The 104,705-nt window shown below is 36.1% G+C and overlaps 5 protein-coding genes and 2 non-coding genes across 7 annotated transcripts; 5 read left to right on the top strand and 2 right to left on the bottom strand.

The window, feature by feature from the left end:
• The first annotated feature begins 21,272 nt into the window (after nt 1-21,272).
• On the top strand, nt 21,273-28,246 carry LOC144443715 (fatty acid-binding protein, brain-like). Its single transcript, XM_078133255.1, has 4 exons — nt 21,273-21,626; nt 23,815-23,987; nt 25,237-25,353; nt 27,693-28,246. The coding sequence occupies exons 1-4, from the start codon at nt 21,392-21,394 to the stop codon at nt 27,741-27,743; spliced, it is 576 nt and encodes a 191-aa protein (XP_077989381.1). The 5' UTR covers nt 21,273-21,391; the 3' UTR covers nt 27,744-28,246.
• Nucleotides 28,247-44,273: 16,027 nt separating this feature from the next.
• On the top strand, nt 44,274-45,245 carry LOC144443190 (forkhead box protein D5-B-like). The gene has a single exon (XM_078132576.1). The coding sequence runs from the start codon at nt 44,274-44,276 to the stop codon at nt 45,243-45,245; it is 972 nt and encodes a 323-aa protein (XP_077988702.1).
• A 15,895-nt stretch (nt 45,246-61,140) lies between these two features.
• LOC144443851 (peroxisomal multifunctional enzyme type 2-like) lies at nt 61,141-75,298 on the bottom strand. Its single transcript, XM_078133421.1, has 21 exons — nt 75,241-75,298; nt 74,128-74,181; nt 73,352-73,459; nt 72,817-72,876; nt 72,116-72,184; nt 71,571-71,720; nt 70,712-70,834; nt 70,150-70,266; nt 69,324-69,389; nt 68,846-68,908; nt 68,212-68,303; nt 67,436-67,514; nt 66,799-66,947; nt 66,172-66,295; nt 65,446-65,552; nt 63,919-64,161; nt 63,647-63,733; nt 63,307-63,390; nt 62,807-62,945; nt 62,470-62,609; nt 61,141-62,010 (listed from the first exon to the last, which is right to left on the bottom strand). Exons 1-21 carry the CDS (start codon nt 75,296-75,298, stop codon nt 61,921-61,923), a joined length of 2,202 nt encoding a protein of 733 aa, XP_077989547.1. The 3' UTR covers nt 61,141-61,920.
• Nucleotides 75,299-77,168: 1,870 nt separating this feature from the next.
• LOC144444055 (U6 spliceosomal RNA) lies at nt 77,169-77,275 on the top strand. The gene has a single exon (XR_013481786.1). It is a non-coding gene; the product is annotated as a U6 spliceosomal RNA (small nuclear RNA).
• A 1,481-nt stretch (nt 77,276-78,756) lies between these two features.
• On the top strand, nt 78,757-78,863 carry LOC144444053 (U6 spliceosomal RNA). Its single transcript, XR_013481784.1, has one exon. It is a non-coding gene; the product is annotated as a U6 spliceosomal RNA (small nuclear RNA).
• Nucleotides 78,864-79,846: 983 nt separating this feature from the next.
• On the top strand, nt 79,847-86,651 carry LOC144443820 (peroxisomal multifunctional enzyme type 2-like). The gene is made up of 9 exons (XM_078133381.1): nt 79,847-80,020; nt 80,315-80,436; nt 81,218-81,296; nt 81,849-82,012; nt 82,905-83,028; nt 83,630-83,736; nt 84,045-84,287; nt 85,115-85,201; nt 86,017-86,651. Exons 1-9 carry the CDS (start codon nt 79,951-79,953, stop codon nt 86,074-86,076), a joined length of 1,056 nt encoding a protein of 351 aa, XP_077989507.1. The 5' UTR covers nt 79,847-79,950; the 3' UTR covers nt 86,077-86,651.
• A 631-nt stretch (nt 86,652-87,282) lies between these two features.
• LOC144443492 (DNA repair protein complementing XP-A cells homolog) lies at nt 87,283-93,574 on the bottom strand. The gene is made up of 7 exons (XM_078132982.1): nt 93,447-93,574; nt 93,136-93,316; nt 91,008-91,138; nt 90,679-90,784; nt 89,748-89,913; nt 89,204-89,321; nt 87,283-88,293 (listed from the first exon to the last, which is right to left on the bottom strand). Exons 1-7 carry the CDS (start codon nt 93,484-93,486, stop codon nt 88,142-88,144), a joined length of 894 nt encoding a protein of 297 aa, XP_077989108.1. The 5' UTR covers nt 93,487-93,574; the 3' UTR covers nt 87,283-88,141.
• Between the last annotated feature and the right edge of the window lie 11,131 nt (nt 93,575-104,705).

Raw genomic sequence — 104,705 nt, 5'->3', positions numbered from 1 at the left:
GGTGCCTCTGTCGGTCGCCATAGTTACAGACGTCGACGGTCTTTGGACGTTAGCAAATATTCCTGTTACTGTCACTCTAGATTATATTTGTGTTTGCCTGTGTGTATTTTAAATGTCTTAAAAATTGATGCAGTCGCCCGTTCAGAAAATATGCAAGTCCTGTTTTCAAATAATGCCTTATTTTTTATAGCAGCCATTGATATTTTGTTCACTATACGATCTGGGGAGAAATAGCACGACGACTGACGGACCGTATTCGAATTCTGTAATGCGTTATCTTCATGCTATTCATTTTCAGCTATAAAAAAGTGCAAATTACTGTACAAGCCTGAAGTCAAATTTTATCAGGGATTTTATTCACAAAGCGTTCCTGGATATGCTGTAATTATAGGTGAAAATACGATGTACGTTGGGGATTCGACTTTCAACGTGTGTTGTGTTGTGGGTAACAAAATACCCGATAGATATCCTGGGAAAGGAAGATGTAATTCTCAAAATTTCTCCGTAGATAATATGCAGGATAAAATTATGTGTACGCTTCATAGAGAGCTGATGATAACGTGAGATGCTATGTTCTATAAGGTTCTATGCTATAAATGTATATGTGACACATGTTTAACGGTTGGTTTCTGTATGTACATACTTTATAATTACTATGCTCTTTTCGCTCAGTTACCTTCTTCCTCCTATCATACTCCCATGTTTACAAATTATAGTGACGCTGTGGAGTCGAACCTCTTACTGTACTACGTATCGGAGTGCCATGTAAATACCAACCAAATGTGCTTATGGCAATTTTGAATCGATCTGTTGGCAATTTTGTATAAATTGTCATTTTTAGTATTTTATAATATGATGTATATATATATTTTTATGATCAATCTGAACTCTACAAGTAATTACTATCTTGAAATCTGCAAAAAACCTGAACTTTGTGATGAACACTCGGACCATGAACTAATTCACACACACTTTGTTACTAAATGTATGTTTTGGGGATTGATTGATTTTTGGATGGACAATTTGACATTTGATCGGCTCATATGCTGTTAGCCATAGCTGTAATATGACATGATATGATATGATATGATGTAAATGACTAACAATTCATTAACAATTCTATACAACGCGCTAACGTGACAGTTTCTTGGGAATGCAATCATCGAGGAAGTGTTACAAATAATGTCCATGCGATGCTATTCAGCTAAGTATCTGCTCTTCTCCTTGAACAAGCTACATGTAATACGGTGATAATGCAAGAGACAAATATCTTGGTCTCTCTCCAAATTCCCGCTGTCTGATTCTAGGTGAGAGTTGATTGGACGATTGTTTGCTATGTGAAACATGTAGCGTTATAGACATTTACAGAGAATGAAGATAGAACTAAGAGGCTTGACGTAAAATACGTTCCTCAACAGCACCATATAGACTTTACACGTGTTTGGTCTATGCAGAGACCCTCCATGAGACGGTGTATCATTTGGTTCCATTAAAAAAATAACCACTCTCCCTAGACTATTGCAACTCAATATTAAATGGTCCAACAACAGATGAAGTTGTTGATCGAACATTGTCATATCTAAAATATATTATTAAGGTCGATTTCGATGTTTGCGTTATCTCTCTCATCATCTCTCAAACTTGGATTCATAAGGGAATGGATGTAGTGCAATGAAAGTCGTCAGTTATAAAAGTATACAAAACTAATAGTGAAAAACATGTTATCGGCAACGAAGGCCACGAGCATAAAAATACATAGTGTGTTAAAGAAGGTGTGTGTCTGTCTGTGTGTATGTGTGTGTGTGTGTGTGTGTGGGGGGGGGGTTAGAAGTGTGGTATCCAGGATACCTGCCGTGGTGAAGTAGAGGAAAGCAAACGCAGCAAGGTAGTTAAGAATATATGTGTACCTTCCTAATTAATTGGATCACAGAGTACTATTAAACGTTATATATATCAGAACTGGTTATCGTCGATCAAAACGCTATTACCATTGCAATTCGTAACATGACGTATCATGAACAACAAAAATAGCGATGTGTCTGTGCCAAACAAACCATCTATTACTTCCTAATTATGTCTAATTAAATTGTCAGTTTGTCTCAGTGACATATAATTATCTAAATTACTCAATTACGCCACTAGAGTTTGTATCTATTATCAAGGTCCAATATCCAATTCATTTAATGGGTTTGGAAGAAATGCTATGAATTGGTGGGTGCAGAAATAATGTGAATGAATTTTTAATCCGATCAAAACAGTATTACTGTGCTTTACTATTCTAAAGGTAAAGAATTATTTTTATAAAGAATTATGATTAATAGTCGCCCTAGTTTGAATAGAGACAACAAAATAACATGAATCAATATCACTAATAGTATGTTTTCTGTACATAATCCATGTATGTATTATGACTACCATTTATTTACTTTAGTTTATAAAAGAGAAAAAATCATTATATGAACACCGATATTTCACTTTGTGTATTCATGTCACCTTCTAGTGATGGTGCATGCATAAGTACAATGACCTTTGCCCCGGGTGCCATGACAACGTCGATGAAGAGTGGAAACTAAATGAATTTATACATCAACATGCATGGGATCATACTAATGCGTACTGCATCCATGCACCAAGCTTAGTGAGCTTTGTAAGGTCATACAAACGTTATACATGCAGAGAATCGAATATTTGATAATTTGATATTAAAGTATTGGATTTGAGAATAGTTCTTTGGTAATTGATGTTTGTCGCACATATTAGAAATTATACCCATGAAAAACATATAAACTGACCGACAAATAGTACTTTCGGTGGCTACGACGACGACGACGACGACGACGACGACGATGATGATGATGATGATGATGATGATGATGATGATGATGATGAGACATTATAATCGCACCGTATACTCTACTAGAGTACGTTCGCCCTGCTACCCCTGTATGTATTGTAGCCTTTTTTAATTGTAACAGGTAAATGATTGACCAACAGTAAGCTGTGGGTACCTTCACTACGCATCCGAGGACTTCTGTAATCGCTGATTTAACGACTCGAAATCACAATTCCAATACATATACAATGTCACTACTGACGTTTCTGATAGTTTCTTCACGACATTATTAGGGAACAGACCCTACAGCATATCGTACATTAGGCAATCAGATTGCTATTAACTATTGATCAAGGCAGTGACGATATAATGTCAGATTTAAATCTCGGTAACGTCTAAACACAATGACTTTAGTCTCTGTTAGTTAACTGTAGGAATTTCAAAAATCGATCGTAATTGCAAACCACAGGATAAAAGATTAGGATTTCTATCTTCTTTTTATTGTACATTCTTACGACACGGCCACGTAAGATAGAATTCCAATGTTTACAACGGAAGCCGGCAGGGTTGTAGTATAACGTGTTATATCTAGAGATTCAATGTATAGTATGTCTACAATTTACAATTGCAATGTCCCTGCTTCACATACTATATCGTCCTTATGGTCATAAATTGCATTAGCCTACAGTATGTCTCACGGGTGCATATAGTCTTTTTCAAAAAGTGAAAATGAAATACGTGACATATTCAACATTCGCAAGCTTTGGTGATCGGTACATTAACCTACTTATAATGAAGCCCTCGACTGCTCGTTCAATCAAAATAAAAAATCACATACAGCATTATGTTTTAGATTCGTACTAATATAATCTTAACGGAAAAACGTGCAGGATTTATGGAAATATGAAAAACACTGATTATCGATAAAATGGACCAATACAAAACCTTTCAAAAACAGAATCAATGTAGTTAACTAATTCCTTCTGTATGTGTTGAATAGATAGTGTGTATTGAGAACTTTATGAGTGAGCCTATCATGACTGTCAATTACATGTTATATGGTCAGTTAATTCTTACACGATACATTTTGTGATGCAAATGACAATAGTAGTCGAATTTTCTAAAGGCACACTGCCTATTCTAGTTGTTGTAATCGTCATCATTGTTGTGATAAGCTGCTGTAATAATAGTAGTAATATTCGTAGTGATGTAATTGTGTTAGTTTTCTTTCTTTCTTTCTTCCTTCTTTTTATTTAACATTAGTTTTAAGGTCAGAGTGGTTGTTATTGTTATTTAGTAGCATTGATAATCGTGTTGCATTATCGAACGTCGCTGCGATGGTATGGTCATAGTGTCGGCTGAGATGGTGGTCGCTGCGATGGTATGGTCGTAGTGTCAGCTGAGATGATGGTCGCTGCTGTGGTGTGGTAACAGTGTTGGCTGAATTGGTGGTCGCTGCGATGATGTGATCATAGTGTCGGATGAGATGGTGGTCGCTACGGTGGTTTGGTCATAGTGTCACTGAGATGGTGGTCGCTGCAGTGGTGTGGTCATAGTGTCGACTGAGATGGTGGTCGGTGCAGTGGTATGGTCATAGTGTCGACTGAGATGGTGGTCGCTGCGGTGGTGTGGTAACAGTGTCGACTGAGATGGTGGTCGCTGCGATGGTATGGTCATAGTGTCAGCTGAGATGATGGTCGCTGCTGTGGTGTGGTAACAGTGTTGGCTGAATTGGTGGTCGCTGCGATGATGTGATCATAGTGTCGGATGAGATGGTGGTCGCTACGGTGGTGTGGTCATAGTGTCACTGAGATGGTGGTCGCTGCAGTGGTGTGGTCATAGTGTCGGCTGAGATGGTGGTCGGTGCAGTGGTATGGTCATAGTGTCGAATGAGATGGTGGTCGCTGTGGTGGTGTGGTAACAGTGTCGGCTGAGATGGTGGTCGGTGCAGTGGTATGGTTATAGTGTCGACTGAGATGGTGGTCGCTGCAGTGGTGTGGTCACAGTGTCAACTGAGATGGTGGTCGCTGCAGTGGTGTGGTAACAGTGTCGGCTGAGATGGTGGTCGGTGCGATGATGTGATCATATAGTGTCGGGTGAGATGGTCGTGGTGGAAGCCAAGTTGAAATGTTAGACTTGTGATGGTGGTCGTGATGTGATGATTATGATAGCTTTATATTTTATTTATTTGTTGTTGTTGTTGTTGTTGTTGTAGTAATGTTGTTGTTGCTGATGATATTGTTGCTATTGTTGTTGTTGTTGTTGGTGGTGGTGGTGGTGACGGTAATGTTCTTCGTGGTAATATTGTTATTGTAAGTGATAGTGGTCATATTTTTGGTGGTAGTGTTGTTGTTATTGTTGTCAGTTGGTGGTGGAGGCCGTTATCGGCGTCGTACTTGTTGTGATGTTGGTTATGGTGATTGTGGTGGTTTTGTATTTTGTTATTGTCGTTTTGATAATGTTGTTGTTGCTTCTGCTTCTTCTGTTGTTGTTGTTGTTTGTTGTTGTTGTTGTTGTTTTGTGGTGATAGTGATGATGGGCGGCGGCGGTGGTGGTGGTTATTTTGTTATGATCTATGTTGTTGTTAGTCAAATTAATACAACATGTAATGACATCATTTATTATACGTAAATGTTCTGATGACGTCATCATTAATTACATTTATATAGTACAATACCAAGTATAGATCAAGAAATCAATTAACACTTCATAGCCCGTTGTAATACAAAGTCATGCGGGAGCGTGCGTTCTCGCGAGCAGCACAGTCTTATGGAACAATATACCGAATTCGTTCTTTGTCGACTGTCGATAAAATCAAGGAGGACATCAAGATACATCTGTTTGCAAGAGCTTTCTCTAACTTTTTAGATTGATTTACTATTGTTCCTGTTCAGCGCCATAGAACATTACGTCAGATTGGATTTACGATATACAAATTCTTTTGATTGATTGTTGAAGTAAATAATCCAATTTTCATTAGAAATGTATTAAGACCATGATTACTAAAGTGACGGGAGTGCATATTAATCCTATAACTTGGAACTTCCGAAATTATTTGGATCAATATAGATTATTATTATTGTTTATGTTTATTTATTCGTTCTATGTATTCCTGTACCCTCCTTAGTGGATAAATGGCGATGATAAGTTCCGCTATTGGAATCAAGAAAGACTTCATACTCATTATATTACTTTCAGGACACGTCTCTAGTCTTTGATCGTTTGTCTTTCTACAGAGTCATGATAACAAACAGGCAGTGTGTACTTAGTATGCCCAGAATGTTTAGCCTAAAAGCACTTACAGACTACCTATTGTAAGCATAACACTATATATATATATATATATATATATATATATATATATATATATATATATATATATATATATATATATATATATATATATATATACATATATATATATATAATATATAACATAATACACACATATATATATAAACTCAGTATATGTAAAATTATATATATATATATATATATATATATATATATATATATACATATATATATATATATATAATATATAACATAATACACACATATATATATAAACTCAGTATATGTAAAATTATATATATATATATATATATATATATATATATATATATATATATATATATATATATATATATATATATATATATATATATATATATATATAATTTAATTGTGACCACCACATACAGTAATGTAGAAAGGTGCGTTAACCAATCAGCATAGTCCGTAGTACAATTGCCTCGCCACTCCATGCCAGATCATTTCTGTGACGTCACGGATGGTATGTTTTAGATTGATTTTCTAAGAACGAAAGCCGTGGTACACTGAGCTCTAAGAGAAGTCGATGAACATTACAGGGTGTTTTACAGATCAATGTTACGCAAGCTTCCAAAGTTTTGACAACTGTAACTGGGATAATATGTGTTGATCTACACGGCAAAGATGACCTTCAATACAACTGACAAATGTGGGGATTTGGAAAACGGGGAAAAGGCGCACTTCGCCCAAACACTGTTTATTGCATGTTTGATGATTGTCATCACGGTGGGCAACTTTCTAAATATCGTTGTCATACAGAAGATGCGACGGGTGCCTACAATACCGCGTTACTTTATGACATCGTTAGCTGTGACGGATTTAGGCGTCGGACTTCTCTATATTCCCTTCGGAATTCACACATCTTTGGTCGGAAAATGGGTATATGGAGACGTATTGTGCCAGGTTGTTGGAAGCCTTTCATGTACTTTCGCAGCGATATCGACCTATACATTATTCTTTGTAGGGATCGAGCGTTTCGTTGCCGTAAAATGGCCGCTCCATTCACCTATGATTTGCACCGATAAGCGAGCTATAGTGATGATAGCCGGGATATGGATCGTCGTGGTTATTTTCTGTTTTTCTCTCATTGACTTTTATTCTGATTTACCGTTGTATATATACCTTGACTACGCTTTCATATGTGGTGCGAACTTGTACAATCCTGAGAAACGGGGCTTCATCTTAGCAACCGTTGCCGTCATCGTCGTAGTTCCGTCTATCGTCATGGTGTATATTTATCTAACCCTCGCCAAAGTGGCATGGCATCATTCGAAGAGAATCCAGTCCCAAACGGATAAACTGTGCACGTCAACCGACAATTGGAAAGCTGCGAGGATGTTTATCGCTGTTGCATGCGCATTTATGGTTGCTTGGTTTCCGTACTCGATTACTGTACTTTATCGCATCTTTACCGAGAGTGAAATTCATCCATCCGTTCTTTTCTCTGTCTACTGGCTCGTGGTTTTGAACAGTTTTTGGAATTTTTTAGTCTACGGAGTAATGAATAGAAGCTACAGAAAAGCTGTCAAGGCTCTTTTAATGAACATGTGCAATTGCAAAGACAAACTCTCAAGTAGGACAAAGGTGGAACCGTTTGTCATATCGGACACATTTCAACATTTAAGTCATTGAAAGATAGCGCAATTCGAGATTAATGACCTTTAGTTTGCGTCATTTGTGACAGTAAAGAATTGCCATTTTCAAGTTTGTTTATTCAGTCGTTCGTGATCGCCATAAAGACGCATCACATGGCTTTATACAAGAACACGTTTTAGAGCAACTGTTTGTTTAGATTTATCAGACGTTTTAAGATAGTCAGTTTCTTGGAATATGTGTGTTGTCTTGATCATCTTCAATCTATCGATCGAGCACAGAACAAAGTGGTTCTGTCATCAGCTATCTACAGTTGTACTTTATCTAAAAGCCTTTCGACGCCTGACAACCCATTATTGAAGTAATACAATGCTGTTACATGTTAAACTAAACCCGCATATGAACGGTATCAATCACTTTGGATCATAAACGTTGGCAAAATGACCACAAAATGGAAAACTGGTCCATTGTTTTCATTAAAACACTGAAAAATCATCTTTTCAAGTGATAATGTGTTTTCGAACCGAAAAGAACACTCACTTAGCCAGCATGCATGTAGGAGTGTCTTTTCACTAATATAGAGTTGTATTTTATTGAGAACAACTAACGTGCCTACCTTACAGTTGTTGTACAAAATGCACCGAATTGACAGCAAATACTAACTTCCTTAGGTTCCATTAGCGTTAATTGGCCTTGCTGCCATGAAAGAAACTGAACAATCTTTGAATCCAAAATGACATCGAGTATGTCTTAATGCAGAAAATGAGCGGCTACTGGTTTGATATCGATCGTTTAGGGTTTGTTTTGCAGTCCATGCCTTGTTTACTGTATCAACACAACGTGCTGAAGGATCATGGCAAGTTTGAAATAACTCCTTTGATATTTACTTAAGTCTTTTTTCCTCAAGTTAGATTGTAATGTGCTCACAATGAGATAATGGTTCATATTTTGGATTTTCGTAAGACTGCCGACTTTCGTTAAGCTGTATCGAGAGGCGTGCTATATAGAAGCATATTAGAACGTTGTATTATGTTAATGAATTGTACAATTTCTGATGAGTTATCATACATGTAATTTTACTGTATATCCAATTCTCATTAAGGGTTGATTTATGTTGGTTTATATTTAGAAGTAGCACGACTTCCTAGAGAATGAATGACGATCTGTTAATCGAGAAAATAAGGAACAGTTTTCTTTAAATTTCTGACAGCGAATTCCAATTTCTTGTAGTTGAGTCTAAGATTTCTTGGTAGCATAGTTGAGAATACATCATTGCATTTCAGTCTTCCTTCTGTTGTATTCCTCCGTTTTTTCTTTCATCTATTGTGTGTACCCCCTAACAAACACGCACCTCCATATACACACACATATACATACTAGTAGTTACATGCATACATGCATACATGCATACATACATACATACATACATACATACATACATACATACATATATATACATACATACATACATACATACATACATACATACATACATACATACATACATATACATACATACATACATTCATACATACATACATACATACATACATACATACATACATACATACATACATACATACATACATACATATACATACATACATTCATACATACATACATACATACATACATACATACATACATACACACACATACATACATACATACATACATACATACATACATTCACACACACACACACACACACACACACACACACACACACACATACACACACATAAACACAGTACGTGCGATTGCCCACACACACAATCGCACACATACACCGCGCTCGCTTAAATGACAAACTGATTAATTATGCGGTATTTAACATTTCATATGATTTAAAGTACAACCCTTCTCATTGCCATGGTTACATAAAAACCATAGTGGCGTCACGCGGTATTTCAAGTTACACGGAATAAGAAGTATAATAAACACATAATATATCTAGAGAAACCATAAAATGTAATATACGACTACAACAATCTTTCAACGGAGAATATATCTGAAGATATCCAATGGGAATAACATTTACTTTAATCTACCAATTCAACGACTTGGGTTCGTTTAAAGCAACATCAGACAAGTCTTTCTCACACTGTCAGAATTGAATGATACCATGGTGATGTGAAATACGTCACTGAAAATACCAGCTGTCTAAATCAGGTTTCTACCTTTCTTGTCTTGGGAATATACTAAGTGTGTTTTTATGTGCATTGGGAGAGGGGGTTGGGATGGGGGTAAGTTCAACGATCTCTCTGCAAATACGCCTGTCTCTGTATTCATTTTTTAATTATTTCTCACACCACTATAGTGGTCTCGGATTATTTACACCCTCTGACTATATTTTCGCTACTAGAACATTTTTTTGAATTTGACCGTCTTCAGCTAGTTCTCAAAGACTATTTCTTTTACTAATTACCCGACTAGTACATTTTGTTCATGTACAAAGAAATTTTGTAGTCATTACTTATTTTTGCATTTTTGTTTTTCCTGCGAAATAAGCGAAAGTAAGTGTTTAGTGCAAATGTTCATGTTTTCTGTATGACCGAGTTTGTGTGTTATTGCATGTCTCCGAATTAATGCCTTTTATGTTTCCGAATTATTTATGATCCACATTTGTTATTTACAATAATGAATTTTACTTGATATGCCATTCGTAATTTTTATGTCTAACATGCACATAATTCATAAACGTCTAAAAAGTATAACATCTCATCATACGCATTTGCGTCGCCGGTATGACTATACGTCTTTATACATAGGCTAACGAAAGGTTACATCAATTTTAAACATTTAGTGACGCGGAGTGTGTGAAATACAAAGATTACACAACACCAGTACTGTAATATTAATATTTCTATTTGTATTGTCGTGTTTTACATATAGTGTTAATTGCAAGTAAAAATGTTGTTGTTAAAAATGTTGTGCGCAATACAATATGCACACATCTCTGATAATATACATGTATACTATATTGCTGACGAATCCATCCGGTTTCAGTTTTGTACAATATATATGCAAATAAAAAAACGAAATCGGATAAACTCGACAATAACAAATATTGTATGGAGTGTGCTTCATATGTATGTTGAATTAATACGATTCTCGCACTTTGATCGTCAATATGCTGATTTAAATGGACGCTCGCACTTTGATCATTATGAAATTCCATACGTTGAGTCGGGTCTCTTTCAATTGAAAGAACTTATAAATAAATATGTTGATATCATCTGCATTTATTTGAGACCGTTTCAAAACTTTCTAATTACCTGGTTTATTTCACTGAATAAATTGAATTGATAACAGCTTAGACGCTGAAGAACGTCTATGATAGCAGTTAGTGACGGGAATGATTAATACTACACTTTTTATGACAGCACATAATAGTAAATCTGTATTTGATTATAACGGTGTGTTTTGTGTACTCAAGTTTCCATTAGCAATAGATACCCACAATCAATACGTATTCTTATAATCGACAAATTATAGCTTTTTTCTATATTAAAATGTATCTTTATTTATATTAATCCCTCTACGTACAAACATTGTGATGAAAAGCATCTAGCTGTGCAAGGTTAGAAAATGAATGACACAGTATTACATCAATTTTCTATCACAGACTCTTTATTTCGTTTACTATTGCCTATTCAAAGTATCCAATAACTATTAGCGCCATCAGATTAATGTCTATACATTAGTATTTCAGTGTGCATTTATGATGACCTAGTAGATTATAGTAACTATGGCAACACTTTTTGTTTACAATTGCTAAGGATTCACCGAATATAGTGATACATTTGTTGATTTCATTTAATTCAAACCGCGATTGTACTTCTGGTCCACGGTATAGTATATTATACAGAAACATAATGTACAACGAAAATCATGGAACCGAAACAAAATGTTGCCTGGCTGGAAAAAAAATCTTACTAACATTGCTACATTTTATCGTTTGGAGCGACGAAAGTCAGTCTTACCAACATTACTACATTTTATCGTTTGGAGCCATGAAAGTCAGTCTTACTAACATTGCTACATTTTATCGTTTGGAGCGACGAAAGTCATACCAACATTGCTACATTTTATCGTTTGGAGCGACGAAAGTCAGTCTTACCAACATTGCTACATTTGATCGTCTGGAGCGACGAAAGTTTTACCAACTTTGCTTAATAGTGTGGTATGACATGCATTCCAACATTGCTACACTTTGTTTGTGCCTACAGTGAGCTACTAGGATTAATAGTTCAATGTACAAGGGCAACACTGAAGGTAAACTAATGTTGTCGCATTCATTTGAGAAAGTCAGTTGACTAAAATGTACTTCAATTCTTGTCATGCCAGATGATAACATGTGGAAATGTTAATTAGAGTTATTGTCGTACCAGCAGATCATAAGATTTAGCAACATCTCTGAGATTTTGCTTACAGTCAGACGATAGTATGTAGCAGTGTTATATTAGTAAGATTTCTATTGTCGAGCCTGACGACGTTTGGTTTCAGGTCGGTCTAGTGATTTTCGTTGTAACAGTGCCGTGCACAGCCCTGAGTTTCTCACGAAAGCATTACGATTCAAATACATTTCCAGTGGCAGAATTTGTGTTGACTTAATTTAGAATTTCATTAGATAACAGTTACAGACGGCCAACAAATTATACTGTTCTTTAGTAATGATGCAAATTTTAAGGTTTTGTGTAACAGTTGATGGAACACATCTGAGTCAAGGAAAATGGTTATACTGTCTGCAGTAGCATCACAGGGCTAGCGTTAATTATCATTGACCACGGTGCACTGTTCAAAGTGCTTAAAATATTTTACATGTAATACGGTAAAATATCGTGAGTCACGTGCACGTTCGGGCACATCTCAGATGGTGTTCACGACACACCCTTCCCCAAACTCAGAACGGTATTGTGAGGTTTCCAGAACGTATTTTATACGATGCATAACCTTGTTGTTGTTGTTCAGCTAGACACGAAGTCTCCGACTTGATTCGTAGTGATGACAATTAGGAAATAGACCAGATAGTGAATTAGCATGGGATTCTAAATAACATACTTGTCAACTCGGGAGTTTTTTTTATCAGTATTGTAGCAATTCTCTGTCAACAAGTTTTACAGATGATGATTTGTGGTCATCGATAATGTACAACGACGCCACCTTTTCATTAGCCGATAAGCGTACAGCTTACCTTTATCTTTTAATTGATAACACACCCCATACTCTAATACAGATTAAACATTATTGCAAATATAACCCATGTCATCAATCACATTGTTGCCAACATCACAAAGAATGGAGACTGATATAGATAATAATACAATCCAAATTTAATTTGTGAATGAAAGTATTAAATATCTTGTATAAAATTTAACCTAAAAATACCATTATTCAGTTGTTGTTCTCATTTTTCTTACCTATGTTACAAAACACTGGTAAAAATTCATTACCCAAAAAACCACATATTCCAACAGTGTTCATCTCTGACAATAAGGTATTACATTAAGCTTATATGGAACAATGAATAAAAAATATACTATTTGGAAGAGCAACGCCTTCGCTATATGCCAAATAGCAGCACATCTATATCTAATTTACACTATTTCTCGGTACTGTAGAAATCATGGATTAAAACTGTGTCATATCCACGCTTGAATTCATTCATCTCTCTCTCTCTCTCTCTCTCTCTCTCTCTCTCTCTCTCTCTCTCTCTCTCTCTCTCTCTCTCTCTCTCTCTCTCTCTCTCTCTCTCTGGTGGCTCTTTTAGTTTGACACCACAGTTTTCACTATAATTTCTCTTTACACAATGTACACAAAGGGTCATTAAGTCTATCTTAACAGAAAACCCGAAGAAACAAAATAAGGGTGTCAACCGGGAATTCATCAAAGTGCTACTTCCTATGTCCTAAAATTACTTCTCTTTTACGTTTAGCGAGGGAATGATTGTATGCTTAAAGGGCCGCTAATGAAATCAGGGAATTTTCTGTCACGTCCATTATGTATGTATAAGGTCTGACTTCCTCGTTTTGAAAGTCATTTCCGCCACACTTCTCCCTTTGGGGGCTTTGCGAAGTACACCTTTCTCCCGGTGTCAGTCATTGATTGTGTAAACAGCTGCGGCCGAATTCAGAAATTGTCACTGTAACTATAGCAACAGTGTAATTTCAAACAACTATTTATCAAAATTATGCTCTTATGATCGGATAAACAGTAAAAAATTCACATACTCGTCGTCTATGAGTTTCCAAGAGTTCAAGCCTGTACGTGTTCGTTTATGCTCGCGGCTACATCGTTTTCTCGTCATTATGTCGGGCTTATGTTGTTCACGGTATTTGGTGAATAGCACGATTAAATATTATACGATTATACGATCTGCGGTGGAATTGTGATCGTATAAAAACTACCTGTTCTCATATATTTACGATAAATCGACCTGGACTGTGATGATCGTTGATTAAAAGGTGTCGTAAAATAACAATTTATCTTTTTAGCACAAGGTTCAGTAGTGCTATAGGCATGGTGTAGTGTCTTATTTGTCTGTGTGGACGACTTGAATTTAAAGTAAATTTATTTTGGTACATTTTGCATTTTGTAATTTTATAAGTTATATGCAAATTAGGTTAAAATGTGACTTTTTCATCAAAACCTTATAGCTGAAAAGTACTTGGTGAATGGGGCTGAAATTAGGTGGGGTGTTTCTAGAACTGGTATATCTGCAGACATTGTTCAGGACATATTGACACAACTAGTCCCAGCAACCATGACCACGCCCATAGCAACAGTTAAATGCCAGTATATTTTTCAAAGATAACAACATGTTAGGATAGGTGAGTGTATAAAGACTCAAAAAATGTATGCAAATATGCCTAGCAACAAGACCACGTCCATAGCAACAGTCAAAGGAGGGTGTATATTGCAAAGATAACAACAGTGATTGGTAGACAAGTGAATAAACATTCAATAAATGTATGTATGCAAATAGGCATGAAGTAACAAGGCCACGCCAAAAAACAACAGTCGAAGGATGTCGTATATTGCAAAGATAACAACAGAGACATGTGGATAAACTTCTAAAAATAATCTCATGTACGCCTAGCAATGGGGTCCTGCCCATAGCAACAGATCCTTATAATCATTCAAAAAAATTGACATATAGTTACCCAACAACTAATATACTACATATAGCAACTGTAAAACGATGGTTGTACTGCATATAGGTGACAATGGGGATTTGTTGGCATATTATGGATAAATACTTTTTTTAAATAACACACAAACTGTACAGTTGTGCTACAATGCCATTGGTGCTATTTTTTGTATTTGATAATTATTTATTGGGTTCTTTCAACTGTATTACTACCGATGCATGAAACAAAGTCTCCTACAATACACTATCGGTACATGGTGCTATACAATAAACCTATAAAGGTACCTTGACTCACTATATCTTAGATAAATTTAGGAGCTATAGTTGACAATTCTCAGGCATTTGTGCTATTTCTGTATATGTGTATGTGAGCTCCCTTTATTTTTTCTGTTGACAATAATTATAATATTCTATTTTCTGGATATTTTACGAGCACCATTTATGCGATTTCAAATATATTTTTTCTAAGCCATCAGGTACAATTTTTCATAAGCTTATTATAGTTACTCACATATTGATTAAAAACTCCTGTGTGTTTTTACAGGATGTCAGATGGAATTAGGCCGTCTATATTGGTTTACATTTCATAGTTTTGTTCGAACTTGTTTGAAAATAGGCATCACGTTATGGAAATCCTCCGGGGCTTTTTCCGTGACAAGTACAAATATGAATGCACATATATACCTGATCACAGTGTCCATTTACACAAATTATATCAATATAGGCTGATTAGTCTGTTCATTACACAAAAATCAACATATCCATCCATGCATGATGTTTGCATGACACCGAATACTCTAGAATTCACAGCATCTGCCGAACCAATTGATAGTTTCACTCGTTTCTTATGCACTTCAATGTATAAATATGTATGTATGTATGTATGTATGTATGTATGTATGTATGTATGTATGTATGTATGTATGTATGTATGTATGTGTGTGTGTGTGTGTGTGTGTGTGTGTGTGTGTGTGTGTGTATGTATGTATGTATGTATGTATGTATGTATGTATGTATGTATGTATGTATGTATGTATGTATGTATGTATGTATGTATGTATGTATCGTTGTGATAGTGATCAACATTAAAAATAGTCCTGCTTGCTGACAGTGTACGGGACGCAAGTCCCTAAACACCGGAAAAAGGAGAGGGGCATTGTAAGAATCGAGTCCCGACTTTCTCTGCAAGCAGGACTATGTAAAAATAAAATATAGAAGCCGGAAATATACAACAAACCATGAACCATCATGTTTTAGAGTCATAGCAGCAGCCGAGGTTAAAGGGGTAAGCACTCGTCATCGACCCTTTTGTTGTATTTAGGGAGCGTTCAGTTTTTGTGGTGGGGAGGGGATAAAGAAGAGTCACATTGTTTCATCAATAAAGAAGGGACAGTCATCCCCTGTTTGTGTAAACGACCAGGATCACTTATATTTTCAGAGAGTCTAATAGTCTAGAATACTTTATATAGTTCACAGTGAAAATGTACTGATGTCTTGTAATTCATAGGTAACTCGTAACAGATGCCCGACTGTCTATAACTGTAGGACAGTGTTTTGTTTATCACACATGGACCCCTCATGGATCAGGGGTAACTCTAGCATGAAATACAATGAAAAACTATCAAGTCTTTGCAAGGGTGATCTTTTATACTAAAATTCAGGACTGTGGTTCTGTGGTTCTGTGGTTTTAATTACATGTATTTCATTTATGGATAGCAAAGTTTATACATGTCATTACAATTCAGTTGTACAACTCAATCCTCAGACCACTATAGAAAATATATACTAGTATAGTGGTCTGAGTCTTAACTTAACTTAACTCGACTTTACCTTAGATCCAATTATTGCTAACATATCATAATGCCAATGTCTTAGGTAGCTGTGGACAGTTCTAGTTGGATGTTGCATTTGAAATGCAGAAAACAATATTCAAGTCATTTAAAGAGACGTTATAGTAAATTATTGAAGTTTTTATTGGACATACAGTTCGACGCTCCCCCTTTGTTGACCCACCCACTCTTAAAAACTGAATACTGCCTTAACGAACTCTAGTACCCTTGGAAGACTTTGAAAGCGCACACATTTTTTTGGACAAGCAGCGCCTCACAGACATGGCCGAATATCTCTCCGTGGCTTCAGAAATAATAAGCATTGCAAACACAATATATAGCATTGTTGAGGGAGTGAAAGCCAATGAGGAACATATTGCTGCACTGGTGGAGAAGATAAAAACACTCGTACCGCCAACGGAACAAGTTGAACATTTTGACAATCCTGGAGATAACAAACAATACACGGAAGCATTGAAACAACTGCTGAAATGTCTGAACGATGCTGAAAAGTTCATAACTGAATTAAAAACCACAAATAGGGTTTTAAGAGTGTTGAAATATCGATCTATCAAATCACGGTTCGAAGAATTGAATAACAGACTTGACAGTTTGGTGCCTGCACTGAGTCTTGGATTGAATGCTGGTATATATGCCAAGGTTGTTGGAGGTATGTAATACACGTACACCTACGTAGAATATATTCAAAGTTAGCTAGGGAACAAAATGCTTCACGAAGACTTATGCATTCAATATTGTATGTAGGTCACCGGTCACCCACCCGTGACGTCATCGACGTTTACAGCCAGGCAACACGAACGACATACGAACATGTAACAATGGGCAAGAAGGAACTAAGGTTGTATAAAAAAAATATGGACAAATACGCTATAGTTCTTCAACTTCATAAAGTGGTCTGAGATACTAACCCCATATTTAAAGTTGTTTGAGGTACAACCTCATATACAGTGGTCTCAGGTTCAACCTTATATAGTGGTCTGAAGTACGTAAAACCTCATCTGGTAGTCTGAGGTACGCACAACTTCTTAGAGTGGTCTAAGGTACAACCTCATATAGTGGTCTGAAGTACATACAACCTCATCTAGTAGTCAGAGGTACGTACAACCTCATGTAGTGGTCTGACGGTCAACCTCGTATAGTGGTCTGAGGTACAACCACACATAGTGGTCTGATGTACAGCCACATATAGTGGTCTGAGGTACGTACAACCTCGTTGTAGTCTGACATACAACTTCATATAGTGGTCTGAGGTATAAGTTGTAATCTCATACAGTGGTCTGAGGTTCAACCTCACATAGTGGTCTGAGGTATAACCTCATATAGTGTTCTGAGGTATAACCTGATACAGTGGTCTGAGGTTCAACCTCATATAGTGGTTTGAGGTATAACCTCATATAGTGGTCTGAGGTATAACCTCATACAGTGGTCTGAGGTTCAACCTCATATAGTGGTCTGAGGTATAACCTCATATAGTGTTCTGAGGTATAACCTCATACAGTGGTCTGAGGTTATACCTCATATAGTGGTCTGAGGTATAACCTCATACAGTGGTCTGAGGTATAACCTCATACAGTGGTCTGAGGTACAACCTCATATAGTGGCCTCAGGTTCAACCTCATATACAGTGGTCTGAGGTTCAACCTAGTATATTGATTTGAAGTTCAACCTCATATAGTAGTCTGAGATTCAACCAAGCCGCCTTTCCATAGCCCCAAGTGGAGAAATAATGCCCTGGTTTGTGAGAATGTTCAACTTGTAATACGTTACGTTAATATGACGTTAAAAACATTTGACACGTGACATAAACAAATCCAGTGCAATATGTACCATGTATACAAATGTTTATAAAAGTAATAACGTATTAATCAAAGCCAGCAGTATGTAAGTCATTCCTTGTTAAATTTGTACCAGTCATCTAGGCTGTTTTGGCTCTCGCCGTCTTCTTCTATTTCTTAAATTTCAGTTTTTTTCTTCATTGAATTTGAATTGTTGAGTGATTTAATGACAGCTTACTATCATTACTTCTACAATTTCTCTTGTGATATAGTGATGATTATTTTGATTCATTTTCCCGTGTCATTTCTTCTTTTTTTTGAGAATTTGGGTCCTCTTTTCTATTTGTCTTATTGACTTTATTCTGCAACTAGCTCCATACATACACCACCAGCTAAATAATAGGAAAGTACAAAGTGATAAACTATGCGTAGTGTGTTCTTAATCTATTTTTCAGGTGACAGAGACAGTCAAACAAGTAACCAAATAGATGTCGATTACATGCAAAGGAGACTCGGAGACGAAGCCAGGAAAGTCACCGATCAGGATTTGTTGTCGATTGCAGAAAAAATGGGACAAGATTGGCAGAGTGTAGCGATAAGATTAGACTGTACAGCTGCCGATGTGTACAGGTTTGAAACTGAAAATCAAGGAAATGTAAATCAGCAGATATTTTCCATGCTTTTGTACTGGAAGCAAAAGAGGGGGAAACAGGCAACTGTCGTAAATCTACGTCGAGAACTATGCGATGCAAGAGTGGACGAAGACGTTTACCGCGATCTCTACTAGAGGGCGCTATATAAATATGTTGTACCACGTTGGCAGTTTGTAAGACAATATCACGTTATTGAAGTATTGAATCTGTAAGATCTTGTTAAATGCTTCGCCGAAATATCAAGGAAAATCGGGAAACTTTCACTTACTGAACTTCCTAAGGCAATTCCAATGATTAATCCGAAATTGATACCATTTGTTTATACGTCAATTTCAGGGATTCACTGCACTATTGAAGCACAAAAACCACATTAAACACGTACATGTCAGATATTAAACAAATAAAAAGATAATATCTAGAACGAAAACCTCTAAAACTATGAACTTTCCCAGGAAAATAATAGTTGAAAAGTAAATCATCAAGAAAAGTCTATTCCAACAAGCTGTGTACTATTGGTTGGCAAATGTGTTCCTTTTTGAAAGATTTGATAAGTTAATCAATCAGAAATCGATGACAAATTTATCCATTTCTGTACAGGTTGACTCAGTACAGTGTTTTGCATAGTCTCTAATCATTTACAATGTAACAGTTTATGTTATTTTGTTTGTTGCCACGTGATCAGGACAGAATCGATACAAGTAGATACATTTATAGGTTATAAGACATGATATATTTTTTACTCGAAACTCCGAACGCGTTCAAGGTTGCTTGTGTGTGTGGTATGATAAAATATACATGACATTTATAATGATGATTTCCTATAGCATGATTATCTAATGAGTAAGGTGAGAATCCTGTATTTATTATTGTAGACGTTTTGATTGATTTGATTCGTTTAGACTGGGAGGTACGCCCACTATATAACTCACTGCGTTCTAGTCCTGTCATGAGTCAATAATTCATGACTGCAATGCAATACTGCCCTCTGTGTTCATCATTGCGGATCCGTCTCGGTATTATATGCCAAGCTTACTTTGCTGTTGCTTTTTGGTCATCTACCACTCTAGCTATCCTTGATACGACAATCAATATTCTTTTCATTGGTCTATTCAACTTTAAACAATGTTTACAACTATCACAGCATTATCACAATTAACGAGACTTTATATTTGTAGACAACACCTTTTGCCTCGGATATGTCTTGTTGTAACCCTCAGTATTAGTGGCCGGTCATTTTCAATTGACAGCAACTGGCTTTGGGACTCCTTCGTTTTGAAGTTGTACAAGATAAAGTTTTTTTTTTCAAACTTTCTATCCAAATAGGGCTACACAATTAAGCAAAATAATGCAGATGGAAAGCAACATAAATACTCTTCTACTGATACTACATGTGACAATAAACGTGCAGAATCAAATATAACTATCTATGCAATGTATTCATATCAATTTAAGATAATTTATATTTTATAGATTCTTCATTCAGACATAGCCAATATCACGCAACTCCGAGTACTACTACTTTAATAAAACAATTGTTTTTGAAGATGACAAAATACCCCCCTTCCCACCCACCCGCCCCGTCAACGGCAGCATGACCGGTAAACATGTTACCATGTTTTACCTAGTACAGCTGTTTGTGTTAAAAGTTTCGGAGGCCTATTAAGTCCTACACCATTTTTCTATAGGTTAGGGGATTTTGTTTTTCACATGGGAGGAAAGAAACGACAGCCTGTATAAAACTAACGCTATAAGTCTTTCAGCAACAAACAGACAAACTGGCACTTTTATCTAATAAATCGTGGTTATCAATATTTAACTTCCGAGTGTACAGTTGAGTCGTTTATTATCTGGGGGGACCTTTTATACATGTTTTTTTAAAAAAAAAACCATCTCAACGATAGCTATTTATTATAAAGAGTCTGACACAAACGAATAAGCGAATAAAAAGTTTTGTCGGCATATCAATAGTTATCCCTTTGAAATATCTTTTTAATGCCTTTGTATTGAGACACCTGTACCTGTATGAATCCTTGGCTGCTAATTCAATTTAGGGTGAAAGGTCATTCAACTGCTTGGTGACAACGATAAAGATGTGCGATCTTGGCATGCGTTGCGTTTCTAGGGCCAAGAGACTGTAATGGCGAGCGATTTTATTCAGGACTGCTATCTCACGACCTTTGTACCTCGGTCATAGTCGTATCATGAGTTTAATCATTACTGGGGCCCTAGCGGTTGCAAGTGTGCAACTCATTCGGTTCGCACACACCGTCCAGTCAACAGGGAGTTCAGTCCGTCTGCCAGCATTAAACCAGCCCATTCCCGCTGTTCACACTCAAGAAGTCCACCTCTCATCTGACGACAGAATGGCACCAAATTACGAAGGAAAGTACAAATTGGCGAAAAGTGAGAAGTTCGATGAGTATATGAAGGCATTGGGTAAGACGTAAACAATATTATAATTTTTGAAATTGATCTTTATTATTGCTTATTATTCCAGATTCATAACTATACAGTAAATTCGTTTTATCGCAGTATTCTCACCAATTTACCTGCATAGCAATGGTTTGGATTAGCTGTGAGGGAAAAAATGAAAAAATAAATAAATAAAGAATGAATATATAAAAAATCGTGTCCAGACATCGTCGTAAACCAGACAGCTATTAAATCCGAGATTAGTTAAAATACTCAGGTTGCATCCTAATGTGCTTTACGCGTTGATCTGTAACTGTAACCACGTGTTCAATGATATATACGATGCGATCGTTCGACGGTGGAGATGATACATGCTGTTCATACATTCTGTCTCCCACCTCGCCCCAATCAAAATAGTTTTTAAAAATAAAAGTATTTAGAGATCTATACTATTTAGATAGTTCATTATTAAGGTGAAAACTTGCGCAGGTAAAGCAGTGTTCTCATCTAGTGTAGAGAGTACATACCAAACATTTGCCTTTGGGTGTTCTTATACAATTGTACGCTAGTATTTAATCAAATATAAGCGGGACTTTTGTCCAGGGGTATTTTCAAATTCGGTCGAATGGATTAGACAAATATTAGTAAAGTACGTAGACATTTTTCGTTTTTCGTTTATTTGTAAGGCAGACTTTACTCCCCTTTGGTGAATTTTCGTTGAATCTCAATGCTTTCCAATGTCATGTTCTTGTTGCGTAGAAACAGATAAACATCTGAGGGGAACAAAACTGGGCACATTATATCGATAACTTGTTTTTTGAAGAGTTGATTACAACGCTAGTATTTAATCAAATATATCCCTATATAGAAGTGGGAGTTTTGTCCCGGGGTATTTTCAAATTCGGCCGAATGGATTAAAAAAATATTAGCGAAGTTACATTAACAATTTGTGTTTATTTGTAAAGCAGTCTTCCTACCCCAATATTTATATAACATGATGTGTTAATTTTAGAACATGATCGAATGGTTCCATTGTTCTTTAGATGTTTGAGTCAGGATATGAAAAAATCTTGACATCTTGGTCTCAGATGTCTATGAGAGATTTAAATAATACAAAACGAAAAACATGTTTAGTCTACCAGCTCAGATGAATATAATGACTACTTTTTCTCATTGGATTTTATTATATTATCATAAAACTGTATGGGACCTTTGTTACTTGGATACTAGCTGCTGTTGAACTTCACGTATTGAGGTACATGTAATACAGTTATGACACCATAAGTGATATATATATTTTTTATGCTTTTTATTATGTTATTGAGATATGTTGAAAAAAAAACTATTTTGTGATAGATAGGGAAAGTTTGAAATACTTTGAATTAATCAGAAAGATAAAAGGAAAATCGTTTCTTTTTCTCGCAGAAATAGAGTTGTTGTGAACAATTAGAATGTCATTTTTATTCCTGTTGCAGTAAATGATAAAGGGCATTGCAGTCAGGACACATGCACAAAATAAAACTTCCTATGATTAATCTGAGGTATTTTCCTCAGCAAGTGTCACATTTCTTTACATGCATATCACCACATTCAGAAAATCATGCTGAGATCAATTATGAAAGATAATTGAAAATATTGTATTCTGTAGAATATGCCAATAGTGAAACATAATCTCTTTAAACCCCCATCACTCAATAAAATACTCATTTACAGAACAAGCAATCTCCTCTCAAATTGGTTGTCTTCACAGAGACAGACATAGACTTATTAAAACATATTGCAACCATTTTCACATGACCGTTGATGCATTTTTGATCAACCAAAGATTTCCTTGATCAAACATCTCATTTTGTCATGTAACAGTTCTGTTCCCAGTAACCGTGATACACTTTAAATTGTATAGTTGGGTAAATTTAACCAATTTTTAAACCAGACAGGTACTTAATATTAAGGATGGTATTGATTTTTTAAAATGAATTTTTATCAATGTATGTAACAGTGACGTCGTGCTTACTAATGTAAGCGAGAGTGATGTGGTGCTTACCAATATCAGTAACAGTGATGTGGTGCCTACTAATGTAAGCAACAGTGAGCTTACCAAAGTAGTAACACCTATGTTGAGTGCAAATAACAACGAAACTTTCAGTCTAACCCTCTGACCAATTTTAATTTTATATGGGAATGAGTTATAAATCTCTTATCTTGAACACAGGAGTGGGCCTTGCAACTCGCAAGATTGGTATCATGACATCCCCTACATTGACTGTAACACAGGATGGAGATCACTTTGTATGGAAGTCTGACTCTACTTTCAAAAGTCAAGTCGTAGACTTTAATATCGGCAAAGAATATGATTTCAAAACAATGGATGACAGAAATGTAAAGGTACATAAGTTTAAACCATCCAAAGGTTTACATACTTTTTATTGAATTTCCAAAATTTTTAGCAATTATCAGCCAGTTGGTACAGGGATCACATGATAGTTTGATCACATGACAGTCTGATCACATGATAGTGGAAATTATAAAAATTGTGGTACTGAATACAAATTGGAGTTTAACCCTTTCATTCCTAGAGACGACATTGGAATAAATAGAAACTTGATTGTAAGAACATTTTCTAAAATTTAAGAATATTACTTCATTGGGAAGTAATATTTCTTGAATTCTGGTCTAAAATAAAGTTGATCTTTTTCCAAAAATTACAGAGAAACAAGAATTTTTGTTCAAAATTTTGGCGGGAAAGTTTCTAGTCCTGAAAGGGTTAATATCATGGAAATTTTCCACTGCACGTGTTTATATGAAGTTGGCAGTAGTTACTTATTTACAGTATAACAAAATCTTTTGGTAATTTATCAGTTATCAGTGTAGTGTAGCTTTGGTTGAATTAAAAATAATCGCTAGGACTTCAAAGTTTAACTTTATATCACCAAACTGATAAATATTATATCAGAAGGAAACAATGACAGTTTGCTCAGTGTCGTCTAAGACCAAAGGTTCATACATTAAATGAAAGAGGTTTTATCATCAGCTGTCAAACTAGTACAGTATGAAGAATTTAATACACCAATTAATAACCTTTGCAGTATATTCATTATTTTCATTATCAGTGTGACATTTAGAAACTTTTATAACATTATGACACTTTTTTCTCATAAAAGTCAATAAATGGGCACAGTGTGTTCACAAATAACTATTCAACTATTAGTCAATGAATTAACATACAATGTGGTTTCTGCTGATAACACTTTTTTGATGGTTTGCAAAATCATAAAATATATTATCGAAGTAAAATTTACTGCCAAATATTTTTTCCCAGTTCTTTTTTCCTTCATTATTATTAATTTATTTTATATTTTTACTAAATAATGCTGTTAATCTTTAGAAATGGTGGTATAATTTATCACATGATTAAGGTGAACAAGATGATACTGATTATGTATAAAATAGTGATTAAAAATGACTTTTTACACCTGTTTGTCATTTGCCCTTGACTACCATCAGAGCTTAGACATACACATTTTTGCCCTGAACAAGACTCATATGAATGGTCAAAATGTTGGTACAATGAAGATTTTATATCACCAGCAGGATTTTTTGACTTCTAAAAGAATTATTAAATGTATATTTTCAGTGTCTTGTAACATGGGAAGGTGAAAAACTGAAAGAAGTACAGAAACCCCTACCAGGCCAAGACGGCAAAGAAACTACCCTAATGAGAGAACTTGATGCCGATGGTAATGTATTAATGGTAAGAGAAATGAATTAATCAAAATCGGTGAAGGTTTTGTGCATCTAGATACTCAGAAAAAGATAAACATTATCAGATATTATTCCCCAGCACAGGCTTAATTTGATACAAATAGGTAAAACATTTCAAACACTTCAGAACCAATAACATAGTTGCAAGCTGTCATAAATTTGATGTGAAACAACCAGGATATAAATTGATGTATTTTCTGTTCAGACATGTACAACTTGGCTTGCATATAGTACAAAGGACAGTAATGGATGGTATGCCAATTTCTGTGACCTACACTGAATTGTTAAATGGCTCTTCTGATGTACTACAAAATACTAATTGATCATGAACATTCAATTAAAATTATTTGAAATCTTGTGAAAATTAAAGTGACCCCAAGCTAGGTATGAACCCTGAATTAGTAGTATCCAAAGATTTATGGTTTCCATAGACTTTTTATTTAAAATCTACTTAATTTTCCAACTCACTTACGCATACATCATCATTAAGTGTACTTTTTAGCTGTCTCCATGAGTGAAAATAATTACATAAGTCTCAATTAACCTATTCCAGTAAAATCTTAAATGTTGATCGCATTACAAATCATCTTCTTACATCGTTCGCACAATTGTTTTTTTTGTAACATTTTAATATAAATTATGCATATTAAATTGTCATATAATTATTTATGTTATGCTTATAATATGAATATAATGTTTAAGTTCTAGCAATAGCTAATAGTGGTTTAGTATGTTTCAGTAGTCGAATACTACAAATACATATTTAATTTGCAGTGAAATTATCCCTTCCCAAAAAAATGTATGAACTCACCTATGTCCTTTTAGCCAAATCAGATAATTGATTTCACGATAAACAATTCAATAAATGACTGTGTACATTCATATGGCTAATCAAATTCTCCAATGGAAACCCACTTCTGATGAAAGATAATTGATCTTGCTAAAACACAAATCTAATAATGCGATTTAAACATGTTTCAACAGTGCTACAAATAGATTAATTATCTTTTTAATAAAGGCAATAAAATAATGATAAACTACACATTTCTGCAGTATACCAAGCATAAGAAAACCCCAGCTTTGAAAAGAGGTATCTACCTATCAAGACAAGTTTTTCATGAAAATAAGTCAAATTGATTCCAGTCATTTGATCTTACTCAGTTTATCTAACAGTGTAAAAAAATAAAATTGTAATTTTTGAGGGGTAGAAATATTGTAGAAAGGTGAGAATCTTAATGAGGAAGCCACTAAATGGGTTGATAAGCTAGTGTGATGTGTCATATTTTATTTGGCGGGAAAACAATCTGATATCAATCAAGTGTCCATTGATTATTATATTATTATTAACTATGATGAGATAATTGATTGACCCAGTAGATCTAGGTCATAACCTTTATAATGGATCAGGTCATGACCTATAACACATCAGGTGATGAGGTGTTATTTTGTGTAAAGAGACATCTAAACAAACAAGATAGTATGGACATTTAGATTGACAAGATAGCTAATGTTATCAGACTGGTCACTTTAACATTGTATCATTTCCTGACTGACGACCACAGCACCTGTGGATGCAATTTTTATTAGGGACATTAGGGGGAAATTTATTATCAAGATTCTGAAATTTAAGGAGATGCTAAATTTATCAATGGTCAGCCCATGTTTGTCCTCAATGTTGTACATGATGGTTAATTTGTAACAAGTAAATCAAGGACATATGCGGAAATAATCAATCAGAGATTGCTGTCTATAATCCTAATTTGTGTCAATAAGTCTCTTAATATGTATTGTAGGGTCTGTGATTGAATATAATCCAAGTCACTGGTATGCTTTATGTACAATTTTTCTACTATGCTGCCCCTGTACTTTATAGTTGACTTTTGCATTAAATGTTCTGCATCCACCTTCTTCATTACCTAAGGGTGCAGAATGTGTTAATAATACAGTCCTTAAAACTTAGTAAAATTATTTACATTTTGAGCTAATACTCTTTAACTAGATGGCGGTAAGATAATACCTGATGTACAAACAACACCTAACATATATATATATACAAAAAAATTGCAAAGGCCAAGCATTAAAGGTACTTGATCAGATTTTAAACAAATTGATGAACTTTGTTGATTAAGTCAGTCATTACTATAAGTTAGGTACAGTGCCTCTGAGAGAAATGGAAGACAAATTGGAACCCATTTACAAATTGCTTCATTGTTATTTTAGGAATATTTTTGTTGGATTACAAATGTTTATTAAAGCACTTTACATAGGACATACTGGCAAACTGTTTAATGAAATCACCTCATCTTTCTTATTGTCTCTTTCTTGCAGACCTTGACTATTGATGATATAGTATGTACCAGATACTACAAGAGATGTTAAGGAGCCTTGTTTGTCAGCCATGAGTTCAATTAAAATGCTGTCATTGTCACCCTAGTTTTGCAGATAATAGATAATTTTGCCTCCTAGAACTTTTAAAGTTAAGATACTCAGACTTTGCCATTGCTGTTGTTTTAAACATCTCAGTAATATACTTGGTATTGGATGCTACATGAAATACTGCCGACAACTCCAAAGTGATCTTTGTGTAACACCCATGATTCAAAGGTTTTTTTTATGTGATGAAATTAAATTTATGTAATACAGTTCTTTCAACAAAAATCGCCCACAATTTTGCTATGAAAATTTGGGATTGTTTTCACACTTCACAAATAAAGTGTTATGAAAATTGATGAGTCCATGTCAAAAAGTTAAACATGCCCAGAAGGAAGATGAATTGCATGTAGATAAATTCTTCATGTTATGGAGATATGCACCTGCTAGTATACATAGAGTAGTTATTGTCATAGAGTCAAATCTTATGATGTAACTTTAAAAATGTTCAACACTCATACATAGTAATAAAGTGTTGTAAAATAAACATGATCTGTGTCATTTTGTCTTGAGAAAAAGGATCTGTTGAATTTGTTTTGTTTTATTTTATTTTATTTTATTTTATTTTATGGGAACAGTTACATTTCTAAATGAACTCATCAAAATGGGATTGTCAGTGGCCAAGTGGTTAAATCAGTGCAGTCAGGATTCGAACCCACTGTGAGGTTGATTAAATTTTCCATGCTGTTAGTGAGAAGAGTGTAATTCAGTTTGACTATCAAACACTGTAGGTATTCCCTGGGCACTCTAGTTTCCAACTAACATTCATCCTAGTATTGAGATGGTTTGTAAATAAATGAATAAATAAAGTGACAACTTGAAGTAGGCCCTGGCAAGAATCTTCCCTGCTTAATGAAATGATCTAGTGAATATCTAGCTTAAAGCAAATTTCAAGGGTAACAGTAAATAATCAACTAGACAAACACTGCCACATCAGATATAATGACCCTTGCCCTGCATTGGGACTTTACCAGGATTACACTTCTCCCATCTATTAAACCGATCTATGAAATTTGAATTTGTCAAAAGTGGGTTCTTGGTTATTTAAACTATCCTATTTTCTCTGTATTTGGCAGCCGAGATACCATTCATTTACATGAAAGGGAGACGGCCATGCTAAATGAACGTCACCATCTTCATAAACTGATTAATTAATAACAGCATTCATCCTTGACCGAACCAAGATAACACTATCTAGAATGCTCTGTGAACTGGTCAGCTGCCATCACTTAGTAACTATATCACCTGGAACAAGTATTCCTTTTACCTGACTTGCTAACTCAACTATAAAATAATCAAATTTTCAGAACGTTATGAATGTATTATGCACTGTATCTATAAAGATATGCAAGTTGCTCGTTAATTAGTAAGTGTGCTGTCCATACTATAAATGGTTTCAATTGATATACCTCAGTTCTGTGATTTCTTTCATCTTCTTGTGAGTCAGAGTCATCAGTTTACATTCGATGCCAGAAATGGCCATTATAAACTGTGGAGGGCGCACTACAATGTGCGAATATAAACACATCGACAATGTTTTGGTGGTGGTGAAGTCTATCAAATAACTAAAATGAAATATGGCAAATTTGAATTAGATATCAGACGCACTTGCTTTATGAACAAAACAGTTGAAAGAGAGGGCGGAAACGTTTCGCATCTCTCGTGATGTCATTACTCGTTTCCGCAAGGATCATTCGAGTCAAGTTATAAATGAATGTACTGTACAGGTGAGATCAAACTTGGTGTCATTGTCGGAGTCAAATGGATTGACGATAAAAAGAACAGACTTCGAAACCCTGAAATCACTTGTGTGTAGAGTCTTAGACATTTACCAAAGACTTTTGACCAAAGTCTTTCCACTGTACTGTACACAATTGTTTAAGTCAAGATAGAAGTGAAACATTGTGCACAGGCGAAAGGTATTTTAGGCGGGAAATCGTGGTCAGACGTTCAAATCACAGGTGGTACCCTGAAACCAAACCCATTTCAAGACACTTAGCTGCTTTTCTTCGCTACTGGAGGACGGAGCCACTATACCGGCGGGAAAAGTTTGGCGGTCACAGCCCATGAGATATCACAATTAATCACATGTATGTGTTCCCAGGGTTTGACTGTCTGGTCATCATCCTTAACAAGGTTACAATATCGATATCACATTGTAAATCTATATCTACAACTAGGTCATCAATCTTAGACAGTCTGCCAGATCACCTAAAGTCTCAGATGTTGTATATCTGCCATACAGGTTGATAATAATGATTGACAAAGTAACGCTCGTTTATCGCAACTCTTCAAAGTGTTAGGACATTATCTACAACATCGGTCATGCCACGCTTTGGTACCGGGTATCGAAATCCCGGGCAACTTCAAACAAATCGATCTATTCGGCCAACTCAGACTACTCGACCTTTCACCATTTTCCACAGTCAGTTTTCAGGGTATCCTGTTATTCGTAAGTTGGGGAGATTAACTTCAGAGCTATGACATGGATTCTACTAAACTCATTTGACAATTTTTAATCAAGATTTTCACAGGGCGTAACACTCCTATAGATGCCGCGTAATCGTCAGAAAGCAAGTGTACAGTAACACTATAGCAAGTCTCTTCTAATATCCATTTCTTCGGTTGTGTTCCAAAATAATGTATGTAAATTTGAAAAGTATTCTTCCAACTTGAATTCCGCGGTCCCCGTATTAATTTTATATACAGTATCGTTGCGATTTACACCTGTGGTTTACTTAGAGACCACGTTGACATCCAGACTACGTACATACTGATGATACAGCAGTAACAGTGTTGGTATCTAGCATGTAAAGCAACAACCTCAGATGGTCGGCACTTGATCATAAATGTATGTGTTTACATACATGTGGACATTCTGTCTTTTTAAAGAGCATGGGGGTGTGTAGTCAGTGCGATCAACTGACAAGGAACATATTCTCACCTTAAATATGAATCGACGTGATAGCTGTTATAATACCCAATGTAAGTATGATTTGGTAGATATGTCTTTGCAGATTGTCAACGTGTCAACACAGCTTAGACAGTTTTATCATTGATTGTGTCAGTACATGTTTGTCATGTCACAGAAGCCAAGGTTACAACGACTTTTGTCTGAACCTTAAGCTTTGCAATATCTTTTTCCATTTTAGGGTTATCAGCGGTTAATACACAGACAACTGGTCGCGTGAGGTAGAACGAAGTCCAAAGATAAGTTATTCTCTGTTCTCGAGGTAACAGAGTCTGATGACTTGCTGTGACTCTAGATCTACATGTTACATAAGTGTTATAATAATAATTGTGAAGTGTTACAGACTTCAAAAGATCGGGTTGACAATCTTTCTTAGCACACTACTTCAATTAGGTGAAGTCATTATAAATGTTAATATTTTTCTCACGGCCTGAAAATATAATTAAAAGGAGCACATGCCAGATCTGACCATTTTGGTGGATGAATTTTACTTCATTTTAAAAGGTTTGCTTATTTAACGTTACTAATATTGAAACCTATTGAAAGGTTTAATCATCCATATTACCAGTAACAGAGAGATACTCACTTTAAGGTATAAAATTCTAGTATACAATACTAGATGAGTTTGCTATAAGTATTTGTACGGGGAAAGCCTGAAAAGTGGTTAATACCATAAGGGTCTAACCATAAAAATGTTATTTTGAGAAAAAAGGACAAAAACGTATTTTCGACACTAGGCACTTAGGCCTAATAAAAAATTGGTTGGTTATAATTACCCAACCCCAACAATGTTTTTCACGCCAACCCAAAAACTCTTTTTTACGTATTCGAGAATGAAAAAATAATAAAATCGCGACAATTCTGAAATCTCGCAAGAAATAGTGGATGGGGAAACTGACATCAACTTAAAAAGACAATATAAAGCTGTCCTTCCAATCTGTAATGGCTGAACATCTGATGGGAAGAACCCAGAGACCATTTGGAAAACAACGGAAAACATACCTACCCGAACTAGACACTCACATATGAATATATATGTATATATATATATATATATATATATATATATATATATATATATATATATATATATATATATATATATATATATAACAAATCTTCTTAACCCACCTATTCTAAAATTGAGCGTAATCGGAACCACACAATTTTGTTTGTTAGGCCTTATGACCTGAAGTCAAATTGAAAGCTGTCTTCACCTGGAACAATTTTTGGTGAGGTTGAATAAATAGCAACTATCTGAAAATGCCATAATGACATAAGCCTTGAACTTTAATTTACGTTTTTTACTTAGTTGTTTTTCAGAATAAAGGTTGGCATTTTCTGAGATAAAAACTATCACACATTAACAAGACTTGTTCAAAGTGAAAACCTTATGGCAATTTGGACTATGTAACTTAGAATGTCACCAGTTCCCCTGTACTTTAGCTTGTCTATGTCGTTGGATCGAGACTACAATGTGTTCGCGGATAGTGAAATTGAGCACTGGGTAAGTGAGCGTAGTGATCATAGTTACTGATTCAGCGACGTAGACAAGCTATCTGTACGATTACTACACATCAATATAGAATCATTAACACTTCACCATGCCATGTTCACAATCAATCAATCAACATCGATATAATGGGTTTGTTTTACATAGGTACCAATCTCAAATTGTTTACGTTTAAATTGGCTTAGATAAAAGTCGTGTTTGTTGACGGGAAACCAATAAGCATGTCTACGCAGAATATGAGGTTCTTTGTAACCAAGTTTGGTGATTTTACCAGTTACAACTGTAACAGTTCATTAGAACGGGTTTTGATAGCAACAATTCTCCTAAGACAATCAAATGTTTGTTTTTCATTTTGACGACTATATGTACGCTCTCAGACTGATACAAGATATACAGTGTGATAGACTTATCATCGTACTCAACATTACAAAGGTTAAACCCATAAGAGTCATGAGAGTTGACCACGTGTACGCTGATTTTACCATGGTTTCTTTTATCGGTCAGTGTTCACATGATGAATCACTCTAGATTGTTATACCGAAGCAGGAGGATCCGTGATTTGAGTTAGATGCTAAACTGTAATCCTGAATAAATATTTTACAACAAAGGTATCAAAATTTGATGAAACAACGCTAAGTCATTATTGATTTCAAGTTACAGTGTAGCTTAGTAACTTAGCTCTGGAAATATGGGCATAGGGAACTCCGAGAGACATGTCGGAGTTCTCGGAGCGTATATATTTTCAGAGCTAAGCTGAGATCAGAGAGGAATGCGCCCTCTCTAGTACAAAGTCACAGCTAACCTTTATCCGTGTTCGAAACCGCACAAAAGTCAAATTGGGCTATGAAACAGGCAATTCCTTTTTACCTACGGATGTGATCTTCTAAATATCGCTGACTATTCGACATAAAATGGAGTGTCTTCCCATGAACCGATTTCCATTCAAATTTCATGTGCAGTTAATCTATAGTAAAATAAACCGTATACAATTTTCCCTGGAAAGAAACTTAACGTTTGGTATGTAACAAACATTTCTCAAGAAGCTCACAAACAGTCACAAATCTCTTATTTCCCCCTCTAGTTATCATAATGTTATGTGACCATCTTGAGACGACGATTTCTTTCTTGGTTAGTATTCGCAAATATTTAATCTGGAGGTTCTTTTGTAATTCATACATTTTAGTTTTGAGGTGCCTATCTAAAGATTATACAAGTTGTTATCTTTATGGTTATGCCAACATTTTTGTGTTTAAAACTGCACATGTATTTCCACAATATACCTCTTCCCATCCACACCGTTCTGAAGAACACGCTCAACTTAGCCTGTTAAAATTTTTCCTGAAGTGAGAACGAACTGAAAGACCACCACGATCGGTACAAAACGTTGATTGGGTAAATAGTATCTGTGGTAAGCCTGTGGCTATCATCAAAACGTTGTGAGGAAAAACAAAAGAAAATGTAAAAGAGTGTCTTCTACCAAGCAAAGTTGAACACCAGCTCTTCAGAGAAAGATAACTCGTCATATTTGTGGAAATTTACAGTACATCAGAAGTGGGTTCAGAGTTTTCACTCATTAACATGAGAGAAATACTAGATGGTTAGAGAGGAGAGACGGAGATCAGATGGTGTTGAGAAGGTGATATACAGAGATCCATGGAAAGAAACTTGAAGACAAATAGCCTGGAACCCATGATTTGCTACCCATGACCAAGACATACCACACATTGTAAAATAAAATATGCTATAAGCAGAGCATGGATTTTGGGTTTGAGGACACGGTACTGTCTATTTAAGGTCTACACAATACGGGGAATTAAAACGTGAAATTTATATTGGGACAAATGAGACAGTGGGAAGAGTATTGGTGACAATGACTGAAGTAGAGGAGGAAAAGAAAGCTTGCGATGTCAACATGAATATCGGCAGTCACTGTGGTGGCGGTTGCTGCTGGTGGGGAAGTTATTGTTGTTGTTGTTGTTGTTGTTGTTGTTGTTGTTGTTGTTGTTGTTGTTTTGTTGTCGTCGTCGTCGTTGTTGTCGTCGTCGTCGGGGGTCGTGGTGTATCCTTTAGGGAGCTCCAGTGAAACCATTTTTGCGTAGGCTCTTTTCTGTGTGTTGTTATTCAGTTTTTAGCAATTGTTTATCTCTCATCACAATGTTTGTCCTCGAAAGAGCGTCAAAATATTGGTGCAAACGTTATAGTAATGCAGTCGTTAAAAGTAGTAATCACTAAAATGTTGGATCGCTTAATCTTTCAAATTTAAGAAACTTTAAACCCGTTTTTTAGCTATCATTCCAAAAACACTTTCAGAAGAAACTCTTCCTGGGACATATTTTAATTTTAGCCAAGAAACGGGATCGGTAAAATCTGAAAAACACTGCATATACCAGTTCAACGGGTAATGTTCAATTTTGATTTAGCAGTATGAAATTTTAATAACTAAAGTTTCCTGACACCAGGAATACATTATAGTACGAATTTTCGTATTTATGCTACTCTTGCTGTGTAACATGAAATGTCATATTATATCTGCACTTTTCAATTGTTTAGTAATATAATTCCATAATACAGCAACTACCAATAATGTCCCCAACTATCTGCTACAGGGTTGTTACAAATATACAAACAGTTTTATGTGACATGGTGTGTATTTTTCGTCGTTTCTTTTAGACCTCGATTTGATAAAATTTGGAGAGTGCATCGCTCTGTCTGTATATTGTTATGTCTGCTCTAAATCTATCGAATGATATGAAAATTATAACTGAAGTAGGAATAACCGTCGTCTAATTCCTATACAGTATAGTTACTATTTACACTGAGACGACGTTGGCATTCAGATTAAAATAACCGACACTTCGTGAGAGGGTGAATAATTCAACGGTGTATTGTTTCTTTACTGATTTTGATCTAACCAATTATTTCACACAATTAAACTTGGTAGTGTAAAGTTGCGCCTTAGCCCAACAGTTATATATAGTAGGCGTCGACCATAGTAGTCGGTTGTGGTGAAGACTCATTCTGAAGTGCAAAGTCGACTTTGACTGGTCGAAAATACAACAGCTTGCTTTGAATGTATGAAAGTGTGAAAGACGCTAATTAATGCATAAAATACAAAAATACAACTTTCGATGATTATTACAAGACATTGAGAGAAAAACTAAGCAAACCCAGGAAACCTTTTTTAGTTTATGTACTCAAGTTTCATTTACAGTTGAAAAAATGACTCTGTTTGACTGTTTGTTAAAGTTAGATAATTTTAAGTGAAAATCGACAAAAAACGCCGTTTTTGGGTAAAATCAGTAATATGCTTGAAAGTGTACAAAATCACCACAGAAACCACAACTTCAAATACAGACTCAACATAATACATGAAACACATAGTGTATTTAGCTTGTCTTTATTGTGAAATATTATGAAGGAAAAGTGAGCCAACGAACCTGCAGTTCATCCTTAAGTGGCATTAGTTGAGTTTAATGTGTAATACTCGATCTATGCCTTCAATGGCATTAAATAATTTTCTGACGTTGTTAGTGTAGTTGATGCTGTAGTAGGGATTTTTCGACATTTTAGTTTCCGTATTCTAAATCATATAATCTATTCATTTATGTATTGTAGCAGAAAACCAGACTGAGTTCTGCCAAGAGCACATGATGGTTAAGTATGGTTTGTCAAGTAACTATTGATATTCACCAAAACACAATAAACGTAATAAACTCGACACATGTCTCTTTCATCCAAAAAGAGACACCCCAAAAATGTCTACTTTAATAGTTTATGCAACTTTAACTTCTTCCAGTGTGATTTACCAACAAATAGATCTTTTGGTTCCAATACTAACGTTATATGCTTGGTGAAACTTACACAGAAAGATGCTATTGGAATAAAAATTTCATTTAAATAAATAATGCATAAAATGTGTGCCAAACACTTACTTTAAAGACATTCTGTGTCCTGACAATTCACATTACGGGTAAGAAGCTGACTATTTGACTTGAAATATATTTTATATTGCAGGAATATTCATAAGTTAAGTTTAGACAAAGATATGAATAGTTCGTCCACTAATTATGGCCATCCTTACCACTGAGCTTTAACTTATACAAAAATAATGTACATATATATGTAAAACAAAACAAAACCGTGGTCATTCCAAAGAAACTAATTAATGTATGTATGATATTTCAAGATACGTGAACGTGGCGAAACGTCTACTTATTTTTTATCATATGTTTGACATTTTTGTTGTAACTGTTTTTGCTAGAATCTAAAGAAAACTCTTTCTATAATCTTATACCCATACACTACCACCCTCGCATACTTTTCTAGTTTCGTGTTGTCGTAAAAGAGTACACTGTTTACAACGTTGATAAATTGTACCAGTGTGTGTGTGTGTGTGTGTGTGTGTCTGTGTCTGTCTGTGTGTGTATGTATGTATGTATGTATGTGTGTGTGTGTGTGTGTGTGTGTGTGTGTGTGTGTGTCTGTCTGTCTGTCTGTCTGTCTGTCTGTCTGTCTGTCTGTCTGTATGTATGTATGTATGTATGTATGTATGTATGTATGTATGTATGTATGTATGTATGTATGTATGTGTGGGTACTTTTATCTATGAAGTAGCCATGGCCTTAGCACTTATTTTTTGTGAACACAGGTTGTGATAAGAGATGTATATAATTACAGACAAGAAAAAAGTTCTCTGTGATATCACCTACAGTAACGGATGAGACAATTTGAAGTGTACGTACCTATGCTCTGAAATTGGAGGTAATAAATACATATATTAGACAAGACAACATACTTACTATTTCTATCATTCGTTCACTTCTAAGATGTAACCATACCGTACTGATCTAATATGGCATCCCCAAAACAATAGAGCACATGACATTTATAACATCGAATTATACCCTATCATCAACATTTGTCTAAGATTCAAATCAAACTGTGTAAAAGCCTTTCCATAATAAGTTAGATTAGATCTATACTGTTATCTTTCGGATGGTTTTAACAAAAAGAAATTAATCATAACAATTCTATCGTCGGCGGCGTTCACAGCTAATAAAGTTAGCTATGCCAAGCATGATAACACCGAGCCATGGCTAACAAACACATACATTTATGCAGTGCGTACTTTGAAATTACGACCGATGCTTATATCATTAATGTTTCATATTCACATGTATACCAATTTTGGTTCTGTGACGCTGTTATACATAAAACTCCTGACTTGTGATACGATCTGGTTTTGGTTTTTCAATTTCAACAATTTGTCGACCGCCATTAGTAGTATAGAATTAATAGTGTGGTGTGGTGTGGTGTGGTGTAGTGTGTGATTTTTTTTGTTTGAAAAATTGAAGTTTTGATTCTTTGCAGAAAGAAATGCCTTTTCTTTCAGAAAACGTCAGTAGTCATGGTGATTCCGATCAGAAACGTATAAATCGTTCGGTTTTTAAAGTGTACTAGTCCACGTCAAAAGAGTGAAGACTTGAGATTTTCCTCATATGAGATAGTACGATATATTAAGAAAAGAAAATGTGTCCAACTCGAACACTGGCAAACATTTCCAATCAAACTGACGACATTTACGCCGAATGTGAAACCGAAAGGATCCCGCAACACCAAAATCACTTCTGAGCGCGATTAAGTCAAAAATTTGTTTTGCAAGTTGGCAAATATACAACACTTCGGGGAGTAACGGTTTAACCGCAATAAGTCTATGTGAAAGGAACAAAGGACACAACAGGGTCGAACAACTAGATTATTGAAGAAAAGGTCGAAGGCTGACGACAAGAAAGGAACCAATTGAATAAAAAGGTCAGCATTTTTTAGAAAGTTTATCTTCTTACACTTGGAATTATGTCAAGATAAAGAAAAAGTAGAGATGAGTGTCTTGTTTTGAGTATCCGGTAAAATGCACTGATACGGAACTAACTTCAAAGAGGTTAAATAATAATACATTTCTTAAGCGACTCTCCTACCATGATCTTGTAAATGTAGAGGAGAGTGGGTCGCTCCTGGAAACACATATCATTTTCAACGCCAGTGTTTTTGCTGGTGTGTTTGCTGAGGCCACAATGACATATCTCAGTGAATGCCAATCAGTTAGATTGAGTTTGCTGTGATGCGTTGTCAAACACAAAAAGTCAAAAGCAAGCCGACCTTCTTTCATCTGTGTTGACTCCAAACAGAAAGGAATTTCTAAGAAGGCTCAAGAAAGTGACAACTTTTTAAGGCACGTTGCAACCCCCGGGGTCCCCCTTTTCTTCAGTATTTGCTATATTGCCACCCAACATGAAATTGAAAGTGTGCCTCCGAAAGCTGTTTTCTTATGAAAGTGACAAACATAAGGGAATACAAAATGCAGGTGCGAAAATGACTTAGCGGTAGTAACCGGATGCTTTGCCCCGGGGAAAATGATCAAAAAGAGGGGCTTAGAACTAAGATCTAGCTTCTAGCTGGCTGTTAGCTGTTACGTCACATAATGCGTATGTTACGGACGTTTCTTGCATTTTGAAAGAATAGAGTAGCTGGAGATTTTACCCAATAATTTATCACAGCACCTCCATCCTTCTCCCATTTAGAAGTGGCATAAAGGTATAGCTGTTCGCAGTGAGCAACATTCTACAAATTTACAAACAAACAAACAAACACACAAACAAACAAACAAATAAGAAAATGAAAATGAAATAATACTAAAGAAATAGCATTTGCTCTATTTGTGTACTTGAAAAATCCAACCATGAAACAATTTTGATGCAAAACAAAAGGTTTGGAATGGACGACAAGCTTGTTCCATATCGTTTACATCGCTTGCTACATTCAATTTGATAAAACTCGAATATATATTAACATCAAATGTATCTCCAAGTTGCATTCCCGCAAACCAGAGCTGTTATTTCTTCCGCTACACTTCGAAATAACGAGTCTGTTCTTACAGCACGTTTCGACGGTGCCGTAAAAGAGGCCGTGGTTTACGACGATGCAAATTTGTCGTTTGTCTTCAAAGGTCTTCTGATATCCACGTTCTATCTGTTCTGTTCGGTCAGTTTGTTTATGCCTGTATATGTATAAGGCTGTTAGACTCCAGACACATACAGGTAAACCATGGACTACCACCTATTTACACCATAACTGAACATCGTTCAAAATATTATTGTTTCAGTATCCATATATCAGGCTCCCCTTTCTAAAGTTGGTACACATTTTAACAGTTGTTAGATACATTTCTATTTATCCTTCATTCTTTTGAAGTTATCATGAAAAGAACCGACACTTACACCCTCACTAGATTATCGTGGACACAAATATTATGTTATCGGTACTCTGGTATCACCTTTCCGTGTCTGAAGTTGGTATATTATTCCACACACATTCTTTCACGTTTTCCTGTTGTTGTTGTTTTTATGGGTTTTTGAATCTTTTGTTTACTTATCTGTATTTTTTTCTTCACGCATGTAAGTTATCGTAAAAAGGACGAAGATTTACACTCACACTTTTTTTTTTATAATCACACAATGGGAAAAGTTAATACATTCAAGATGATGAACGTCGGTGATAAGACACCAACTAGTACAAACAAACAAACATGCGACTGAAGAGGCATGAAATATCATTACCATATGCCTTTCGAGGCTTACCATTTTTTGTCACGTTGACATTTCATGATTTCGTTGTTTGACATTTATAATTATAGTATATCAACTTATTTCTCTCTAACTTTCTAAACAAAAGTACTTACAGTTGAAGAAAACATTAATGTTTTCACCAAAACTTTGGAATTCCAAATTTTAGCTTATAGTGGGTTCAGGTTATTCACCAAAGTTGACACTGACGAAAAAAACGCATTTCAAGTCGACTACTTTGAGGACGGTCGGTATTGAATTGTCATCCAAGCCCTTGTAGCTGTAACATAGAGTGTTTTTATTTCATATCAATATTTATCTTCTTACTTTCAATTTCTTTATGTTGAATTGCTGTACGTGGTGATGTATTTATAGTCTCTCACTATCTACCAATATCCAATACATCTATGTTTTGCTGACATGATAGGCGAGTTTTGGTAAACAGTTTGTATCTCTTTAACGAAAATATTCAAACGAGCATCAGGCCAGTATGCACAGTAGAAAGTGTAAAGACGGACATCAAGTCAGTATACACTGTTGAAAGTGTGCAAACGGACATCACGCCCGTATACAATTGAAAGTGTACAAACGGACACCAAGTCAGTATACACTTTTGAAATTGTACAGACGGACATCAAACCAGTATACAGTTGAAAGTGTACAGACGGACATCAAGTCAGTATATACAGTTGAAAGTGTACAAACGGACATCAAGCCAGTATGCAGAGTTGAAAGTGTACAAACGGACATCAAGTCAGTACTGTTGAAATTGTACAGACGGACATCAAGCCAGTATATAGAGTATCATCATAAGTCAGATTATCAAAATGGTTCAACCATTTCATTTTGTATGTTTTTTGTCAACGGATATTAATCGGAACTTAACGGAAAACCGCGAAAAGCTACAGCTTCTGAAAGGGCTATAATCATAACGCTTCCTTCAATTCAGCGTACTCCAAAGTACACTCGCACAATTACTGTTGAATGTTAGATCGACTTAACGAATAATAAGCCTTCATACTTTTGACAGTCTAGTCTGGGTATCCGATTATATTTCACGGCTAAAACAGAAATCTTTTCACTGTTCGCCTGTTGGTTACTCACATCTGTTTAGGATTTCAGCTGAAATGAGCTTATGGTACTATAAGTAAGTATTGATTGTATGCAATAGGATACAATCATAGGTCTATGATACAACGAATATCACATTCAATAGGATGAACCATAAACGTTGGACAAAGACGCCGCTCTTTAATATAATAAGACTTGGACCAAGACTTGAAATCAGACTCAGAACAGCACATCACTTTTTTTCTTTTTACCCGAAAATTTGAAACGAACCTTTCATCTGGTTTGATGAAATCGTTTTCTGATTCAAAGTATTTATTGGGATTGTATAAAGAAATACGTGACTCCAAACAAATCCATAAATATGATATCCTAAAATTATATTCATTTCCTCATGTGCACATAATGTGTAGATTGGTATCAATATGTATTGCGATCTAGATTGTTAGTTAAATTGTAGTTACAACAAAATATCAGATCCTCGAATGTACGGTCAAAATTGAGTGATAATTACCAAGCGTCACGTATTTTGGTACATTTTCAACCATGACAATTGTTTTAATGACATCTCCGTAATAGTTTATAACAAAACCGAGATTTCAAATTACTAATGTGAAGTATAAAATATTGTGTTTAAGGAAGCACCTGTTTTGAACGTTTTTGGTAAACATGTACACTTGGCATTCCGATATGGGGTGTCACTACCCCCCAGGTCCTAGTACGATTACAACTTGTGACAGATCACATTAAAACATATGAACAAAATTGTATACTTTCTTTGGATAGCATGCCACATATACTTGGTTTATGGGGCAAAATAATTAGTAAACTTGGAGATAATTATTTGTATCGGACGAAAAAGTGCATGATGACAATGGATTGTCCAATTTGCTTACAAGTTGACTCTACAGAACACAGATTTTTACACGGTAAATTTGCTTTGAATTGTCGGAGTTTTATTGGCAAATTTTATTTGTAAACTTTGTCAAGATGATGTTGCGGAATTTCTTAACAGAATATTATTGTTGTAGAACCTTTAGAAAGAATTACAAACAACAAAGATTGTATGACTGCCCCAGCTTTGAATTCTACTGGTAAGTGGAGTATCCACAAATATTCCTATAGCATTTGTCATTAGAATGAATTTGCATTTAAGGCTTGATATTGAAAGAAGCAAGACGTTTTAAAAAGTTTTGAGAAACTGATGAGACTGATGTAACCTCTTTTTTCTTATTTTTTTGATAATAGAAGATAAAAAACTTTTAAGACCATGTGACCCATCTGATGATTTCCGATTACCCCGAATCAACAGGTGGTTGTCACGGCAGATTTCACCCTTCATAAAATCGACATGTAGTGTCTGGTGAACTAAGTTATTTGTTACAATGTATCGATTGTCTTCAAACAGTAGCAAAGCATAAGTTGAAATAGTCATAAAGTCATTACGTGTGTACATATCACTCCCCAGTCATTAGATAATATTGTTTTAACTTGTTAGGGGAGGAACATTCTGAACAGGTTGTATAGGCCAATGGTCTAATATATAGAGCTAACTAATAGGGGGTTATCGTCACACAGAGGTACCGCCGCCAATTAGGACGGACATGGTCATTAATGAAATAACTCACATTTTCCAGCTTTCTTAGTTTCAATTGCCCTTTTCTGACCCGTTGTTGCTCAAAGCATTCTATAAGATGATTGAACTTTGCCGCCATTATTGTTTCATTCTATTGGCTTTGTGGGACCCTCGCGCAACTGTTCTTCAGAGTCAATATTTTTATCGAGTTCCTCAAGTTGGGTGTTGAAACTTACACAAACACGTGTCAATGCGTTCATATCAACGAGTTAGTGAGTGGAAGTCTGAAGGGCTGATTGACACACACAAAAAGAGTAGAACCCGCGAGAAACAAATCATCCAATTTAGTTTACAATTTTTAATTGGAGATCTCGTTATCACCCTAATGGTAAAGCACCGCTTTGAACAATTAAAAGCTAATGTTTTATTCATATACAATAATGTGGCAACTGGATAATCCATACACTCTATTAAAGACTCCAATGACACCATTTACTAAACTACTCAACCAGCCCATTGAACAGCACTTGGCGGTGAATCCATGAAAATTAACAACGTGCTTTTGCTACATTGACAAAAGAAGACTGTTTGAATAAAACCCACTTCAATTGCTCCATGTGTTCTTTTCTTTTCTCTGAATGTTCATTAAAACAATATTACAGACCTATCTAATTTGTTGACACAAACAGTTTGCAGGGTTAGCAGCTAGTGGATTTATCTAACTGGCAAAATATGACAAATCCAATTTATTTTTCCCACTTTCATTCATGCATACAAGAAAGTCATATGTTTCAAGCTAAACTTTCAAGTGACTAATGTTAGCTAAGCCGTCTTTACGTTTGCCGCATTTGCCTATTTCTTGGAAACTTACATCGCGATTTGACCCAAGTTTGGGTTCCAAAAATGAAATTTTGTTTTGCCTTTGAACGTTTGGCATTCTCTGTCGCGAATACACGTGGTAAGTTAGTCGTGTTTACTTGATGTTTGTATTTGAATAAAAGACTGAGAAAATGTGGAATTGTTGGAAAATTACAAACATGTGCATAATTAAACTAATTATGACACTTACTTTAATTGGTTTACAAAACATCAACAAGACTCCATGATGACAAATACTGTTTCGTACCCTTGAACAACTCAGTACATGGAAGGAACGCTGCGATAGTAATACCAGCTCAAACGTTAAAACTTGGAAGTACTGATGTTTAAAAAAGAAGATTGTAATCACCTGGGTGGGGTTTGAGGGTGAAAGCGAAGTGGTTTGATATTCATAGGACGTCTTTTATTTGATCGAGCTATCAGTTTAACATAGGCTAATGACTAAGACGAATCTTTCCACACCTCCACACTCTTGTAACTCAATCACTTAGCTATGCATCTAAATGTCAATAGATGTCAAAAGGGGCTCAGTGGGTGGCGTTGATCAAACAGCCCTCCGGCCCATCACTGGGGCTTTTTACAAACTATTCATTCCCTCATGCATATTCACGTATTTTAATAAAAAATACTGGTAACAACGAAGGAGCTTACTCAGTCGACACTTGTCTGCAAATCTCGTTACTTGTATCCATTTACATGAACCGAACAGCTATTTCTTGTGAGCCAGGGGAAAGGGTGAACATTCGCGCGGTTACCGACTCCTGTTGACTCCCGGACGTTCCCACATCGGTGACAAGCTCATCCCCCGAGAATTGAACTGAAGATCGTATTACTATACCTGTAAACGTGTAACATGACTATGGAGTCAGCCTTACATGAACAACTTTCACATCAGAACAACCCACATTTACACAACTCAATGATGATGGATAATCGTATGGACGGAAACCAGTACATGAAAGTACACCATCCTGAACTGGGACAGGCAAGTTTGACTGATTTGAACTCAAACACTGACAAGTCGTCATGTACAGACGACGAAGATCTTGATATGAGTAGATCGCAGTCTGGGCTAACGAAGGAGAAGAGACGATTTGCGGATGTCAAACCACCGTATTCGTACATCGCACTGATTACCATGGCATTGGAGAGCTCAAAAGACGGTATGTTAACTCTCAACGAAGTCTATCAATTTATAATGAACAAATTTCCGTATTTTAGGGAAAACCAACAAAGGTGGCAAAACTCTATACGACATAATCTCTCTCTAAATGACTGTTTCGTCAAAATACCCCGTGCACCCGGGCGACCAGGAAAGGGAAATTACTGGGCACTTCATCCAGCAGCCGGGGATATGTTTGCAAACGGTAGTTTCCTACGACGAGCAAAGCGATTCAAATTAAGCAGGAAAAAGTGCGAACCCGCTCAAATACAACACGTCAACTCATACGGACATTTCAGTCTTTTTGGACATGGGATCAACCCTGCATGCAAGTATCCGAGTCTGAACGGCATGCCCACTTTACAACACTATCCTCAAACTTTACCTCAAAGATCACCGATTGACAACCACGTGGATGCTGCTTGGAATCAATCCGTGTCGTCTTACAATGCATCCTGTTTCACCCCAACCCAACTCTACCCGTCGTCCCAGATGAATTCCAGTTCATACTTGATGGGACAGGTTCCTAGTATGCAGACACCCCCACCGACGCCACTATCGGGCTACTCTACGACCATGCAACAACCCTACACCAGTATGTCAAGTAGCCAGTACCACCATCAGATGAACAATCGACTAACGCATGCAAGCCTTCAAGTTTAACATACTCTTTTAAAGTGTTTGAACTAAAGACTATTTAAAAGACTGGTATATTTATATCACACCTATATGTATATCTCCTTCTGTTTTTTGAGAAGATCAATGTAACTACCATATTTGTTCTGTGAATATTTCTGCGTCGTCGACACAGCGTTCAACCCACTTTGACAACGAACTGACCGAACGGTATATTCACGCCGTCCCACTCAATAGTCAATCGAATTTTGGTTTTAAAAGATATAACAAACATAAATGACAACTTTACAGAGGAACGTGCACATTTTACTCGTTAAAATACATTTTAATTTACGAACACTTCTCTGAAGAAATTAAGGTTTTAAGCCATTTGAGATGTCCATCAAAGCTAAGACATAAGTAATCATGGATATTTTCATACTCAGACCGTTCAGACCATATTTAGCTTTTCGAAGATTTGTAGAGACATTTTATTGTAGTAAATATAAGATTTATCGCGTTTTATGTGAAACTGCATCATGATATCTGCTCCGAGTATTCGACAAATGCATTGACGTTTCTCTTCTGTGAAAAGTTCCCGTGCACACTGTTTCTCCTTAACTCAAGATTCCTGTTTAAATTTTAGGGTTCCCAAAAGTTGACAAATGAAGATATCAAATGTATCATGTCTTTATCGAATAAGATAATTGTTGTTTTTCATACTCAGTTACCGTAAACGTCAAGAAATTAAGAGTGAAAGTTTCTATAGAAAAATCAAACGTTTTTGTTTACTATAATGTCTAGTATTTCACCTATATTCACGTTAAATCCTATGCAACTTGCAAATTACTATTGATTTATCGATTCAGTTCCACTTGTATAAAATTTTGTTGTGTTTTTGGATCGTTCTATTTTAACAGTATCTGCAAGTAAACAAAATACTAGACAAGAACGAACGACAACGCGTCGCCTTATTTCAGGTTACGACACGAAATTTAACGAATCTTTCATTAGAGAAGATACAAGAAAGTTTAGGAAAAGTTCGATCTTTAGTTCTATGGTGTATTTTACTAAGTTTCCGCAACAAAAAAAACACATATCTTGGGTAATTACATGAACTCATGAAATCAAGACGATAATTATTAGTCTGGTAGTTTGGATCCACCTTATAAATATGGACTTAAGTCGAGCCGTCGGTGGCTCAATTAAACCTACTAGGAGGACCAATACAAATCAATTGATGTGTAAACTTTAATTGCTACCAGTTTCAAGCCTCTTTCTTCCTGGGGAGTCAAGTGGTAACACAGCACAAATCACAAAAACCCATAAGCTACGGCCCTTTTGCGACAGTCAAAAAATCGAATCCAGTTTGCAACGGTCCAATTACTTCTTACATTCAAACAAAAAACCGCTGAAAATGACTTGTAAGCGTGATGAAATCCCTCCAGATTCCTTGTTAAATTCCCAAGACCGGTAATTTGGCATTACGGGTAAGAATCGGCTGTACTAGAGGCTATACAGACACTGCACTTTGTTTTCATTATCTATTTTATTTGTCAAAGAACCATCCCTACTTCCAATACAGGTGTACAATAATATACTTTATCAAGGTAGCAATTATAAACGTCAAAGAGACACATGAAGTGCCGTAGATAGACCCATATTGTCAGATCAGATTAAATTGACCAGCCGACTTATGACACAGAAAGGTGCAGTCAGGCTGAAGTAAAGAGATAGTTACTGTATCCGTGTGTCTTGTTTTGTAGTCTAATCTTACTTGTGACTCCACATCTACTAACACTCATCCTATCAGACTCTATATATTTCGATCACTTGAAGCAAGATGCATGCAAACACACCGACAAATACACATGTTTATTTGACTTCTACTCGGACAACGCTAATTACCAGAGATGAAGTAATTTGTCCTTTACTTTCTAAGCTTTTATGTATGAGACGACGATTTGTAAAAGGAATGATTCGCAAATATGAGAATACTCAATTTCCGTTTTGATTTTAGAGATATAACTTAACTAAGAGCACGTTTTGACAGCAGCTTACAACTCAACTTATGACACAGAATTAGTTTAACTGTGACATATGTAAAGTCCAATTTAGAAGAATTTGAACTTTCAACATTTTAGTGATAAGAACCTTTTAAAATATCGTTTCCCACCGATCTTTTTGTATTGAAATAATAAATATATACTATTTTTGAGTAACTTTAACTTAATATATTTTTATTTATGTATACTCGAACCAGAGAGTGGATGGCGAATAGAGCAATAATGGATGTACAATGATGATTGTGTTTGATAAACTTTCATTTATATCTGAAAGTGTGAAGTTTTATTTGGATGTATCCTACGTGTTCAAGTTCATGTGCAAATTCTGAAGGCGCACTTTTGATAAAGATCCACAGTAACAATATTACTACAAAGTGTTCCCTAATCGCTTGGCATAATATTTGTATCTCAGTGCTAAACGACCATGGAAATCCAACTGGCTTTGAATTTGTATAACGTGTAAGCTTTCCAATTTGACAGTTTAGTCGTCCTAACTTGTAGTTGGCAGCTAAATTATTTCCATTCAGCTGTCATAGATTTATGTAAAGTTCAACACTATCTGATCTACTAGTATTTTGGTTTTTTATTTTCTTTGCAAGAATCATGATAAATCTCATATCATAATCTTCAAGTTTTGTTTTTATCTCTTTCAAAACTTACACTTAACAAGTGAAAATACTTCAAAAAACAATAATTGTTATCCAAGTTTTGAAATGTTGGATATTTATCAGCACAGTATAAAAAAAGTGTAAAAAAAAAACCCCACCAAAACCCTAAATGAGATCAGAAGGTGTTAAACGGTGACATTCATTGTTGATAGCTATATATTACTTCCATCTCGTTGTCAAGTAAACTTTGACATAGGATCTATTCCCAAGTTGACAGTTCAACACAGCTTAGTAAGGAATTTATGCAAACTGTGACGATTTATGAACCCTGGCCATGACGTCATTCTAACACTTGTACTGTTTAGAATCCATGGACCTCAAATTAAACAGAACAGTTGTTGTTTTTATTCCATGGTAGACCCTGACATTAGTTTCGTGATTCATTCTTTTATGTTCTGGTTATTATGAAATTAAATTCCCTTATTTAAATTTGAACCTAAAGAATATTTTGCCCCCCCCCCTCCCCGGGATAAACCTAATTCATTGCATTTGCTATTTATGTTTGGTGGAAAGTTCAGAAAAATCAAGCCGTTTACGTATTTCCAATATATTCAAGTCGTCCTCGACCGCAAAACTCCTAGGTGTGGCATTGCAGAGATTAATTAATTTAATGGTACGATCACACATTCACCTGTATCCGCGAGGGGTTTCACAGGAATGTTTGCCATCCGGTTCTACTAATCATGACGAATACAGCTTGATGAATGAGATGTTGTCCTAGCAACTAGAATTGCGTTTGACTCAGATACATCATTATTCCAAACTTCAATCTTTTTACATTTTTACAAAGTTTCATAAAATCAAATGAGTCCACGGTATTGGCCCATCAGGCATCATTTATGTGGCAATAAGACGGAAATCAATTAAAAGGGGTACAAAATAAATATCGAACAACAAATGGGAAATTACTGAACAATTAATGTATTATTGCACTCAACGGATATTGCGTCTTATGGCTGCATAGACAGTAATTGTTATAGGGTCAATGTCCTTTGAGCTCAAGTTGAAAAGTACTTCCCGTCTGTGCACGATGAAAGAACAGATTTCAGGAAACATCAAATGTAATTGTGATGAGAACAGGAACAAGGAAAATATGCTATATCTTTGTTAGGGATACTTTTTAATCAGTCGTACCAAGTACTTATGGGTACCTTTGAAAAGACCTCCCTCCAGCATTCCAATCTTCACTGCAAAGAGAAGAAAATGTATATTTGCTCTTTGCATTTCTACAACTACCCCAAATCTCGTCCCATGTTTTCACCAACGTTACTCTTTGTATATTGTTGCATCCTGTTTTAAAGAACCAATCTAGCTAAATGTCTAATACGACAAAAATAGATCTGATTGACCCTGAAACATTCTGAAATTAAATCACAGGAAAAAAGCACTTGTTTGTTTTCTGTATGCCAGAAGAACACATATATTTGTTGTTCAATGAGGGCTTATAACTTGCCCAATATCGGTCTACCATGACGTGGATGTGGCACGTCCAGATACATATAGAGCAAAATGTACATTACATTGAACGTGGCACGTTCGTTAATTTGAGACTCCAAGCATATGTTACTTGGTAAACATCAGAGTCTAGCTTTCATGTATCCGACAGGAATCCAGTACAAAATAACCTTATTTGCCAATTATTGCCTGTACATGACTTTTGCAAACTTTTTCAAGCAATCTGTCAAAGTGCCGACTACTTATGTACACAACATACCAACAACACATTATCTAACATGCATTCCTCTTCCCAATTACTTACATTGCCCAGACACTTTAGCATCTCAGCTATGTTACAAATTTTTTATCTTTGTCTTTGTTTTGAACCAAACTTCAACTTTCAGAGTGGTTTGTTGCTTGATTGTGATTGGGTGAAAAGCACACGTGACGGTCATATAAATGTTAGATGTTACAGTCCCAGTTGCTGAATGACTGTTTAAATAACCGCGGGATATTTTGCAAAATAAACACTTTGCCCTGTGTACAAGCTACTGTATGACACGACAGCATGATGTGCGACTACTGGTATATGTATTATGGTACGGCAAACACGCGATTTGCAAAGTTGAAATTAACAAGATCTTTTACATTTACTTACTCATTACAAGTCGGTAAATAAACTCCAAATATACCAAGCAAGGACACTTTTAGGAGAACATCTTACATTTCTATGATATTAATCGACTTCGAAACTTAATTTGATATAATTGTGTCTACGAAACTGAAATCATATTTGGATTAAATTTAACACCTGGAAATCAGAGTCCATGAAGCCGCATGATAATTTTCAGGTGCACCATGATTACCCAAGCTGCTGAAGGCTCCCAACACGCCCCTCAGTCGCGATAAAGACTCACAGGGGCAAGAGGTTTCACAAATGTTGACTTAATTTTTGTGCAAGTGTCGAGAAAGTTGCAGAAAACACAGTAGTTAAGTCAATGGCCATGTTTTGTCAGATAACACTGCGGGTTAGAGTAATTCATTCAGATTGTACCTCTGTTCACATAACACCGTAAAGAATGACAAGTGATCGTCAACCATTGGCTGGCGAATCAATATTGACGGCTGATGAAGTTACGTGTTTGCTTTTCCTTCTACCGATGTTCCTCCCACCACTTTACTAGAACTTGTCACCTTGAAACTACTACTTAGTAACTAGCACACGTACTAGCAAGATGGACAAAAGAACACTCGTGAAGCAAGATGCCATACCCGAGATAGGATGTTTCAATTACTTGCCCAGAGTTAAAAGTATATTCCATGTCAACCTGGAAGCTCGGAGAACAAAATTACCATCTTTATCTATTTTAAGTACTGGGTCAGCGGAATCGTAACAATTATGAAAGGAAAACTTTGAGCAAGTTGTTATAGATGAAACAAAAACAAGAATTGGCGCTAATAAAAAAATAAATAAATAAATACTGTACATGGAAGTAACGTTCAGTTGTACATGTTTAACTGGTTTACATTTTGTTATATTTTATTAATTTTGAATGTAAGAGTCATCTAATAATTATCTGTTCAAATAGTTCGAGAATTAAAAACGTTAGACTAAGCGTCATATGAAAAATGTTTGCCAAATGAAATAATATAATTTGTTATAAACTTTTGGCAAGTAATCGTAGTAGTAGAAAGTGTCATAAGTTTAGGGTATTAATTTCAAGGGACAATTGTGTTAAAGATTAATAAAAGGGGATACAACACAAAGACACAAAGACAGACTTTAAAAAGACAAACTAAATAAAACCATTAGACATATACATCAGCGTTTGAGCATCCTGGTAGCTGATGCAATGAACCCTTTCAATGAACCGAAACTTTAACATTTGAGGTAGTGATATCTATGATGGTGACGTGTCTAAACAGACATGTAATGGAAGATCTAAGCAGTCATTTCATGCCATGGTGTACGATCAGAAAACTTAGTGAGAAATAATTCAAATTTGGAGTAGGTTTTTCAAAAAGGATGGACAAGGAGTGGTGGTGGTGGTGGTGGTGGTGAGGGGGGGGGGGTACTTTACGAAGAAAATCACATGTTAAATATGAAACACATATGTATTGTGATAATCGATCTTATATATTTACACCGAAAACTTAATTTTATGGATCTTAGAGAAAGTAGCTTCGTCTATTGCTTTGCACGTTGTAGGATAGAATTAATGATGCATTTCTTTAACGTTTATTTAAAAAATAGTACTTTTAAACGGATTTAATCTTAAGTAGAAAATAAACGTGATTATGAGTATTGTGGACGTCAAATTACGGTTAGTATGCGATCTCTATTTTTACGTGTTACCGTTTACGAAAAGGACAATAACGGGTTTCGTCTGAAAAAAATACACTTTGCTCGCCCTTTGATTGGAAGCAGTAAGTGATCAGTTTTTTAAAAGCAGCAAGTGGTCCTTTTTTTTTTAAAAAAAGAAGAAAAGGAAAAACGGAGAAACTTTGATGTACATCGAAAAGCAAAGAGAAATGGTAGATGTTACAATGAAACGGAAGATGTTCAACTGTAGAATACAGTAAGTAAGCGAACGAGTTTGAATCAACATTAGGACACAATCTGTTGAACATATGTATAACTTCTGATGACAATTCAATTGAACAGCTGTTGTGTGAAAAGTAAATACAAGTTTGTTATCAATCATCAATCCAACTTGAGATACTTGAAGAAGACCACGACGGGTTCTTCATTGATAATGTTTGGTACCCCATCACTTCATCTACATGGCTGTGTCCATGTGAATATAATGTCACATCATCAGCGTGTAGTTCTATTTTCCCAATGTTTCGTTCGAGTGCTAGGTAGGTATTACACTGGCACATCTAAATGGAGGGGGTGTCAGCGCAAACTGGCGAGTTTTGGTTTCTTTGCTTAAATCACTTCACAGTTTTATCCGTAAAGAATCATGATGGACGATCTTTACACAATCATCTAGTTATCGAATTGTCTAACACACACACATACGAAACTAAAATATTGACATGTTGTTTCACTGACTGGTGTACAAACGTTGAAAGAGACTTAAACCGAATGAATGCAAGCTGATCGAGTACCCTTTTCTGAGTATGTGCAATCTTGATGTTGTAGAGAAACAATTTTCTCACTTACAGGGGAGGGAGCGAAACAACTGCACGGGTCGGCCTGCAGATCGGGTATTAATGTTTCTATTGAAATGAAAGCCATCCTCGGGGCTAAAATGTAGCTCTATTTGTTGGAGACAAGGCACATTTCGGGAGACCACTGCCTAGGGCATCCACAGATGCTGTTAAAAGCTGTTACTTGCTATCTTTGGACAACAAGAAAACAAATTACATTCCTTGTTAAAAGCGTTTTCACCGTGAGGGTCACCGCTACATAATGGCTTGTATGTACGCCAGTGGCTCGCTTGTTCAAATATTTTTTTAAAAGAGGAACAATTGACGGGTGTTCACAATTGGGCAATTCTTCGCTCATCAATAAAGTCGAACACGTTGTCCAGTATATGTAAATACTGTCAAATGAACGTTAACTTGTCAACAATTTTATAGTAAGAACCCCGAAAAAACAAATTAATAGGACCTTCTACTCTTACATAGCCGAAATTGACATAGCCGATGATATTAATAAACAACAAACAAACACATGTTATAGAACGCAGACAGGATGGCGAAAACAACAAGGGTTTTCTTACTATAATTGAATAGATAAATATTTAGGATCAACTGAATGCACTCTGTAACACAACAGTATCAGACAGCTCTCATTCGAGTTCATCCACATGTATAAAACGTTTGTTGTCTATGTAGTTGTGTTTGTGAATAATGAAAACATTGAACAGTCTAACTTCCTGGCAGACGAAAACCATTTACCTGTCAGGATGCCTTTTACTGCGAAATGTCCATTTCAGAATGATGTTTATTTCGGATGCAGCCTTGAAGAGAGACTTGCACATAGTCTAGCAAGAGCTGGCATTTGCGAAAGTAATTAAAAATAACATCCATGACGAAAGACCACCTATTTTCTGTCCAATTTGTCCAATTTGTCCGAATGCCTTTGTTTGGGAAGACGCTCTGACTTGAATTCGAGTGATAAATTTCGCGTACACGTGCGCATCAAATCTGACAATTTAATTGATAGTCGATCAATAATTCAATAAAGTCACATTGTTGAGTTCTTTAAAATACACATTAAAAGACAGCATTCACTAGTTTTCTGTCCTAGCACCGAGAGTTGGGGGCGAGACCGTCGAACACCTGTTGAACTGGTTCAACAGTCAAGTAACTTATGATGGCCCGGTGTGTTGACACTCATATAACTAGATTATGGTAATTTCTATGTACATCTATTAACTTAATCAATCTTTCCTAATCTCTTCAGGTGAGATAACGATCAGATCAGTTCAATATCCTTTCTAATCCATCATTCGGGAAATATAAATACTACTTTTCTAGTGTGTATATCTAATCGTCGTGGGACGACTTATACAATCATGTCACTTCTACATACATGTACACTTAATAATAGTCTTTTTTTTTCAAAGCGCAACGTTAAAATGTTATTTTAATGTTGTTATTAAACATTGCACATTAATCACGAATGTTTAAGTGTGTGAATTATGTAAATCAAATGCATCGCATTGCCATCATTATATTGTAGAAACTACTGTTGTAAAAGCCATCCTTCATTTATACCCTACTTCGGTCAGCGTTTACAGAACGTAAAGAATGATAACGGTACAAATCTGTTAAAAATCTTAAAGATAAGTCAATGATGGGGCTCTGTGCAAAACTAGACTGAAAGAGTCGTTCTCATGACAATGAAAGATACTGAAAGAGCCGTTCCCATGACGATATTGAAAGATTCGGTCGAACGACGACGAAACCTTCAGTTTGTCTACAGAACTCAGTTACCCAGGGGTTTATCACAGGAAACGGTTATCATGTTGATCAGTTTATTGTTGATGCCAGCCTTTTAAACTTATTCGGAGTCGTTCTCCTATGAAGGGTTTTCCTAAAATCGTACGTGTTCATATATACACCTACCTCTCGAGGAAGTCCCGTAACTGTTCATCGAAAGACCCCTAACCACCGATCGGTCCAAAGCGCCATCTCGGGTTCTTATGATATCAGACAAAAAGATATACAAATATAATATGATATAGAATTCACCGTCCAAATACTTAAATATGAAAAGCTGACGATTTGGAAATAAATAACCCTTCTTTTTGGAGAGATAAATTACCCAAACTATCAATATGACTCCTACATTGAAATTTAACGAAAATGTGACGTCCAGGTCACTAGCTTTACGACTCAAAGATTATATTCAGTGATATTGGTACATGTACCCCTCAAGTTCGCACGAATATGAAATTCAGTAATTTTAGATATGAATAATATAAGAATTTCTTTAAGTCTTGAGTATTAGCATCCTTACAAAACACACATCGTTAGTAAAATCCCGCTCGGGATACCAAAAAATATCCCGATCGAGATAATTCTGCCAACTGAGGTAAGCGGATAATTATCAGGGAGAGTCTTCACTACTGTATTAGTGATAGGGTTGTACGCGCATGTCTTCTCCGTGAGAGAGCCTCAGAGAGGACAAGGATTTCTGGGGGAGATGCCACAACTTCACGTCTACTCCGTGTTGCTTCTTCCGTACATTCAAACGTTGCCTCGTGTTATATCGACTTCATTTATTTTCCTGAACACCAACGGACGATTTGGTTTTGGTTTCAAAAGAATCAACCGTTTTAGAAACTAATTTTGGGGTATCTCGGAATATCATTCAGAAAATGTCATCGGAACACTGAATTTCGGAGATATCATTTTAACAAAAGTATCGAATCGTTGTTTTAAAGTGGTGAAAGTACATGTGACATGTTCACCCCTCTAGGTCGACGCGACTTCCCTTGTGGTTTGTTGTTTCAGTTTTAAATTATCTTCGATTGTCCTGTTATTCTCTCAGGTGTGAACACAGAAAATAAATATGCAATTTGGTAATTATCATCCTCCATTGTCTTACGAAGCAGGTGAGAGTTGTCATCAATACTATCTATTCTCCTTTCAATGTGTTGTTAACACAGGGGGTTGGGTATAGCTTTAATTAACTTTCGAATCACGCACTAAAAACTGTGAAAAGCACTTTTGTTTTTCCACGTACAAAGCATTGTGGTAGCAGATGCAAGTGTGAAACATGAATATGAATGTCAGGGGCTATCTCATTTAAATCAGGCGTGTCGAAATTGTAGCAAAGTCTTGTCTTGTTCGACCCACAATACATGGACATGAGAGGTCACCCTGTACTGTACAAATGCCGCTTTCGTTCTATACCTTCCTGTCGTTGAAACAAACACTACGACCGTTTGCCCCGGGTTACAATCGGATTCAATTTATTGAGAGTGGGGCATCTTTTTAATGAATAGACTGGTATGGTGGATGAATCCACGCAATTAACCCTGTTTGGATAGACTTAACATCCTTCACAAAAGAACTAACGTGTTACTTGCTGTTTATTTCCCCCACCTTTGAAAACATACCATTTAGTCCACTTTCTATTAGACTTTTTTTATTCTAGAAGAGACACCTGTTAGGCGCACATATGGACATGTGTCACTGCCTTTCTCAAACTTTGTCACCTTTGACCCAAATAAGAAAAATGCCAGAAGCAACAGCATTTTAATTGAATCATGCTTGCCCCCACACGATTTAAAGTCGGTTTCATCATTATGGTGGTTTTATCTAATTCTAGGCATGATTTAATTGAATTTCATCTTAATGATGATAAAGCCGAAGTAGTAAATTTTGTTTTACACAAATTAATATAATATGTTAACAATTACGACAATTATGACAAGGTAGATTTGTCAAGTTTTTCTTTGCGTTATGATCGAACAGTTTCTTCTAAATTCAAGTGAAAATCCACTGCGTCATTCATTGTTTTACTTTTGATACTGAATAACCACAAATTATGGAAGTTTCTTCGATTGCCTTCGGAACTGTTCGGCATTCTTCGGTTATCTACAAATTCTATGGGGTCGACCATGCGTATTTCATCGGTTGTTATTGGAAACCATAATGCTGTTATGGAAAACCCAACTTGTTTCTTCTGGCACATAGTGTTATTGAAAAATAGTTGTTTTGAATTAAGGAAACCATCAGCATTGACAATGAATGACACATGAGTGTTTTCGGAAGATGAGAGTTGTTAGGAAAAAACATCTAAATATCAGTGTGCTAGCATTACAGTAGGGCCGTGTTTATTGACATTAATTATTACAATTTCTATAATTTTATTTCTCTGATAAATAGAGCCAATTTGAGCTTGACACATTGATACTTTAGATTTAAATTTGTGTATGCACATACTAGGGGATTCTTCATGCCACATGTTACTAAGTGTGTCAAATAAGTTAAACGCTTTGTTGAACATCGTTTTATCTCAATGGACCAATTAATGCCTTCGTTTACTTTGTATTTTTTCATGATTGGTGACGCTTTAGAAACACAGTACAAATTAGCCTTATTGTTCTTGAGATTGGTTTCAACAGACAACGTGGATTTAAAGGCCAAGTTCGGATATGGATTGACGTATTGGCGTGGAAAACAATTGACTGGCTGGGGTATAAAAAATATTGGCCTTGATCAAAAGAGTGAACTTATCTAATCATATTGCTCCTGGCTACTGAGGTAGATAACACTAATGAAAGAACATCGGATTTAATGAAGTCATGGGTTTTTAACCCTTTCATAACTTGGTTTTTGTAACTCTATGTATGTCCTATATCTAGGGTGTCAGGCTTTAAAGTGTTAAAAGTTTACAAGTGAGACTTTTGATGCGTTATATCGCTATATTCCAGAGTAGTGGCAAGTTTGTAAATTCAGTAAGCTACGTTATCTATTTTATACCACGTGATTTATTTTGGCGAATCAAAAGACAGTAGCTCAGATATGTATCCGTCAAATACCAAAGTCTAACCCAATATTGAAAGGCTAGCTTAGTAGCGGAGATATATACAAATATTGGCGGAGAAGAGCAAGATAATGTATCTGATCGCAGCCGCCCACTATCATTGTAACATTTACAACAGTGGGCTGAGATTTGATACCTTGCAAATGTACACTTCCTAGCCTGTTTTCTTCACATAAACAAGATATTTTGTTTTAAAAGCGAGAAACGTCTTACATGTACAATGAAACCGAAATATAACTTGTCGACGCCTTTTACAGATAATTACGCATCATTGAACAAAAAAGTGTGACCATCCAGATCAATGTTGGGCTGATAAATAACCCCGTCAAAAGAATCAACATACGGAAGCACACTGAAGTAGTAGCAGGAAAAGGGGTAAGAAAAATATTGGACAAAACAACCATTACGGTGCAATAGGGGAAACGAAGTCTACGTATTCCTGAAGGCCGGGGTATTGTTACACCAATTGCAGGTCGTTAAAAGTGCAAGTAGGCTCTTTGTTACAGGTGGGCTGGTTGCGATGTACAATGTCAACATAGAGGCCTACACAATAGATGTGAAACATAGCTGTAGGAAAATATAGAATCGGTGATTAGTACCCCCTATAGCTAACCGCTAACACAAAAACTAAAGCGTTGTGATGAATACCATCGGAGTTAATGTTTATTCCTGACGTCAAGAACACGTCCATGCGTTTTACCCAATAAGAAAGTTTGTTTCTAACCCAGACCACCAAACAAGTTTCTGACTACTCATGACAACAATCATGTTTATATTTTATCCTATTGAAAATGTTGTTTCTGACAACTAACAACATGTCTATATTTTATCCAACATAATTAGAAAGTAACGTTATTTCTGACGAAAAAACAACAATGTATGTTTTGATCCAATTATATTGCAAATATGTTCTTCTGCATTTGAGTTTTTCTTTACTTTACATATGGGAAAAGGTGGTTTCTGAGGTATTTGATATCATCAAACACTAGGAACTTGAATGGATTGATATATATAAACCTTCGATTCCGACACTATTAAAGTTGAATAAAAACGTTTTTTATGTCACCTGATGATATCGATATTGGTCGCTTGTACAAAACAATGCACATGAGAATAATTGTCTCAAATATGCGGACAGTCACGTAAAACAGCCATGCATACTTGCAATATATATGATGATAGTTGTACAAGTATTCATGGAAAGTAATTTGAGTAGTGTGGGTCACCAGTATTGTGGGTGACCAGTAACCAAAACTTGGCCAATTACAAAATTTAAGGTGTAATACGTGTATGACCGTTACATGAGTAACACTATCGAAGTCCGATTCCGTACTCAACTAGAGACGGTACTATGGCGAGGTCACAAAACAAGACGGAAGACTTCGAGGGCGCAATTTGCTCACTGATGTGATCGGACGCGGTTTATATCTGCGTTGATGAGATCATGTACTCGAATGGGACGACGTTTGCGGTTGGTTAGTTGAGGATGTGATTTCATTTTGGAAACTGTTCTACAGATAATTTCCATCACAGGGACAGCGAAATAGTCAAGAGATATGTTATTGTTGGTACCAGGCTATCAGTACATAGGATTCAGATTATTTAGGACAAACGCCACATATGTACTGCACTGGAGAGTAAAATTGTTAAATAACTGAGGTGTTGAAGACCATATTCAAGTATTCTTTGGCTTTCACATTGGCCTTAAAGGTGATTCTAAATACTCCATGCAACAAACTTGAAAAGTGTTTCTTTATACGTCTCTTAGCCAATAAATGTAAAGGTAACGATTAAAAAAAATGGATGATAAGAGAGAGAGAGAGAACAAGTGTTAGATACGTAATGTATGGTTTGATATTTTATGTCTCTAAATCGGTGGTTTGTTTCGAGAAGGCTTCACAGTGAGGGTGGAGTTCAGCCTGAGTATATTTCAGTACAAACACAAACAAACATCCATCAGCCCACCCCGGTCATAAAAAACTGACAGGTTCCTTAGATGGAATTTTGAGGAAACTTGAGAATCACCTCTGAGATAAAGGATCAATTTATTAGATTTGGCGACGGTTTGATCCATATAAACCAAATGTGGATGGAACAGTTATATGTTAATTAAATTGGATTCTACTTCAAAAGACCACGTTGAAAATAAAAATAAAAAGTAAAGTTATTATTAAACTTGGCAAACAACTGAAAATATACGAGACTATAAGACTTAGTGAATAATAAAGTTTATATAAATAACAGGTGTGCCATTGTTTTTCAACAATCAGATTGGACTCAGAGAGGAGGCTTCTCGTCTTCACATACCCCCCCCCCCACACACACACACTTATACTGAAAGATGTGTCATTCTTGTTGCTCCTCTTAACTATTACTAAAACATAAGAAGCGAGTAATTATTACAAGAGGTGTACACAACAACTAAGCGTTATAGTCCATAAAGGGCGCCCTCACTGGAAGGATCAATCTTCAGACCAATCGACCAATCGTGCAATTTGCATGATATCGATTGCACATGCAATGTTATTTGTAGGTTACGGTGGACGAGAAGGACATTTCCGCGCTCTCAATGATTGGGCGTTCAAAGCAATTTCCGCGCTCTCAATGACTGAGCGTTCAAAGCAATTTCCGCGCTCTCAATGACCGGGCGTTCAAAGCAATTTCCGCGCTCTCAATGACTGGGCGTTGAAAGCAATTTCACCACTCTCAATGAACACCGCCCTCATGCTACATGTCGATAATTATACTCCCAACTCTGCACCAGCGCCAGCCGATGTACAGCCAAGAGAATATAAAGCTTATTACTGGAATTCAAATACGTTAAATAAAACAAATCTAGCCACAATCATTCCATCAGGTTGGTTTCACATCGAACAATTTTTGTCGTCCACCGTGTAAAATAAAATGTGTCCAAAACTGACACTGATTCTGAATGAAATGAGAGTGCTAGCCTACCTATACCTGTAGTCTTGAGAGCTAGAGGGGCTGGCGAAATATTACAGCGATAACTTGACATTTTTTTATCAAGTGTACACACAATGTTTAGAATATGTAGCATTGAGCCACGCTATGACACACGCGTCGTGCACAAAATGAACACAGAACCAGTCCTTCTTGCAGACGACGCGTACGGGATGGGACTTACTCCGTCTGCAGGAGTAACATAGAACCTGATTGGTCGAATGCGCGACAGCTGCGACAAGTGAACATTGCTTGCTCTGATTGGTTAATATTATGCATATATAAAGAGGATCTAGCGATCACACACTGGTTGTCCAATCGCAAATTTGATGGTTTATACAATCTTCAGATCCTTTTAACTGTAATCTATGTTAATCTTTGTGCATGACAGGTGTGCAGGGGCATGGCTTCAATATTACATTATGAACTACCTTTGCGTGTAGACTTATTGGCGGGTTAAATTCAACAATAAAAAAAGCTGTACAGTAATCACATAAATAATTTCAGCTGCCTCTCAAGACTAAAGGTAGGCTAAATAACATGCAAGGAAAGATAAGGAGTAACTGCATGCCATGCACTTTTTTAATCTTTGCAGAAACTTTGTGTACAAATTAGGGCAAGACTGACTACACATTTATCTAAACCACACAATGTAATATGTAACAGATACACAATACTACAGAATAAATACAACTCTATAATTATATAAATTTGACATTTTTATTCATACTATCCATATTTACAATCAAAAGTATCAATTCATGATCAGTAATATGACTGATTTTCCAGACAGTTGATCATGCACAAATCAAGACTATAAATCGCAATCAGTGAAATCAAATGACCAGTATAAATTCATAATACATGCAACACATAGCCCAACCATTTATACATCCCATTGTCTTTTTTAAAAGTAACATTGAGTAGTCTCCCGATATATACTGACATGTTTGTTCTTTCCCATCATCTTTTGGCAGCAACCATTATATCATGGGTGTTGCAGGGTTAATTCACCTTAGTGTATCTCTGTATGTATGCCCTGTTATAGTTTTCTCTACAGTATTAGATCTGTGCAGTCAGGTAAAGATTTATAGCTACAGTACATGGTAGTACACCCCTATGATGCTGACAAGATGTCGATAGGATTGTTCTCAGACAAATGTTCTGACTTGGTGAATAGTGCTATCCTATGTTAAAGATTGATGCAGTTTGACAAAAGTTTATTTTCAGCTACAACACAACAAAGTGATTGCACATAAAAAGTAAGTGTAAAAATTTGCTTTGTGTGTAAAATAAATCTTTAATTTCTACTTCTGACATTACAATCAACATATCTCTACCACATAATTTTCTTTTAAAAAAAACTTTGTCAATGGCTCTATTTTTCCAAGAAAATGAGTACAAATCTGTGATTGCATTTAAACAAGACAACTAAGCTATACTTGGTACAACAGTACAAAATTGTGTCATTACACGCTTTGATTGGCGTTGTCTGAGATACACTTCGTTTACATCTTATCTTGTGTTTTCGTAGTCACTACAGTGCTTTGATTGGTGTTGTCTTTATTACATTGATTTTACATCTTAGCTTTGTCTTGGAAGAGTGTTCCAGCTTTCTGTAATAACATGATGTTGCCTGCAACCTTCAACTTGCCTTGAAAGAATGCCTAGAAAGACAAAGTGATAAGAAAATTGTATATGGATCGGGCGTGTCTGTTAGTTCATTTTACAAAGGAGAGGTTTGAAAATATAAACCAGCTGAGATGGACTATGAGCCTGATTTTTAAATTGTATCTCTTATCTTAAGATGTGACACAGTACATCCCTCCACTCTCACAAAGACCTACATACATACACACACACACACACACACACATACATACATACATACATACATACAGACAGACAGACAGACAGACAGACAGACAGACAGACAGACAGACACACACACACACACACACACACACACACACACACACACACATCTGTCCGTCCTTCCCTCCATCCATCCATGCACTTAGTAAACAAACATACCGGTGTACATGCACACACATTACATGCATTCATGGGTTGAGTTCTAGCATGTATTAGGATTCATCACTAGACTCAGTGGAGGTAACAAATACCTGTTGTGGGTTGAGTTTTCCCATGGCCAAATCACCAAAGTCTTTCTCTGCAACAGTGATAGTACAGTCAGCTTTGCCTTTCTTAGGGAGTCCTTTATACACTTCACCAGTGCCAGGGGGTCCTGATTTCAAGTCAATAGCTATGTAGTAAACAAATAAAAGACAACATTACTGTTTAGTGATCATCCAGTACACATGAATTGGATAAATGCTGTGCTTTTAAAAAACTTGCTTCTGAAGACAACTAGTAACATTTCATTTATTTACAAAGTTATTTCAGTAATTCAGATATCAATTTGAATTCAAATTCTGCTCAAATCATCAATACACAACTTACTATACGAAGAGATTGTCTTCCTTCCATCTGTCATGTTGTACACAAATATTCCCTTGACTTTCTTGACCTCATTTGGGTAGTCATTGACACGTCTACCCATCTCTTGGAATATCAAGTCAACTGGACTATCGCTAGCCTCCTAAGGGGTCAAAACATGAAATGTCAGTATCTTAAGGAGTCAAAAATCAGTTTCCAAGGAATCACAAACATGATACTTTAGTCATATATAAGGCCAGAATTAATGAAAAAGTTTCATAGGGGCCAGACACATGACCAATTATGATGTTTGTTCTGAAAAATTGAATTATTAAATAACAAAAGGCAAGTGGATCGATCACACAGCCACCAGTAACCATATGTGCGTATACTTTATAACACTTTACATTTTATTTACACCGAAAATACCAGTACTATCATCTTTATTGCTTATCAACTGACATTTCCATCAGATCGAAAAAGATGATAAAGACAAACAAATATTTTTGATGTGATATAGCTACCTCAGTAGTGGCTTCAGCTGCTTGCTCTCCTTCTGTCAAATCAACATATGCACCACTTAAACACACATCACCAGTCTCACCGACCTGATAGTAATAGTTTTGTAAAAATAAACCACAGAAATGTTAGTTATCTAAGGTTTATAGATACTTGCCATACATCCTCCTCTGTTTACTCTATAAAGCTTCATGAAACATCATTTCATAACCACATAAACATTTTCTAACCAAATAAACATCATTTTCTAAAAAAACAAGACGTCATTTTCTAACCAAATAAACATCATTTTCTAACCAAAATAAAAACGCATCATCAAGGATGCTAGTTGTAGACCATACATACCTTACACTGAAGATGAATTCTATTTCCTTCTTTCCACATCTCAGTCTGGATGGTTTGTCCTGGAAGTACTGGTTTATTAAACCTCACCTGCAGGAAAGCAAGAAATCATGATACATGCTCATCTTGCTTGGGATAATTATATCAATCGGGGATAATTTTTTTGTAAGGTTGTGCAATCATTAACATCTAAACCATGTGATATTGTAATAACCGTGCAGAGTTTTTGGCAAATTGCTGGAAAACACTACAAATAGAAACCTAAAGTCATTCACCTTGATTGCCTTGAACTTGGTGACATCATTGTTGGCATACTGTTTGAGTACATGTCTAGCAGCATGACCAAAAGAACACAGACCATGCAAGATAGGAGTTTCAAAACCACCCATGGCTGCAAAACTAGGATCGATGTGAAGTGGATTCTTATCTCCACTAAGTCTGTACAATGCTGCTTGGTCTACTGACGTCTTATCTTCTAACACAGCATCTGGTTTTCTAGATGGTGGCTTAACTGTTGGCTGTGGATAGACAGACAAACAGAGCAACAAATCTGTCATTTTTTTGTCATTTTTTTGTCATTTTTTTGTATCTCTCTTTATTTCTAATTTGGAAATTGGTACCACAACACATAAATCCTTGTGAGCACAGACAACTTAACATTGGTTGCACAATGAATATTCATGAGAGATGATTTACCCCAAGGTAGTAAGCATTCAGGAGTCAAGAATATTCATTGTGTAACCATGAATATATTATTTCTGCTGGCTCCCACGATGCAATGTGGCCGACAACATAGATACCCTATGAAAGCACAAGATCAACTTGATGTTTATCTGAAATCACAAGTAATTGTAGGTGATGTAAAATCATGAAATGACTCTCCAGAACCCATAGTTTATGAAAATGTATCTATTTCCAGGAGTGGCATTAACCTTTAATTAATAATTTAATTTAATTAATTAACATATGTATTTGTGTACTCAAGAACTTTTCTAATTTTCTTGCTTGTTTTAATTTCAGATGAAAATTACATGATGTTCATGGTTGTAACATTGACATTGACAATGTAAAATTATTGTATGATTATGGCCTGTAGCTGACAAATCAAACATCACAATAATTTCAATGTTCCTCTTCCAAGGTGACTATATTTTAGTATCTAAAACTACTTTATGTGTACTGGCAGAGTTTGGCACTACTGTAAAACTAGATATTTTCACCAGTAGAAAATCCTGTGACTTTACATTTTTCAGCTAGTTCTCAACGACTAATTTTAACTAATTTTTTATTTTTACAGACTGGTATACTGTGTTCATGAACAAGAAGGCATTTTAGTTATGACTTATTTTGCATTTTTTCTTTCAAGCGAAAAAAAGGAAAAATAAGTCTTCAGCAAAAATGTCCAGGTTTACAGTATCTAATCATGTACGGGTACATCATGACTCCTAGTTGTAAATTTGAAAAATAATTATTGTTGTTGTTGTTGTTGTTTTTTTGTTTTTTTTGGGGGGGAGGGTTTAAAAATAATTTTTTAAATCAAGTAAGAAACAAGACTGCAACAAAAAAAAAGACAATGAAGTAGGAGAAGTTGGAAAAGTGTGACATTACTCAATATTGAATTAAATTATCCACAGGAACATTAGATAAAAACAAATTTTAAAGTTGACCATTTTCTAAGATGCATTTCAATCTTATTGTTAGTTTGTGCAATTTGTTTATCAATGATTCTAGCCTGTGTCACTACCTACTGGAAGTGTCTAAATTTCAATCAATTGTTTGTTATAGTACTATGAATACATTACCACAGATTTGTCTGAGTTTCTCTTGCCACCAAATTTACCATAACCAACTGCAAATGTTGTAAACTGATTTGTAATTAACAATTCATTCTGTTCATCATATGTCTTGACTAAAAGAAGAAAAGAAATTTGTCAGTACAAAATTGATGTGAAGACAAAAAATGAGCTTAAATCTAAGTTGACCATTTCATCTAATTTGAACATGTTATCTAGTTGTTGTGATTGAGACTGGAACTACAATTCCTTGTGCATACTGTCTGATCTGATTATAATGGAACTGATCAAATTTAGATTGATTTATTTTTTTCATTCACAGGAATTTCTCTTCCAAATTCTGAAGGTGACCAATTCTTCCACACATGCAACCTCAACTTGTGATGTATCCATAAATTCCAGTGAAATAAGCAACAGAGTAGTGTGTGGATGTGTGTATGTGTGTGTGTGTGTGTGTGTGTGTGTGTGTGTCTGAAAGAGTACTGTGTCTGTCTGTCTGTCTGTCTGTACGTACGTACGTATGTACATACGTACGTACGTACGTATGTATGTATGTGTGTGTGTGTGTGTGTGTGTGTGTGTGTGTGTGTGTGTGTGTGTGTGTGTGTGCGCACATGCATGTGTGTGTGTGTGTGTGTGTGTAATCAAGTTTCAAGTATGGGTGTAAGGTGTATATTACTTAAAGTGTGGGTGTTGATAGGGCAGGAGGTGAGAAATGTTATGTGGAATACTTACTATCTGAAATGATGACAGCACCTGAGCCTTTATCCAATACATCAACAACTGTAGTTACAGAGTGAAGAGTTCCAGATGTTGGTAATGGTTTGTGTAGTTCCATGTACTGTTCACCATGAAGGATCTGAATGTAACATCATTTTGAAGTAAATTTTCAATATTGCAGACTATTTGTATAATCTGTGTGTGTGTGTGTGTGTGTGTGTGTGTGTGTGTGTGTGTGTGTGTACATGTGTGTGTGTGTACATGTGTGTTTGTATGTGTCTCATTATAAAAGATATCAGTAAATATCATATAATTTCATGAAATCTGATTTCCCCTCTCTCCTCTCTACTAACACTTTACTAACATATAGTACAAATTCCAAGATATCACACACTTGTTTGAAAGAAATGAAACTATAATACTATTTACATTTTGCTCCTACTGAAAATGTTAGTGTACCTTAATTTGCCATTGATTTGATAAGAATAGAAACTATACAGCAACACAAGACTTCATGTAAAATCATTTGTTATTGAAGTTACAGTTCTGTCAGGTCTGCTTCTTATGACTGTTATAGTTTAAGATCCTATGAGAAAGGACCTAACCATTGAATGATAGAAACAATGTTGATGATGACATCACCTTGGTTGGATCAATCTCTATTCCCGGGGTGCCACCGCCAACCACAGAACCAAATGCTGGGATTACTCCAAACGATGGCAAGACACAGAAATCTTCACTTCCCTCAAACAGAAATTTCAAATGATCTTGATCTCTGGTAGACATACCAACTGTTGAGAAATATAGTTAGACATTAAATGATTTGAAAGTTGAAACCTTTGGTTTTAGTGATGACGACGATGCAAATTAAAAAACCCAATAAGAATTTGCACCAGCAAAAGCTCCTTTACAATTTAAAAAAAAAATATTAGGGAAATGTTAGTTGTGAGGGGAGATGATTGTCAACCCCCCTTACACACACACACACACACACACACACACACACACACACACACACACACGACTTGACTAGGCTATTTTCATACTTTCTCCTGTACTTTTTTATTTTAAGTACATCCATAGACCCTTGTGTAGGGTCTGTGGTACATCATAAAAATACAAAATCTCCGTGTACACCAAAGTCTGCAAACTGTTGAGATTGTACTTGCAGTGCCTACTATCTATCTGAATAACAGGTTATTTTTAGATTTGACAAAGATTTTTCTTTCTTTGAGTACTGTGTATGAAGTTATTTTTTTAACAAAAGGTGAAAACATACCTCCTAATGCATAGAGTATAACTTGATCTGGTCCATATATAAATGGTCTTGTCTTTCTGGACTGTCCAATGGCTTTGCTCTGAATAAATTGAAAACCACTGGTAAGATACCAACAACCATAGCAAATGGTGCCCTCTTGTGGTAGTTTTGCAGTGATGATGTAAACTTGGAGACTAGCTTGGCAACAACAAATGCCAATAACAAGCTCTAACACATTATTTCAAGGTAACATTATTATCAGCATTGGTCATATTTGACCTTATAATGCAGATAATGTGATGATATGCTAATTTTCAGATAAAAATAACCATCATTGACAACCTCCTACAAGTAACACTGCATACAAATAGTGGAATAATACAGTATTTCTGCTTTGAAGTTGTCTAATCGTACAAAAAGCTTTTTGCAAAAAGGAGTGACAATACATTAGTTCATATAGCTGCAATTGGGCTGTCAATGAAAGTTTCATAACACTTAAGAATGTGTGACTGACAGACAGACAGACAGAAGGGAGTAACAAAAGGGAGAGAGTGGGAGGTAGGGTTAGAGACAGACAGACAGACAGATATTAATAACACGTGATAACGATATCGATAACATAGGACAAACAAACAAACAAACAGATAGACAGATGGACAGCAGACAGACAGGCAGGCAGGCAGGCAGACAGACAGACAGAGCCAGTCAGGCAGGCTGATGGGCAGGCAGGCAGGCAGCCAGACAGACAGGCTGGCAGGCAGGCAGCCAGACAGACAGACAGACATATACCAACTTACTGGGTCGATGGCTGCTGTTTCATTCATAGTAACACCATCACTTCCACCACTTTCCACTTCAGCCAGTGTTTGCATAAATAGACCTGTGGACTCTATTCATCACATCAAAACAGTGGCATAAAATAATACATTAGTTCACAGACAAGGAAGTTTGCCACGATTACACCCAATTCTTCCTGAAACTTTAGATATTCCCGGTCACCAAGGAGGTGTAAACAAACTATGCTACGGTGGACATAAACAAACACTACAAATATGGTCATTCTTTGGACTAATGAAATGCACACACACCACCTGATCTGCTTCAAGAGTATGCATTAGGTCATATTCAATGAGCTTTGACTTGTACAAGGAACAGTGTGTAAGCTCAATAATTCTGCATCTATACCTTTTTTAAAAAAAAATATGAGTAATACCTATGAATGCCTCAACTCAGGTGTATAGTGATGTCTGTGCCAATACATCCTTACCATGGCTATTGATTTCACCAATGTCACCCTTTACCATGGCTATTGATTTCACCAACATCACCCTTTTTCTTGTGTCTTTATAAGTCATCATTTTAATACTATTGCTTTGTCCTGCTCAATTTATTTACTTTCATCTCATGACTTAATAGTCTCAAAAAACATACCTTGAGTAGTGCGGGGATAAACTGCATCAGTAAAGTCACAAATCTCGTCCCACTTGTCACGAACTAAAAAGAAAGAAAATTTGAGAAATACACCGTGTTTTGGATTTACACATTGGTTCTACTATCACTGCATTCACTGTATCCCAGGCTGCAGTTGCAGCCAAACATTGACATTGCATTGTTGTATTTCACGCCACAGTTGCAATCAAACACTGAAATTGCATTGCTGTATCCAGGCCGCAACTGCAGCCAAACATTGACAATGGATTGCTGTATTTCAGGCTGCAACTGCAATCGAACATTACCAGTTCAAAACCTGATGTTATGGCCAGTAACATCAAAGTAAACTATTTCAGAGATTTTTGGTTCATGAAGAATTTTTTATTTTGTAATGAAAAATGAAAGACTAACCGTACAAGACTCACATAAAATGACACTATTTCACATATTGATCTTCCATTTTTACAAAATCTCTTACCTTGTTCTGGGGTAGAAGCAGTATTTTTCTTTCTAAATATTGCACCTTTGCTTCTCTGGAATCTCACTGAGAAATGGAAAAATGAACTCAAAATGTTGACAATTTTTCCAACATTTACAACTAGCCTATATGTAAATCAAATTCATAATTTTCATATTTTCATACTTGTGCATCAATTTTTGTTCTTTTTTACTGTTAGACATTTTCAACTCAACTCAACTCAACAGCCAGGATATTATCAAACTTCAATTCCACATCCTTCAAAATGTTATGAAGTACAACATTTCGCCTTGTTTCCATTGTTTTAGGCTGCAGCTCTTTATGGTCTAGTTCACATTAGGATTAAAATCTAGATCAGAAAACAGTTGTCTGGCTAAACTATAGAAAAAGTTAGTTCAGAACAAAATAAAATGATTCTATGTAATCCTTAGGGCCCAACTGATAAGATAACACTCATCCAAGAACTCCAGACTGAATCATGGGCCTTTAACACATTACTCAAATGTACGGAAATGAACACAAACACAATGTTTCACACACTATAGTGACAAAAGATTTTCACAATATTTTTTCTATGAAATACTGCAAATAACAGTTCACAGAATATAGTACTTTGACATTACCATCATTATTTCTTAGTGATGTCAAAATGATTGAAAATTAAGAAACAGCTATTCAAAATATTAGATTATTTCAATTTCAGAGTATTGTGCCATAACACAATGCCCATATGGAATTCTATGCAAACCATCTTACAAGTTTAAAAAGTCCCAAAACTTTGTGAGTAAAATTATCAAATATGGTTGAAATAATGTGAACTGCAAACCTTTGCCAGCAAAACCTGCTCCACACTCAAAGACACCACCATTCTCAGTACTAGTTTCATGGCAAAGATATAAAACCATTGGTGCTACATACTCTGGTTTCAACGCATCTATCATAGCTAATAAAAACACAATAAAACATGATACTTATATTGCTGTCTGTCTTTGGCTACAGTATTAAACTTTACTCCTTCAATGCTATATGGTAGTCACAATTTTGGCTAATGTTGCACTGGACTGTGTAAGACGTTGGAAGAGTCATAATCTTATCAATGCATCAAATACATATTTATTACATGATGTATCTGACTGTCTACTAAATATCTATAAAACTCTAGTAAGATTCCTGGTGAAGTCAGATATGTTTTCACATCTTGTAGTCCAACACTGAATATTAACAACTACATGGTGATAGTACTTACAAGCAAGTATCAAAGGATGTGAACCAAATCAGAGATTTAAAGACAAAATGGCTGAGTCTTTTTATAAACTCTACACTGCTTTTACCTTGGCAGAAAAAGCTGTGTGTAAGAACAACCATATCAGTGTTAGGTACTAACTTACTCTTAGGCATAACTGTCTCTGTAAGTCTGGACCCAGCAATGGGAGCGATAGTATTAGTGAAAATATTGTATTTCTGGCCCTCCTTTTCCAGAGTATTGGCAAGTCCAACAAGACCAAGTTTTGCTGCGCAGTGGAAAAGATTCATAATTAGTTGTGTTAAAGTTCATTCTATTAAAAAAATCATTCAAACTGCACTGACAGTGATTTCATAGTGACTATTGATTTATCTTTTAAATAGTTCTTTAAAAAAAATTAAACTACAGAAAGGTATCATTTGTAATAAACTAAGCACCTTTTGCAGAATTTATTTTTCTCTTTCACATTTCTGTATGTATAGCATTCAGGAATATTGTGGCTATTGTTGTCTTTGTAAGTAATTATTGCAAAATATAACATAAAATATACATATGGAATAGCAGGTTTTCATGTTTTAGAGTATTTGGTTTGTCTGCCCTTGAAAACCCATCACTCCCTACCTGCACTCTAATGTATTAGCCTACCTTTTAACACCCACCCTCCCCTACTTGCATTGTAATTTTGTTTTTCTACCCTTTAAAATCCAACCTTCCCTACTTGTAAGGTTTGTCTACCCCTTGTAACAATACCCCCAACTGCATACCCCCAACTGCATTGCCATAGGTTTGTCCAGAGATCTTAGAGGGGAAAGACACATTTGGATAACCTTTGATGTTTACCGCAGTTACATATCCTGTCCCCTCCAAGATCTATGGTTTGTCTACCCCTGTAAAACCACCCTTCCCTACCTGTACTGTAATGTGCTTGCGTATCACTGTGACACCCAACCTCCCACACACTGTAATTGGTTTCTCTACCCCTGTAAAAATCCACCCTTCTCTACCTGCACTGTAATTGGCCTGTCCAAAGTTTCCATACAGTCCAGCAGCTGATGTGGTCATGATGACTCTGCCATACTTTTGTTTCTTCATATGAGGCCATGCTGCTCTGGTTACCAGAAATGAACCTCTAAGGTGAACCCTGTGAACCAAATCTGTCAATGTAACAGAAATAAAAAACAAATTGTCATTCTTTATATGGGCATTTATCACCAGTATTTACTGACATCTCCATATTAGTAGAAATCATGATCACAAATTGCTCTTCAGATTTTACAAAAATGAAATTCTGTACTTAAATATATGGAATTGAGATATACAGACACAAACTGACAGACAGACAGACAGACCTACACCCCCCCCCCACACACACACACATACCCCACATCCACGCCTACACCCTATACCCCCCTCACACACACACACACACACACACACACACACACACACACACACACACACACACACACACACACACACACACACACACACACACACACACACACACAATTTCCAGCATACTGGTTAATAAATCATGATGTGCACTAACCCCAGTCCAAATCACTGGTTCTAGCGAATGATCTATCTCTTAGAATACCAGCATTGTTGACCACAACATCTGAAAACAACAGTAGAAATATCAAACAATGAGAATAACAGGCATCAACATCAACTTTATACCATCATACATGTATTTATTACACCACATTCCAACTAGTTACCCATCTGGCAGACATTTCAACAACAAAAAGTGCCATAAGAAGGTGTCCCACATGAGGAAAAATGACAGTTAAAAGAAATGACAGTATATGAAGCAGTCAGCAAAAAATGTCTTTAATTGGTTGGCTATGAACACCTTAGTGGTGCTCTTATCCTGAAGAAAATGCTGTGTAAAACCAAAATGTTGAAATAAAGATTTTTTCTGAATATTTGAGATCTGTGAGAGGTGTGTCTTGCTCATGAACAGACCAACAAAAACTACGGTTGAAATATTACATTATCTGAAACAACTTTAGCAGAATGTTTTGGCTGGTTGAGAATACCACCAAATTTGCATGAAACACTGGGAAATGCTGATTTTTTCCAAAGGTGCCTGTCCTGTAGTAATGAACTATATATATCCTGGCCCTCACTTCTGGTCTAAAAACTGCTTTCTGATTAACATCCCCAGTGGCCAAACTGTACAATCTGTTGTCTTTCTGATATGGCATATCACGATACAATTGTATGTAGTATAGAAGGGTATCTTACCAATTCTGCCAAAATGATCTAATGCTGTCTGGACAACTTTATCCCCATTTTCTACAGAATCTAGAAGATACCAAAAAAAGTACAATGTTACATATGACATTCTATATATACATCTTTGTAAGAAGCAATGCACACTGGGGTAATCACAAAATACTTGTATAGAACATGTCAACAATAAGTCGAAGTTTTCGTTTTTTTTCTTCTCAATTTGAATGGGTCGGGAGTTGTGGTCTGAGATATTGACGTCACATGATCAATTGATGTCACATGATCAATTGACGTCACATGATCAATTGACGTCACATGATCAATTGACTTCACTCTTCTGTTTTTAATATAATTGACAATAATCAACAAACTTAATTAAAGTGCACAAAATGCAAGTTTCAGGATTTTTGCCACTTCATAAATGACATTTCATAACTTATAGGTAGTCATTTTTTAAATTACAAACAATGTTGGCCTGACATTCCAAGAAAAGATTTGTGTTTGTAATATGATTTATTACAGATTAACTATATAATAATTCACTTACCATAATTAGCAACTGCTTTCCCTCCCTTTGATCTGATCTCCTCAACGACAACATCTGCTGCTCTGCTGCTTTTCCCTTCACCTTTGATATCACCACCTAGATCATTGACTGTCAAAGAGAAAAACAAAAAAGTGTCTATAAATATCCGAAAAACAGAGGAAGGCTGATAACAAGTCATGATAGTTGATTGGTTAGGGGGACTAGTTTGGAATCTCAAAGTGGCAACTTCAAACATTGAATCTGCTGCCATTCGTTTCTGAATAGTTAAACTTTGAAGTCCTTGAACAAGATTTTAACCACCGTTGTGTTTGAGTCAACCCAGCTGTGTGTACCACCTGGTAGCTCAGACACACATTTCTATGTGAGTAATATAATCCTATGCACTAACAGAGGTTGAATGGATTGTATGCTCCCCTGGGAGTAGAGGAAGTATAGTAGGAGGTGGGGTGGGGGTAGTATAGTAGGAGGTGGGGTGGGGGTAGTATAGTAGGAGGTGGGGTGGGGGTAGTATAGTAGGAGGTGGGGTGCGGGGGTAGTATAGTAGGAGGTGGGGTGGGGGTAGTATAGTAGGAGGTGGGGTGGGGGTAGTATAGTAGGAGGTGGGGTGGGGGTAGTATAGTAGGAGGTGGGATGGGGGTACATTGTGATGTTATAGGTCCATGAGATGACAGAGGTAATAATTGTAAAGTACCTTCAGTAATTTGGGAAGCACTAACATTACATCAAATATTTGTATTATTATAATTTCATGGTAAATTAATTAGATATGTACTTACCAACAACTGAAGCACCCCTCTCTGCAAACCAGAGTGCATATTCCTTTCCTAGGCCTGGTGAGAAATGGAATCAAATTAATATATTTTAAAGGAAAACTGATCATTTATATAAAAAAGAAGTATGTTCTGCATTGTTTTAATGGCATTGTTACTGGAATTATACCATTCATTTGGAAGTGACTCGGAAAATAAACTGCATTTATCTATTCAGTGCTTCTTTGGTTGATAGTATGGAATATAATATGTACTTGAAACCCTAACCATATCAAGGACACACACCACATCATATCTACATTTGCTCTTCATAGCAATGACAACCAAGACTTAGCACAAATCCTTTTAATATTATATAATTGATTGATTTCACATTCTCTCAACTCTTATATTTCTTTCAATACAAAAAATGGTGGAGTTTGGGTAATAAGTATATTAACCCCATCTCATTCCATAGGTTGTTTTTTATATCAAGATCTCTATCAGACACCTGGTCAACAGACTTTAGACATGGGTTCATGTTTGTTGACCTTTGATCATCTCTGGACCTCAGGTCTATGGACCACTGCACTGGCTAACTTTATCTCATGTAATTAAAATTGAGTTTTATAAACTTTTCCAGGCTGATTTTTTTTTCAATCCTGCAGGGTACTAGTACTAGTACAATTACAATGTATTTCTGTATAAGTGATTCATGTGAAGGTACATCATGTATACAATATGTATCTATAAATATAATCATGGATATGTCAGTACTACAGCAATGTATGGATAATGAAGTTGACTACAAGTTGTACCATCACTGATAATTATTTGTAATATTCTCACCTTTTCATCACATGCAAGGATAAATTTCCGTCGAGCCCAAATCTCATTTTTTTTTCCCATTATGACTACATGCTTGGCAATATCTCTCTGTAACTTATCATTCAAGCAAATAAAGCAGGCCAGTTAAACTTCACATTAGTTGTAACTCTAGATTCAGAAAGTTGTGTACACACTGAGTGATTGTTCAACACTTTCCCGATAAAATATCCTATTTCATAATATTGCATATGTTTCAAGCACAAATGAGCATTGGTCTATTAAAGTTACGATCATTTTGCAATCACGACTTACCGTTACCAGCCCCAGTAACGAGGACAACTCGGCCGTCGAAACGCAGCTGATCAGACATGTTGGTTGAGTGCAAAGGTCATCTCTTAGAATCGCTTACCTGAGTGTGTGCGCCCTCTATCGGGCAATAACAGGAACCAAATGTTATTATTTAAAAAAATGAGAACATAGGATACTTTATTTTCGTGACATCGAATTTATTATGCACATATCATTTCAATTTTGTAATCCTTCATTTCTCACCATGAAAAATTTGAAAAAACGACCAAACATGGCCATTAAAAGTGTTTATAAAAGCAGGACAGTTAAGTTTTCAGATACTGGTACTGGTCCAATATACTGGTACATGGTAGCCTAAAAGATTATGCTTTTTTTCAGTATTCAGTATTGAACGTTGTTCATAATATAAACATGGTATAGTCACTTGTGTGGTGATGATTGGTTCTGTATAACCGAAACTTGGTCAATGCTTTTTACCTCGCTTTTAGGTGACTCTGTAAATTGGGTGAAGTTTTGCTTCAGTAATGGTTTTACATTAGATCGATAATTAAGCTTACTATGATGATAGCATAAAGTACGTACATCACGAGGAACGATCCCAGCAACGTATGAAATTCAACTTGAAGATTGTCTGAAGCTTGAAGATTAAGATCGTGCATATCTCATTATCATTTCTAAGAATTTCTTACTAAAAATAATTGTCCATTGCGTTTGCAATGTTGGTAATTTAAAAAAAAAAGTACATTCCGCTGCGTGCGTATATCAACTCAAACATTACGCTCAGTTGGAAGAAGGATGAATCAATTGTTCATCCCGAAAATAATGCATGTGTGTGTTCTCAATGTCTTAGGGTTGTGCCGCAAATCGAATATCATTTCTAGAAATAATTACACGTAATTTAACAACAATCCAGTGGGCAAGAAATGATATATCACTACACTAAAAGTAAGTCTCGAATACTTTACAAGGACATCTTTGGCGATTGGTTGGACGCTTCACGGTAACAATCAGAATTAGTTCGCATTGGTTACTTGTACTTCATCGTATTTCAAGTCTAGTGTTCCGATGTATCATGTACTATATGATGAGTAATGTCTAAAGTACCAAGTAATAACAAACTTTTCATTTTCAAGGTTTTTAAAAAGTATTCATGATATCACGAAGATAAACTTTAGGTTGCTGTAGTTTCTCATAACTGGCATATATAAAGAGAGCAGTGCATGATTCTACAAATACATCATATCAACAAGAATATAGATAAGCTGGCGTCGCATAGAAAGCATAACCCGGATACATTAATATCAACTAAGCTACGTACCGACATGGACAAGATGGAAACTTTGAGTAAACGTCTCTTTCTACTACACGCTTGTTTGTTGAGGCTTGTTTTCATGTTAATAATGTCAGGAAGACCGCACGACCCAGGTTAAACGCTATCCAAGTATTTTTTAGTGCAGTACAAAGTTTTAATTTGTTTTATTCAGCAAACGTGCAGACATTCATATGCGAGATAATATATTCTGCGCAAGCGCAAAATAACTTAAAGTGATATACGTCCATAAACTGAAATTTCATATTGTGTATAATTCCGAGTTGTATTGGATATTATGGTCGTTCATGGTTATAAGCGGACTTGACTACAGAAAAATTCACCTAGGCCAATAAACTATACAGCAACCTCCTGAGCAGAGCTTATACTGCACTGAGTCGAGTGGGGTAGGTGACCAAAGTTCGACAATGCACAAAAGAAGTAATTCAATAGAAATTTAAATACACTTTTCACCTCGCTCACCTTGAAAAAAAACTTTGCATATCAATAACAGCTGAAAACGTAGTTAGTACATACACAAACCACCAGACATCCAAACAGTACTAAAATGTTACTGGGAATAAGGTCCCGTCATATATTGAGCTATTTTTTATTCTAAAATGTGCTAGCTTCGGCAGCACATATACTAAAATTGGAACGATACAGAGAAGATTAGCATGGCCCCTGCGCAAGGATGACACGCAAATTCGTGAAGCGTTCCATATTTTTTCTTATTTAAAAAAAATAAAATTATATTGAAAAAATAATAACTGAAGAGAAGAGTAAGATGTGTACCTACGTTATTCTCTATCGCCAAAATGACATATTCCTGACACCCTTCTACACGTCGATATTAATTTATTTCTTAATTTTATTCAGAACGTCTTATGAAAACCAAGAAAATCGTCAAAAGTGTGTTTTACCATCCTGAAGTTAGGGCATAGGCCCTCCACAGACTTGCCCGGTACGTCGTTCAACGTTTCAAATTATGGGGCGCCCTCAAACGGTGATAGAATGTTACTCGAGTTTTCGTGTCCAGGGCGACCATCTCGACCATCCAGACCATGCATGGAACCGAATTTTGCATTGTATTTGTAACGTAAATACTCATATGACAAAGCTGGGAGAAAAGAATGTCAATTGTTTTCTGAAAAGTTTGTTTAAACTTGAAGTATTTGATGATTATCTACGCGCGGCATGTCTAAGCAGTGTAAGCATTCAATCTGTGATTAATATATTCACGGTTCATAACCAAATATTCGTGGTTGATCTTCAAATGGACATATATACCATGTATAAATTTGGAATATACAAGTTTATTTGTTCGAAAATTTGTAGAAGGGAACGCTGACCAAAGGGAGTATTCATGATAACAAGGTATTCATGATATCACGAAGATAAACTTGAATTGAGGTTGCGGTAGTTTTTCATAACTGGCATATATAAAGAGAGCAGTGCATGATTCTACAAATACATCATATCAACAAGAATATAGCTAAGCTGGCGTCGCATAGAAAGCATAACCATAGATCCTCCTCCCTGGAGGGTCTATAGCATAACCCGGATACATTAATAGCAACTTAGCTACGTACCGACATGGACAAGATAGAAACTTTGAGTAAACGTCTATTTCTACTACACGCTTGTTGTTAGCCTTGTTTTCATGTTAATAATGTCAGGAAGGCCGCACGACTCAGGTTGAAAGCTATTCAAATGTTTTTTCAGTGCAGTACAAAGTTTTAATTTATTTTATTATTCAGCAAACGTGCAAACATTCATATACGAGATAATATATTCTGCGCACGCGCAAAATAACTTAAAGTGATATACGTCCATGCACTGAAATTGCATATTGTGTATAATTCAGAGCTGTATTGGATATTATGGTCGTTCGCAGGGTTATAAGCGGACTTGACTACAGAAAAATTCACCTAGGCCAATAAACTATACAGCAACCTCCTGAGCAGAGCTTATACTGCACTGAGTCGAGTGGGGTAGGTGACCAAAGTTCGACAACGCACAAAAGAAGTAATTCAATAGAAATTTAAATACACTTTTCACCTCGCTCACACCTTGAAAAAAAACTTTGCATATCAATAACAGCTGAAAACGTAGTCAGTACATACACAAACCACCAGACATCCAAACAGTACTAAAATGTTACTGGGAATAAGGTCCCTTCATATATTGGTCCATTTTTTATCTAATATGTGCTAGCTTCGGCAGCACATATACTAAAATTGGAACGATACAGAGAAGATTAGCATGGCCCCTGCGCAAGGATGACACGCAAATTCGTGAAGCGTTCCATATTTTTTCCTATTTTAAAAAATAAAATTATATTTAAAAAAAAATAATTGAAGGGAAGAGTAAGATGTGTACCAACGTTATTCTCTATCGCCAAAATGACATATTCCTGACACCCTTCTACACGTCGATATTAATTTATTTCCTAATTTTATTCAGAACGTCTTAGGAAAACTAAGAAAATCGTCAAAAGTGTGTTTTACCATCCTGTATTGATTAGGGTTGAATACACAGACATGCCAGCTACGTTGTTCAATTTATGGGGCGCCCTCAAACGGTGATAGAATGTTACTCGCGTTTTTGTGTCTAGGGCGACCACAGGCATTTGTTTCCCGAGTTATGACACAGTGTCTTCCTTCGCATTTAGTGAAACTGCGCGATCACAGAAACATGTGTAATTTTACCCCTTTCATACAGTGTTGGTTTAATACGTCAATATTAACGATATTATCGTCATTTTATTGTATAATGATAAAAATATTCTGAGCCATAACTCGGGAAACAAATGCCTGTGAGGGCGACCATCTCGACCATCTAGACCATGCATGGAACCGAATTTTACATTGTATTTGTACTGTAAATACTCATGACAAAGCTGGGAGAAAAGAATGTCAATTGTTTTCTGAAAAGTTTGTTTAAACTTGATGTATTGATGATTATCTAAGCGCGGCATGTTCAAGCTGTAACTTAGTGTAAGCATTCAATCTGTGATTAGTATATTCACGGTTCATAAGCAAATATTCGTGGTTGATCTTCAAATGGACATACTAGTATACCATATATACATTTGGAATATACAAGTTTATTTGTTCGATAATTTGTAGAAGGGAACGCTGACCAAAGGGAGCCTATGGACCGTTTTACAAATAACAAACAAATATGCATGGGTAAATTGATGACAGTTTGTCAATAGAGGGCGGGTGTAGTTTTGACCCAGTTCTCGAGTTCGAGCAGAGTTTGAGCCGGTCGCGGTCGAGCGTACATGTCATGTAATTCATGTATATTGTAATGAGGTCATACTCATAGCATCAGACCAGACCACCAGACTTCAGGATTAAAGTTAGACTTCGTATCTGCACAGCACTGACACAAAAAGGATGCGTTTACTTCTGAATACATGTCGTCAAAACAACCTGAGAAGATTCCTGGTAATTCGAAATGAGCCAGGTATGAACAAAAAACAATTTGCGACAGCCTGATTGTACTGTCAGTTTGTTGTGTATTGCAGCATGATTGTCAACAAAACTACCCCCATCAACCATAAAACAACAACTTACAATTGTAATATGTATAATTTACCGAGTTTGTCCAACATTATCGACTTGCCAACAACTATGCAGTTGTCAGTATCACAGTCAGTTTATATCATGGAAGTATCACCCACACTTCCATGGACATGGTCATATTCAGTAGTCCCATGTCACTTGATTTAAGTCATTTTCTCTCTGTGTTTGTTGACAGGTAACAAACAGACATTCAGTGGCCTTAAAGACTGGAGGACAAACAGGATAAATAAAATCAGACAAAATGAAATAAGACTATTATCCACTTCCAGTGTGAGAGAATCCAGCTACATTAATTCAGTAAGCATGCCCTCGTTTGACATTTGACCTTTGACCTAGTTCTAATAGGCCCCTGCTTGTACAACTGAAAACCAATTTGCATGGTTTTAAAACATTCCCAATTGATTTAACACAGTTGTAGCAATTTTAAATATTGTTTCTCTCTAGTTTCCCCATGGGCTACCATGGTTACAATAAAATATAACAAATCCATTTATTTATTTCATTGAAGGATATTCAATTCGTATTTTTTTAAAGGGAAGATGAGAATAACAACACCCTTTAATCACAGATTTTGTATGACTATGTTGAAAATACTCTATCCACCATAAGGAGGTTTTCTTAGATATTTCTTATCTATTATATATTTTTCTATAAACACTGGTGTGGCTGCAGCTTGAGTGATTTTTGTTGTATGATGCAGCCACTTTCATTTTTATAAGTTTTTTTAGGAATGAAAGAGAAGTGTGGTAGATATGTATGTGTGGTGTATAATGTTACTGTGCATTTGTGTTTACTATGTATGTGTGTGTGTGTGTGTGTGTGTGTGCATGTATGTGTGCGTGCGTCTCCATGTATGCAAACATGTATATGTATGTTGTGTATGTATGGGTGTATTCATGTCTGTATGCATATAATGTGTGTATGCATGTATGTGTTTTAGACATGTTTGTTGATGTTTGTGCCACTACACTGATGTATAGATACGTGTATGTATTTGCCATTTTGTATTGTTGATTAGACTTTGTTTTTCATATTTTAGTATCTAACAGCTATAGTTTCAATGTTTTCTTTGATATAGGACAAGGCAATAGGGTTCAAAGGTCAATCACAGTCATTCACCTACACAGAAAGAGATGCAATTTTGTATGCCCTTGGAGGTAAGATTAATAGCAATATTGCAGACATTCATGACACGTCAGATGACAGATTTATATGTATGTCTTTGCCAGAATGTCTGGACATATATTGAAAATATTTTGGCAGGCCCATTTGAAAACTGTCTTTTAAACTTTAAGAGAATTGGAAATATCAAGTTGATCTTGTGCCTTTATAGGGTATCTTTACTATGGGCCACATTGCATCATGGGAGTCAGCAGAAATGATTATCCAATAAACATTCATGAGAGGTTTTACACTGAAGGAAATAAGCACTTAGGAGTCATGAATATTCACTGTTCAATCATGAATATATAAACACAATTGGAATATTCACACTGATAAGTTTACAGTTGACATGACTAGAACTTTTGCACAAGTCTGAAATGTCACATTCATGTTTGTTGATATAAAATGTTAATGTAAAACAGTGGAAGTCTAGCAAGCAGCTAGTAATATCTATAGTATATCCTGCATGTATGTTTCTTGTACGTATCATATAAAGTTTCTCCATACCTTATGACACTAAAATCAATATGTGTGTTTTTCAACAGTTGGAGCTAAAGTAGGCCAACCAGACTACTTAAAGTTCTTATTTGAAGGAAGCAAGGATTTTAGTGTCTTGCCATCATATGGTGTAATACCATCTATGCGGTCAACCTTTCCATTGATGGTGATGGAACACAATGTGCCTGGTATACGGATGAATTTAGCTAAGGTTAGAATTTACTGTAGCTATATATTCATTAACTAATTTGACCTCTACTCTTGTTAAAAAATGACAAATAAATCTACGATCAGTGCTTTGTTTTGGAATGTCTTTATAGACTGATTTGACCTTTAGTTTGTTGTTATTGTAGTCATGAGACTTCTTGGCTCTTTAACCCAGAGACTTGTCTTGGTGTTACTATCTCAAGAAGCTCTCTATACCCAGAGACTTGTCTTGGTGTTACTATCTTAAGAAGCTCTCTAGCCTACAGACCTGTCTTGGTGTTACTATCTCAAGAAGCTCTCTAGCCTAGAGACTTGTCTTGATGTTACTATCTCAAGAAGCTTTCTGGCCCAGAAACTTGTCTTGGTGTAACTATCTCAAGAAGCTCTCTAGCCTAGAGACTGATCTCAGTGTTACTATCTCAAGAAGCTCTCTACACCAAGAGACTTGTCTTGGTGTAACTATCTCAAGAAGCTCTCTACTCCAGAGACTTGTCTTGGTATTACTAGCTCAAGAAACTCTCCATACCAAGGTTGATGCAAGTTAGAAATACAGCAATGTGATTTGAATTGAAATTACAATGAACAGCTCTTCTACATCTAAATGGAACTTAATATATGTAAATAATTGGCCATAGATATATACACAGATGAGAACTGGATGGTCTCACCAAAACTAAACTCAAATAATTTTAATTCAAAAGTTCTGACTAGCTTTTGCCCTGTTAACAGAGTGTCATCAGGTCAGTAAATATATATATGTGTGTGTGTGTGTGTGTGTGTGTGTGTGTGTGTGTGTGTGTGTGTGTGTGTGTGTGTGTGTGGTACAAGTGCATGTACAAACTTCTATACACCAATCTAAAGGTCACAGACATGTTAATGTTCTTCCCACCTGACAGATATTACATGGTGACCAGTATCTAGAAATATACAAGCCTCTGTTACCCTCTGCAACATTAACTTCTGTGCCTACTTTAGTTGACATCTTGGACAAAAAATCTGGTGCTATTGTGGTTGTAGAAAGTAAGTTATATCATTCTTTGTCCCATCCCCATCAAATCATGTCGCTTAGTCACTTTATCCTGCTGGGGAGGAGTGGAGGTGGGGGAGTGCCATGGCTTTGTAACAGAGGCCTGTGATAAAAATAATAAAGTGCTGGGGGAAAACTAAATTGAATTTGTGGTATAACTTTATTATAGTATGGCCCCTCACTAGTTTATAGATTTCACAGGATTTTTTTATTTTTTATTTTTTATTTTTTTTATTTTTTATTTTTTATTTTTTTGGGGGGGTTAGACAACAGTTATTCTGTTCCCAGCTTCACCAGTGACAAAATGAAAGACATTTGCCCCCAAAAGTGTCCTGTTAGATCCATCAAACCAACATGGAACCCTACTATAATTATTGGTTGTTATAGTTTTCTGCTATACTGATATTTGTCAAAAGTCCTTCACTGTAGTCCGGGCCCCATTTCATATACAAACTGTACAGTGTTTTATGGTTATACCTGTATATATTATTTCATTAGCATAAACCTGCAAGCTGTCACAATTGTTTGCATTTTCAGATTACTATCATGGTTTATATAACATTATTATTAATGAAAGACATCTTTGTGTTTCAGCTGATACTTTTGATGAAAATAATGAACTGGTTGCATTTAATCAAATATCGTATTTTGAAGTTGATGCTGGAAATTTTGGAGGAAAAAGGAATTCTGATAAAATAAAGGTTTGTAAAGTGCTCATATCGCTATGAGTTGATTTTTAGCAAAACCAAACAGATTTGAGTGCTAGGTTAGTTCCTTACATGCCAAGATATTATGACTCACACTGATGTAGTATATATGTGTATGTACTCAGTTGTTGTCTATTGACTGCATGACTATAAACCTGTCTATGTCACTGATCTGTGACTATGATAGCTCTGAACTACACTTAGCTTGGTATAGAATCATGTGTTGCAATTTATGAATCATCATAGATTTTATGACTTAATATAAATATTAATATTATTATAATTTTCCTTACTGCATTCAGCCGACAATGAATGTGCCATCAAGATCCCCAGACTCTATTATTGTGGATAAAACAACCATGGAACAGGCTGCCCTCTATAGGTTGAGTGGAGATAATAATCCACTTCACATTGATCCCGAGTTTGCTGCCAAGGGTGGACTAGCAACACCGATTTTACACGGTTTATGTACTTTTGGTCATGCAACTAGACATGTACTACAACAATATGCTGGGAATGACGTCACCAAGTTTAAGGCAATTAAGGTAAAAAGGAGACTGATATTAAAGTGGCCATATGGATGAGAATTTGGTATTTATTTTGGATTTTTATTTGATAAAACAGCTTCACTATGTTTTTCTACTTGAAAAAATAATATGAAAGAACATATACCAAGTCCATGTTCATAACTCAATACATTGCAAAAAGATGCAAAAAGTGTAAAAAGTTTGTTATTGTACGTACAATAACAAACATTTTACACATTGTTTAATGTTTTGCCGTTTATTGAGATGTGTACATGGGCTTGGTATATGTTATTTCACATTATTTTTTCAAGTAGAAAAACATACTGAAGCTGTTTTACCAAATAAAAATCCAAAATAAATACCAAATTCTCATCCATATGGCCACTTTAAACTTTTAAAATTTGTCTGGTTTTTGCCCATTTTGGACCATAACTATTCTTTTCATTCCATTATCAGACATTCTGCAGACATTAATTATGTCAGTCTTGCATTCAACTTAAGAGCTAGTGGTATCAAATGCATTTAACATTTTGGTAAAAACTGGTCAAACAGCTGAAACGGCACATTCTAGAACACAAAGGTGGTAAGAGTTGGTTGAGGAAATGAAATTTGATGATTAAAATCAATTTAACTATTACAAAAATTGTGCCAATGGTGTTGTACCATAACTGTATAGTTTATTAAATGTTTATGTACACCATCATTTTACAAAAATGACATCAATGCTGATGAGGTGTCAGCAATATTGGGATTCACTGCCAAGAAATTGTTTGACTCTGTGAGTAGAACTTTTTATTAGTTAAGATTAACAAGTTAGTAACTGAACTGTGTGGTTTATAATACAGGTTAGATTTACCAAGCCAGTCCTACCAGGCCAGACAATTTGTACTGAGATGTGGAAAGAGGGAAACAGAATTCACTTCCAGTGTAAAGTATGTCTTCGAGAATCTGCACATCTTATTGTCCTTGAGATAAGCTTTTGTACTGAATTGTGGGGTTGGACTGAGATTATTACCTAATGAAATGAGCAATGTAATACCACTGACCCTTGAGCACTATCATCAATGTCAGCAGATTAGTGTTTGGTGTTGTGTCATCTTGCCTAGAAGACTGTTGATATGCAAATTAGGATAATTAATATGCATAAAATCGTAAGGAACTAACCAGTTCTAGACATTATTGTATTCAATATGTTACAACACCATTTATTTCCTTTTAACAGTGGTTCATAATGACAGGCATGCAGACACACACATACATACACACACATACACACACACACACACACACACACACACACATACATACATACAACAAACACACTGATACCAGGTGGTTAAAGTTAACAGTGATTTGAGATCACCGACCTGAGAATTAAGTTTCCTTCTGTCATGTACCAGTGATATCAGGTACCTGATCAAGTGGGACTTGCAAAAAATGATCAAACAATTGAATTCAATCAATCAGACATCCAAAATTGTTACATGCACACATGGAAGTTATTTACCATAGTTATTAGAGATTTTGTCCTTCAAAGTGAACCCTCAATGTATAGACAGTCAATAATATTCAAACCTTCCAAAAAGGCATTTAGTGTGTAGCCAGCTTTTGATGATTTCTATGTATACATTCAGATCTCAGTTACCCTTCTGATAAAGTTATTTTGTGGAATTTTGGAAAACACAGACCTTGTTTGCATATCATTCTCTCATCTATGCCTTTTTATCCCATTTGTACACCTTGTCAGGTCCCAGAAAGTGGAAACATTGTCATATCCAATGCATATATTGACCTGATGTTGGAGTAAAGGAACAACATCCATTACTGGAGTAAAGGAACAACTTCTATTACTGGAGTGAAGGAATAACAGAAAGTTCTACTATTTCCCAATATTAATCCTTGAGAAAGTCCATTGAGGTGTCAAACTGTTGGGAAATTCAAACTGTATTTATACTCGTTTCTTGCAGAATGACATCCGATATATTACTCTGTTAGATAGACACAAACTATTCTTGCAACATGTCGATACACCAGTGATAAGATATCAAACAGATGCTGGTTTACTTGTAGTCTCAGAAGAGTGGCGTCTCTGAAAGCAATTTTTTTTTTCAAGTTGCCATACACATACAAATGTATCAGTGCATATGATGATAACTGCAGCATTTTATTGATAAGAGTTCTTTAAACATGCAGGGTACTGTTTTGGGACTTCCAATATTTACATTATCTTGATAACAGGGTGATAAGATTTGCACAACTGAGGAACAACTATAACTCACTTTTGTAATCTACCACATCTAAGAACTAAAGTTTTAGTCTGTGTCTAGCTTAGTAAACCACAGACTCTCTCACAGTCCTTGGAACTTTACATAAATAGCTAAAACTTGGGTTGTTTTGTATGTACCGGTATCTACTGCATAATTGTACTCGGATACTAGGATCCCAGTATCCCTGTACCCGAGGCTTTGCCTAACACATCAACAAAAGGTTAGCCCTATGTGATCAATGAGAGCCCACAGTACAGGGATACTGGGATCCTAGTATCCGAGTACAATTATGCAGTAGATACCGGTACATACAAAACAACCCAAGTTTTCGCTATTTATGTGAAGTTCCGGGACTGTGAGAGAGTCTAAGTAAACCAAACCATATCACGTAGAGTTGTATATTGAACCTTTTCAAGATTGACATAGTATAAATTTACCTTTTTATGGGCAGCAAAGATTTTGACTTCATGTAAAATCATGCAGTAATACAATTCCTTTTCTTGATGCTGTCACAATGGAGATGTCATTAATTAGAATAAATTAAAGTGCTTGATGAAGGTCATGATGGGGGTCAAAGGTAAATAGGATAGTTAGAGAGACTTACTTGAAAATGATGATGATGGAAATTAGTGTAAAGTAGTGTCAAACACAGAATATAAACTGGAGTACTTTTGATATATATGTTATTTTACTTATCATTCAAAGATGTCAGAATAATATATTCCAAATAAATTGTGGTGACAGAAAGTGACTTCAGATTAATCTGTTCAAATCCTTTGATGTACATACTTTGACAGGTTTGTATGTTTTATCTTACTGTGAGCCAGAACTTTAAGTTCACAAGGGAAAAATAACAAAATCATGTTTTTTTATGGAAATGTCCAGTCAATTTATTCATATCTTTTGTACTCACTGAGGTTATCATACTTTAGCTGTCTGCAATTTGAAACTTTAAATTTATGAGGGAAAAATAACAAAATCGTGTTGTTGTTTTATGCAAACGTCAATGTTGATACATTACACACATAATGCTATTCTAATGTACACATTGTTTTGAACATAAACCGAGCATTATACAGCTTTCTATTCTCTGTTGTGTAAAACACAAATCATGTGATTTAAAATTAAGAATGTTTGCAAGAATAAAACTGTGAGTTTTCTACTGTCTTCTTTCTTATTTTCATTTCTGTTATGACCTGGCTGAATATTAACAGTTTATTGGCCAATAAAGTAAAGACTTAGTGTAAAAAAATGCAAATTGTTTGTTGTCTCTGTTTTTGTTACACCCGACTGGACATGGCTTATATCTACAGATGTTCTTGTGAGCACATAATCTAGGTGATCCAATAGGCCACTTGTGTATGTTTTGTTATGTATCAATTCATATTTTATATTAAAATAGTTCAAATTTGTGTGCACTGAGTAATAAATAAATTATTCATGGAATATAATACAATACAATCTGTTTTTGAATACCGACTACTTGCAAACCAACCTTTCCAACCATTTGATCATAACATCCATCTGTAAAACACTGAAGTCATTACTATTAATCCCTGTATTCAACAGATAGCTCTGTTTTATCTTCAAAATGAACCATCACATTTACATTTTTTCATAACTTAATAGATGTCCACATGATGTACATTTCTTGTTGTACATGTCGGTGGCTTCAATGTATGTTTCCTCTCCATATGTATGTTCATGCGTGCTCACATCCTTGGTCCACAGACTGCTTCGGACTTCACGCCTTAGTTCTAGAAATGAAAAAAGATGACAACAGTCAACAGACAAGTCAGTTATCGGATGAACTCTGACTCCTTACCATTATTCTCTTAATTCTATGAATGGTTACGCCATAGAGCTTGTCAATGAAAGAAACATAACTATAATAATGTTAGTTGTTATCTAGCACTGTGATCAAAGTGCTTTATGAATACTACCCATCTCACAGACCAATGGCAATACAACAGCCCTTTAAACATCTTCCACTTCCTAGAGAGCATACAACCCATTGTAGCCTCTGTAAGTGCATGGGATTAAAGCATTCATATTGCAACCTCTATCCTACCAGCTCCCCAACTGCACAGCTGGGTTGGCTGGGTACACTAATGATTCATGTCTTGCCCAAGGACTTCAGCCATTCAAATGGCTGTGGCGACTGTCGAAACTGGAACCTGCAGATTCCAAACCTATGTTTCATTCATGAATGTATCACTCACACTATGTTTTCTTGCATGAGAGTTACAACTTTTAAATATCACTCTGTACATTTTTATGAAAAAATGTTGTGTAATTGAGATTCGATAACTAGTCAACAAGAAATGCTGTTGTAAATTAATTTTTAAAATTGTCATGGCTAATGTCAAACATTTTGATTTGAGTTACCTACGACATCCTGTGTTGAAACCACTGTCATTGTCATGCATGAATAGTCGTAGTAACTTGTACAGGTAGATATCAACTCAATAATATCTGAAATATGTGTCAAGTTTAGAAAGGAAATGGACAGAAGCTAAGCATCTATACAAGCCCTTCACGGTTTACAAATGAATTGAAACATTTTAACAAAAGTGTCTGGAACTTGCCATCCTATTGTCATCTTTTTTTATCATACTGTATTCATCTTGCAAAAATATTATTCCAACTCTAAAAGATTTTACTTACCTTTCACTTTTTTGTCAAATTTCTTCCGTTTGAGCTTTTCTTTATTAAAAACTCTTTTTTCCTTTTGTTCAACTATATTTTCTTCACTGCCCCATATTTCAAGTGCCCTTGCTTCTACCTATAAACAGTCAAGTCAATAAGCACAATTATACCAGTATTATACCAGTAGGTGCAAATGTATAAATCTGACCTGTCGAGACATCAAAGTAAACATGTTAAAATTGTGACATAGGACAGTTGGCATGCTGCCAAGGGGCCCTGAATGAGAATAGTATCTATCATGACTGCCATATTTGTACAGTCAGTCCCCCACACATAACAAAGTCATCCATGTCAATTGCTGATATCTTCGTTATATCTGAGGGAAATGAATGACATTTCCAACACATCAGAATTGCCCCTACATATAATACATTTATTTATCGACTCAAAGTCAAAATTATCAGTCACAAACATTCATTCCTTAAGGCTATTTGAGTCTTGTTGTTACTTGTGAATATTACACAAAACATTTTACAGGCCTTACACGTATATTTTACTTTACCTGTGATTTAAGAAAAAGTTTCATGTCTCCCCATCTTGAATTGTGGGGATTTTTTCTAACAATGAACTTCAAAGGTGGTTCTCGTCTATCAAAATCACAATCTTTTAATAAATAATGTTGCTTTGCATCAGTTTTCGTTACCAATGCATGTTTTCCTTCGTTATCTCTGTGGATAGAAATGGATACAAAACGACAACATTAGATCATTATCAGAAACTGTTGTATTATCTATTACTATCACTATAAGAAAGGAAACAAGAAGTGTTAAAACCACAACAGTTCAGAACTAACATCTATCAAATGCTGTAACATTTCAAAGCATGGCGTTCTGTACAACGGCCTCTAGTGGCAGTTATCAATTTCCCCCACATGACTTAGAGGGTTGCCAATTACACATGTCCAAGTCAATATGAGATCCACTTAGCTTTTATATTAGCAGAGCTGTTAGTGGTAATTTCAAATTCAAAACACATTCCTGACCTTCTAACTTCATCTGCCTATATAAAGCTTGGTATGGAGAGTTTCTAGAGATACTAACACCAAGACAAGTCTCTGGGTATAGATAGCTTCTTGAGATAGTAACACCAAGACAAGTCTCTGGGTGTAGAGAGCTTCTTGAGATACTAACACCAAGACAAGTCTCTGGGTATAGATAGCTTCTTGAGATACTAACACCAAGACAAGTCTCTGGGTATAGATAGCTTCTTGAGATAGTAACACCAAGACAAGTCTCTGGGTGTAGAGAGCTTCTTGAGATAGTAACACCAAGACAAGTCTCTGGGTGTAGAGAGCTTCTTGAGATAGTAACACCGAGACAAGTCTCTGGGTGTAGAGAGCTTCTTGAGATAGTAACACCAAGAACAAGTCTCTGGGTGTAGAGAGCTTCTTGAGATAGTAACACCAAGAACAAGTCTCTCAGCTAATCACTTACCTACAGCCATCACAAACATCTACATTGTAGTGATTTAAGAGATAAGACTCAGAAAATTGTTTATTACACTCTTCACAGCTGGGTCTGTCATCATCTATGATTGGGGCTGAAAAGTAAGGTTTTCACTTCATTAGATTCATTTGACTAGATTTGAGCAAGAGAGAGAGAGATCAAAGAGGGTTGAAGCCATGGATAGCATCTAGACTAACTAAACTTATGATCGGCATGCAAGAAATGGTCATGGCTTTGTGACATTCTGATGTTTAATCATTCAAATTTGTTACATTTCATCAACTTGAACTGATCTACTAAGCAAGATTTAAACTCACCTGGTTGTTCAACAATTTTGATTTTGTCAACATCTTTATCATTTTCATTTTCTTCTTCAAGAAGGAAACCAGCTCCTGTGTCAATAAGTCTTCCTGGCATTTTGGTACCAACCACATCAGCCTTGTCAACACTGTAATTGGAAACAGAAAAATGCAATACTTGAACAACAAACTGTATTTTTTCATCCTTGCTTGAATAACTCTATGTATTTGCATAGTTTTAGAGTAAATTTAGTATTTATATTTTCAATCTGGAATATGAATGATTGTGCAAGGGTAGCTCAGAGACTTGGCTGTCTGACAGTATAGCCTTAGAGACTTGACATACTGGCTTGACAGTATAGCCCATAGACTTGGCTGTCTGACTTGACATACTGGCTTGACAGTATAGCCCAGAGACTTGGCTATCTGACTTGATATACTGACTTGACAGTATAGCTCAGAGAATGGGCTGTCTGACTTGACATACTGGCTTGACAGTATAGCCCATAGACTTGGCTGTCTGACTTGACATACTGGCTTGACAGTATAGCCCAGAGACTTGGATATCTGACTTGACATACTGGCTTCACAGTATAGCTCAGAGAACGGGCTGTCTGACTTGACATACTGGCTTGACAGTATAGCCCAGAGACTTGGCTATCTGACTTGATATACTGACTTGACAGTATAGCCCATAGACTTGGCTGTCTGACTTGACATACTGGCTTGACAGTATAGCCCAGAGACTTGGCTATCTGACTTGATATACTGACTTGACAGTATAGCCCATAGACTTGGCTATCTGACTTGACATACTGGCTTGACAGTATAGCCCATAGACTTGGCTATCTGACTTGACATACTGGCTTGACAGTATAGCCTACAGACTTGACATACTGGCTTCACAGTATAGCTCAGAGACTTGGATATCTGACTTGACATACTGGCTTAACAGTATAGCTCAGAGACTTGGCTATCTGACTTGACACACTGACTTAATAAACAACAGTTTTAGGCCCGAAAATCATGTCTCAGGACTAAAGCAGGAAATACAACATGCTGTTATGCTTTCTACTGAATCATGCCTACAGAGCAAATATTCCAAATTTCAATAATTGTCAGTGTTTTGAAAGAACTTACCACCAAGATTTTACCATCAATATATTTTTTTCAAAACTGTAGGATTTGTCATTGTGTTACTCACTTAACATTATTGCATATTGGAATCCCTTCATAAATCAAACCTAATTCAAACTCACAATAAAAAAACATATGTAAGAGGAGACAGGTCTTTCTTAGCACGGGTTAGTATAAATTTGTTGACAGTCCATATTAAAGTTAGTGTTGCTTGCAGACTGAGTAATTTGGAACTTGATTCTGACAATGTCCCTCTCCTATACAGACATCAGAATAGAATCATGTACTCTGTCTGAAAGATGGATAGTCTCTCTGCCAGACTCGTGACTATCGTCCCTAAGCTCTGAATGCTGAGCGGTGCAGCCACAAGAAGAGAGGGACTCATCCTGAAGTATAAAAAAGTCCTGCAGACATACTGTCCTGAAGTCCCTCTCTTCTTGCGGCTAAGCCACTCGGCATACATAAAAAGAATAGGGATGATAGTCATGGGTCTGGCAGCAAGACTACAAGATGGACTCAGTTTAGTTAAAGTTTTGGCCGAGTCTAGTACCATCCCAGTGTCAGTAGCTGGCCCTCATGGAGAGACTACTGCCTCACTGAAACAGCTATTGCCACCACCCATGATAACACAGGCCATGAGGAACAGATAGTGCCACCGCCGTAGTCATAGTCATAGTTTTTTTTGTGTTTTTTTTTTTTTTTTTTGGGGGGGGGGCAAAAGTCAGTTGCAATAATTGTACCGTTTGTTGTGATTTTTAAACCCCCCCCCCCCATTTTTGTGCTTTTTTATCTGTCGTTTAACGTTTGCTTTCCGGTTAAACTCCAGAGCGAAAAACACAGAAAAAAAGGGCCCACAAATGCTACAAATTACTACAGCTAGCCTAACGTTAGTCCTGCTTGTATACGGAGTAAGTCGTCCTTCGGTGTTGTGAGCGAAACGCATGCACCGTCTGCAAGCAGGACTAGCCTAGAGTACTGTCAAATGTTTCTCTTTCATTTATCTACAAACCTTCTATCGTGCCTGCTTACTGGGTACGGCTGACTCGTTAGCCTTGCCTGTCGTAACAATAGTGCCCGTTGACGATTTCTCTCTATTTTAGCTCTTTGAGTATCTGATAGTTTTACACTTGTAGTCGAGTCGCTTTCACGGCACCCGGAAGTGTCGACTATACTAGTGTTGTTCGTTTGTTCTGAAGAAATTAACAAAGAGAATATTACTATTGGCTACTCTTGTCTTAACTTTACTAAAAAATCTAATTATCACCACAAGAACAACATAGGAAAGGGAAATATATCATATCACAAATTCAATTTATCTACCCTGAGAACATTCTTTCGACCCATCCACTGCAGCAGCCATTTTGATTCAACCCCTTAACTCGTTCTAATATAAGAAGATATATACAATCACTTATAAGTTAGGGGGTCAAGTTCATACTCGGTCGCAGTTCTAGTTTACGCACTGAAAGGGCTCCCGACCCCTGTTTACGTTTCTCAATATTTGCTATAAAGACCTTTTGAGAGCGACATTTACGTGTAACCATAGACCCTGGTGGAGGGTGACACATTTCCTGACAACATATTACATGTACTGTATTAATGGCCTTGGCTTTGTTGATAAAACTACTAGTGTACTAGTAATCTAAACAAGTATACGTCAATAGGATATATAAGTTTGGAGTAGTTATGTAATTTCCTCAAAGTTCATGACTCTGAGAAAATAGTGTGATTCATGCAGTTCAGTGTCACTGTCACTAATGTATGGAGAAATGCAAATGTACAAAGGGTTACTCTTCCGCTACGTCATCAGTATCAAAACAGCAAAACGAGGGGTGTGTTTCTGTTGAATTTCCGGATTAAACAAACATATTGAAACTTGTACATCCTAAAAGTTGAATGCCTGGTCAATATCTTGGAGTACAAAACATCTCAAGAAATATGGTCAGACGGGATGCGAGGGAAACGAGGCATGCTGGGAAGGTGGAAATCTTCTCCATTAAGCAAATTCAATACTTGATTTTGAACCATTCGATTAAAACATTCCTAAGTCATCAAAGTGAAATATCGGACTTCCCCATAGTATCTGCATAAGGAAGTGGTTTCCTTGACAACAATGGTTTTCACTCTCGACATCTAATGTAAGATTCCAGGGACTATTTTGTGGAAACTTTTCAGAAACGTCTAACAACACTCCCTCTATCATTTTAAAAATTAATTGCACAGCAAACTCGGAGAGTTACAGTATCTTTGCTGCATGTTAGCGTATCTAAACAGACAACTTTAATAGGTATTGACAATGTTTGAATATCTCTGTGTATAAACGTGCATCCTTGTATTTTAACGCTTCGTCTCATTCATAGCATTTGAATACTTTTTACATTTGAATCAAAAGGTTCTGACTTGAAAATACATGTCCAGACTCAAGAATTCATTAGAAAAAAACAAATAAACGAGCTTATGTTTTAACAACTAATTACGTCATTGTACTTTTTAGACTTATAGATACCCACAACACCTCTTGAATAAGGGGTGGATCATTTGATATCCCGGGGGGGGGGGCTTGGAAGATTTCGGGGAAAAAAAGATGCCAAGAGGATTTGCTTGAAAAAAAAATCTGGATATGAGTGGGTGATGGAAAAAAAAAAGATGGACCACTGCTGCTAGAAAAAAAAATATCTTGGCAGGGAAATGATGCACAGGTTCGAGTATACTGTTCAACCTGCTCGTACCTCTCCAACCAGGACACTTGTCAAATCACGACAAACAGTTTCAAACACATGTCAGGGACCAGTCAGTTTCGTTAGCCTGAAGTACATATATATATTTGTTCTTGTCTCTGTTTCTTTCATAAATGGTTTAAATATTACTTCATGTAAGGGTTCAAACATAACTATACATAAAATTATACATATTACCTAGCTACCACACTAGTTACAGAACATGCCATGTAAGTGTTTGGCTGTTTCCCAATCAGTGCTTCACTTATCTTGCACTTTGGGGCAAAAGTGAACTTGAAGGTTTTGTAATGGTAATCTTCATACTATTGGATAGTTTATAAAAGAACTTAATCTAAATTGTTCTAGTCTCTTCAGTATGAATTGTCCGAAGGGATGATATACTTCCTATTTCAGACACTACATGTATCGACACCACAACTCAAATTCAAGTTTCTATTGTATACACTAGGTATGACCTCCTAAAGTGCTCAAACATGGAAAACTTATTTAAAAAGGTTATATTTACTTTAGCTTTTCGATGCTTGGCAATATATATCTCAGAGGTTATGAATAACCTAAAATTGCCTAAATAGAAACAAAAAACTACAGATTTGGCATGGGGGACCCCTTGGACTCCATCACCCCAGAGGCCACTCATTCGTTAAACCAACAATAAGATTCACCAAAATTGGTAAAAAAAACTTGAAAAGCTTCTAGGGGAGACCCCCCCCCCCATAAGAGGTAGACATGTCCAAGCCTCAAATCAAAGTTCTTCCCTCCACCTCTTACTGTCAAGATGCTATGAAACTTTATTTCAAAAATGTTTCAACCAGGTGTAGTTGCTTTTTACAATTGTTAGAGCTGTCTTGTAAAGCTTGCAAATTATTGTCTGAAAGTGTCTGTTAATAGCCTGAAAATTGGCTTTAAGAGTAAAAATCCTCCAGGGCTTCTAGGGGGACACCCACTAGAACCCCCCTCCCCCATAACAGGTAGACATGTTCCAGTTTCAAATCAAAGTTCTTTCCTCCACCTCTTACTGTCAAGATGCTATGAAACTTTATTTCAAAAATGTTTCAACCTTATGTAGTTGCTTTTTACATGTTAGAGCTGTCTTGTAAAGCTTGCAAATTATTGTCTGAAAGTGTCTGTGAATAGCCTAAACATTGCCTTTAGACAGCTTACTATCAGATGCTATGAAACTTTATTCACGGGGGTCAGTGACTTTTTGTTGGCCCAATGGAAAAAAAACACTGACACCCCCATCCCCTCAAGCTGGAGAAACTGACCGGTCTATCTGAATGTCTGAGCTCACCAATCAAGTTTCCGATTGGTATTTTCAGTGTGTCATCATACCATGGCATAAAAACCGTCAATGATGTTTATTTAATTGAAAATCAAACATGTATGAAATATGTAGTTTTCTAAATAAAATCTGTGTGTGATAGAACAGCATCTTTTTACTCTCTGTATTACCCTGTGCGAAAACCAAACAGAAAATTGTGGCAACAAATGTAGGTGTTCAACATTGACGTAAAAAAAAAAATTGGATATCTCAAAGAAGCAAAGAAAAAAAAGTTGCCAGCGTAGGCGAAGGAGAAAAAAAAAATAATTCTCAGGCAAGCAGTTGAGAAAAAAATAATGACTCTCCACCAATCTTCCAGGCCCCCCCCCCCCCCAGGATATCGAATGGTCTATTCATCTGCGCTCGCCATAAATCCCCCACCTATTACATGGACATGTAGATAACATAAAGTCATTGTTTATGGGTCCATGGATGTATTAGGGGAGATAATACATGTAAGAGGACCAACGACTGGACCTTTCAGAACCCCCCCCCCCGTAAATTCTGCTCGTTCAAAGATCGTAAATGACATTCTCCCTCATATATAACGCAGCACGTATGTAAATGACATTCTCTCTCATATAATGCCTACCATCAGATCGATCCAACCTTACATTGTAATCGTCCAAAACAAATCAATACCTCTTCAAGCCAAGAATAACTCTCATGAACATACTCTCATAAACCTTTACATTATGAATAGTAATTACACAGACTTCCTTGTCTGTTTCCTTTGTTTACAAGGCTGGGCCGGACCCATGTGTGCAAATATTCGCGCCATTTTTTGTCCGAGCTAAACCAACTAATCGATTTCCGGCAAATACACAATATATATGCTGATTGGTGCAAAGCTGGTTGTGATTACGCAATTCACATTATTCATTGTTCATTCTACTGGAGTTTAAATCACACGACGACCCACTCGGGTTACAACGACTCAGCATCATTTGCCCATATCATGAAATTCGATCGCCTGGTCTCCCTGATAGTGACAGCAGACATAATATGTCGTGGATCTTGGTAGCACGTGTATGTCTGGAAGGACAGAAGTTTACGTAGTAGTACTAGCCTAGATACAGAGACAGTGCAGCAAGAGCCGAACACGATCGAGCAGTGATCCGTGGATCAAGGGTGTCGTACGTACGGTAAGATCTCCGTCTTCTATCGTGTACACACATGCAGCCCCACTCAGTTTACGTTCTTGCATGCGAAGTCCCAGTTGTCCCCCCCCCCCCGGCCCCATCTCCGCTCGATGTAAACTTTACAGCATTCTTAGTCTGGATATGTGAGTGGAGGCGTAAATGGTAACGGAACTAGACTACATCATTCTGTATGTACATTACCCTTTCGTGTATGGTGTTGGGGGGGGGGGGAGCACATGTATGTTGTGTACATCATGTATGGAGGTAGCATTGCATGTTACAAACCATTGAACCACATACAGATGTAAACGTTTACTAGTACTTTCTTGTTGACAATCTGTTCACCTTCTTAGATGACATTTTACGTTTTTCACCGAGTATCAAAACGATGTTGCAAATTCTTGTGGAAACAATGTTGCTCTACGCCTAGTTACACGAACATTTGAGAAGATGATCATCACCATGGTGACTTGTAAGTTTTCAGCAGAAAACCAATGTGGTACTAAAAGTAGCACATCGCATGTATAACAGTAGTCTAGTTCCTGATGACTGTACGCCATTTACACTGAAGAACACGGTGGTCAAGAACTAGACTAGTGTAAGATATGATCCTCAGACCTGTGAACTGCGTGGACATCCGGACAACTAGTCTAGAATTCTAAAGTGGTACTAGTATTACGTTTTGAAAACTTCATACAAATACCATTATTGGTATTAGTATGAAATTTTTTTAAACGTAATACTGTACCAGTTTAGAATTCTAGACTGTGCAATATTGTACCAGTTTAGAATTCTGTGACTATACGTTTTGAAAACTTCATACAAATACCATTATTGGTATTAGTATGAAGTTTTTTAAAACGTAATACTGTACCAGTTTAGAATTCTAGACTGTGTAATACTGTACCAGTTTAGAATTCTAGACTACCAGACAACCGAAAACACAATTCACACCATTATTGATTACCAGCTTCGAGTCACAGAAGGGACACATGACAATACTGGTCAATAGCCTAGGGTGTATCTTATATGTATGAGTATTTAGTGAAGTGAAACTCATCTGACAAACCCTTGGTATCAGTTTACCATCCTGACCTTCAAAGAATGCCACTGTGACAATGAAAATAAAATGCTCCTACCTAAGCTTTTGAATAAGTTGTCAAAAATATCCACACAGGGTTGGTTTTCTTCAAACAATACCAGACACACCTTCTTGGATCAAAACATAACATTTGTATGCGTTTATTTATATTGTTTCGAGGCTGTGAGCTTGACTTGCACATCTGAAAAGGTTCATGCCTCTCTGGTTGGAAAAAGACCCACCCCACCTTTGATTGGGAAATGACTAGTGCACCATGGCCTGTCAGAACATGAACATTTCTATAAGTTCCAAATTTTACTCCGTCTGCAAGCAAGACTATATAAATGTTCATGTTGTGACAGGCCATGATGCACTAGTCATTTCACAATCAAAGGTGGTAGACTATGAGGTGACTATGCATGCAAGCAGGACTATAGTCACAATAGAGAATACTAAAATAATTCACACCTTGCCAGTTACTTTATTGCAACCTGCATTGCTTTTCATTTGTTTCTGTTGTCAGAGCACAGTTTTACTTAGTTTTGTTTGATATATTAGGGTCATGGTGTAGGCTTTGTTTACATGTAAATAGTAAAATTGTGAGGTGATATGCAGAAAACATGCCAGTATCCACCACAAAGTAACTAGAAAGTGCAATAATATCCCATAGATAAAACATGGAGGTGAGAAGGACCTGGATAAAGCTTGTCATCTCAGACCATCAAATGTGTTCAGAGCTCTTTTACTAGTACATCAAATCATAGACAGTGGAGGGCACTGTCTATGATCAAATAAGGGTGTAAACTGCTTCTTACAATGCCTATAGAAAATGGAATTTCTTATCTAAATAGATTTTGTTTAATAGGGTTATTTACAGATTTTTAACACAAACAGGAGGTGGCAGTCTGTAGTGTAGGTCTATTTAGTGGTCTGAGGTTGTTGGAATCACAGTACATATACACAAGACCCTCTATAATATACAGTAGTCTAATGATTTATACACTTAGATGTGCATGTATTACCAAACCAGAGTGATTTATAATTTATATAGAGTTTCACCTTGGTGACACATCACACACAATGTTTTTTGTTATACATTACATACAAAATACTGACACTGATATCACTCAAGCATATATATGCTGATCTCATTGTAACCATACACATAGAAGTTCTTCTTCACTGTCTATTTTGTAACACATATCATGGAAGTATAACCCATGTGGGTTATACTTCCATGCACAAATCAACATCACTGTTTGAAACAAGGAAGATTCAAACACAGAACTGTTCATTTGTGTTTGCATGAGATAAAATGGTAAAGTTTCATGTGGTACCCATACTTGGTGATGCATACATGCTTACATATGTATGTATTTCCACATAACACCATGAGTTGACTCCAGGCTACAGTCCTACTATGTCTTTTCTAGTACCTGACAGGGACCATATTCAGACCTCATCACTGTATGCTCTAGTATTATTTAAATTTTGACATTCCAGTATTGTAGGAATTCATTGCCAACAGCCTGGTCGGTATTACCACCCCCCCCCCACCTCCCATGGTGCAGTCTTTTTTCTTGACTCAGCATTTCATTGTGTAAATTATGAAATGAAATTCTGAATTTGATGATGACATACATACACTTACGTACATGTGTACATGTACACATACAAACATACATACATGCACATACATACATACATACATACATACATACATACATACATGCATGCACTACATGCATGCACTACATGCACACGTACGTACGTACGTACGTACGTACGTACATACATATGATCTACATACATATATTCAATATAATTCTCACTAGATTGCACAAAGAGGACTCTGAAATCTGAAGGCTGGTTAAGTCATTACAGTTGTAGGGTCACTAGGGGTTAGTCTAGAGTGACCCTTCTTTGCATGCAGTCTATTTGGAAACAGGATGGAAGGAATAGTAAACAAAACCATACTTACATTACAATTTACACACCTTTCAATTTAAAAGATCCAGTTGTAATTTAAATCAAGCTACTTGACTGGACTAACAAAGCCGATGAATTACAAAATAACTGAAATTTAAATGAATGTGTACTATAGGCTTGACATAAGTCATTTTGATTGCCATGATAAGCTTCAGAGATTAGATTAGACTGTCGACAGTCGCTCGCGCCTTTTTTCCTCGGCTTATCTAAACTCCGATCCGGCGCAACACTACTATAATCGATTGCATACTGATATCAAGGGCCGAAGGCTCGGGCCTTCGGCCCTCGATCACTCGGGCCTTTGGCCCTCGATATCAGTTTGCGATTAGACTAGAGTTGCGCTGGATCAGAGTTTAGATAAAACGTAGGAAAAAATGGCGCGAGCGACTGTCGACAGTCTAAGATTAGATATGACATTGACAACACCAGTACCATAATAGCTACATAATAGCCTGTGAGATATGTACGACATTTGTGCCATGCTATCAACTAGCACTAGTGGTTCAGAAGCGTAATAGGGATGAACAACACTACCTTATCTTATGCAATGTAGTACCCGAGAAAACCTCTAAAATCACAATTCATCGATTCATCAATCCTTTGCTGGTGTAATATGTCACAATCACAATTCATAACTGGTCAATGAATTATGTGGTTTGATTACCCATTGTTTACCTACAGCAATGCATCCATAAAAAAAGTGTTTTATGGTAATGTGTGATCTCACAAGTAATTGCAGTATGTGTTTTTCATAAGGCAAAATAAAATTAAAAAATTGTGTTACTGATAACCAGACCATCCATAAACTCTAAATATTTTTTTAACAAGAAATTCTTTGTCTTAGTGTATGTCTGTTTACTTTCCCCAGTCATTTGTTTTTGGGTCAAAGCAGTATTTTTCAAATTAAAAAAACAATTAAAATGGTGAAGATTAAACAGAATAAAATCAAATCAAATCCCAACCTACCTACACTATTTTTTGAGACCATGTTACATTTGTATCAGAAACACAGCAGTATCCTCCTCCTCCCCCCCCCCACCACATACATTATGTAGCCTAGCACATGTTTACATGAATTTGTCCATGACATGTGTTATGCAGTGTATCCTTTCAAAATGAAAAGTTCAAAAATATAACAAAATGTAGAAATATCACCCCCCCCCCCCAAAAAAAAAAGAAAAGAAAAGAAAAAAAAGAATCATTTTACCAACCCAAAACACAACTTTGTTTCTTGACCTCAGCCTAATATAATCTTATTGTTAATACACTTAATACATAATCTTAGAGAGCTTCATGTTATTGATATAACTCTTGGATTAAAGCCATGACAACCCAAAACATAAATGTTGTCATCTTGACAACCAATCTTCAATTGGGGATTATGAAGTATTGAGTAATAAAAGATATCTCTCTCTTTAATACTACATGTGAGCAAACATATTAAAGTTTCACACCTGTCATTTGTTTGATTGCCATTTAAAAAAACCCAAATAGGCAATAGTTTATTGGTAATTATCCTTATTTTTTATTTCTCTAAACAGTCATAAAAGATTTTAGTTGTCAACTGATTAAGTTGAAATGTGTAAATGGCTAGCAGGGTATCAATTACTGAGTTGGTTGGGGGGGGGGGGTTAAGCTTGGACAAATTCAGTTGGGGTTTGTCGTGAATTACATTTATTGATCCTTATTTTGTGTTATACGTTGTTATTGTTATTATTGTTGCCGTTTCTAATGAACTCATTATATAGTCATACGTCATACATAATCAACCAATCAGCACGCAGCCCGAGGATAAGACAGAGGATCAAATCAAAGTTTCTTGAGTGATGTAAGTTTCAGTTACAAGTTGGAAGGCGAGTGCATATATATAAAGTACAGAGCTCACAGAGTTCCCAGTGTATCCTACTACTTGCTTGTATCGTCATTTCTATTACTGCTGTTTTCGAACCCCCTTTTCTATTGTGAGTCATTCACTGGGTTAGAGGAGCTAAGCTCCAATATACACCTGATCACTGTTCATTGACAGCAGAAGCAGGATATCAATAGAAGTTAGAAAGATGTGTACTTTAATAATCTCATATTAATATCTACAAGATCACGTTGCATCTTTTAGCAATGGTGTATGTAGCATTGTTGTTTGGTCAAGCGTTCCATTACCTCAAGGTTGCAAATACACATATTTTCACAGAGGCAAAAATGTGTAGTCAGTTTTGGAGGAATGTTTTGACTAAAGACCACAATAAAGAAAGATTAATGGAGGTCAAACAGGGACAACCAAACATACCATAGAGTTAAGTGTTTGCATATGTTGGTCCATGGAATATGTCCAAATGTATTTTAATATCATGATTAATAGCATTACATTTTACAAGTACTATAGAAAAACTATGCAAGTCTGTATCCTATGCCTGTATCCATGTACATGTATGCTTTGCATGTACAACACAAATGTCAGTCTTCGTTGTTTTGATTGATTGTTTTCATTTTCTATTTAATACAGAAAAACAGAAAAAGATGGCAGCTCATGTTGGTAACGCTGATATCCAAAGGTTGCATTCTCTTCTAAGTGAAAATTCCTCACTTCTTTCTAAACACTTATGGAAGATTAAATACAAGTTCCACAAATGGGAACCATCATATGGTGATACCAGTAAGCCAAGAATACTCAGGGAAGAAGATAAGACAGGACAACCAGAATACCAGAATAGTGTGTGTGAACCACCATGGAAGAAATGGGGTCAAACTCAAATTAACAACAATCCTTCAGGAAGTACTGCAAGCAATAATCAGATACCAAACCTTGCTTTATCCATGCCTGCCTCAGAACAAAATATTCCACAAAAGCTGCCCATGAACAACAGTGAAAGACAGCAGGCACCATCTTCAATAGATCTCCGACTACAGTGTACTGATGATTTTCTCAATGCAAAGAACTTTCCTGAGAACTTGGAAAGTAACCATTTCTCTGGCAAGTTTATGTACTCCTCCAATTACTGTGGTCCATCAGTTGCTCATGCCTCTGTAAGGAATGGTTATCACAATGCCCATACTACCCAAGAAACATTTGATAGAGAAAGCATTACTAGAACACAACCATATAATGGAAATGAAGCCATGCGTCATTCATATATTTCAAAGAACTTGGCAGCAGAGAAAGATAAATGTGGCAGTTGGTATTCCAACAGGTCGTACTTTGATTCTGCTGAGATGGAGATGGCAAAAAGACAAAGACACTATCATGGTATTCAACAAATGTCTATGCATACTGAATATCAGTGTTCACCACATCCAGCTGTTACCAAATGGGCTCAGGAAAACTATACTTCACACTTGAACCAACAAGGAGCATTGCCAAAATACAGAAATTTAGAGTTGTCTCAGGAAAAGAATCAGACAAGACATTACTACAGTCCGAATTATAGCCCTCATTTGGCACAAAATAAGAAAAGGTCTGTATTTTGGTCAAATCATGACAGAAAAGGAAGTGAATATAGCTATTCAGTCCCAGGCTGTAAAAATCCTGCATCCAGTAAGTTGTGTACACCATTGAACGCTGCACACACTGCCCATCCAGCCACTAGGATAAGAATGAATGAGCAGCATTCCAAGTCATCTCCAATACTACCCCAAGCACCTACTCATATGGAACGAAAAAGAAGATATGAAACAAACGAAGGTCCTCTGCCCAGGGGTTTTTCAAGTGAATCAAGACTGAAGAAACCTGTGCCCAACATGCAACAGTTAGTAAAGGAAACAGTGTCAACCATTGAACAGTTACCACCAGATGTTAGAGAAACTTTGCTAAGGTTTTTACCTCAAGAACCATCACCCCAGACAAATCAGCATACCAGTGGACTTTCTCAGATCAAGATTGTGGATGTTTGGAGTTTGGCACCCAGTCCCTCCAAGAGAGCATGTATAGAAGATTCCAGGAATGTTAATAGTGATTATTCATCACCAGTATGTAATGATATTACAAAAACAGTTGCTGATTATACATGCTTACACAGCACCACAGATGCTGGAATTGCCATGAATGATGCTTGCAAAGATGGTTTTGAGAATCTTGACGGTTCCCATAGTAACGTTCAACTTTCTACAGGAAATATGACAGGGAATGTTGATCAATCCTTAGATAGCAGCAACTGCATGTATTCACAGGAAAGTGGTATTGGAAACAGAAACGTCTCTCTATGTGCTGCATGTAGTGATATCACCCCAAGCCCATCTGCTGATGGGCTGACAAAACACTCTTCACATTGCCAAGTTTGCCTGGAATCTACAAAGGGATATATGAATATGACAGTC

The sequence above is a fragment of the Glandiceps talaboti genome, chromosome 12 (genome assembly GCF_964340395.1).
Source record: "Glandiceps talaboti chromosome 12, keGlaTala1.1, whole genome shotgun sequence".
In the NCBI taxonomy this organism is placed as follows: domain Eukaryota; kingdom Metazoa; phylum Hemichordata; class Enteropneusta; family Spengelidae; genus Glandiceps; species Glandiceps talaboti.
The sequence above is the reverse complement of the archived record's forward strand: the minus strand, read 5'-3'. Positions and strand labels throughout refer to the sequence as shown.

Coding starts and splice junctions, on each gene's coding strand:
- LOC144443715 (XM_078133255.1), top strand. CDS start 21,392: ATGAGTTTAATCATTACTGGGGCCCTAGCGGTTGCAAGTGTGCAACTC. Junction 21,627..23,814: donor TGAGTATATGAAGGCATTGG/GTAAGACGTAAA, acceptor TCTTGAACACAG/GAGTGGGCCTTGCAACTCGC. Junction 25,354..27,692: donor CCGATGGTAATGTATTAATG/GTAAGAGAAATG, acceptor TCTTTCTTGCAG/ACCTTGACTATTGATGATAT.
- LOC144443190 (XM_078132576.1), top strand. CDS start 44,274: ATGACTATGGAGTCAGCCTTACATGAACAACTTTCACATCAGAACAAC.
- LOC144443851 (XM_078133421.1), bottom strand. CDS start 75,298: ATGTCTGATCAGCTGCGTTTCGACGGCCGAGTTGTCCTCGTTACTGGG. Junction 63,391..63,646: donor GAATTCATCTTCAGTGTAAG/GTATGTATGGTC, acceptor TATTACTATCAG/GTCGGTGAGACTGGTGATGT. Junction 62,946..63,306: donor CAGCTGAAGCCACTACTGAG/GTAGCTATATCA, acceptor TTGACCCCTTAG/GAGGCTAGCGATAGTCCAGT.
- LOC144443820 (XM_078133381.1), top strand. CDS start 79,951: ATGCGTTTACTTCTGAATACATGTCGTCAAAACAACCTGAGAAGATTC. Junction 83,737..84,044: donor GGAATTCTGATAAAATAAAG/GTTTGTAAAGTG, acceptor TACTGCATTCAG/CCGACAATGAATGTGCCATC. Junction 84,288..85,114: donor CCAAGTTTAAGGCAATTAAG/GTAAAAAGGAGA, acceptor TTTATAATACAG/GTTAGATTTACCAAGCCAGT.
- LOC144443492 (XM_078132982.1), bottom strand. CDS start 93,486: ATGGCTGCTGCAGTGGATGGGTCGAAAGAATGTTCTCAGG. Junction 91,139..93,135: donor GTAAGCAGGCACGATAGAAG/GTTTGTAGATAA, acceptor TTCCAATTACAG/TGTTGACAAGGCTGATGTGG. Junction 90,785..91,007: donor CAAAATTGTTGAACAACCAG/GTGAGTTTAAAT, acceptor CTTACTTTTCAG/CCCCAATCATAGATGATGAC.